This window comes from Durio zibethinus, chromosome 15 (genome assembly GCF_047325235.1).
Source record: "Durio zibethinus cultivar Kanyao isolate XHJ-2024 chromosome 15, ASM4732523v1, whole genome shotgun sequence".
Classification (NCBI taxonomy): Eukaryota; Viridiplantae; Streptophyta; class Magnoliopsida; order Malvales; family Malvaceae; genus Durio; species Durio zibethinus.
The window spans coordinates 24,426,500-24,570,678 of record NC_143176.1 but is presented as its reverse complement, the minus strand read 5'-3'; the positions used below and the strand labels follow the sequence as shown (position 1 = coordinate 24,570,678).

The following is a 144,179-nucleotide window of genomic DNA, read 5'->3' as shown; positions in this document are numbered from 1 at the left end:
TTACTTTATTAGTATTTCAAAAATTGAAAATTTGGAAATTTAAAACATAAATCAATTTATTGAATCAATTCAAATAGTTATGGCCATTTGAACAATTATCTATTTCAAATCATTTTGAACTTTTGTTTTGTCATAAACAATTGTTTTTCATCATACAAGCCTATTTAGAATAAAAAAAAATACTAATTTATTAATATTTCAAAAATTAATAAGTAAGAGATTATTTGTTTACTGAACCAGTTCGAATAATTATGACTATTTGAACAACTATATATTTCAAGTCGTTATAAGCTTTTGTTTTGTCATAAAACAATTTTTTATGTTCATACAAGCTTATTCGAAATAAAATAATATTAATCTAATAATATTATGAAAATTAATAATTATGAGATTTGAAAATAAATTTGTTTGTTGAACCGGTTCAAATAGTTAAAGCTATATGAATAATTATCCATTTCAAATAATTATGTACTTTTGTTTTGTCGTAAAACAAATGTTTTTGTTCATATAAGTTTTTTTAGAATAAAATAATATTAATTTATTAATATTTTAAAAATTAATAAGAGATTTAAAAATAAATTTGTTTGTTCAATTACTTATAACAATTTAAACATTATTTATTTCATATCGTTGTGACCATTTGTTTTGTCATAAAACAATTATTTCTATTGATATAGTCTTATTTGGAATAAAGTAGTGCTAATTTATTAATATTCTAAAAATTAATAAGTAACAGATTTAAATAATGAATCTGTTGGCCTAACCAATGCAAATAGTTATGACTGTTTGAATAATTATCTATTTCAAATCATTATGACCTTTTATTTTGTCACAAAACAATTGTTTCGGTTTATACAAGCTTATTCAGAATAACATAATTCTAATTTATTAATATTCTTAAAATTAATAAATAAGAGATTTAAAAATTGAATTTGTTTATCGAACAAGTTTAAATAGTTATGACTATTTGAACAATTACCTATTTCAAATAGCCATAACCTTTTATTTTATCATAAAATAATTTTTGCTATTCTTATAAGCTTATTTCAATTAAAATAATACAAAGTTATTATCATTTAGACAATTAATAAGCAAAAGATTTGAAAAATAAATCTGTTTACCAAATAAGTTCAAATAGTTATGACTATTTGAATAAATATTTATTTCAAATCATTATGACCTTTTGTTTTGCCATAAAACAATTTTTTTTATTCATACAAGCTTATTTAGATTAAATAATATTAGTTTATTAATATTTTGACAGTTAATAAGTATAAGATTTTAAAAATAAATATGTTTACTGAACAAGTTTAAATAGTTATAATTATTTGAATAATAATCTATTTCAAATTGCTATGACCTTTTGTTTCATCATAAACAATTGTATCATATCATATAGGCTTATTTAAAATAAAATAATACTAATTTATTAATACTCTAAAAATTAATGAGAAAGAGATTTAAAAAATGAATCTATTTACCAAACAAGTTCAAATAGTTATGACTATTTAAAAATTTATCTATTTTAAATCATTATGACCTTTTGTTTTGTCATAAAATAATTGTTTTTGTTCATACAAGCTTATATTGAAAAAAATAATATAAATTTATTAATATTCCAAAAACTAATAAGTAAAAGTTTTAAAAATAAATCTATTTTCTAAACACATTCAAATAGTTATGACTATTTGAACAATTATCTATTTCAAATTGTCATGACCTTTTGTTTTATCATAAACCAATTGTTTTTGTTCATACAAGCATATTTGAAATAAAATAATACTATTTTATTAATATTCCAAAAATTAATAGGTAAAAGATTTAAAAAATAAATCTGTTTACCGCGTAAGTTTAAATAGTTATAACTATTTGAACAATCATTTATTTCAAATAGATATGATCTTTTGTTTTGTCATAAAGCAATTGTTTCTATGCACATAAGTTTATTCAAAATAAAATAATACTAATTTATTAATATTCTAAAAATTAATAGGTAAGAGATTTAAAAAATAAATTTGCTTACCGAACAAGTTCAAATAATCATGTCCATTTGAATAATTATTTGTTTCAAATTGTTATGATCTTTTGTTTTGTCATAAAACAATTGTTTCTGTTCATGCAAAATTATTCAAAATAAAATAATACTAATCTACTAATATTTTGAAAATTAATAAGAGATTTAAAAACTAAATCTATTTACTGAAACAGTTCAAATAGTTATGACTATTTGAATAATTATCTATCTTAAATCCTTACGCTTTTCATTTTGCCATAAAATAATTGTTTCTTTTCATACCAGCTTATTTAGATTAAAATAATACTAATTTAATAATATTTCAAAAATTAATAAGTAAGAGATTTAAAAAATAAATGTGTTTGCCAAACTAGCTCAAATAGTTAAGACTATTTTATCATAAAACACATTCAAATAGTTATTATTAGTTAAACAATTATTTATTTCAAATAGTTATGACCTTTTGTTTTGTCATAAACCAATTATTTCTGTTCAAACATATGTATTCGAAATAAAATAAGGCTAGTTTATTCATATTCCAAAAATTAATAAGTAAAAGGTTTTTAAAAAATAAATCTATTTACTGAGCAAGTTCAAATAGCTATGACTGGATGAACAAGTATTTATTTCAAATAGTTATGATCTTTTGTTTTGTCATAAAACAATTATTTATATTCATACAAGTTTATTTGGAATAAAAGAATACTAATTTATTAATATTCTAAAAATTAATAGGTAAGAGATTTAAAAAATAAATTTGTTTATCAAACAAGTTCAAATAGTCATGTCCATTTGAACAATTATCTATTTCAAGTTGTTATGACCTTTTGTTTTGTTATAAAACAATTGTTTCTATTTATGCAAAATTATTTAGAATAAAATAATATTTATCTATTAATATTTTGAAAATTAATAAGAGATTTAAAACTAAATCTATTTTTTTGAAACAATTCAAATAATTATGATTATTTGAACTATTATCTATGTCAAATTGTTATGATCTTTATTTTTTTATAAAACAATTGTTTCTTTTAATACAACCTTATTCAAATTAAAATAATACTAATTTAATAATATTACAAAAATTAATAAGTAAAAGATTTAAAAAATAAATATGTTTGCTGAACTAATTCAAATAGTTAACACTATTAGAACAATTATCTATTTCAAATTGTTCTGACCTTTTATTTAATCATAAAGTAATTATTTGAATTCATACAAGTTTATTCAGAACAAAATAATACTAATTTATTAACATTCAAAAAATTAATAAGCAAGAGATTTAAAAAGATAAATCTGTTTGTTGAACAAGTTTAAATAGATTGGACTATTTGAACAATCAATCTAACTATTTAAAGTCATTATGACCTTTTCTTCCATTATAAAATAATGTTTTAGCTCATAGAAACTTATCCGAAATAAAATAATACTACTTTACTAATATTTCAAAAATTAATAAGTAAGAGATTTAAAAACTAAAACTATTTTTCGAATCAATTTAAATATTTATAACTATTTAAACAAATATCATTCTCAAATCATTATGATCTTTGTTTTCTCTTAAAATAATTGTTTCTGATCATGGTTATTTGGAAAAAGTAATAATAATTTAATAATATTTTAAAAATTAATAAGAGATTTAAAAAATAAATATGTTTGTCGAACCAGTTCGATAATTAAGACTATTAGAATAATTATCTATTTCAAATCATTTTAATCATTTGTTTAATCATATAATAATTGTTTTAGTTCATACAAACTTATTTGAAATAAAATAATACTAATTTATTAACATTTATTTATTTCAAATTGTTATAACTTTTTGTTCAAATAGTTAAGACTATATGAACAATTATTTATTCAAAGTGTTTTGACTTTTATTTCAGCTAATACAAGCACATTAGGAACATAATAAAACAAATTTATTAATATTTCAAAAATTTATAAGTAAGAGATTTAAAAAATAATTCTATTACCAAACTAGTTCAAATAAGTATAACTATTTGAACAATTATCTATTTCAAATCATTAATACTTTTTTTTGTCATAAAACAATTGTTTTTGTTAATATAAGTTTGTTCAAAATAAAATAATACTAATTTATTAATATTTAGAAAATTAATTAGTAAGAGATTTAAAAAGTGATTCTGTTTACCAAACCATTTCAAATAGTTTTTACTATTTGGATAATTATCTATTTCAAATTGTTATAACCTTTTATTTTGTCATCAAACAATTGGTTATGTTCATACTATTTTATTTGGAATAAAATAATACTAATTTAATAATATTTTAAAACTTAATAACCAAGAAAATTATCAATATCAAATCGTTAAGATCTTTGTTTTGTAATAAAATAATTTATTTTGATCATAGAAGGTTATTCAATTAAATATAATGCTAATTTAATAATATTTCAAAAATTATTAAGTAAGATATTTATAATATAAATGTATTTGCTGAACCAGTTCAAATAGTTAAAGCTATTAGAATAATTATCAATTTCAAATAATTTTTTACCTTTTGTTTAGTCATAAAATATTTGTTTCATATCTTACAAGCTTATTTAGAATAAAATAATCCAAATTTATTAACATTCAAAAAATTAATAAGCTAAAGGTTTGAAAAAATAAATCTATTTACTGAACAAGTTTAAATAGTTATGACTATTTGAAAATTATTTATTTAAAATCATTATGACCTTTTGTTTTAATATAAAACAATTGTTTCAGTTCATAAAAGCTTATCCAAAATAAAATAGTACTAATTTCTTAATATTTCAAAAATTAATAAGAGTTTAAAAAAAGAAATTTTTTTACCAAACAAATTCAAATAGTTATGACTATTTGAACAATTGTCTATTGAAAATTGTTATGACCTTTTGTTTTGTTACAAAATAATTGTTTCAGTTCATAGAAGCTTATTCAAAATAAAATGATACTAATTTATTAATATTCCAAAAATTAATAAGAGATTTAAAAAGTGAATCTGTTTACCGTATCAGTTTAAATAATTATGGCCATTTCAATAATTATGTATTTCGAATCATTATTACCTTTTGTTTGGTTATATAACAATTGTTTTTGATCATACAAATTTATTTGGAATAAAATAATACTAATTTATTAATCTTTCAAAAATTAATAAAAGATGTTACTGAACCAATTTAAATAATTATGACTATTTAAACAATTGTATACTTCAAATCATTATAACCTTTTGTTCTGTCATAAAACAATTATTTTTGTTCATACAAGCTTATTTGAAATAAAATAATACTAATATAATAATATTTTGAAAATTAATAACTAAGACATTTAAAAAATAAATTTGTTTGTTGAACTAGTTCTAATAATTAAGACTATATTAACAATTATCTATTTCAAATTGTTTTTGTTTTGTCATAAAACAATTTTTTCAATTCATACTAGCTTATTCGAAATAAAATAAAATGAATTTATTAATATTTCAAAATTTAATATGTAAGAGATTTAAAAAAAAATTTTGTTTACCCAATTAGTTCAAATAATTATGACTATTTGAACAATTATCTATTTCAAATCATTATGACATTTTATTTTGTCATAAAATAAATATTTTTGTTTATATAAGTTTGTTTAGAATAAAAAAAAATACTAATCTATTAATATTTCAAAAATTAATAAGAGATTTAGAAAATAAATCTATTTACCAAAACAGTTCAAATAGTTATGACTATTTGAGCAATTATTTATTTCAAATTATTATGATTTTTTTTATATTATAAAATAATAGTTTCTATTCATACAAACTTATTTAGATTAAAATAATACTAATTTATTAATATTTCAACAATTAATAAGTAAAAACTTTCAAAAGTAAATATGTTTATTGAACTAGATCAAATAGTCATGACTATTTGAATAAATATCTATTTGAAATTGTTATGACCTTTGGTTTTGTCATAAAAAAATTATTTTTGTTCATATAAGCTTATTCAAAATAAAATAATACTAAGTTAATAATATCTCAAAAATTAATAATTAAGAGATTTAAAAAATGAATATATTTATTGAACAAGTTTAAATAATTGTGACTATTTTAACAATTATCTATTTGAAATTGCTATAACCTTTTGTTTTGTCATAAAATAATTTTTTCTATTCATACAAGCTTTTTTATAATAAAATAATACAAATTTATTAATATTAAGACAATTAATAAGTAAAAGATTTAAAAAATAAATCTGTTCGCTAAACAAGTTCAAATCTTTATAACTATTTGAATAATTATTTATTTCAAATTGTAATGACTTTTTGTTTTGTCATAAAACAATTGTTTCTATTTATACAAGCTTATTTGGATTAAAATAATATTAATTTATTAATATTTCAACAATTAATAAGTAAAAGATTTAAAAAATAAATATGTTTTTTGAATAAATTCAAATAGTCATGACTATTTGAATAATTGTTTATTTTAAATTATTGTGACCTTTTGTTTTGTAGTAAAATGATTGTTTCAACTCATATAAGCTTATCTGAAATAAAATAATACTATTTTATTAGTATTCCAAAATTAATGAGTAAGAGAATTAAAAAATGAATATGTTTATTGAACATTTTTAAATAGTTATGACCACTAGAACAATTATCTATTTCAAAACATTATGGCCTTTTGTTTAGTCATAAAACAATTGGTTCCGTTCATGCAAGCTTATTTCAAATAAAATAATATAAATTTATTAATATTTCAAAAATTAATAAGTAAAAATTTAAAAAATAAGTATGTTTTTTGAACACGTTCAAATAGTTATGACTATTTGAACAATTATCTACTTCAAATTGTTATGTCCTTTTATTTTGTCATAAATCAATTGTTTCTGCTCATAAAAGCTTATTCAGAATAAAATAATACTAATTTCTTAAAAGACAAAAATTAATAAGTAAAAGATTTAAAAAATAAATTTGTTTACCTAAGAGTTCAAATAGTTATGACTATTTGAATAATTATTTATTTCAAATTGTTATGATATTTTGTTTTGTCATAAAAAAGTTGTTTCTAATAATACAAATTTATTTGAAATAAAATAATACTAATTTATTAATATTCTAAAAATTAATAAGTTGGAGATTTAAAAGATAAATTTGTTCACAAAACAACTATTATCTATTTCAAATAGTTATGACACTTTGTTTTATCATCAAACAATTGTTTCTATTCATACAAAACTATTCAGAATAAACTAATACTAATTTATTAATATTTCAAGAATTAATAAGACATGTAAAAAATAAATCTGTTTGCTAAACTAGTTCAAATAGTTATGACTATTTGAACAATTATCTATTTCAAATTGTTATAACTCTTTTTTTCTATTATAAAAATTTGTTTATGTTCATAAAAGCTTATTCAGAATAAAATAATACTAATTTAAGAATATTCTAAAAATTAATAACTAAGATTTAAAAAATGAATATGTTTGTCAAACCAGTTCAAATAGCTAAGACTATATGAACAATTATTTATTTCAAATTGTTATGACCTTTTGCTTTGTCATAAAAAAATCGTTTCAACTCATACAAGCTTGTTTGAAATAGAATAAAATTAATTTATTAATATTTCTAAAATTTATATGAGATTTAGAAAATAATTCTATTTACTAAACTAGTTCAAATAATTATAACTATTTGAACAATTATCTATTTCAAATCATTATTACTTTTTTTGTTTTGTCATAAAACAATTGTTTTTGTTAATATAAATTTGTTTGAAATAAAATTGTACTAATTTATTAATATTTAGAAAATTAATCAATAAAAGATTTAAGTAAATCTGCTTGCCAAACTATTTCAAATAGTTTTGACTATTTGAATAATTATCTATTTCAAATCATTATAACATTTTATTTTGTCAGCAAACAATTGGTTCTATTTATACTATTTTATTCGAAATAAAATAATACTAATTTAATAATATTTCAAAACTTAATAACCAAGAAAATTAAAAAATAAATCTAATTGCCTAACTAGTTCAAATAGTTAAGACTATATGAACGATTATCTATTTCAAATATTATGACCTTTTTCTTTTGTCGTAAAACAATTGTTTTGTTTGTACAAGCTTATTCAAATTAAAATAATACTAATTTAAAAATATTTTAAAAATTATTAAGTACGAGATTTATCGAATTAGTTCAAATGGTTAAGACTATTAAAATAATTATCTATTTCAAATCGTTTTGACTTTTTATTGAGTCAAAACAATTATTTCAGTTCATACAAGCTTATTTAGAATAAATTAATACTAATTTATTAACATTTGGAAAATTAATAAGAAAGTGATTAAAAAAATAAATCTATTTACTGAATAAGTTCAAATAATTATTATTATTTTAAGAATTATCTATTTTAAATCATTATAACCTTTTGATTTGTCATAAAACAATTGTTTCAATTAATACAAGCTTAGATAGAATAAAATAATACTAATTTATTAATATTTCCTAAATTAATAAGCAAGAAATTTATAAAATAAACTGGTTTACTGAATTAGTTAAAATAATTATGGCCATTTGAATGATTATCTATTTCAAATTATTATGACCTTTTGTTTTGTCATAAAACAATTGTTTTTGATCATACACGCTTATTCAAAATGAAATAACACTAATTGATTAATATTTCAAAAATTAATAAGTAACAGATTTAAACAATAAATCTATTTATCGAACCGGTTTAAATAGTTATGACTATTTGAACAATTGTCAATCTCAAATCATTAAAACCTTTATTTTGTCATAAAACAATTGTTTCTAATCATAGAAGCTTATTTGGTTAAAAATAATACTAATTTAATAATATTTCAAAAATTAATAAGTAAGAAATTTAAAAAATAAATGTGTTTGCCAAACCAGTTCAAATAGTTAAAACTATTAGAATAATTATTTATTTCAAATTATTTTGACCTTTTGTTTAGTCATAAAATATTTGTTTTATATCTTACAAGCTTATTTGGAATAAAATAATCTAAATTTATTGACATTCAAAAAATTACTAAGCAAAAGATTTGAAAAAATAAATCTGTTTACTGAAAAAGTTCAAATAGTTATGACTACTTAGACAATTATTTATTTAAAATTGTTATGACCTTTTTGTTTTGGCATAAAACAATTATTCCAGTTCATTAAAGCTTATCCAAATTAAAATAATACTAATTTTTTAATATTTTAAAAATTAATAAGTAAGAGTTTAAAAAAAAATTTGTTTACCAAACAATTTCAAATAGTTATGACTATTTAAACAATCATCTATTTAAAATTGTTATGACCTTTTATTTTGTCATAAAACAATTGTTTTAGTTCATATAAGCTTACTTGAAATAAAGTAATGCTAATTTATTAATATTCAAAAAACTAATAAGTGATTTAAAAAGTGAATCTATTTATAAAATCAGTTTAAATAATTATGGCCATTTCAACAATTATCCATTTCAAATTGTTATTACCTTTTGTTTGGTCGTATAACAATTATTTTTTTATCATACAAGCTTATTCCGAATAAAATAATACTAATTTATTAATTTTTCAAAATTTAATAAGAGATTTAAAAAATAAATATGTTTACCGAACCGATTCAAATAGTTATAATTATTTGAATAATTGTATACCTCAAATCGTTATAATTGTTCTATCACAAAACAATTATTTATATTCATACAAGGTTATACAAAATAAAATAATACTAATCTAATAATATTCCAAAAATTAATAACTTAGAGATTTAAAAAATAAATTGTTTACCGAACCCATTAAATAGTTAAGACTATATGAACAATTATCTATTTCAAATTGTTATGACCTTTTGTCTTGTCATAAAACAATAATTTTCATTTCATACTAGCTTATTAAGAATAAAATAAAATGAATTTATTAATATTTAAAAAATTAATAAGTAAGAGATTAAAAAAATAATTCTATTTACCTAATCAGTTCAAATAATTATGACTATGTAAACAATTATCTATTTTAAATTGTTATAAACTTTTGTTTTGTCATAAAACAAAGGTTTATGTTCAATAAGTTTGTTCAGAATAAAATAATACTAATCTATTAATATGTCAAAAATTAATAAGAGATTTAAAAAATAAATCTATCTATCAAAGTAGTTCAAATAGTTATGACTATCTAAACAATTATTTATTTCAAATCATTATGGATTTTTCTTTTGCTATAAAACAATAGTTTCTATTCTTACAAGCTTATTCAGATTAAAATAATATTAATTTATTAAAATTTTAAAAATTAATAAGTAAAAATATTAAAAAATAAATATGTTTACCGAACTACATCAAATTGTAATGACTATTTGAATAATTATCTATTTTAAATCATTATGACCTTTTGTTTTGTCAAAAAAAAAAATTAAGTTCATATAAACTTACTTGAAATAAAATAATACTATGTTATTAATATTATGAAAATTAATAATTAAGAGATTTAAAAAATGAATCTATTTATCAAACAAGTTTAAATAATTATGACTAATTAAATAATTATGACTATTTAAACAATTATCTGTCTGAAATCGCTATAACTTTTTGTTTTGTTATAAAATGACTTTTTCTGTTCATACAAGCTTATTTTGAATAAAATAATATAAATTTATTAATATTGAAACAATTAATAAGTAAAAGATTTAAAAAATAAATCTATTTACCGAACAAGTTTGAATCGTTATGACTATTTGAACAATTATTTATTTCAAATTGTTGTGATTTTTTTGTTTTGTCATAAAACAATTGTTTTTGTTCATACAAGCTTATTCGGATTAAAATAATATTAATTTATTAATATTTTGACAAATAATAAGTAAAAGATTTAAAAAATAAATATGTTTACCGAAGAAGTTTAAATAATCATGATTATTTGAATAATTATCGATTTCAAATCATTGTGACTTTTTGTTTTGTAATAAAATAATTGTTTCAGTTCATATAAACTTATTTTAAATAAAATAATACTAATTTATTAATATTCCAAAAATCAAAGAGTAAGAGAATTAAAAAAATGAATCTATTTACTAAACAAGTTCAAATACTTATGACTATCTGAACAATTATCTATTTCAAAATATTATGACTTTTTGTATTGTCGTAAAACAATTGGTTTTGTTCATGCAAGCTTATTTCAAATAAAATAATATAAATTTATTAATATTCCAATAATTAATAATTAAAAATTTTAAAAATAAATCAATTTTCTGAACATGTTTAAATAATTATGACTATTTAAACAATTATCTATTTCAAATCATTATGACCATTTGTTTTGTCATAAATGAATTATTTCTTTTCAAACAAGCTCATTTTGAATAAAATAATACTAATTTATTAATATTCCAAAATTAATAAGTAAAACATTTAAAAATAAATTTGTTTACCAAGTGAGTTTAAATTGTTATGACTATTTAAACAATTATTTATTTCAAATCATTATGCTCTTTTGTTTTGTCATAAAACTATTGTTTCTATTCATACAAGTTTATTCAGAATATAATAATACTAATTTATTAATGTTTTAAAAGTTAATAAGTTGAAGATTTAAAAAATTAATCTATTTACTGAACAAGTTCAAAAAGTCATGTCTATTTGAACTATTATCTATTTAAAATTGTTATGATATTTTATTTTATCATAAAACAATTATTTTTATTCATACAAAATAATTTATAAAAAAATAATATTAATTTATTACTATTTCAAAAATTAATAAGAGATTTAAAAACTAAATCTCTTTACCGAATCAGTTCAAATAGTTATAACTATTTGAACAATTATTTATTTGAAATTGGTATGATCATTGTTTTATCCTAAAACATTTATTTCTATTCATAGAAGCTTGATCAAAGTAAAATACTACTAAATTAATAGTATTCTAAAAATTAATAAGGATTTAAAAAATAGATGTGTTTGTCGAACAGTTCAAATAGTTAAGACTATTAGAACAATTATCTATTTCAAATCGTTCTGACCTTTTGTTTAGTCATAAAATAATTATTTCAGTTCATATATGCTTATTCAAAATAAAATAATACTATTTTATTAACATTCAAAAAATTAATAAGCAAGAAATTAAAAAAATAAATCTGTTTATCAAACAAGTTCAAATAGTAATAACTATATGAACAATTATCTATTTAAAACTATTATGACCTTTTATTTTATCATAAAACAATTGTTTTAGCTTATAAAAGCTTATCCAAAATAAAATAATATTACTTTATTAATATTTTAAAAATTGATAAGTTGGAGATTTAAAAAATAAATCAATTTATCAAATCAGTTCAAATAATTATGGCCATTTGAATAATTTTCTATTTTAAATGTTATGAACTTTTGTTTTGTCATAAAACAATTGTTTTTCATCATACAAACCTATTCGAAATAAAATAATAGTAATTTATTAATATTTCAAAAATTAATAAGTAAGAGATTTAAAAATAAATTTGTTTACCAAATTAGTTCAAAAGGGTATGACTATTTGAGCAATTATATATTTCAAATTGTTATAACCTTGTGTTCTGTCATAAAACAATTATTTCTATTCGTACAAGCTTATTCAGAATTTATTATTACTAATGTAATAATATTATGAAAATTAATAACTAAGAGATTCCAATAAATTTATTTGAACCAGTTCAAATAGTTAAGGCCATATGAACAATTCTTTATTTCAAATCGTTATGACCTTTTGTTTTATCGTAAAATAATTTTTTCAGTTCTTAGTAACTTATTCAAAATAAAATAAAAAAAATCTATTAATATTTAAAAAATAATCAGCAAGAGATTTAAGAAATAATTTTGTTTGTCAAACTAGTTCAAAAAATTATGACTATTTAAATAATTATCGATTTCATATTGTTATGACCTTTTGTTTTGTCATAAAACAAATGTTTTTTTTCAAATAAGTTTGTTCAAAATAAAATAATATTAATTTATTAATATTTTGAAAATTAATAAGTAAGAGAGTTAAAAAAATAAATTTATTTATTAAACCAGTTCAATTAGTTTAACTATTTGAACAATTATTTATTTCAAATTATTATGACCATTTGTTTTATCATAAAACAATTGTTTCTAGTCATACAGTCTTATTCAAAATAAAAATAATGTTAATTTATTAATATTCTAAAAATTAATAACTAATGAATTTAAAAAATGAATTTGTTAGCTTGCCTAGTGCAAATATTTATGATTGTTTGAACAATTATCTATTTCAAATTGTTATAATCTTTTGTGTTATCACAAATCAATTATTTCTATTCATACAAGTTTATTTGAAATAACATAATTCTAGCTTATTAATATTCCAAAAATTAATAAGTAAGAGATTTAAAAAATTAATTTATTTGTTGAACAAGTTAAAATAGTTATGACTATTTATCAATTATCTATTTCAAATCGCTATAACCTTTTGTTTTGTCATAAAACAATTTTTTCTATTCATACAATCTTATTTCAAATAAAATAACACAAATTTATTAACATTTAAACAATTAAAAAAAATAAAAGATTTAAAAAATAAATCTGTTTATCGAATAAGTTTAAATAGTTATGACTATTGGAATAATTATTTATTTTAAATCATTAAGACTTTTTTTTTATAAAAAATTGTTTTTGTTAATACAAGCTTATTCAGATTAAAATAATATTAATTTATTAATATTTCCTCAAATAATAAGTAAAAGATTTTAAAAATAAATATGTTTACCCAAAAAGTCCAAATAGCCATAACTATTTGAATAATTATCTATTTCAAATTGTTATGACCTTTTGTTTGATTTTAAAATAATTGTATCAGTTCATATAGGCTTATTTGATATAAAATAATACTAATTTATTAATATTCCTAAAATTAATGAGTAAGAGATTTAAAAAATGAATTAGTTTACCGAACAAGTTTAAATAGTTCTTACTATTTGAATACTTATCTATTTCAAATTATTTTGACCTTTTGTTTTGTCATAAAACAATTGTTTCTGTCCATATACGGTTATTCCAAATAAAATAATATAAATTTTGTTTTGTCATAAAACAATTGTTTCTGTCCATATACGGTTATTCCAAATAAAATAATATAAATTTATTAATATTTCAAAAATTAATAAGTAGAAATTTAAAAAGTAAATCTATTTTCTAAACATGTTCAAATAGTTATGACTATTTGAACAATTATTTATTTCAAATAGTTATGACCTTTTGTTTTGTCATAAACTAATTTTTTCTGTTCATACAAGCTTATTCGAAACAAAATAATACTAATTTATTGGTATTCCAAAAATTAATAAGTAAAAGATTTAAAAAACAAATCTGTTTATTGAGCAAACTCAAATAGTTATGATCGTTTGAATAATTATTTATTTCAAATAGTTATGATATTTTGTTTTGTCATAAAATAATTGTTTCTATTCATACAATTTTATTTGAAATAAAATAATACTAATTTATTAATATTCTAAAAATTAATAGGTTGGAGATTTAAAAAATAAATCTATTTACCAAACAAGTTCAAATAGTTATGTCCCTTTGAATAATTATTTATTTCAAATCATTATGAGATTTTTTTTGTCATAAAACAATTATTTCTCTTCATACAAAATTATTTAGAATAAAATAATACTAATTTATTAATGTTTTAAAAATTAATTAGAGATTTAAAAACAAAATATGTTTACTGAATCAATTCAAATAGTTATGACTACTTGAACAATTATCTATCTCAAATCGTTATGATCTTTATTTTGCCATAAAATAATTGTCTCTTTTCATATAAGCTTATTCTGATTAAGATAATACTAATTTAATAATTAAAAATAAATATGTTTTGCCGATCTAGTTCAAATAGTTAAGACTATTAGAATAATTATCTATTTCAAATCATTCTGACCTTTTGTTTAGTCATAAAACAATTATTTCAATTCATACAAGCTTATTTGAAATAAATTAATACTAATTTATTAATTTTCAAAAAATTAATAAGCAAGAGATTTAAAAAAATTAATATGTTTACCTAACAAGTTCAAATAGATATAACCATTTGAACAATTATCTATTTAAAATCGTTATGACCTTTTGTTTTCTCATAAAACAATTGTTTCAATTCATAAAAATTTATTCGAAATAAAATAATACTACTTCATTAATATTTCAAAAATTATTAAGCAAGACATTTAAAAACTAAAGCTATTTTCCAAACCAGTTCAAATAGTTATGATCATTTGAACAAATATCAATCTCAAATTGTTATGATCTTTGTTTTGTCATAAAAAATTATTTCTTATCATATAAGCTTATTCAGATTAAAATAATACTAATTTAATAATATTTCAAAAATTAATAAGTAAAATATTTAAAAAATAAATGTGTTTGCCGAATCATTTCAAGTGGTTAAGACTATTAGAATAATTATCTATTTGAAATCATTCTAACCTTTTATTTAGTCATAAAATAATTGTTTCAGTTCATACAAGCTTATTTAGATAAAATAATACTAATTTATTAACATTTAAAAAATTAATAAGCAAGAGATTTGAAAAATAAATATGTTTACCAAACAAGCTCAAATAGTTATTATTATTTGAACAATTATCTACTTAAAATTATTACGAACTTTTGTTTTGTTATAAAACAATTGTTTTAGTTCATAAAAGCTTATCCAAAATAAAATAATTCTACTTTATTAATATTTCAAATATTAATAAGTAAGAGGTTTAAAAAATAAATTAGTTTATTGAATCGATTCAAATAAATATGGCCATTTGAACAATTATATGGCCATTTGAACAATTATAAATTTTAAATTGGTATTACCTTTTGTTTTATCATAAAACAATTATTTTTCAACATACAAGCTTATTTGAAATAAAATAATACTAATTTATTAATATTTCAAGAATTAGTAAGAGATCTAAAAATAAATAGTTATGACTATTTGAACAACTATGTATTTCAAATTGTTATAACCATTTGTTTTGTCATAAAACAATTATTTTTATTCATACAAGTTTATTTAGAATAAAATAATACTAATTTAATAATATTCTAAAAATTCATAACTAAGAGATTTAAAAAATAAATCCATTTGTTAAACCAATTCAAACAGTTAAGATTATATAAACAATTATCTATTTCAAATCATTATAACATTTTGTTTTGTCCTAAAACAATTATTTCAGCTCATACAAGTTTATTTAGAATAAAATAAAACTAATTTGTTAATATTTCAAAATTTTATAAGTAAGAAATTTAAAAAATAATACTATTTACCGAATCGGTTAAAATAATTATAAAATAATTATAACTATTTGAACAATTATTTATTTCAAATCATTATTACTATTTGTTTTGTCATAAAATAATTGTTTTTGTTCATATAAGTTTGTTTGAAATAAAATAATACTAATTTATTAATATTTAGAAAATTAATTAGCAAAAGATTTAAAAAATAAATTTGTTTACTAAACTATTTCAAATAGTTTTGACTATATGAATAATTATCTATTTCAAATCATTATAACTTTTTGTTTTGTCATCAAATAATTGGTTCTGTTCATACTATTTTATTTGGAATAAAATAATACTAATTTAATAATATTTTGAAACTTAATAACCAAGAAAATTGAAAGATAAATCTAATTGTCAAACGAGTTCAAATAGTTAAGACGATATGAATGATTATCTATTTCAAATAGTTATGACCATTTGTTTGGTCATAAAACAATTTTTTTGTTCGTACAAGCTTATTTGAATTAAAATAATACAAATTGAATAATATTTCAAAATTAATAAGTAAGAGATCAAAAAAATTGTTTATCGAACCAGTTTATATGATTAATACTATTAGAACAATTATCTATTTTAAATTGTTTTGATCTTTTGTTTTGTCATAAAAGCAATTGTTTCAGTTTATACAAGCGTACTCGAAATAAATTACTACTAATTTATTAACATTCAAAAAATTAAGAAGAAAGAGATTTAAAAAAATAAATATACTTACCGAAAAAGTTCAAAAAGTTTAACTATTTGAACAATTGTCTATTTAAAATTGCTATGACCTTTTGTTTTTTCATAAAATAATTGTTTCAGTTAATACAAGTTTATACAAAATAAAATAATACAAATTTATTAATAAGTAAGAGATTTAAAAAATAAATTTGTTTATCGAATTAGTTAAATAATTATGGCAATTTGAATAATTATCTATTTCAAATTGCTATAACCATTTGTTTTGTTATAAAACAACTATTTTTTTAATCATACAAGCTTATTCAAAATAAAATAATACTAATTTATTAATATTTCAAAAATTAATAAGTAAGAGATTTAAAAAATAAATGTGTTTGTCAAATCAGTTCAAATAGATAAAACTATAAGAATAATTATCTATTTTAAATTGTTCTAGCCTATTTTTAGTCATAAAATATTTGTTTCCTATCATACAAGCTTATTTAGAACAAAACAATCCTAATATATTAACATTTGAAAAATTAATAAGCAAGAGATTTGGAAAAATAAATTTGTTTACCGAATAAGCTCAAGTAGTTATGACTATTTGAAAGATTAATATTTAAAATCATTATTATCTTTTGTTTTAGCATAAAACAATTGCTTCAGTTCATAAAAGGTTATCCAAAATAAAATAATACAAATTTTTAAATATTTCAAAAATTAATAAGTAAGAGATTTAAAAAGATAAATGTGTTTTCTGAATAAATTCAAATAGTTGTGACTATTTGAACAATTGTATATTTAAAATATTATGATGTTTTGTTTTATCATAAAACAATTGTTTCAATTCATTAAAGCTTATTCAAAATAAAACAACAATAATTTATTAATATTTCAAAAATTGATAAGTAAGTGACTTAAAAAGTGAATCTATTTACCAAATCAATTCAAATAATTATGGCTATTTCAACAATTATCGATTTCAAATCATTATGAACATTTTTTGTCATAAAACAATTATTTTTCATCATACAAGCCTATTTGGAATAAAATAATACTAATTTATTAATATTTCAAAAATTAATAAATAAAAGATTTAAAAAATAAATCTATTTATCGAAGCAGTTCTTATTTGAATAATTACCCATTTCAAATCATTACAACGTTTTATTCTATTCTAAATAATTGTTTCAGTTCATACAGGCTTATTTGAAATAAAATAATACTAATTTAACAATATTATGAAAATTAATAACTAAGGGATTTAAAAAATAAAATTTGTTTGTCGAAGTAGTTTAAATAGTTTAAATAATTATCTATTTCAAATCGTTATGAAATTTTGTTTTGTCATAAAACAATTGTTTTAGTTTATACAAGCTTATTTGAAATAAAATAATACAAATTTATTAACATTCCAAAAATTAATAAGTGATTTAAAAAGTGAATCTATTTACTGAATCATTTCAAATAATTATGGCCATTTCAACATTTATCTATTTCAAACCATTATTACCTTTTTTATGGTCATATAACAAGTGTTTTTGATCATTCAAGCTTATTCAGAATACAATAATACTAATTTATTAATCTTTCAAAAATTAAGAAGTAAGCTATTTAAAAAATAAATTTGTTCATCAAACTAGTTCAAATAATTATGACTATTTGAACATTGTATACTTCAAATTGTTATAACATTTTGTTTTGTCACAAAACAATTATTTCTATTCATACAAGCTTATTTGGAATAAAATAATACAAATATAATAATATTCTAAAAATTAATAACTAAGAGAATTAAAAATAAATTTGTTTGACAAACTAGTTCAAATATTTAAGACTATATGAACAATTATCTATTTCAAAATGTTATGACCTTTCACTTTGTCATAAAACAAATTTTCAATTCATACTAGCTGATTTGAAATAAAATAAAATGAATTTATTAATATTGCAAAAATTAATAAGTACGATATTTAAAAAAATATTTCTGTTTACCTAAGCAACTCAAATAATTATGACTATTTGAACAATTATCTATTTCAAATCATTATAACCTTTTGTTTTGTCATAAAACAAATGTTTTTGTTCATATAAGTTTGTTCATAATAAAGTAATACTAATCTATTAATATTTCAAAAATTAATAAGAGATTTAAAAAATAAATCTATTTATCAAACCAGTTCAAATAGTTATGACAATTTGACAAATTATTTATTTCAAATCGTTCTGACTTTTTGTCCTGTTATAAAACATTTGTTTCTGTTCATACATGCTTATTCGATTAAAATAATATTAATTTATTAATATTTCAACAATTAATAAGTAAAAATTTTAAAAAAATAAATATGTTTATCGAAGTAGATCAAATGGTCATGATTATTTGAATAATTATCTATTTCAAATCATTATGACCCTTTCTTTTGTCATAAAAGATTTGTTTCGGTTCATATAAGTTTATTCGAAATAAAATAATACCGGTTTATTAATATTCCAAAAATTAATAATTAAGAGATTTAAAAAAGAATCTGTTTATCAAATAAGTTTAAATGATTATGACTATTTGAACAATTATTTATTTGAAATCGCTATAACATTTTGTTTTGACATAAAATATTTTTTTCTGTTTTTACAAGCTTATTTCGAATAAAATAATACAAAATTATTAATATTAAGACAATTAATAAGTAAAAGATTTAAAAAATAAATATGTTTATCAAACAAGTTCAAATGTTATGACTATTTGAACAATTATTTATTTCAAATTGTTATGACTCTTTGTTTTGTCATAAAACAATTGTTTATGTTCATACAAGGTTATTCAGATTAAAATAATACTAATTATTAATATTTTGACAATTAATAAGTAAAAGATTTAAAAAAATAAATATGTTTACTAAACAAATTGAAATAATCATGATTATTTGAATAATTAATTATTTCCAATCATTATGACCTTTTGTTTTGTAATAAAACAACGGTTTCAATTCAAATAAGCTTATTTAAAATAAAATAATATTAATTTATTAATATTACTTAAATTAATGAGTAAGAGACTTAAAAAATAAATTTGTTTACTGAATAAGCTCACATAGCTATGACTATCTAAATAGTTATCCTTTTTAAAACATTATGAACTTTTGTTTTGTCATAAAACAATTGGTTATGTTCATGAAAACTTATTTCAAATAAAATAATATAAATTCATTAATATTACAAAAATTAATAATTAAAAATTTAAAAAATAAATATGTTTTCTACACACATTCAAATAATTATATCTATTTGAATAATTATCCATGTCAAATTGTTATGATATTTTGTTTTGTCATAAACCAATTGTTTTTGTTCATAAAAGCTTATTTGCTACAAAATAATACTAATTTATTAAAATTTTAAAAACTAATAAGTAAAAGATTTTAAAAAATAAAATATGTTTACTGAGTGGGTTTGAATAGTAATGACATTTGAACAATTATTTATTTCAAATCGTTATGATCTTTTGTCTTCTTATAAAACAATTGTTTCTACTTATATAAATTTATTCGAAATAGAATAATACTAATTTATTAATATTCTAAAAATTAATAAGTTGGAGATTTAAAAAATAAATCTGTTCACTAAACAAGTTCAAATAGTCAAGTCTATTCGAACTATTAGCTATTTCAAATCGTTATTTTATTTTGTTTTGTTGTAAAACAATTGTTTCTATTCATACAAAATTATTCAAAATAAAGTAGTACCAATTTATTAATATTTCAAAAATTAAGAAGAGATTTAAAAAACTAAATCTATTTATCGAACCAGTTCAAATAATTATGACTATTTGAACAATTATATATCTAAAATTGTTATGATCTTTTTTTCTCATAAAGTAATTGTACAAGCTTATTCAAAGTAAAATATTGCTAAATTAATAATACTCTAAAAATTAATAAGTAAGAGATTTAAAAAATATATATGTTAACTGAACCAGTTCAAATAGTTAAGATTATTAGAATAATTAGCTATTTCAAATCATTTTGACCATTTGTTTAGTCATAAAATAATTGTTTCAATTTATACAATTACCTATTTAAAATTGTTATGGCATTTTACTTTAACATAAAATAATTGTTTCAATTCATAAAATCTTATCCAAAATAAAATAATGTTACTTTATTAATATTTCAAAAATTGAGAAGTTGGAGATTTAAAAAAATAAATCAGTTTATTGAATCAGTTATGACTATTTAAACAATTACTTATTCCAAATTGTTATGACTTTTTATTTTGTCATAAAACAATTGATTTTGTTCACACAAGTTTATTTCGATTAAAATAATATTAATTTATTAATATTTTGACAACTGAAAAGTAAAAGGTTTTCAAAATAAATATGTTTACTGAACAAGTTCAAATAGTCATAACTATTTGAATAATTATCTATTTCAAATTGCTATGACCTTTTGTTTCATCATAAAACAACTATATTAGTTCGCATAGGCTTATTCGAAATAAAATAATATTAATTTATTAATGTTCCAAAAATTAATGAGTAAGAGATTTAAAATATGAATGTGTTTACCGGACAAGTTAAAATGGTTATGACTAGTTGAACAATTATCTATTTCAAACGTTATGACCTTTTGTTGTGTCATCAAATAATTGTTTATGTTCATAAAAGCTTATTTCGAATAAAATAATATAAATTTATTAATATTCCAAAAATTAATAAGCAAAAATTTTAAAAATAAATTTATTTTCTAAACATATTCAAATAGTTATGACTATTTGAACAATTATCTATTTCAAATAGTTATAACCTTTTGTTTTGTCATAAACCAATTGTTTCTATTCATACAAGTGTATTTGAAATAAAATAATAATATTTTATTAATATTTCAAAAATTAATAAGTAAAAATTTTAAAAAATAAATCTATTTATCAAGCAAGTTCTTATCATTATGACTATTTGAACAATTACTTATTTCAAATAGTTATGATTTTTTGTTTTGTCATAAAACAATTTTTTCTATTCATACAAGTTTAGTCAGATTAAAATAATACTATTTTATTAATATTTTGAAAATTAATAGGTAGGAGATTTAAAAAAATAAATCTATTTACCAAATAAGTTTAAATAGATTTGACTATTTGAACAATTATCTATTTAAAGTTGTTATGACCTTTTGTTTTGTCACAAAACAATTGTTTCAGTTCATAAAAACTTATTTAAAATAAAATAATAATACTTTTTTAATATTTCAAAAATTAATAAGCAAGAGATTTAAAAGCTAAAGTTGTTTTTCAAACCAGTTCAAATAGTTATGACTATTTGAAGAAATATCAATCTCAAATCATTATGATCTTTGTTTTCTCATAAAACACCTGTTTTTGTTCATATAAGCTTATTCGGATAAAAATAATACTAATTTAATAATATTTCAAAAATTAATGTGTTTACCAAACTAGTTCAAATAGTTAAGACTATTAGAATAATTATCTATTTCAAATTGCTCTGACCTTTTGTTTAGTTATACAATAATTGTTTCAATTCATACAAACTTATTTGGAATAAAATAATATTAATTTATTAACATTCAAAAAATTAATAGACATGAGATTTGAAAATATAAATCTATTTACCAAAGAAGTTCAAATAGTTATGACTATTTAAACAATTATTCATTTAAAATCATTTGACCATTTGTTTTATCATAAAATAGTTGTTTTAGTTCATAAAATCATATCCAAATAAAATAATACTACTTTATTAATATTTCAAAAATTAATAAGTAAAAGATTTAAAAAATAAATTAGTTTACCGAATCAGTTCAAATAATTATGGCCATTTGAATAACTATCTATTTCAAATCATTATTACCTTTTGTTTTGTCATAAAACAATTGTTTTCAACATACAAGTTTATTTAAAATAAAATAATACTAATTCATTAATATTTCAAGAATTAATAAGAGATTTAAAAAATATATCTATTTACAAACCAGTTCAAATAGTTATGACTATATGAATAATTACCTATTTTAAATTGTTATAACCTTTTGTTCTATCATAAAACAATTGTTTCTATCCATACAAGCTTATTCAGAATAAAATAATACTAATTTAGTAATATTCTAAAAATTAATAAGTAAGATATTTAAAAAATAAATTTGTTTGCTGAACTAGTTTAAATAGTTAAGACTATATGAATAATTATTTATTTCAAATTGTTATGACCATTTGTTTTGTCATAAAACAATTATTTTAGCTCATACAAGATTATTCGAAATAGAATAAAACTAATTTTTAATATTTCAAAAATTTATAAGTAAGGGATTTAGAAAATAATTTTGTTTACCAAATTAGTTTGAATAATTATTTATTTCAAATTGTTATTACTTTATGTTTTGTCATAAAATAATTGTTTTTGTTAATATAAGTTTATTCGAAAGAAAATAACACTAATTTATTAATATTTAGAAAATTAATCAGTAAGAGAATTAAAAAGTAAATTTGCTTATCAAACCATTTCAAATAGTTTTGACTATTTGAATAATTATCTATTTCTAATCGTTATAACATTTTAGTTTGTCATCAAACAATTGGTTCTATTCATACTATTTTATTTAGAATAAAATAATATTAATTTAATAATATTTTGAAACTTAATAACCAAGAAAATTAAAAAATAAATCTAATTGTCGAACCAGTTCATATAGTTAAGACTACATGAATGATTATCTATGTCAAATTGTTATAACCTTTTGTTTAGTCATAAAACAATTATTTTATTCGCACAAGCTTATTAGGATTTAAATAATACTAATTCAATAATGTTTTAAAAATTAATAGGACAGATTTAAAAATAAATTTATTTATCGAATAAGTTCAAATGGTTAAGACTATTAGAATAATTATCTATTTCAAATCGTTATGACATTTTGTTTAGTTATAAAACAATTGTTTCAACTCATACAAGCTTATTCAAAATAAATTAATACTAATTTATTAATATTCAAAAAATTAATTACAAAAAGAATTAAAAAAAATAAATATGCTTACCAAACAAGTTCAAATAGTAATTACTATTTAAGTAATTGTCTATTTAAAATCATTATAATCACTTGATTTGTCGTAAAAAAATTGTTTCAGTTAGCATAAATTTAAACAGAATAAAATAATATTAATTTATTAATATTTTTGAAATTAATAAATAAAAAATTTAAAAAATAAATTTATTTACTGAATCAGTAAAAATAATTATGGCTATTTGAAAGATTATCTATTTGAAATCATTATGAGCTATTGTTTTGTCAGAAAACAATTGTTTTTAATCATACAAGCTTATTCGAAATAAAATAACAATAATTTATTAATATTTGAAAAATTAATAAGTAAGAGATTTAAAAAAATAAATCTGTTTTCTAAACCAGTTCAAATAGTTACGACTATTTGAACAATTTTCAATCTCAAATTGTTAAGATCTTTGTTTCATCATTAAACAATTGTTTTTAATCATAAAAGCTTATTCAATTAAAAATAATACTAATTTAATAATATTCCAAAAATTAATAAGAGATTTAAAAATTAAATGTGCTTGCGGCACCAGTTCAAATAATTAAAACCATTAGAATAATTATCTATTACAGATTGTTTTGATATTTTGTTAAGTCAAAAAATATTTATTTCATATCTTACAAGCTTATTCGAAATAACATAATCCAAATTTCTTAACATTTGGAAAATTAAAAAGCAAAAGATTTGAAAAAATAAATCTGTTTACTGAATAAGTTCAAATAGTTATAATTATTTAAACAATTATTTATTTAAAATTGTTATGACCTTTTGTTTTGACATATAACAATTGTTTCAATTCATAAAAGCATATCCAAAATAAAATAATAATAATTTCTTAATATTTTAAAAATTAATAAGTAAGAGTTTAAAAAAATAAATTTGTTTACCAAACAAATTCAAATAGTTATGACTATCTAAACAATTATCTATTTAAAATTGTTATGACCTTTTGTTTTGTCATAAAACAATTGCTTCAGTTCCTATAAGCTTATTCGAAATAAAATAATACTAATTTATTAATATTCCAAAAATTAATAAATGATTTAAAAAGTGAATATGTTTACCAAATTAGTTCAAATAATTATCACCATTTCAATAATTATCTATTTTAAATCATTGTTACCTTTTGTTTGGTCATATAACAATTGTTTTATATCATACAAGTTTATTTAGAATAAAATAATACTAATTTCTTAATCTTTCAAAAATTAATAAGTAAGAGATTTAAAAAAAAATTGTTTACTGAATCAGTTCAAATAGTTATGACTATTTTAAAGAATTCTATACTTCAAATCAACTATTTACCAAATAAACCTTTTGTTCTATTATAAAATAATTATTTATGTTCATACATGCTTATTCAAAATAAAATAATACTAATCTAATAATATTTCAAAAATTAATAACTAAGAGATTTAAAAATTAAATTTGTTAAGACTATATAAACAATTATCTATTTCAAATTGTTATGACTTTTTGTTTTGTTATAAAACAATTTTTTCAATTCATACTAGCTTATTTGAAATAAAATAAAATGAATTTATTAATATTGCAAAAATTAATAAGAGATTTAAAAAATAATTATGTTTTCCTAACTAGTTCTAATAGTTATGACTATTTGAATAATTATCTATTTCAAAATGTTATAACCTTTTGTTTTGTCATAAAATATGTTTTTGTTCATATAAGTTTGTTTAGAATAAAATAATACAAATCTATTAATATTACAAAAATTCATAAGAGATTTTAAAAATAAATCTTTTTATCAAACTAGTTCAAATAGTTATAACTATTTGAGCAATTAATTATTTCAAATCGTTTGGACTTTTTGTTCCAATATAAAACAATAGTTTCTATTCATACAAGCTTATTTAGATTAAAATAATACTAATTTATTATTATTTTGACAATTAATAATTAAAAAATTGAAAACATAAATATGTTTACCAAACTAGATCAAATAGTCATGACTATTTGAATAGTTATCTATTTCAAATTATTATGACTTTTGTTTTGTCATAAGAAAATTATTTCATTTCATATAAGGTTATTCAAAATAAAATAATACTAAGTTGTTAATATTCCAAAAATTAATAATTAAGAGATTTAAAAAATAAAACTATTTACTTAACAAGTTTAAATAATTATGACTATTTAAACAATTATCTATTTGGAATTGCTATAACCTTTTGGTTTGTCATAAAAAGATTTCATCTATTTATACAAGCCTATTTCAGATAAAATAATTCAAATTTATTACTAACAAGATAATTAATAAGTAAAAGATTTAAAAAATAAATCCGTTCACTACAAAAGTTCAAATCGTTATGACTATTTGAACAACAAATTATTATAACTTTTTATTTTGTCATAAAATAATTATTTATGTTCGTACAAGCTTATTCAAATTAAAATAATATTAATTTATTAATATTTTGACAATTAATAAGCAAAAGATTTAAAACATAAATATGTTTACCGAACAATTTCAAATAGTCATGACTATTTGAATAATTATCCATTTCAAATCATTGTGACCTTTTGTTTTGTAATAAAATAATTGTTTCAGTTAACATAAGCTTATTTGAAGTAAAATAATACTAATTTATTAATATTCCAAAAATTAATGAGTAAGAGAACTAGAAAAATGAATCTGTTTATTGAACAAGTTCAAAGAGTTATGACTATCTGAACAATTATCTATTTAAAAATATTATGACCTTTTGTTTTGTCAGAAAACAATTAGTTTTGTTCATCCAAGCTTATTTCAAATAAAATAATATAAATTAATTAATATTCCAAAAGTTAATAAGCAAAAATTTGAAAAATGAATTTTTTTATAGAACACGTTGAAATAGTTATGACTATTTGAACAGTTATTTATTTCAAATCGTTATGACCATTTGTTTTGTCATAAACCAATTGTTTCTATTCATGCAAGCTTATGTGGAATAAAATAATACTAATTTATTAAAATTCTAAAATTAATAAGCAAAAGATTTAAAAAATAAATCTTTTTACCAAATGAGTTCAAATAGTTATGACTATTTGAATAATTATTTATTTCAAATCATTAAGATCTTTTGTTTTATCATAAAACAATTGTTTCTATTCATAAAAGTATATTTGGAATAAAATAATATTAATTTATTAATATTCTAAAAATTAATAAGTTAGAGATTTAAAGAATAAATTTGTTTACCGAACAAGTTCAAATAGTCATGTCTATTTGAACTATCATCTATTTCGAACTGTTATGAAATTTTGTTTTATCATAAAATAATACCAATTATTCAAAATAATTGGTATTCATACAAAATTATTTAGAATAAAATAAAACCAATTTATTACTATTTCAAAAATTAATAAGGATTTAAAAAATAAATGTGTTTACTGAACTAGTTCAAATAATTAAGCCTATGAGAACAATTATCTATTTCAAATCATTTTGACCTTTTGTTTAGTCATAAAATAATGGTTTTAATGTATACATGCTTATTCGAAATAAAATAATACTAATTTATTAACATTTAGAAAATTAATAAGCAAGAAATTAGAAAAATAAATCTGTTTACCAAAAAGTTCAAATAGTTATGACTATTTGAACAATTATCTATTTAAAATTATTATGACCTTTTATTTTTATTGTAAAACAAAATTTTTAGTACATAAAAGCTTATCCAAAACAAAATAATATTACTTATTAATATTTCAAAATTTGATAAGTTAGAGATTTAAAAAATAAATTAGTTTATATAATCAATTTAAATAATTTTGGCCATTTGAATAATTATCTACTTTAAATCATTATGAATTTTTGTTTTATCATAAAATAACTATTTTTCATCATACAAGCCTATTTGGTATAAAATAATACTAATTTACTAATATTTTAAAAATTAATAAGTAGGAGATGTAAAAAATTTATCTATTTACTGAACCAGTTCAAATAGTTATGATTATTTGAACAATTATATATTTCAAATTGTTATAAGCTTTTGTTATATCATAAAATAATTATTTTTGTTCATAAAAGTTTATTCAAAATAAAATAATACTAATGTAATAATATTCTAAAAATTAATAACTAAGAGATTTAAAAAATAAATGTATTTACCAAACTAGTTTAAATAGTTAAGACTATATGAACAATTCTTTATTTTAAATCATTAGGACTTTTTGTTTTATCGTAAAACAATTTTTTCAGTTTTTAGTAACTTATTTAGAGTAAAAAAAAACAAATTTATTAATATTTTGAACATTAGTAAGAGATTTACAAAATAATTATGTTTGTCGAATCAATTCAAATAATTATGACTATTTGAACAATTATCTATTTCAAATCATTATTACCTTTTGTTTTGTCATAAAACAAATGCTTTTGTTCATATAAGTTTATTTGGAATAAAATAATATTAATTTATTAATATTTTGAAAATTAAGAAGTAAGAGATTTAAAAAATAAATTTGTTTACTAAACCAATTCAATTAGTTATAACTATTTGAACCATTATTTACTTTAAATCACGATGACTATTTGTTTTGTCATAAAAAAATTGTTTCTATTCATACAATCTTATTCAGAATAAAGTAATGCTAATTTATTAACATTCTAAAAATTAAAAAGTAACAAATTTAAAAAATGAATTTGTTACCCTGACGAGTGCAAATTGTTATGATCATTTGTTTTATTGCAAAACAATTGTTTCTATTCATAAAAGCTTATCTAAAATAAGATAATTTTAATTTATTAATATTCCAAAAATTAATAAGCAAGGGATTTAAAAAATGAATTTGTTTACTAAACAACTTCAAATAGTTATGATTGTTTGAACAATTATCTATATTAAATTAATATAACTTTTTGTTTTGTTATAAAACAATTTTTTTATTCATACAAGCTTATTTTAAATAAAATAATACAAATTTTTTAATATTCCAAAAATTAATGAGTAAAAATTAAAAAAAAAAGTTTTTTGAACACATTCAAATACTTATGACTATTTGATCAATTATCTATTTCAAATAGTTATGACCTTTTATTTTGTCAGAAACCAATTGTGTTTGTTCATACAAGCCTATTTGAAATAAAATAATACTAGTTTATTAATATTCCAAAAATTGATAAGTAAAAATTTTAAAAATAAATTTGTTTATCGAGCAACTTCAAATAGTTATGATTGTTTGAACAATTGTTTATTTAAAATAGTTAGGATCTTTTGTTTTGTCATAAAACAATTATTTCTATTCATTCAAGTTTATTGGGAATAAAAAAATACTAATTTATAAATATTCTAAAAATTAATAGGTAGGAGATTTAAAAAATAAATCTATTTACTGAACAAATTCAAATAGTTATGTCCATTTAAACAATTATCTATTTAAAATCGTTATGATCTTTTGTTTTGTCATAAAACAATTGTTTCTATTTGTGCAAAATTATTTAGAATAAAATAATACTAATCTATTAATATTTTGAAAATTAATAAGAAATTTAAAAACTAAATATGTTTAAATGGAAACAGTTTAAATAGTTATGATTATTTAAATAATTATTTAGCTTAAATAATTATGATCTTTATTTTGTCATAAAATAGTTTGTTTCTTTTTATACAAGCTTATTTAGATTAAAATAATATTAATTTAATAACATTCCAAAAATTAATAAAAGATTTAAAAAATAAATGTGTTTGTCGAACCAATTTAAATAGTTAAGACTATTAGAGCAATTATTTATTTCAAATTGTTCTGACCTTTTGTTTAGTTATAAAATAATTATTTCAGTTCATACAAGCTTATTCAAAACAAAATAATAGCAATTTATTAACATTTCAAAAATTAATGAGTAAGAGATTAAAAAAAATGTTTATCAAACAAGTTGAAATAGATTTGACTATTTAAACAATTATCTATTTAAAGTCATTACGACCTTTTGTTTTGTCATTTGTTTCAATTCAAAAAAACTTATCCGAAATGAAATAATACTTCTTCACTAATATTTTGAAAATTAGTAAGCAAGAGATTTAAAAACTAAAGCTGTTTTTCACACCAATTCAAATAGTTATGACTATTTGAACAAACCTTAATCTTAAATAGTTATGATCCTTATTTTGTCATAAAACAATTGTTTCTAATCATGCAAGGTTTTTTAGATAAAAATAATATTAATTTAATAATATTCTAAAAATTAATAAGAGATTTTTAAAAAAATATGTTTGTTGAACCAGTTCAAATAGTTAAGACTACTAGAATAATTATCTATTTCAAATCGTTTTGACCTTTGGTTTAGTCATATAATAATTGCTTCAATTTATACAAGCTTAATCGAAATAAAATAATACTAATTTATTAATATTCAAAAAATTAATAAGCAAAAGATTTGAAAAATTAAATCTGTTTACTAAACAAGTTTAAATAGTTATGACTATTTGAACAATTATCTATTTAAAATCGTTATGACCTTTTTATTTTGTCATAAAACCATTGTTTTAGTTCATAAAGCTTATCCAAAATAAAATAACACTATTTTATTAATATTTCAAAAGTTAATAAGAGATTTAAAAAATAAATCAATTTACCAAAATAGTTCAAATAATTATGGCCATTTGAATAGCTACCTATTTCAAATAGTTATTGCTTTTTATTTTATCTTAAAACAATTGTTTTTCAATACACAATCTTATTTGAAATAAAATAAAACTAATTTATTAATATTTTACTAATTAATAAGAGATTTAAAAAATAAATCTATTTACCGAACTAGTTTAAATAGTTATGACTATTTGAACAATTATCTATTTCAAATTATTATAACCTATTGTTTTATCATAAAATAATTATTTATGTTTATACAGACTTATTTAGAATAAAATAATACTAATTTAGTAATTTTCATAAAATTAATAAGTAAGAGATTTAAAAATAAATCTATTTACCCAATTAGTTCAAGCAGTTAAGACTATATAAATAATTATTTATTTTAAATTGTTATGACCTTTTGCTTTATTATAAAATAATTATTTCAGCTCATATAAGCTTATCCCAAAAAAAATAACATTACTTTATTAATATTTCAAAAGTTAATAAGGGATTTAAAAAATAAATCAGTTTACCGTAATAATTCAAATAAGTATGGCCATTTGAACAACTACTTATTTCGAATCATTATTACCTTTTGTTTTATCTTAAAACAATTGTTTTTCAACATTCAAGTTTATTCAAAATAAAATAAAACTAATTTATTAATATTTCAAGAATTAATAAGAGATTTAAAAAGTAAATCTATTTACCAAACAAGTTCAAATAGTTTCGACTATTTGAATAATTATCTATTTCAAATTGTTATAACCTTTTTTTCTATCATAAAATAATTATTTCTGTTCCTACAGGCTTCTTCAAAATAAAATAATACTAATTTAGTAGTATTCTAAAAATTAATAACTAAGAGATTTTAAAAAATAAATATATTTGCCAAACTAGTTCAAACAGTTAAGACTATATGTACAATTGTTTATTTCAAATTGTTATGATCTTTTGTTTTGTCATAAAGCAATTATTTCAGCTTATACAACCTTATTCGAAATAGAATAAAACTAATTTATTAATTGTTCAAAATTTTGTAAGAGATTTAGAAAATAATTTTATTTACTGAACCAGTTCAAATGATTATGACTATTTGAACAATTATCAATTTCAAATCATTATTACTAATTTATTAATATTTAGAAAATTAATCAATAAGAGATTTAAAAAGTAAATATATTTACCAAACCGTTTTAAATAGTTTTAACTATTTGAATAATTATTTATTCCAAATCATTATAACCTTTTATTTTGTCAACAAACAATTGGTTCTGTTGATACTATTTTATTTGAAATAAAATAATAATAATTTAATAATATTTTGAAACTTAATAACCAAGAAAATTAAAAAATAAATCTAATAGCCAAACAAGTTCAAATAGTTAAGACTAAATAAATGATTATTTATTTCAAATCATTATGACCTTTTGGTTTCTCGTAAAATAATTATTTTGTTTGTACAAGCTTATTCGAATTAAAATAATACTAATTTAATAATAGTTCAAAAAAAATAGATTTAAAAAATAAATTTGTTTACCAAATCAGCCCAAATGGTTAAGACTATTAGAATAATTATCTATTTCAAATTGTTTTGACCTTTTGTTTAGTCATAAATCAATTATTACAGTTCATATAAGCTTATTCAGAATAAATTAATACTAATTTATTAACATTCAAAAAATTAATAAGAAAGAGATTTTAAAAAATAAATCTGTTTATCAAACAAGTTCAAATAGTTATTACAATTTGAACAATTGCCTATTTAGAAGCTTTAAAACCTTTTGACTTGCCATAAAACAAATTTTCAGTTAATACAAGCTTATTTCGAATAAAATAATATAAATTTACTAATATTAAGATAATTAATTAGTCAAAGATTTAAAAAATAAATATGTTTACCGAATAAGTTCAAATCGTTATGACTATTTGAGCAATTATTTATTTCAACTTATTATGACTTTTTGTTTTATCATAAAATAATTGTTTCTGTTCATTCAAACTTATTCAGATTAAAATAATTTTAATTTATTAATATTTTGACAACTAATAAGTAAAAGACTTAAAAAATAAATATGTTTATCGAACAAGTTCAAATAGTCATGACTATTTGAATAATTATCTATTTCAAATCATTATGACCTTTTCTTTTGTAATAAAATAACTGTTTTAGTTTATATGAGCTTATTTGAGTAAAATAATACTAATTTATTAATATTTTAAAAATTAATGAGTAAGAAAATTGAAAAAGGAATCTGTTTATCAAATAAGTTCAAATAGTTATGACTATCTAAACAATTACCTATTTCAAAACATTATTGCCTTTTGTTTTATCTTAAAACAATTGGTTATGTTCATGTAAGCTTATTTCGAATAAAATAATATAAATTTATTAATATTTTAGAAATTAATCAGGTAAAATTTAAAAAATAAATCTGTTTTCTTAACTTGTTTAAAAATTTATGACTTTTTGAACAATTATTTATTTCAAATCGTTATGGCCCTTTGTTTTGTCATAAACCAATTGTTTCTATTCATAGAAGCTTATTCATAATAAAATACTATTAATTTATTAAAATTTCAAAAGTTAGTAAGTAAAAAAACTTGAAAATAAATTTGTTTACCAAACAAGTTTAAAAAGTTATAACTATTTGAACAGTTATTTATTTCAAATCATTATAAACTTTTGTTTTTGTCATAAAATAATTGTTTCTATTCATACAAGTTTATTCGAAATAAAATAATACTAATTTATTAATATAATAAAATTAATGAGTTGGAGACTTAAAAAATTAATCTATTTACCGAATAAGTTCAAATAGTCACATCCATTTGAACTATTATCTATTTCAAATCATTATGACACTTTGTTTAGTCGTAAAACAATTGTTTTTATTCATACAATATTATTCAGAATAAAATAATACTAATTTATTATTATTTCAAAAATTAATAAGAGATTTAAAAACTAAATCTGTTAACCAAACTAGTTCAAATTATTATGACTATTTGAACAATTATCTATCTCAAACCATTATGATCTTTGTTTTGTTATAAAACAATTGTTTCTATCCATACAAGCTTATTCGAAGTAAAATATTGCTAAAAAAATAATATTCTAAAATTAATAAGCAATAGATTTAAAAAGTAAATGTGTTTGTCGAACCAGTTCAAATAGTTAAGAATATTAGAACAATTATCTATTTCAAATCGTTCTGACTTTTTGTTTAGTCATAAAATAATTGTTTTAGTTCATACATGCTTATTCGAAATAAAATAATATTATTTTATTAACAATCAAAAAATTAATAAGCAAAAAATTTTAAAAAAATAAATATGTTTACCGAACAAATTCAAATAGTTATGACTATTTGAACAATTATCAATTTAAAATCATTATGACCTTTTGTTTTATAATAAAACATTTGTTTCAATTCATAAAAGCTTATCCAAAATAAAATAATATTACTTTATTAATATTTTAAAAATTGAGAAGTTGGAGATTTAAAAAATAAATCAATTTATCGAATCATTTCAAATAGTTGTGGCCATTTGAACAATTATCTATTTCAAATTGTTATGAACTTTTATTTTGTCATAAAACAATTGTTTTTCATCATATAAGCCTATTCGAAATGAAATAATACTAATTTCTTAATATTTCAAAAATTAATGAGTAGGAGATTTAAAAAATAAATTTGTTAAGCGAACTAGTTCAAATAGTTATAACTATTTGAACAGTTATATATTTCAAATCATTATAACCTTTTCTTTTGTTATATAACAATTATTTATGTTCATACAAGCTTATTCAAAATAAAATAATACTAATCTAATAATATTATGAAAATTAATAACTAAGAGATTTAAAAAAAAATTTGTTTGCCAAACCAGTTTAAATAGTAAAGGCTGTATGAATAATTATCCATTTCGAATCGTTATGACCTTTTGTTTTGTCATAAAACAAATGTTTTTGTTCATATAAGTTTGTTTGGAATAAAATAATATTAATTTATTAATATTTTGAAAATTATTAAGAGATTTAAAATATAAATCTGTTTACCAAACTAGTTCAATTAGTTATAACAATTTGAATAATTATTTATTTTAAATTGTTATGACCATTTGTTTTGTCATAAAACAATTATTTCTACTGATATAATTTTATTTGGAATAAAATAATGCTAATTTATTAACATTCTAAAAATTAATAAGTAATGGATTTAAAAAATGAATCTGTTGGCTTGACCAATGCAAATAGTTATATCTGTTTGAACAATTATCTATTTTAAATTGTTATGACCTTCTATTTTGTCACAAAACAATTGTTTCTCTTCATACAAGCTTATTCGGAATAGCATAATTCTAATTTATTAATATTTCAAAAATTAATAAGTAAAAGATTTAAAAACTAAATCTTTTTATTGAACAAGTTCAAACAATTATGATTATTTGAACAATTACCTATTTCAAATCGCTATAACCTTTTGTTTTGTCATAAAATAATTTTTTCTAATCATACAACCTTATTTCAATTAAAATAATACAAATTTATTAATATTCAGATAATTAATAAATAAAAGATTTAAAAAATAACTATGTTTACCGAATAAATTCAAATAGTTGTGACTATTTGAACAATTATTTATTTTAAATCATTATGACTTTTTTGTTTTGTCATAAAATAATTTTTTTGTTCATACAAGCTTATTCGAATTAAAATAATATTAATTTATTAATATTTTGACAATTAATAAGTAACAGATTTTAAAAATAAATATGTTTATTGAACAAGTTTTGATAGTCATAACTATTTGAATAATTATCTATTTCAAATTGTTATGACCATTTATTTCATCATAAAACAATTATATCAGTTCATATAGGCTAATTCAAAATAAAATAATACTAATTTATTAATATTTCAAAAATTAATGAGTAAGAGATTTAAAAAATAAATTTACTTACCAAACAAGTTCCAATTGTTATGGCTATATAAATAATTTTCTATTTCAAATCATTATGATATTTTGTTCTATCATAAAATAATTATTTCTGTTCATATAAGCTTATTTCAAATAAAATAATATAAATTTATTAATATTCCAAAAATTTATTACTATTTGAATGATTATCTATCTCAAATCATTATGATGTTTATTTTGTCATAAAACAATTGTTTCTTTTCATACAAGCTTATTTAGATTAAAATAATACTAATTTAATAATATTTCAAAAATTAATAAGAGCTTTGAAAAATAAATGTGTTTGTTGAACCAGTTTAAATAGTTAAGACTATTATAGCAATTATCTATTTCAAATCGTTATGAACTTTTGTTTAGTTATAAAACAATTATTTCAGTTCATACAAACTTATTCAGAATAAAATAATTGTTATTTATTAACATTTGAAAAATTAATGAGCAAGAGATTTAAAAAATATAAATTTATTTATCAAACAAGTTCAAATATATTTGACTATTTGAACAATTATCTATTTAAAGTCGTTATGACCTTTTGTTTTGTCATAAAACAATTGTTTCATTTCGTAAAAACTTATTCGAAAGAAAATAATACTATTTATTAATATTTAAAAAATTAATAAACAAAAGATTTAAAACTAAAGTCGTTTTTTTGAACTAGTTTAAATAGTTATGAATATTTGAACAAATATCAATCTCAAATCATTATGATCTTTGTTTTCTCATAAAACAATCTTTTTTGATCATACAAGCTTATATGGACAAAATAAACTAATTTAATAATATTCTAAAAATTAGTGAGAGATTTAAGAAATAAATATATTTGCTGAACCAATTCAAATAGTTAAGACTATTATAATAATTATCTATTTCAAATCATTCTAACCTTTTTATTTAGTCCTATAATAATTGTTTCAGTTTATAAATGCTTATTCGGAATAAAATAATACTAATTTATTAACATTCCAAAAATTAATAAGCAAGAGATTCGAAAAGATAAATGTGTTATCGAATAAGTTCAAAGAGTTATGACTATTTGAATAATTATCAATTTAAAATCATTATGACCTTTTGTTTTGTCATAAACAATTGTTTTAGTTCATAAAAGCTTATCCAAAAGAAAATAATACTACTTTATTATTATTTTGAAAGTTAATAACTAAGAGATTTAAAAAATAAATTAGTTGACTAAATAAGTTCAAATAATTATGGCCATTTAAACAACTATTTATTTCAAATTATTATTACCTTTTATCTATCATAAAACAATTGTTTTTAAAAAATAAATCTTTTTACCAAACCAATTCAAATAGTTATAACTATTTGAACAATTGTCTATTTCATATTGTTATAACATTTTATTCTATAATAAAACAATTGTTTCTATTCATACAAGCTTATTCGAAATAAAATAATACTAATTTAGTAATATTATGAAATAACTAAGAAATTTAAAAAATAAATATGTTTGCTGAACCAATTCAAACAATTAAGACTATATGAACAATTATTTAACTCAAATTGTTATGAATTTTTGTTTTGTCATAAAATAATTATTTTAGCTTGTAGAAATTTATTCGGAATAGAGTAAAACTAATTTATTAATATTTCAAAAATTTATAAGAGATTTAGAAAATAATTATATTTATAGAACCAATTCAAATAATTATAACTATTTAAACAATTATCTATTTCAAATCATTATTACATTTTATTTGTTAATGAAACAATAGTTTTTTTTGTTAATATAAGTTTGTTCAAAATAAAATAATACTAATTTATTAATATTTATCAAACCAGTTCAAATAGTTATGACTATTTGAGCATTTATTTATTTCAAATTGTTATGACTTTTTGTTGTGTTATAAAGCAATAGTTTCTGTTCATACAAGCTTATTTGGATTAAAATAATACCAATTTATTAATATTTCAACAATTAATAACTAAAAAATTTAAAACATAAATATTCTTATCGAACTAGATCAAATAGTTATGACTATTTGAATAATTATCTATTTCAAATCGTTATGACCTTTTGTTTTGTAATAAAAAAAACATTTCGGTTCATATAAGCTTATTCAAAATAAAATAATATTAAGTTATCAATATTTTGAAAATTAAGAATTAAGAGATTTAAAATATGAATTTGTTTAACGAACAAGTTTAAATAATTATGACTGTTTGAACAATTATCTATTTGAAATTGTTATAACCTTTTGTTTTGTTATAAAATGATTTTTTTTCTATTCATACAAGCTTATTTTGAATAAAATAATACAAATTTATTAATATTAAGACAATTAATCAGTAAAAGATCTAATAAATCTACCCGAACAAGTTCAAATCTTTATGACTATTTGAACAATTATTTATTTCAAATTGTTATGATCTTATTTTTTGTCATAAAACAATTATTTATGTTCATACAAGCTTATTTGGATTAAAAAATATTAATTTATTAATATTTTGACAAGTAACAAGTAAAAGATTTAAAAAATCTACCCGAACAAGTTCAAATCTTTATGACTATTTGAACAATTATTTATTTCAAATTGTTATGATCTTTTGTTTTGTCATAAAACAATTATTTATGTTCATACAAGCTTATTTGGATTAAAAAATATTAATTTATTAATATTTTGACAAGTAACAAGTAAAAGATTTAAAAAATAAATATGTTTATCGAACAAGTTCAAATGGTCATGAGTATTTGAATAATTAATTATTTCAAATCATTGTGACCTTTTTTTTGTAATAAAATAATTGTTTCAGTTTATATAAGCTTATTTGAAATAAAATAATACTAATTTATTAATATTCTAAAAATTAATAAGAGAATTAAAAAATTAATCTATTTACCAATCATGTTCAAATAGTTATGACTATCTGAACAATTATCTATTTCAAAACATTATAACCTTTTGTTTTGTCATAAAAAAATTGGTTTGGTTCATGCAAGCTTATTTTGAATAAAATAATATAAATTTATTAATATTCTAAAAATTAATAAGTAAAAATTAAAAAAATAAATATGTTTTCTGAACACGTTCAAATAGTTATGACTATTTGAACAATTATCTATTTCAAATTGTTATGACCTTTAGTTTTGTCATAAGCCAATTGTTTCATTCATAAAAGCTTATTCAAAATAAAATAATACTAATTTATTAAAATTCCAAAAATTAATAAGCAAAAGATTTAAAAAATAAATTTGTTTACTGAGCTAGTTTGAATAGTTATGACCATTCAAATAATTATTTATTTCAAATCATTTTGATCTTTAGTTTTGTCATAAAACAATTGTTTCTATTCATACAATTTTATTTAAAATAAAATAATACTAATTTATTAATATTCTAAAATTAATAAGTTAGAGATTTAAAAAATAAATATGCTTAGTTAACAAGTTCAAATAGTCATGTTTATTTGAATTATTATCTATTTCAAATTTTTATGACATTTTGTTTTGTCATAAAATGATTGTTCTATTCATACAAAATTATTCAAAATAAAATAATATTAGTTTATTAATATTTCAAAAATTAATAAGAAATTTAAGAATTAAATCTGTTTATCGAACCAATTCAAATACTTATGGCTATTTGAACAATTATCTATCTCAAATTATTATGATATTTGTTTTGTAATAAAACAAATGCTTCTGTTCATACAAACTTATTATGAGTAAAATATTGCTAAATTAATAATATTTCAAAAATTAATAAGAGCTTTGAAAAATAAATGTGTTAATTGAACTAATTCAAATAGTTAAGACTATTAGAACAATTATCTATTTCAAATCATTCTTACCCTTTGTTTATTCATAAAACAATTATTTCAGTTCATACAAGCTTATTCAGAATAAAATAATTGTAATTTATTAATATTCAAAAAATTAATGAGCAAGAGATTTAAATAAAATAAATCTATTTATCAAACAAGTTCAAATAAATTTGACTATTTGAACAATTATCTATTTAAAGTTGTTATAACCTTTTGTTTTGTCATAAAAAAATTGTTTCATTTCATAAAAACTTATTCGAAATAAAATAATACTACTTTATTAATATTTCAAACATTAATAAGCAAGAGATTTAAAACTAAAGTTATTTTTTGAACTAGTTCAAATAGTTATGGCTATTTGAACAAATATCATTCTCAAATATTTATGATTTTTGTTTCTCATAAAACAATTGTTTTTTTATCATACAAGCTTATTTGAATAAAAATAATATTAATTTAATAATATTCCAAAACTTAGTGAAAGATTTAAAAAATAAATGTATTTGTCAAACTAGTTCAAATAGTTAAGACCATTAAACTAATTATCTATTTCAAACCATTCTAACCTTTTATTAATATTTAGAAAATTAATCAGTAAGAGATTTAAAAAGTAAAATTGTTTACCAAACCCTTTCAAATAGTTTTGACTATTTGAATAATTATCTATTCCAATTCATTATAACCTTTTATTTTGTCATCAAACAATTGGTTCTATTCATACTATTAGTCAAAATAAAATAATACTAATTTAATAATATTTTGACACTTAATAACCAAGAAAATTAAAAAATAAATCAAATTGCTAAACAATTTCAAATAGTAAGACTATATGAATGATTATCTATTTCAAATCATTATGACCTTTTGTTTTGTCATAAAACAATTTTTTTTTATCATACAAGCTTATTCGAAATAAAATAAAATTAATTTATTAATATTTCAAAAATTAATAAGTAAGAGATTTAAAAAATAAATCTGTTTATTGAATTAGTTCAAATAATTATGACTATTTGAGCAATTATCAATCCAAATCGTTAAGATCTTTTATTTTGTCATAAAACAATTGTTTCTGATCATAAAGCTTATTTAGTTAAAAATAATACTAATTTAATAATATTTCAAAAATTAATAAGTAAGAGATTTAAAAAATAAATGTGTTTGCCGAACCAGTTCAAATAGTTAAAACTATTAGAATAATTATATATTTTAAATCATTCTAACCTTTTGTTTAGTTAGAAAATATTTGTTTCATATCTTACAATCTTATTCGAAATAAAATAATCCAAATTTATTAACATTTGAAAAATTAATAAGGAAAAGTTTGAAAAAATAAATTTGTTTATTGAACAAGTTCAAATAGTGATTACTATTTGAACAATTAATTATTTAAAATCATTATGACCTTTTGTTTTGATATAAAACAATTATTTCAGTATATAAAAGCTTATCCAAAATAAAAGAATACTAATTTCTTAATATTTCAAAAATTAATAAGCAATAGTTTAAAAAAATAAATTAGTTTACTAAACAAATTCAAATAGTTATGCTTATTTGAACAATTGTCTATTTAAAATCATTATGACCTTTTGTTTTATCATAAAACAATTGTTTCAATTCATAAAAGCTTATTCAAAATAAAATAATACTAATTTACTAATATTTCAAAAATTAATAAGTAAGCGATTTCAAAAGTAAATCGGTTTACCAAATTAGTTCAAATAATTGTGGTCATTTCAACAATTATCTATTTTAAATTGTTATAACGTTTTGTTTGGTTATATAACAATTGTTTTTTATTATACAAAGTTTATTCAAAATAAAATAATAGTAATTTATTAATCTCTCAAAATTAATAAGAGATTTAAAAAATAAATTTATTTACCGAACCAGTTTAAATAGTTGACTATTTGAATAAATGTATACTTCAAATAGTTATAACCTATTGTTCTGTCATAAAACAATTATTTCTGTTTTTACAAGCTTATTCAAAATAAAATAATACTAATATAAAAATATTCCAAAAATTAATAACTAAGAGATTTAAAAAATAAATTTGTTTGCTAAACCAGTTCAAATAGTTAAGACTATATTTCAAATCATTTTTGTTTTGTCATAAAATAATTTTTTCAATTCACACTAACTTATTTGGAATAAAATAAAATGAATTTATTCATACTAAAAAATGAATATGCAAGAGATTTAAAAAGTAATTCTATTTACCTAACCAGTTTAAATAATTATGACTATTTGAACAATTATCTTTTTCAAATAGCTATGACCTTTTGTTCTGTCATAAAACAAATGTTTTTGTTCATGTAAGTTCACTCTGAATAAAAGAATACTAATCTATTAATATTTCAAAAATTAATAAGGATTTAAAAAATAAATTTGTTTACCGATCAAGTTCAAATCGTTATGATTATTTGTGCAATTATTTATTTCAAATTGTTATGACCTTTTTTTTTGTTATAAGACAATAGTTTTTGTTCATATAAGCTTATTCGGATGAAAATAATACCAATTTATTAATATTTTAACAATTACTAAATAAAAACTTAAAAAAAAAGTATGCTTACCGAACTAGATCAAATAGTCATGACTATTTGACTAATTATCTATTTCAAATGGTTATGACATTTTCTTTTGTCATAAAAAAATTATTTCAATTCATACAAGCTTATTTGAAATAAAATAATACTAAGTTATTAATATTATGAAAATTAATAATTAAGAGATTAAAAAAATGAATATGTTTGTCGAACAAGTTTAAATAATTTTGACTATTTTAACAATTATCTATTTGAAATCACTATAACCTTTTGTTTTGTCATAAAATGATTTTTTCTATTCATACAAGCTTATTTTGAATAAAATAATACAAATTTATTAATATTAAGCCAATTAATAAGCAAAAGATTTAAAAAATAAATCTATTTATTGAACAATATCAAATCTTTACGACTATTTGAAAAATTATTTATTTCAAATTGGAATGATTTTTTGTTTTATCATAAAATAATTGTTTCTGTCATACATGTTTATTTCTATTAACAAAATATTAATTTATTAATATTTTGACAATTAATAAGTAGAATATTTAAAAATAAATATGTTTTTTGAACAAGTTCAACTAGTCATAATTAGTTGAATAATTATTTATTTCAAATCATTGTGACCTTTTATTTTGTAATAAAACAATTATTTTAGCTCATATAAGCTTATTTGAAATAAAATAATACTAATTTTTTAATATTCCAAAAATTAATGAGAAAGAGAATTAAAAAAGGAATCTTGTTACCTAACATGTTCAAATAGTTATGACTATTTGAATTATTATCTATTTCAAATCATTGTGACCTTTTGTTTTGTAATAAAAAAATTGTTTTAGTTCATATAAGCTTATTTGAAATAAAATAATACTAATTTATTAATATTCTAGAAATTAATGAGAAAGAGAATTAAAAAATAAATCTTGTTACCAAACATGTTCAAATAGTTATGACTATTTGAACAATTATCTATTTTAAAATATTATGACATTTTGTTTTCTCATAAAACATTTGGTTCTATTCATGCAAGCATATTTCGAATAAAATAATAAAAATTTATTAATATTTCAAAAATTAATAAGTAAAAATTTAAAAATAAGATATTTTCTAAACATTTTCAAATAGTTATGACTATTTAAATAGTTATCTATTTAAAATTGTTAGATATTTTGTTTTGTCATAAACCAATTGTTTCTGTTCATAAAAGCTTATTTAAAATATAATACTAACTTATTAAAATTCCAAAAATTAATAAGTAAAAGATTTAAAAAATAAATTTATTTATCGAGCAAGTTCAAATAGTTATGACTATTTGAACAATTATTTATTTCAAATCATTATGATCTTTTGTTTTGTCATAAAACAATTGTTTCTATTCATACAAGTTTATTTGAAATAAAATAATACTAATTTATTAATATTTTAAAAATTAATAAGTTAAAAATTTTAAAAATAAATTTGTTCACCAAACAAGCTTAAATAGTCATGTCCATTTGAACTATTTTCTATATCAAATTGTTATTATATTTTGTTTTGTCATAAAATAATTGTTTCTATTCATACAAAATTATTCAAAATAAAATAATACTAATTTATTAATATTTCAAAAATTAATAAAAGATTTAAAAACTAAATCTTTATATTGAACCAATTCAAATAATTATGATTTTTTGAACAATTATCTATCTCAAATCGTTATGATATTTTTTTGTCATAAGCAATTGTTTTTGTTCATACAAGCTTATTTGGAGTAAAATATTGATAAATTAATAATATTCTAATAAAAGATTTAAAAAATAAATGTGTTTGCCAAACTAATTCAAATAGATAAGAAAATTAGAACAATTATCTATTTCAAATCGTTTTGGCCTTTTGCTTGTCATAATATAGTATTTTTAGTTCATGCATGCTTATTCAAAATAAAATAATACTAATTTATTAGCATTCAAAAAATTAATAAACAACAAATTTTAAAAAAGTAAATTTGTTTATCAAACAAGTTCAAATAGTTATGACTATTTGAACAATTATCTATTTAAAATAAATATGACCTTTTATTTTATCATAAAACAATTTTTTCAATTTATAAAAGCTTATCTGAAATAAAATAATAGTACTTTATAAATACTTCAAAAATTGATATATTAGAGATGTAAAAAATGCATCGAACTAGTTCAAATAATTATGGCTATTTGAACAATTATATATTTCAAATCATTACAAACTTTTGTTTTTTCATAAAATAATTGTTTTTCATCATACAAGCCTATTTGGAATAAAATAGTATTAATTTATTAAAATTTCAAAAATTAATAGGAAGGAGATTTAAAAAATATATCTATTTATTGAATCAGTTCCTATTTAAATAATTATCTATTTTGAATTGTTGTAACCTTTTGTTCTATCGTAAAATAATTGTTTCAATTCATATAAGCTTATTAGGAATAAAATAATACTAATTTAATAATATTCCCAAAATTAATAACTAAGAGATTTAAAAAATAAATATGTTTGCTTAAGTAGCTTAAACAGTTAAGACTATATGAATAATTATCTATTTGAAATCATTATGACCATTTGTTTTATCATAAAACAATTGTTTCAGGTCATAGAAGCTTATTCAAAATAAAATAATACTAATTTATTAATATTTCAAAAATTAATAAGTAAGTTATTTAAAAAGTGAATCTGTTTATCGAATCAATTCAAATAATTATGATCATGTTATCAATTATCTATTTCAAATTATTATTACCTTTTGTTTTGTCATATAACAATTGTATTTGAGCATTCAATTTTATTTGGAATACAATAATACTATTTATTAATCTTTTAAAAATTAATAAGTAAGAGATTTAAAAAATAAATCTATTTACCAAACTAGTTCAAGCAGCAATGACTATTTGAACAATTATAGACTTCAAATTGTTATAACCATTTGTTTTGTCATAAAATAATTATTTTTGTTCATACAAGCTTATTCAAAATAAAATAATACTAATATAATAATATTATGAAAATTAAAAGCTAAGAGAATTAAAAAATAAATTTATTTGCCGAATCAGTTCCAATATTTAAGACTATATGAATAGTTATCTATTTCAAATCGTTATGACCTTTTGTTTTGTTATAAAATAAGGTTTTTTGAATTCATAGTAGCTTACTTGGAATAAAATAAAATGAATTTATTAATATTTCAAAAATAAATAAGAGATTTAAAAAAATAACTCTATTTACCCTATCCAGTTCAAATAATTATGATTATTTGAACAATTATCTATTCCAAATCATTGTGACCCTTTGTTTTGTCATAAAACAAATGCTTTTGTTCATATAAATTTGTTCGAAATAAAATAATACTAATCTATTAATATTTCAAATATTAATAAGAGATTTAAAAAATAAACCTATTTATCAAACTAGTTCAACTAGTTTTGACTATTTAAGCAATTATTTATTTTAAATCTTATGACTTTTTGTTCTGTTATAAAATAATTGTTTCTATTCATACATGCTTATTTGGACTAAAATAATACTAATTTATTAATATTTAGCAATTGATAAGTAAAATTTAAAAAATAAATATGTTTACTGAACTAGATCAAATAATCATGATTTTTTGAATAATTATTTATTTCAAATCGTTATGACCTTTTGTTTTGTCATAAAAGAAATGCTTCAGTCCATATAAGCTTATTCGAAATAAAATAATACTAATTTATTAGTAATTCAAAAATTAATAATAAAGAAATTTAAAAAGATGAATATGTTTATTGAAAAAGTTTAAATAATTATGACTGTTTGAACAATTATTTATTTGAAATTGCTATAACCTTTTGTTTTGTCACAAAAGAATTTTATCTATTCATACAATCTTATTTCAAATAATATAATTCAAATTTATTAATATTAAGACAATTAAAAATGTAAAAGATTTAAAAAATAAATTTGTTTACTGAACAAGTTCAAATCGTTATCACTATTTGTGTAATTATTTATTTCAACTTGTTATGGCTTTTTGTTTTATCATAAAACAATTGTTTATGTTCATACAAGTTTATTTAGATTAAAATAATATTAATTTATTAATATTTTGACAATTTATAAGTAAAAGATTTAAAAAAATAAATATGTTTGCCAAATAAGTTCAAATAGTCATGACTATTAAAATAATTATGACTTTTTCTTTTGTAATAAAACAATTGTTTTAGTTCATATAAGTTTATTTGATGTAAAATAATACTAATTTATTAATATTCCAAAAATTAATGAGTAAGAGAACAGAAAAAAGAATCCATTTACCAAATAAGTTCAAATAGTTATGACTATATGAACAATTATCTATTTTAAAACATTATGACCTTTCATTTTTTCACAAAATAATTGTTTTTTTTCATGCAAGCTTATTTTGAATAAAATAATTTAAATTTATTAATATTCCAAAAATTAAAAAGAAAAAAAATGTTTTCTGAACACATTCAAATAGTTATGACTATTTGAACAATTATCTATTTCAAATCATATGATCTTTTGTTTCATCATAAACTAATTGTTTTTGCTCATAAAAACTTATTCAGAATAGAAATAATACTAATTTATTAAAATTCTAAAAATTAATAAGTAAAAGATTTAAAAAATAAATCTGTTTAACGAGCTAGTTCAAATAGTTATGGCTATTTGAACAATTATTTACTTCAAATCATTATGATATTTTGTTTTGTCATAAAACAATTGTTTCTATTCATACAAGTTGATTCAAAATAAAATAATACTAATTTATTAATATTCTAAAAATTACTAGGTTGGAGATTTAAAAAATAAATATATTTGCAGAACAAATTCAAATAGTCATATTCATTTGAACTATTATCTATTTCAAATCATTATGGCATTTTGTTTTGTTGTAAAACAATTGTTTTATTCATACAAGATTATTCAGAATCAAGTAATACTAATTTATTAATATTTCAAAAATTAATAAGACATTTAAAAGCTAAATCTGTTTACCAAACCAGTTTAAATAGTTATGACTATTTCAACAATTACCTATCTCTAATAGTATGATCTTTGTTTTGTCATAAAACAAATTGTTTCTATTCATGCAAGCTTATTCTGAATAAAATAATGCTAAACTAATAATATTCTAAAAATTAATAAGTAAGAGATTTAAAAAATAAATGTGTTTGGCAAACCAGTTATAATAGTTAAGACTATTAGAATAATTGTCTATTTCAAATCATTTTGAGCTTTTGTTTTGTTAGAAAAATTTGTTTTCAATTCATACAAGCTAATTTGAAATAAAATAATATAATTTTATTAACATTCAGAAAATTAATAAGCAAGAAATTAAAAAAAATAAATCTGTTTACTGAATAAGTTCAAATAGTTATGACTATTTGAACAATTATCTATTTAAAATTGTTATAAACTTTTGTTTTATCATAAAACAATTATTTTAGTTTAATAAAACTTATCCAAAATAAAATAATATTACTTTATTAATATTTCAAAAATTGAGAAGTTGGAGATTTAAAAAATAAATCAGTTTATCGAATTAGTTCAAATAATTATGGCCATTTAAACAATTATCTATTTCAAATCGTTATGAACTTTTTATTTTGTTATAAAACAATTGTTTTTCATCATACAAGTTTATTTGGAATAAAATAATATTAATTTATTAATATTTCAAAAACTAATAAGTAGGAGAATTAAAAAATAAATATACTTACCGGACTAGTTTAAATAGTTATTACTATTTGAATAGTTATATATTTCAAATCATAAAATAATTATTTATGTTCATACAAGCTTATTCGGAATAAAATAATTCTTATCTAATAATATTATGAAAATCAATAACTAAGAGATTTAAAAAATAAATTTGTTTGTCGAACTAATTCAAATAGTTAAGGCTATATGAATAATTATCTATTTCAAATCGTTATAACCTTTTGTTTTGTTGTAAAAAAAGATATTTCTGTTCATATAAGTTTGTTTTGAATCAAATAACATTTATTTCTTAATATTTTGAAAATTAATAAGAGATTTTAAAAAATAAATCTATTTACCAAATCAATTCAAGTAGTTATAACAATTTGAACAATTATTTATTTCAAATCATTATAACCATTTGTTTTGTCATAAAACAATTGTTTCTATTAACATAGTCTTATTCAAAATAAAGTATGCTAATTTATTGATATTCTAAAAATTAATAAATAACGGATTTAAAAAATAAATCTCTAGCCTAACCAGTACAAATAATTAAACAAATTTATTTTTTAAATCTCTTAGTTATTAATTGTCAAAATATTATTAGATTAGTATTATTTTATTCTGAATAAGCTTGTATGAATAGAAATAATTATTTTATGAAAAAACAAAAGGTTATAACAAATTAAAATATATAATTGTTCAAATAGGTATAATTATTTGAAGTGGTTCCTTAAATAACATTATTTTTTAAATCTCTTATAAAATTTTAAAATATTAATAAATTAGTTTTATTTTATTATGAATAAACTTGGATGAGTTGTAATAATTGTTTTATAACAAAACAAAAGGTTATAATGATTTAAAATAATAGATAATTATTCATATAGTTTTAACTATTTGAACTGGTTTGACAAACAAATTTATTTTTTAAATCTCTTAGTTAAGAATTTTTAGAATATTATTAATTTAGTATTATTTTATTCCAAATAAATTTATATGAATAGAAATAATTATTTTATGACAGAACAAAAAGGTTGTAACAATTTGAAATAGATAATTGTTAAAATAGTCATAACTATTTGAACTTATTCAGTAAATAGATTTATTTTTTGAATCTCATACTAATTCTTGAAATATTAATAAATTAGTATTATTTTATTTCAAATAAACTTGTATGTTCAAAATTATTGTTTTATGACAAAACAAAAAGTACTAACAATTTTATTTCAAATAAGCTTGTATATTGAAAAACAATTGTTTTATGACAAAATGAAAGGTAATAACGATTTGAAATAGATAATTATTTAAATATCCATAATTATTTAAATTGATTCAGTAAATTGATTTATTTTTAAAATCTCTTATTAATTTTTAAAATCTTAATAAACTAGTATTATTTTTTTGGATAAATTTTTGTGAACTAAAACAATTGTTTTATAACAAAACAAAAGTTCATATCGATTTTAAATAGATAATTATTTAAATAGTTATAGCTATTTGAACTTGTTCAGTAAACAGATTTATTTTTTCAAATCTCTTGCTTATTAATTTTTGGAAAGTTAATAAATTAGTATTATTTTCTTTCGAATAAGTTTTTTTGAACTAAAAAATTATTTTATGACTAAACAAAAGGTCAAAATGATTTGAAATAGATAATTATTTTAATAATCTTAACTATTTGAATTGATTCAGTAAATATATTTATTTTTTTAATTATTTATTAATTTTGAAAATATTATTAAATTAGTATTATTTTTATCTAAATTAACTTGTATATCAGAAACAATTGTTTTATGCCAAAATAAAGATCATAATGATTTGAGATTGATATTTGTCCAAATAGTCATAACTATGAATTGCTTTAGAAAACAGCTTTAGTTTTTAAATTTCTTGCTTAATAATTTTTAAAATATTAATAAAATAGTATTATTTTATTTTGGATATGTTATTAATTGAAACAATTGTTTTATGACAAGACAAAAAGTTAAAACAATTTTAAATAGATAATTATTCAAATAGTCATATCTAATTAAAATTGTTCAGTAAACAGATTTATTTTTTTAAATCTCTTGCTTATTAATTTTTTGAATGTTAATAATTAGTATTATTTTATTCTGAATAAGTTTGTATGAACTAAAATAATAGTTTTATGACTAAGCAAAAGGTTATAATGATTTGAAATAGATAATTGTTCAAATAGTCTTAACTATTTAAACTTGTTCGACAAACATATTTATTTTTTTTAAATCTCTTACTTATTGATTTTCATAATATTATTAAATTAGTATCATTTTAATCGAATAAGCTTATATGAAAAGAAACAATTGTTGTATGACAAAATAAAGATCATTAAGATTTGAGATAGATAATTGTTCAAATAGTTATAACTATTTGAACTGGTTCAGTAAATAGATTTAGTTTTTAAATCTCTTGTTAATTTTTAAAATATTAATAAATTTGTATTATTTTATTTTGAATAATTCTGTATGAACAGAAACAATTGTTTTACCACAAAACAAAAGGTCATAATAATTTAAAATAGATAATTGTTCAAATGGACATAACTATTTGAACTTGTTCGATAAACATATAGTTTTTTAAATCTCCTAAGTATTAACTTGCAAAATATTAATAAGGTAGTATTATTTTATTCTGAATAAACTTGTATGAATAGAAACAATTGTTTTATGACAAAACAAAAGATCCTAACTATTTGAAATAAAAAATTGCTCAAACAGTCATAATAATTTGAGTTTACTCAATAAACAGATTCATTTTATAAATCTTTTACTTATTAATTTTTGAAATATTAATAAACTAGTATTATTTTATTTCAAATAAGCTTGTATGGATAGAAACAATTTGTTTATCACAAAACAAAAGGTCATAACTATTTGAAATAAATAATAAATATTCAAATGAGAACTTTGAAGGCCGGAGGGGGGAAAGGTTCCATGTGAACAACACTTGAACATGGATTAGTCAATCGTAAGAGATGGGGGGAGTTAGTCCAACAACGCATTGAGTGCGAGCTTTGAAAGGGAATCGGGTTAAAATTCCTAAGCCAGAACACAAAGGCTAATGGCAATGTTAGGGAGTTTGGAGTCATCGGTAGAGGACTCGAAAAGGGTTATCTTTTTTGTTTAACTGCCTACGCACCCTAGAAACGGCTCAGCTGTAGGTAGAGTCCAGTGGTTGAAAGAGCACCACATGTCACGTGGTGTTTGGTGCCACCTTAATAGCCCTTGAAAATCTAAAGGATCATGCTATCTGTGCCCAATTGTACTTATAACCCCATTAGGTTTCCAAGGTGAATAGCCTATGGCCGATGGAACAATGTAGGCAAGGGAAATTGACAAAATGGATCTATAACCTTGAGAAAAGGATTGGCTCTAAGGGCTAGGCACTAGGATCCCAGTGTCGAACCCATCAGCTACCGGCTCTAATGGCAAAAGTAGGTCACTGCATGCGAACCAAGGATGGACTGGGAAAGGCTCCCTCAAGGGCTTTTCTCGGGTGATGAATAGTTGACTTAGAACTGATATAGACAAGGGGAGTCTGATTGTTTAATTAAAACAAAAGCATTCTGATGGTCATTACGAATGTTCACGCAATGTGATTTCTAGCCAGTGCTTTGAGTGTTAATGTGAAAAAATTCAACCAAGCATGGGTAAACAGCGGAAGTAACTATGACTCTCTCTAAGTAGCCAAATGCCTTGTCATTTAATTAGTGATGCACATTAATGGATTAATGAGATTCCCATTGTCCCTATCTACCATCTAGTGAAACCACAGCCAAGGGAACAGGCTTGGTAGAATCAACAGAGAGAGAAGACCTTATTAAGTTGACTTTAGTCTAACTTTGTGAAATGACTTAGAGGTGTAGGATAAGTGGGAGACCTCGAATGAAATTGAAATACCACTACTTTTAACGTTATTTTACTTATTCTGTGAATCAAAAGTAGGGCATGACCCTTTTTTTTGGACCTAAGGTTGGCCTTAGTTAGTCAATCTAGGCAAAAAACATTCTTAGGTAGGGAGTCTGGCTGGGAAGGCAAATTTGTTAAAAGATAATGCAAATGTCCTAAGATGAGCTCAATGAGAACAAAAAACATATGTGGAACAAAAGGGTAAAAGCTCATTTGATTCTAGTTTTCAGTATGAATATGAATTATGAAAGCATGGCCTATCAATCCTTTATACCTTTGGAATTTGAAGCTAGGGGTGTCAGAAAAGTTACCATAGGGATAACTGGCTAGTGGTAGCTAAGCATGCATAGCAACATTGCTTTTTGATCCTTCGATGCCAACTTTTCCTATCATTGTGAAGCTGAATTCACTAAGTGTTGGATTATTCACCCACTAATAGAGAACATGAGCTAGGTTTAGACTATCGTGAGATAGGTTAGTTTTACCTTATTGATGGTAGTGTCACAATAGTAATTCAACCTAGTAAAGAGAAACTATTGATTCACACAATTGGTCATTGTGCTTGGTTAAAAGTCAATGATGCAAAGCTACCATGCGCCAGATTATGACTGAACACCTCTACGTTAGAATTTGGGCTAGAAGTGATGCATGCACTTGTCACCCGATTATCAACCCATAGTAGAAGCCTATGGCCCCCAAAGGTACATGTTGTAAGTGCAACCTTTAAGGTGAACAAATTATGCGGGCCTCTTTAGAGCTTAATTCCCATAAAGCGACAGGTAGAATCCTTTGTAGATGACTTAATTACTTGATGGAGTACTATAAGTGGTAGAGTGACCTTGCTGCCACTCTGCCATGATCCACTAAGATTTAGTCCTTTGTTGCTTCAATTCATCCTTTCCCCTCACACCCATTGAAGTCTATTCACTTTATTCTTTTAAACCATACCTCTTTGGGATAGGGGATGAATGATGTTCTCCATTGCAATTGGTTGGGCTGGTGGATGACATTCCTACCTCAAGCATCGAAGTAAATGACAACCAAATGCCTTTGGTATTTGTTATAGGAATAGGCTCACCCTTGGTGTGGCTGGCCCTTGGATCAGTTATGCTTGCACACCATTGATAGCACTTGGCCCTTAGTTTATGCGGGCAATCACATCCAACACTATTGGCAGATGTTAGCCTATTATTTCCTCGAATACCATCAGTAAATGCTAGCCCCTTAGTTCAGGATGCTACCTCAAACACCATTGCTAGATGCTGGCACTTGTAAAAAATGATCAACCTACGAAACTCAAGTGCTTAGCATAATTCTAGCTTGTCAAAGATTGTGCTATAGTATTAGGCATTCTAGAAGCCCACAAATCTGATCTTCCCAAGACTATGCTTAGGTAATCCTGCACATGGGTTTGATCATGCGCTCGCACCTTAATCATCAGTGCCTGCACCTAGGTTTGACTGTGTGATCGTACATTGCTCACAAGTGCATGTACTCAGACCTAGCTCAATTTTACCAAACCTAAAAACCTTACTTGTGTCTCTGGAGTCTTGATTACTATCCATACCAGTATTTTTGGTAGTTTTGTATGACTTAGGACTCTAGTAAGCCTTATGGCTTGGTTTGCTTGGTAGTTGAACCCTATCATACTAGAATTGAGACTGTTTCTCAACTTAGAGAGATTCCTTGGGCTTGGACCAGCTTGCGGACCATGACACATACACATGCATCAATTTATCTAAGTGCTCACCAGTGCCTACACTTAAGCCTAGCTCAATTCCATAAAACTTAAACACTGTGCCTGAGCCTCTAGAGTCTTGATCATTACCTATACCACTATTCTAGGCTAGTGCCCCTCAACTTGGGCCTCCAGTAGGCCTTAAGGCTTGGTCTCCTTCGCAATCAGACCCTTTCTTATTAGAATTGGAACTACTCCTCGACTCGGAAAGAACATTTAGGCATGGACTAGCATTTAAACCATAACACATACACTTGCCTCGACCGCCATTGAGACATGTTGGCCCTTAGTCTTTGCACATGTTTTAACCTCTATTGGCACATGCTAGCCTTTTGTATAAGTAGTTCCCTTGAACACCATTGGCATATGCTGGGCCACACATCGAATGTGATATCCTAGGCCTAGACCACATACCATGCACACTACTATCGAGCAGTTGGTGGGTTCAGGCACATCTTCACATTTTTGCCTTGTGAATAACATTTTAATGGGTTGTCAATTCATCTAAGCATTCACTAGTGCCTGCACCTAAGGCTGGCTCAATTTTTTGGAACTCGAACACCGTGCTTGAGCCTTTAGAGTTTTGATCACTGCCCCTACCACTATTCTTCGTTAGTGCCTTACAACCTGGGCCTCCAATATGTCTCAAGGCCTAGTCCCCCTAGTAGTCGGACCTTTTTCTGCTAGAATTGGAACTGTTCCTCAACTTAGAGAAAACCTTTGGGCCTGGAGTAGCTTGTAAATCATGACATAGGTACATGCCTTGACCACCATTAAGATATGTTAGCCCTTGGTCTTGGCACATACTTCGACCACCAATAGCACATGCTAGGCCATGCACTACACATGAGTATCCTGGGCCCAAGCCTCGTACAATGCATACCTCGATTGGGCAGTCGGTGGATTCCTACACATCTTCACATTTCTGCCATGCCAATGCCATTTTTATGGCCTATAAACTCATATAAGCACTCATTAGTGCCCACACTTAGGCTTGGCTCAATTTTGCCAAACTTGAACACCGTGCTTAAGTCTTTAGAGTCTTGATCGCTACTCGTACCATTGTTTTGGGCTAGTTCCTTCTGACCTGGGCATCCAGTAGGCTTCAAGGCCTAGTCCTCCTTTTAATCAAACCATTTTTCTTATTAGAACTAGAATTACTCCTTGACTCAAAGAGAACCCTAGGCCTGGATCAACTTATGAATTATGACACATGCATATGCCTTGACCACCATTAAAAGATGCTGGCCCTTGGCCTTCATGCATGCTTCAACCATCATTGGCACATGCTGGCCCTTTGTGCAAGCAGTTCCCTTGAACACCAATGGCACATGCTAGGCCATATGTCACGGGCTTTGACCTTAAACTCAAAATTCGTGTGGCCTTAGGCTTGGAATCACCTCCTTGTAGCCTACGTTAGCCTAAAACACCAGCGTAAGAGCACTAGAACAATGGGAAGGGCTAAATACGCAAGTTTGAGAGAAACAGGAAAACAAGATAGCTTACTAGAATATGCTTTGTATTCACTAAAACAAAAGTGTATGATGGTGTACAAATAAGGGTAGAGCAACCCTTTATTTATAGTTAAGGCTTCAGCTAAACTTAATGGCAATATCCCTAGAATAAAGGCTAAAATCAAGGAATTACAAAGATTACAATAAATCAAGATTCTAACTCCTGAATTTTAGGGTCAACTAAATCTGCCAAGAGGCTTCTGCTAATCCTGAAGGCTTCCAAAAGATTTCTTTGCATATCTCCCACCTTGGGCTTTTCTGGAAGTGGTGCAGGTATCATGCAGGCCAGGCCTTAGCCATACGGGCTGGCCTGTAGGCTGTACGGGCATTCTAGCCTTGTCTCTCATGCCTTGCGTGCAAATACCAGCCAATGTGCTTGGTGTGCAGGCTTCAACCTCTGGCTTGCATGCTTGTGCCCCTGATATGCTTGGCACACCTACCCAAGGTGTGACATTCTCCCCTACCTGATTACGTAATGGCCTCGTTGCATCATTTGCATGGTACTGCCTGATCTGGTCCTCAAACTGCCATAAGTCTTCTATTAGTTCCTAGCTCACCTCGCTATTTGAAAGTCTCTTCTAGTGCACCAAGTACTCTTATCTTGGTTGGTAGTTTTCTCGTCTCACCTTTCGATCAACTATGATACTTTAGACCTCCTTCTCATATGAGGCCCTTACTCCCAATGGCGCACACTTTGACTCTGCTCATCCTGGATCTCCCTCATCCTAATGGAATGGCTTGAGCATGCTTACATGAAACATCGGCTTGGGTGGCATATCCAGCTTATAGGCAACCTTGCCTACCCTCTTGAATACTCAGAAAAGTCCCTTAAACCTCTAGACTAGGCCTTTGTGTAGCCCCCTATGGCACATAATGGGATACGGCTTCACTAACACCAAGTCTCTAACTTGGAATTGTACGTCCTGCCTATTCTGGTCTGCCTACTTTTTTGACCTCTTTGCGGCCTTGTGTAGATAGACTCTGGCCAAGTCAGTTTGTTCCTACCAAGCCTTGGCAAGCATGTATGCTATTGGATTTAGCCCTGTGTAGCCTGCAGCAATTGAACCAGGTGTTAATGGTTGTTAACCTGTCACAACCTCAAATGGGCTCTAGTTTATTGTCTTGCTCCTTTGCAAGTTATAGGAAAACTATGCAACATCTAGTAGCTTTGGCCAGTCCTTTTATGTGGCACTCACATAGTGCCTGAGGTAGATCTTCAATAGTCAATTCACACGTTCAGTCTGCCCATCGGTCTACGAATGCATACTAGTGGAAAAGTTCAAGTCTAAACCCAATAGCTTGAACAACTCAGTGTAGAACCTGCCCGTGAAACGCTTGTCTCAATCACTAACAATGGTCCTCGGTATTCTTCAGTACTTAACCACATTTTTCAGGAATAATCGAGCTGCCTCATTGGCTAGGCACTTTTGGGTTGCTGGAATGAAGATTCCATACTTGGAAAACCTATCCACCACTACCATGATGCTTCCAAACCCCTCTGCCTTGGGTAGACGGACTATAAAGTCTAAAAAAACACTCTCTCATGGTCACTATGGCACTAGCAATGGGTCTAAGAGACTACCTAGTTTCTTGAGCTCTACCTTATGCTGTTGGCACACAAGACAAGTCTTCACATAGGCCTCCACATCATCCCTCATATACAGTCAGTAGTACTGATCCTCTAGTAACACCAAGGTACGACTCACTCCTAGGTCTCCAACCTACCTTAAATCATGGCACTCTTACAAAACTTCCTTATGGAGCTTCCTATGCTGTATCACAAACAGTCAGCTACCTCTAGTGTACAACAAACCATCATGCACCTAAAACCTCTTAGTCTTACCTTGCTGGGCATACTCTATAAGAGCCTTGGCTGTAGGATCATGCGCAAGTCCCTTATTGATGCACGGCATCAGTGACCCCTTTGGTTGGCTAATGGCAGCAAGGTTAGCCTTCTAGCTCAGGGTGTTTGCCACCAAGTTCACTTGCCCTAGCTTATACTCCATCTAGAAATCAAATTCTGTAAAAAAATCTTACCATTTCGCTTGCTTGGGGGATAGCTTCTTTTGTGTCTGAAAGTAGCTGGTTACCACATTGTCCATCCTAACCATGAACCTCGACCCTAACAGGTAATGGCACCAAGTGTACAAGTAGTGTACCAATGCAATTATCTTTTTCTTTTGGACCTTGTACTTACGCTCAGTCTCGTTCAGCTTCTTACTCTCGAACGTGACTAGATGTCCTTCCTGCATCAACACGTCTCTTATGGCAAAGTCTGATGCATTCGTATGCAGCCATATAGCTTGGCATGGTCTGGCATGGCCAATACTGGCTCCTTGGTCACAGTCTGCTTCAACTTATCAAAGGCTTCCTGGCACCCTATGCTCCACTCTTATGCTCTCCCTTTCTTGAGCAAGTCAGTCAATGGCATGGCTATTGCTGAGTGACCATTGATGAAGCACCTGTAGTAGTTAACTAGACCAAGGAATGACCTAAACTCAGTTACCTTGGCTGGCAGTTCCTATTCCAGGATGGTGTACACCTTGCTTCCATCCATGCGTATCCTGCCACCTCCCACTATATGGCCTAGGAATGGGATCTCCTGATGGGCAAACGAGCACTTTTCCCTTTTGACAAATAGCTTGTGCACCCGTAACACCTCGAACACCTGTCTCAAGTGGTCTACATGTTTGGCTATAGATCATAATGTCATCCAAATAAACCATAACAAATCGATCAAGGAACGACTGAAGTACCTTGTTCGTAAAGGTGTAAAATGTTGCTGGGGCATTCGTGAGTCCGAATGATAAAATGAAAACTCATACGAATCATACCAAGTGACACATGCTATCTTGGGCTCATCTCTCTTTGTGATCCTGACTTGGTAGTAGCCTGACCTCAAATCCAGTTTGGTGAACCATTTTGTGCTCCCAAGTTTGTCGAACAAGTCCGCAATGAGTGGCATAGGGTACTTGTTCTTGATGGTTAGCTTGTTCAAAGCTCGGTAGTCTACGCACAGCCACAATGACCTATTATGCTTACGTTGGAATAGAATCGATGCACCATATGATGCCTTCAATGGCTTGATGAACCCAGCATCAACCAACTCTTTGAGCTGCTTCCTTAACTCTTCCAACTCTAGTAGGGACATTTGGTAAGGGGCTCTAGCTGATGGCTTGGCCTCGGACACCAGCTCGATCTTGTGGTCTACCTTCCTCTTAAGTGATAGCTGGCTAGGCAGTTTTACGGGCATCACATCACTAAAGATCTTCAACACCTTTAGCACCTCCAAGGGTGACTCAATCTCTTTCTCCCTTGGCTCTTCAGGCTCCTCATACTTCAGGGCTACCAAGAAGGTGTCTTCTTCTCTGCTTACCATCTTGGCAAATTGGATGGCTAACACCACCTGTGACCCAACTCTAGACCCTCTCTTTAATGGTACTAGGCATTGGCACCGTGCATCCAAGATATAAATACAATTAGCAAAAGGCACAAAGAGGGCGTTAATCTGAACAAAGAAATCCAACCCAATCACAAACTCATAGTCGTCAAGGGGTATTACCTCTATGGTTTCCTTGCCTTTCCAGTCTCCAAGTTGCAACTTTACTCCCCACGCTACTCCAATGGCTGAAACCTCCTTAGAGTTCACCATTTTAATGGTACCAATCCTTTTCTGCACCTTTAGTTCGACCTTCTGGGCTCCATCACCTGAAATAAAAAGATGTGAGGCACCTGTGTCCACTAATGGTTCACTTTCTGACCTGCAACCATCAAAACTGTAAACATCAAGCCCTTTGGCTTGCAGTTCCCCTTATTCTAGACAACATTGAGTACCAATGACCCAAGCTTTGCTCTTCTTGACTTTGGCTCCTTGTCAAACTCTTTGTCTATAGCAGCCAGCTTGCTCTTCTATGGGTAATTATGCACTATGTGGCTTTCTCCACATAGGTAGCATGCTAGTGGCTCTCGGTCCCCCTTTGCTTTCCACTTGCCTGCTAGTGGCTTCCTCTCACCATCATTGGTTGAATGGTATCAGTCCCCATCCTTGGACTTTTGATCACAGTCTTTCCCCTTGGACTGCTTCTTCTGGTCCCTCTCATCTTTACCTTTACCCTTGGGCTTGGAATACTCCAACTTGTTCAGAGGCTTAAACTTTATCAAAGACTCAGCAGTAGTCATGGCTTTAGCCAAGTCATGAACTCACTTCCATTGTAGCTTATGCTTCACCCATGGTTTCAGCCCATCCATGAAAGCAAATAAGGTATCCTTCTCGCCTAGATCCGAGATCTATAGCATTATTTCAGAGAATATCTAGACATACTCCCTTATGTCCCCTTATTGGCTCAGCCTGCGTAACTTTGCCCATGCTTCATCATCGGCATACTTCAGGTAAAATTCCTCCCTGAACTCTTTTTGAAACTCTGCCCAGGTTTTAATCTTGGCATTCCCACACCTAACATCATCACACCTACGCCTCTACCATAATAAGGCTACATCAGTGAGATATATAGCAGCGGTGCTTACCTTTATTACCTCATCCTGTATGCCCATAGCCTAGAAATACTACTCCATACCCCATAGATAGTTGTCTACTTCCTTGGCTACCCTAGTTCCCTTGAACTCTTTAGGCTTGGGGATATCCATCCTGGACTTTGACACTCCAGTAAACATGCCATTCCCAATGGTAGTCTTGCAAGCAATAAGCTCGCTGGTGAGCTCCTCTATCCTCTTGCTTAAGGCCTCTACCATAGCCTTCAAGGTCTCATTCTTTTGGGTGATCACATCTATACCTTTATTGAGAGTAGCTTGCAACTCGCCACTGAGCTCCTCCTTCATGAAGTCTAGCACTTCAACGTGAGTCTCCTCATCCTCAAACTTCTTTTGGCATGTCACCCATACTCACATCCACCCTGGCCAGCCTCCCGTCCATGGTAGACTAGATATCTCTCGAGTTAGCCTTTTTGCCTCTTTCACGCCCCTACTTCTGAGCCTCTGGTTATTGGCTAGCAACGTCACTCTGGGATGCCATCTCCTCAACTATCATCTAACTTGAACAACACAAACACATAGAATCAAACTTGTTTTGATGCCAACTATGATGGGCTCCAACCTTAGACTCAGAATCCATGTGGCCTTAGGCCTGGAATCACTTCTTTGTAGCCTAAGTCAGCCTAAAACACCGGTGTTCAGGTACTACAACAATGGGAAGGGCTAAATGTGCAAGTTTGAGAGTAATAAGAAAATAAGATAGCTTGCTGGAATATGCTTTGTATTCACTGAAACAAAAGTGTATGATGGTGTACAAATGAGGGTGAAGCAGCCTTTTATTTATAGTTGAGGCTCTAGCTACACTTAATGGTAATATCCCTAGAATCAAGGCTAAAATCAAGGAATTACAAAGATTACAATCAATCAAGATTCAAACTCCTGAATTCTAGGGTCAACCAAATCTGCCAGGAGGCTCTTGCTGATCTTGAAGGCTTTCAGAAGATTCCCTTGCATATCTCCCACCTTGGGCCTTTCTAAAAGTTGTACGAGCATCATGCAGGCTAGGCCTTGACCATGCAGGTTGGCCTGCAGGCTGTGTAGGTGTTCTAGCCTTGCCTTCCAAGCCTTGCATGCAAATACTCGCCAGTGCACCTGGTGTGTGGGCCTCAACCTCTGGTTCGCGTGCTTGTGTGGCTAATATGTCTGGCACGCCTGCCCAGGGCATGACACATACACTAAGCACAGGTATCCTAGGCTTAGGTCACATATTATGTGCACCATGATCGAGTAGTAGATGGGTTTAGGCACATCTTTATATTTTTGCCACGCTAATGCCATTTTTATGGCTTGTAAATTCATATAATGCTTACTAGCTCCTGCACTTTGGCTTGGCTCATTTTCACTAAACTTGAACATTGTGCTTGAGCCGTTGGAGTCTTGATCACTACCTTTACCACTATTCTGGGCTACTTCCCTATGACCTAAACTTTTAATAAGCCTTAAGGCCTGGTCTCCCTGGCCATCAGACTTTGTCTCGCTAGAATTGGAATTGTTGCTCGATTAAAAAAGAGCCTCTGGGCTTGGACTAGCTTGCAACCATGGCACATACACATGCCTCGACTACCATCGGGACATGTTGGCCTTTGGTCTTAGCATATATTTCGACCATCATAGGCACATATTGGCCCATTATGCAAGTAGTTCCCTCGAACACCATTGGCACATGCTAGGCTAAGCACCAAATGTAGGTATCCTAGGCCATAATCATGCACCTTGTGCACCACAACAAAATAGTAGGTGGGTTCAAGTGTCATGGTTCATAAGCTAGTATAAGCCAAAGGGTTCTTTCCAAGTTGAGTAGCAATTCAAGTTCTAACAAGATAGAGTTTGACATCCAAGAGGACCAAGCTTTGAGGTTCACTAGATGTCTAGGTCATGGGGAACTAACCCAAAACAATGGGGCAGGTAGTGACAAAGACTCCAGAGGCCTAGGAAAATTGTTTAGGTTGGGTAGGATTAAGCTAGAACTAGGGGTAGGCATTGGTGAGCATTGCACAAGCATCCAATCAAACCCAGGTGAGAGCATTAATGGTTAAGAAATAGGTACATGATCAAGCCCAGGTGTGGGCACACCTGAACACAATCCTAAGAGGATTAGTTTTTGAAGCTTTTAGAAGGCTTGATATCAACATGATTTCAACAAGTCAAAGATTGTGCAGCAACACCAATCCCTTAGAATTAAGAATTGTATCTTATCTCTTAAAATCATAGGATTCAAGCCAGTGTAACCCCTAGAGTTTAAAAATGTATCTTGGCACTAATTATAAGGGGGACTCAGTTATAAATAGAGAGATTCTTATCTATATTGTACACACACTAGAACCATTGAGTAATAACATCCTTACTTTTGCCTTAAACTTTGTTTTATTCTTTTGTTAGCCTTTCTGCAAGCACTTGTTGTGGCCTTTCATTTCATAACTTACTAGGTGGCCAAGCCTTATAGTCTAAAGTGTCTATGCACAGTTTCTTATGTTAGGCTAATTTGGGATGCAAAAAAGTCCATTCTTATATCTTAGAGCTGTGCGAGCCTGAAGCTTGAGTCTCGACCAGTGACATAAGCACATTTTCATATTTTTGCCATGCAAATGCCATTTTTATGGCTTGTAAATTCATAAAATGCTAACTAACAACTGTACCTAGGCTTGGCTTAATTCTATCAAACCTGAACATCGAGCTTGATCCTCTAGAGTCTTGATCACTGCCTGTAAATCATAAAATGCTAACCAACACACACACACACCCCTAGGCCTAGCTTAATTCTGTCAAACCCAAACACCAAGCCTAAGCCTCTAGGGTCTTGATCACTACCTATTCCATTGTTCTAGGCTAGTTCCCCATGACCTAGACCTCTAGTACACCTCAAGGCTTGGTCCCCCTAGCTTTCAGACCTTGTCCTACTAGAACTAGAATTGTTTCTCTACTCGAAAAGAACTCTTGGTTTTGGATCAGCTTGCAGACTGTGACATATGCACATGCCTTAATTGCTATCAAGACATGTTGGCCCTTGGCCTTGGCACGTGCTTTGATTACCATAGACACATGTTGGCTCTTGGGGTAGGTAATTCCCTCAAATATTATTGGCACATGCTGGGCTATGCATCATGCAGACCATGACTGGGCAATAATTGGGTTCAAGCGCATTTTCATATTTTTTCCATTCCAATACCATTTTATAGCTTGTAAATTCATATAACAGTCCCCTATGCTTTCATGTGAAGTTTCATGGCAAGATGACTCATTTTTTATTTTTCATGATTTTTAAAATTTTTCATGGTTTGGGATTTTTTTAAATTCTTTTAAAAGGAGTTTTGGCCCTAAATTTAGTACACGTGATCCTTGTATTTTTGTAGGTATCCATAAAAAAATTTAGCTAAGAACTCGAAGTGTAGAAGATTTTATGGCCATTTGAAAAAAGCATCCCCATTTTAGACACTTGAATGGCTATTGGTTGCAAACTTGTAAAAGCTCTTATGCTTTTTTAAAGGGTTGTGAGTTGTTGAGGTTCTTTGGGGGATAAGGGGCCAATATAAGGGCTAAGGACTAGCACCCATCATACATCATGTGCACACACCCCCTGGCCCCCTTTCTCAATCATTAGAACCCTCAATGCCATTGACTAGGTTCTTCAACAATCTTTCGATGATGGTGCCCTAGGCAAAAAATATGACATCAGTACATGCCTAAGCCTAGCATGTGCATCAGGGCCTAGAATCAAACTTTAGCCAAGGCCTCGACTATTATCAGCATATGCTGGCACATGGTATGGGCACATTGCCTTGACCATCATCAGCATAAACTAGCCTTTGGTAAGGGCACCTACCTCGAACACCAATGGCACTAGCTAGCTTTGGTATGGGCAATTGCCTTGACCACCATTGGTATGTACTGGCCCTTGGTGAAGGCACATACCTTATCAGTATTGGTAGAAAATGGCCTTTGGTATAGGTAGTTACCTCAAACACCATCGACAAATGCTGGCCCTTGCTATGGACACTTGCCTCGAACACCATCAGCACGTGTTGGGCCTTGGTGTGGGTACTTGCCTCAACCACCATCAACACCTACAAACCCTCATGCAAGATATGTCTGTTTGAAAAAAGTTCCCCATTATAGACACTTTAATGTCTACTGCTAACATATACGTAAAATCTATCATGCCTTTTAGGGGTGATTGTCTAGTCCCCTTTTTTCTCCCATGAAGGAGTAGGTGTACATGATAGGCTTGTTGTTACGAACATCCATAGCAATGTCCCTAAAGAAAATTCTAAGCCATGCATGCCTTCTGGTCATGTTATCAAGCAACTAGTTGCTTTGGTGACTTGTAGGAGCTCATGGCCTTAACTGGTTAGTGTGCATATGGAAAAAAGGCTCAATTGTGCTGAGCACAAGCCCATGCCTACGATTGATGCTTCCCTAAACCCCAGACTAAGTCTCTAAATTGAGCAATAGCTCCTTAAAGTGGTGCAAGTAGAAGCTGTAGTCACTGGCTTGGCCTTGCCAAGTGTCTTGAGTATTTGGTAGTCCCGTGGTCCCTTATCATCAACCATAAAAATGCCTTAGCTTGGCCAAGCCTGTGCATGTAGCCCATGCTACCAAAGACCCTACGAACAAATCCCTAAATCAAGTAACATCCCCTTAGGGTGGTAGCTGCAGAGGTTTTGTGTGCTGTCTCGACTAGACCAAGCATTAGTGGTGTCATGTCATTGTTGCTTATTGGATGGCAAAAGCAACCTTATGGCCCTTCTTTGTGTTTTTCCCATGCCAAGCGGTTATGGCATGGCCTCGTACATCATTTATTTCTTTCACTTATTGAGTAGTTGATTAGGTGGGTTATGGACTAGTGTGCATGGATGCTGCCACTTGTATACAATAGGCATATGAGTGACGTTATGATTATGCATGTTGGCAGTTTTTATACTTGATGCATCAAATTGTCAACCATCATCCTGTTTAATTTCCCTCTATGTGGTTATTGTACCTTGAGGGTGCAATCGGGATCCTATGCTACATACTTAAATTGATGGTAACTGGATGTCTTGCAATCCATCATTCTTCTTATATCTTTAAGGGCTATGGGTTGAACCTTAATCATGTGTTGTGTCCTAAGTGTGCCACCCAAACCTCTATAGCCACATTGGTGTACTAGTGTTCGATCGTGCTATTGGATGTGGAATATTTTATGGGTATAGGCTCTCGACCTTTGCACATCTATTGCTATGCATTTTACGAGATTGACACGTATGATGCTTATGCTTTGTGTTGGCTATCTTCGTCACTCAGTCAGTGCATTGAGGCCCATACAGTGCCAACATCCTGAAAGAATGCTATTGATCTTGCTAAGTAGTCATTTGCTTATCTCGAAGATTAAGCTATGCTTATGTAAGTTTGAACTAATTCAGATAGTGAAACTATGAATGGCTTATTAAATCAATTATAGGTTATTTGATGGTATCTACTACTACGATAGCTATAGTAATTCTATAGCTAATATATGCAACAAGCCCTAACTTTTGGAAGGGATGCATTCATTAGATAAAAGGTCTACATAGGCTTTGCCCATTACTCTGATGATTCATGATAACTCGATAGATTACACAGCCTATATGTTGGAGACGCATCATTCAAAATTTTGCCCTATCAACTTTTGATAGTAGGATGATGGCCTACTATGATAGTGATGGGTGATGGAGAATTAGGGTTCGATTCCAAAGAGGGAGCCTAAAAAACGTCTACCACTTCCAAGAAAGGCAGCAGGTGCACAAATTACCTAATCCTAGCATAGGGAGGTAGTGAAAATAAATAACAATACCAAGCTTTATGAGTTTAGTAATTGGAATAAGTATAATCTAAATCCCTTAATGGGGATCTATTGGAAGGTAAGTCTAGTGCTAGCAGCTACGGTAATTCCAGCTCCAATAGCATATATTTAAGTTGTTGCAGTTAAAAACTTATAGTTGAAACTAGGATTAGGTCATCTAGTCTACCTCATAGTGAGCACCAAGCTACTCTTCCCTACTACTGGTGAGGCACTCCTAGCTTTAATTGGCCAAGTCGTTCCTCTAACATTGTTACTTTGAAGAAATTAGAGTGCTCAAAGTGGGCTTGTGCTTGTATACATTAGCATGGGATAACATCATAGGATTTCAGTCTTAATGTGTTAGCCTTCGAGATAGGAGTAATGATTAACAAGGACAATTAGAGGCATTCAAATTTCATAGTTAGAGGTGAAATTTTTGGATTTATGAAAGATGAACAACTATAAAAGAATTTGCCAAGGATGTTGTCATTAATCAATAATGAAAGTTAGGGCTCAAAGATGATCAAATACTATCCTAGTCTCAACCATAAATGATGTCGGCTAGGGATCAATGGATATTACTTTTAGAACTCCACCAGCACCTTATGAGAAATCAAAGTCTTTGGGTTCCGGGGGAGTATGGTCGCAAAGTTGAAACTTAAAGGAATTGACAAAGGGGCATCACCAAGAGTAGAGTGTGTGGCTTAATTTAACTTAAAAAAGGGAAACTTACTAGGTCCAGACATAGTAAAGATTGATAGATTGAGAGCTCTTTTTTTATTCTATGGGTGCTGGTGCATGGTCGTTCTTAGTTGGTGAAGTGATTTGTCTAGTTAACTTCATTAAAGAACAAGACCTTAGCCTGCTAACTAGGTATGCAGAGGTGATCCTTCGTGGCTAGCTTCTTAGAGGGACTATGGCCACTTAGGCCAAGAAAGTTTGAGGCAGTAATAGGTCTATGATGCCCTTAGATGTTTTGGCCACACACTTGCTACATTGATGTATTCAAAGAGTCTATAGCCTTGGCTGATAAACCTAGGTAATCTTTGAAATTTCATCATGATGGGGATAGATCATTATAATTGTTGGTTTTTAATAAGGAATTCCTAGTAAGTGTAAGTCATCAACTCATGTTGAGTACATTCCTACCCTTTGTACAGCACCCATTGCTCCTATCGATTAAATGGTTTGATGAAGTGTTCAAATCACAGTGACATGGACAATTCACTACTTGTGACATCATGAGAAGTCCACTGAACCTTATCATTTAGAGGAAGGAGAAGTCGTAACAAGGTTTCAGTAGGTGAACATACAGAAGGATCATTGTCTAAAGGATCATTGTCAAAACCCACTTAATGAATGACTCATGAACACGTTAACAAAACACCAAAAGGGTGAGGGTGCCTTCATGCCCTAAGCCCCTTTTAGCCTCAGACGGATGTGACACTTCATTCTACCTCTCGGAAGGGTGAAATGATTGGTATTGCTGCCTATGACTGAATAACAAAGCCATAGTGTGAATTGTACCAAAAAACTAGAATGAAAAAGAATGCATCTACCATCATCATCTTGTTTGTGATGTGTGCATAATCGGCATTGTGACTCTTTTTGTCATGAAAAACCAAAAATGACTCTCGACAATGGATATCTCAACTCTTACATTAAAGAAGAATGTAGTGAAATGCAATACTTGGTATGAATTGCAAACTCTCGTGAACCATCAAATCTTTGAATAGAAGTTATGCCCCAAGCCATTAGGCTGAGGGCACGCTTGCCTGGGTGTCATGCACTGTCACCCCCTCAAACCCCTGCCCATCGAGCTCTAGGTGAAGGGGGTGGAAGATGGCCTCTTATGATTTTGTCGATCATGGTTGGCCTAAAAACGAGTCCCTGGCAATGATAGCGCTGTGACCATCAGTGGTAAAGCCCCTAATGTGCCTCATCTTTGATGACATGTACTTGTTGTCCACCCAGACCCTATTAGATCCCTCGTATCACTTGGTTGATGCTCGCATCATGACCTCAGGTTAGGCGAGATTACCCACTAAGTTTAATCATATCAATAAGTGAAGGAAATAAAATTAACCAAGATTCCTCTAGTAGCGGTGAACAAACTAAGAATAGCCCAGCTTGAGAATTGGACACCTTCAGTGTCCAAATTGTAGTATGGAGAAGCTTCCTCAATGGTAGACTAGGCCCAAGTACCCTAAAAAGGGGTGCCAAGAAGGTGAGAGCCCTGTTGTGCCTGGACCTTTCATAGCACTAGTCATTGTTTATGAGTTGGGTTGTTTGGGAATGCAGCCCTAATCAAGGGGTAAATTCTATCCAAAGCTAAATATGGGTGAGAGACTGATAGTAAAGAAGTACCATGAGGGAAAGATGAAAAAAACTTTGAAAAAAGAGTCAAAAAGTGCTTAAAATTATCGAAAGGGAAGCAGATGAGGGTCGACAATACGCATTGATCAGATGTGGAATAGTGAGAACCAATTCCCTGATCAGCTCAAGGCATGGATCGACATGTGTCATGATGGTGGCCCAAGCCTAGGCTTTCGATATGCCTATAAAGATGTTATTACCGTGATCATGGAATGTAGCACACATCATCTCGATATGCCTTGACACCGGCATGCACTAGGCATTAGCCTATGGTCTTACCATCTGACCCATTTTGAAACATAGACCAAGGAGTCTAACATGTGTGCTAATCAATGAGCTAAAAAACCCATAAGGTGCAAGGAAGTTGATGCCGTGATCTCTCACGGGTGCACCACCGACTGACCTTGAACTTTTTTACGAAGGGTTCGGGTGTGATTTACCTATTAGAACCCAAAAGATGGTGAACTATGCCTAAACAGGCAAAGCCAACTGAAACTTTGGTGGAGGCCTGCAGTGATAATGATGTGCAAATCATTTGTATGACTTGGGTATAGGGGTGAAAGACTAATCAAACCATCTATAGCTAGTTCCCTCTAAAGTTTCCTTTAGGATAATTAGAGCCCTTGGCATGTTCTATAGGGTAAAGCCAAAAATTAGAGGCATTGGATAGACAACGCCCTTCATCTATTCTCAAACTTTAAATAGGCAAGATGGCATACGTCACTAGCTAAGCTTTCTCTTAATGAAGCAATAGACCATATGGCATTTAGACGGATGCTTCCCTATAAGTAGCCAAGGATAGTTTGATGTCTAAAAAGGCAACCAACAAGCCACAAATTAATCTCAAGAATATATAACTATATATTAGGCCATATTAGGAGCACACCAAGGCAACCTTCGATGTTCTCATAAGAAAAAAATTGTTTTATTAATATCAAGAAAGTATAACAAGTATAAAAAGAGCATCGAGTCTTCCCACCATCGTCGGGGCCAGAGAGGTAGCCCTAGATAGGCAATCTAACATGTACCTTAGTCAGTGAGGTAGCCCAATAATATGTCGATTGCTTAACCCTTCGAAAGAGATTAAGAGATTTTATACCGATGTTACTAAGAACCATTACAAAGTTTGAAATGGGGACACTTTTTCCAAGCTAATGAGATCTACCCTCCTTTTTGGCACCTTTACTTAGTCATGGCCCTATACATGGGTGGCTCATTATATCCTATGCTCGGTTGTGGCCCAATACAAGGTTGGCTCATGACATCCTCCCCTACCTATTTTATCAATGACCTTAGTGACTTGTTGGCATAGAATTCTTCAATCTTTTGCTTGAATGCTTGGAGGACATGATCTCTCTGCCAACTAGTTTCTTCTAGTCCTAAGCTCTCCCACTCCACTAAATATTCATGAACTATTCTTCGAGATACTCAAGATACCTTGTCAACTAAAATATCTTTAACTCGATGTTCTGATGGTGGCTTCATGGTAATGGCAACTCTAGTTGATTCACCTCAACTTGTATCTATGGAGTTTGCATGATAGGGCTTTAAGTTGTTCACATGGAACACTGGGTCCACCTTCATCCATTTTGGTGGGTTGATTTTATAAAAGGCATTCCCAACTTTGGAAAGGATCTTCATTGGACCCTTATACTTATGCTTCAAGCTATGATCCTGGTTTTTTAGGAACTTGGTTTGTTCGGGCACTAATCTGACAAGAACAAGATCACCAACTTTGAATTGCTGTGCCTTTTAACCCTTATCTGCCCATTTTTTCATGTGGTTCGATGCCTTCTCTAAGTCTACTTGCACAATTTTTATGTTTTGTATTGATTTTTTGCTAAAGTTGAAGGCTCATGGATTCTTGCCTCGATATGGCTCAAGGGATGTATGTAGTGGTCTTCGTAGTTGTTCAGTGACCACTTTAAATGGACTTTTGTTTGTGAAAGAACACTTGTTGGAATTAAAACAAAGTTGAGCTATATCCAACAATAAAGGCTAATTTTTTTTATTAGCTTGAACAAAGTGTCTTAAGTACTCATCCAGTAACCCATTAAATCATTTAGTTTGACCATTAGCTTGCAAGAGATAACTTGAAAAGATGTTGAGCTGAGATACCAAGATCTGGAAAAATTCTCTTGAGAATGACCTAGTGAATCTTGGATCCCTATCACTAACAATGTTTTAAGAAAGGCCTTAATACTTGATTACATGTTTAAATATTATTCAAGCCATATCTTCCATGATGTTATACTTTTGGGTGAGAATCATGTAGCATATTTAGAGAAATGGTCAATCACTACTAGAATAGACACAAGATCACCAACATTAGGAAGGCCCAATATGAAGTCAAGGGAGAAACTTATCTAAGGTCTTGTGGGCATAAGTAATGGTTCAAGTATGCCTATCGATTTCTTTTTTTCAACTTTGTCGTGTTAGCAAATGAGGCAAGTCTTCGTATAGTCTATCACATCTTGCCATATGTAAGGCCAATAATAACTTTGTTTCAGTAACGCCAAAGTACATTGCCAACTAGGGTGACCCGCCCATGGTGTATCATGGCATTCCCTAGCATCTATCTTAGACCTCCTACTTTTGGTACAAACAACCAAGGACCTTTTGTCAATAAGACCCCATTTTCTTGCCAAAAGTACTTGGACTTCCCTTTTTCTACTAACTCTAGGATGTCACTGGCCTGTGGGTCTTTCTTCAGATTATCTTTAATTAGCTTGCGAATATCTGTTGTGACTTTACTAGCTACCATTAGGGCAATTCTCCTAATGGTAGCCAGCTTTGCCTATCTATTCAATGCATCTATCACTTGATTGGTTATTCCAGTTGTGTGCTAAAAAAAAATTCAAATTTGGCTAGAAACTCTACCATCTAGCTTACTTAGCCATGAGCCCCAGTTGGGTGAGAAAATGACTAACCGTTGCATTGTCTATCTTAACTACGAATTGTGAACCTAACAAATAATGCCACCATGGTTTCAAACAATGGATTACCATTAGAAGTTCTTTCTTTTGAGCCATTTATTACATTTTAGCTTCACTTAACTTTTGACTTTCAAATGCTATAGGGTGCCATTCTTGTAAAAGCACTCCCCCAATAGCGAAATTAGATGCATTTGTTTGAACTTCAAAAGGCTTCCTAATGTAAAAGAGAGTTAAGACAAGGTCCTTCATCATTGCTTTCTTAAGGCCCTTAAAAGCCTCTTAACATTCACTTGTCCAACACCATTTATGCTCTTTTTTCAATAGCTCCATGAGAGCCATGATTCTACGAGAGTATCCTTCCACAAATCTTTTATAATAGTTGGCTAACCCCAAAAATGAGTGGAGTTCACCTAACATTCTTTGGTGTTGCCCAATCCTTGATAACCTTAACTTTTTCCATGTCCATTCGAATGTGGCCTTGTTCAACATTATAGCCTAAGAAGTGAATTCATGTTTGAGCAAATGCACTTTTTTATCTTTTAACATACAATTGATGGTCTTGTAGTATTTGAAACATAAGATGTGGGTGCTCTTGGTGCTCTTCCAAGGTAGAACTATAGACCAATATGTCATCTAAATAGATGACCACAAACTTGTCAAGATAGTCGTGGAACACTTGATTCATCAAGGTACAAAATATGGCAAGGGCATTAGTCAATCCAAAAAGCATAACAAGAAATTCAAATGCACCATACTGCGTTACACAAGTGGTTTTTAGCTCATCTCTTTTAGCAATTCCAACTTGATGATAGCCAGATCTCAAGTCCAATTTGGAGAAGCACTTGGCCTAGCTTAGTTGATCAAACAAATCTGCAATAAGAGGAATAAGATATTTGTTTCTCATAGTGACTTTGTCCAATGCCCTATAGTCCATACATAACCACAAACTCTCATTAATCCCATCTCTGTAAATTGGCATAGCCACGTAAGAAGGCTCCATTATCTTTACTCATTTCTTGAATTGTAATGTTGAAATCATTTTCTTCCTACTCTTATGGAGGATTATGGCTGACATAACACAGAAGCTTTCCCCCAAGAACAATAAACAACTAGCAGTAGGGATTGGGATTGCCTGAGCCAACATCATGAAGCCCAATCCTAGACAACATCAAAGTCATCCATGAGGGAAATCATGAAGTCTACATTTTCATCACATGGCCCTAACTTGGTCATCACACTCTTGGAGCTTCCATTGATCACAAAGGCTGATGAGTTAACCACTTTCATTGCCCACGGTGTTTATTAACCTAGAGACCACCCTTTTTGCTTTCTCTGGTGTAATGAATGTATCAATTGCACCTATATCTACCATGGTTTTTATGGTTTTACCATTGAGTACTACGTCCACATACATCGAACCTCTCACAGATTCTTTCTTTATTATGTTTAGTTGGGTACAAAAGGTATTAAGGAACCATATTGAGCCCATCCTTGATGGCTCCTATTTAACTTCTTCAACAGTTTTGACTACTTTGGAGGACTCTTAAAAGGAGGCTCTCAAAGCATTAAAGGCACTTCTATGTGGGCATTTGGCCACCTGATGTGACCCTTTGCATAAGAAACAAGCTAGCAATTGCTTCAGATTGAAATTCGATACATTGTTTACCTTAGGTTGGGTATTGTCTCAACTAGAAGGCATCTTATCTAATCCTTCATTGAAAAGTCTATCTACTTTGACCATTTTTCTACCATTCCCAAAGTTGGAATTATTGCCACCTGATAGAGGGTTCTTTCATTTTAAGGGGTCATTGTTATAGTCATTAAAATGTTTGGTGGCAGCCATGGTCGTGGCCACATCTTGCACCTTTTATCTTTGTAATTCCATCCTAGCCCAAGGTTTGAGGCCCTCAAGGAATTAGAACATCTTGTATTTTTTAGACTTGTCTCTAATGTCCCCCATCAAGGTAGAAAAACCCATTACAAACTCTCACATTATTCTTGTTTAGATTAATTTTGGAAGCATCATTTGGGCCATATACTCTACATTCTCAGGGAAGAACTCATTTTTCAACTCTTGCTTAAGATTTACCCAAGTTTTAATAGGGCATTCATTACTTACAAATTTTGAACACCACTATAGCTTGGCATCCATGGATTATGTGTTAATCTCAAGTTAACCTCAAGAATACACAACAATATATCGACGCATAATGGGAGCACACCAAGGTAACCCCTAGTGTTCTCATAAGAAATTTTTTTTTTTATTAATATCAAGAATAGTATAATAAGTACAAAAAGAGCATTGAGTCTTCCCACCATCATCAAGTTCAAAAGGGTAGCCCTAAAGGGGTGGTCTAGCACATACCTTAGCTAGTGAGATAGCCTAACAATACGTCGACTGCTCACCCCTCTAAAAAGCTAAAGAGATTTTACACCTATGCTACCATGAACCATTACAAAGTTTGAAATAGGGACAATTTTTCCTATCCCATGAGATTTACCCTCCACCTTGAAACCTCTACTCAATCATGGCCTTATACATGGGTGGCTCATGACATCCTATGCCTGGTCATGGCCCTATACAACATTGGCTCATGATAGCGTGGTTGCTTTGTTTAGCCATGCCACAGAATTGAGAGCTCTAAGTAGGCCATTTTTGGTAAGCAGAATTGGTGATATGAGATGAACTGGAAGCCAAGTTATGGTGCCCAATTATGCTTTAACCTAAAACCCATAAAAGGTGTTGGTCGATTAAGACAGTAGGATGGTGGTCATGGAAGTCAAAATCCATTAAGGAATGTGAAACAAGCCACCTACCGAATCAACTAACCCAAAAAATAGATGGCGTTTTAGCACGCGACCTATACCCAACTGTTGGGGTAAGGGCCAAGCCTCGATGAGTAGGAGGACACAGTAATCACCATAAAACCTAAGGTGTGAACCTAGGTGGAGTGACCATCGGTGCAGATCTTGGTGGTAGCAGCCAATATTCAAATGAGAACTTTGAAGGTCGAAGAAGGGAAAGGTACCATATGAATAGTACTTACACATGGGTTAGTCGATCCTAAGAGAAAGGGAAAGCTTGTCTGATAGCATGTCTAGCATGAGTTTCAAAAGGGATTTAGGTTAAAATTCCTTAATCAGGATGCAATAGCTAACGACAACATTAAGGAGTTTAAAGAAGTTGATGAGGGCCTTAAGAATAGTTATCTTTTTTGTTTAATGGCTTGCCTACCCTGGAAATGGCTTAGTTGGAGGTAGGGTCCAACAACCAAAAGAGCACCACACATCTTATGGTGTCAAGTGTGCCCTTGGTGGCCCTTGAACATCTAGAGGACCAAGTGCCATCCATGCCTAGTCGTACTTATAACTACATCAGGTCTCTAAGGTGAATAGCTTCTAGTCAATGGAACAATATAGGCAAGCGAAGTCGCAAAATGGATCCATAACCTTGGGAAAAGGAATGGCTCTAAGGGTTGGGCATGATGGTCCTAATCTCAAACCTGTTAGCTACTGATACATTGCTTAATCTACTCCCATGGTGAGAGTAGGTTACCATGTGCAGGTGAAAGGGACTAAGAATTACTCCCTCGGGGGCCTTCCCTAGGCGAGAGCAATCAAATTAGAATTAGTATAGACAAAAGGAATCCAACTATTTAATTAAAACAAATTAATGCAATGGTTTTTGCATATGCTCACGTAATGTGGTTTCTACCCAGTGTTCTAAATGTCAAAGTGAAGAAATTCAAACAAGCATGGGTAAATGACAAGAGTAACTATAATCCTTTTAATGTAGCCAAATGCCTTATCATCTAATTAGTGTTTCACATGAATGGATTAATGAGATTCCCACTATCCTTGTCTACTATCCATTAAAACCATAGCCAAGGGAATAGGCTTGGAATAAACAGTAGGGAAAGAAAACCTTGTTGAGCTTGACTGTAGTTTGACTTTGGGAAATTACTTAATTGGTGTAGGATAAATGGAAGGCTTCAAGTGAAATTGAAATACCACTACTTTTAATGTTATTTTACTTATTCAATGAATTAGAGGTGAGGCATGACCCATTCTTTTAGACCCAAGGCTGGCCTTGGTTAATCAATCTGGGCATAAGACATTGTCAAGTGGGGATTTTGGCTAGGGTAGCACATCTGTTAAAAGATAACAAAGGTGTCCTAAGATGAGCTCAACAAGAACAAAAATCTCACATGGGACAAAAAGGTAAAGGCTCGTTTGATTTTGATTTCTAGTACAAAAATGAACCATGAAAGTGTGGATTATAGATCCTTTAGACCTTCAGAATTTGAAGCTAGAGGTGTAAAAAAAGTTACCATAGGGACAACTAGCTTGTGGCAGCCAAGCATTTATAGCGATGTTACTTTTTGATCCTTTGATGTCGGCTATTCCTATCATTGTGAAGTAGAATTCACCAAGTGTTGGATTGTTCACCCACCACTAGAGAATGTGAGCTGGGTTCAGACTGTCATGAGGCAAGTTAATTTTACCCTACTAATTGTGCTAGTAATTCAACCTAGCATGGGGGGAACCATTGATTTACACAATTGGTCATTGTGCTTGGTTGAAGAGCTAGTGGCACAAAGCTACCATGCATTGAATTATGACTGAATGACTCTAAGTCAAAATCTAAGCTAGAAGTGACACACGTGCCCATTACTCAATTGTCGACCCATCATAGGGGCACATGCTAGCCCTTTGTGTGAGTAGTTACCTTGAACACCATCAACACATGCTGGGTTGCACACCATGCACCCCATGACCTGGTAGTAGGTGGGTTCAGGCACATCTATTGTGCCAATGCCATTTTTATGACTTCTAAATTCATATAAGCACTCACTAGCACTTGCACCTAGGCCTGGCTTAATTTTGTTAAAACTAAACAATGTGCCTAAGACTTTGGTGTCTTGATCACTATCCGTACCATTGTTTTAGGATAGTTCCCCATGATCTGGGCTTTCAGTAGCCTTAAGGTCTGGTCGCTTTGGTAGTTGGACCCTGTCTTACTAGAATGCTCTCTGACTTAGAGAGAACTCCTAGGCTTGGACCAGCTAGTGGACTGTGACACATGCACATGCCTCGACCACTTTTGGGACATGTTGGCCCTTGGTCTTAGCACATGCTTTGACCAACATCGACACATGCTAGTCCTTTATGTGGGTAGTTCCCTCAAACACTATTGGCATATGTCAAGCCGTACACCACGTATAGGTATCCTAGGCTTAGACGGCTCACCTTGCACACCATGGTTGGAAAGTAGGAGGGTTATGGCACATCTTAATTTTTCTTCCATGCTAATGCCATTTTTATGGCTTGTCAATTCATCTAAGTGCTCACTAGCACCCATACTTGGGCTTAGCTTAATTCCACTAAACTTGAACATTGTGCCTAAGCCTCTAAAGTCTTGATCACTGCCTATACCATTGTTTTAGGCTAGTGCCTTATGACCTGGGCCTCTAATAGGCCTTAAGGCCTAGTCCACCTGGCAATCAAACCCTTTATTGCTAGAATAGGAACTGTTCCTTAACTCAGAGAGAACCAATGGGCTTAGACTAGCTTGCAAATTGTGACACAAGCACATGCCTCAATCACCATCAAGACATGTTAGCCCTTGGTCTCTATACATGCTTCAACCACCATCAGCACATGCTAGCCCTTTATGTGGGTAGTTTCCTCAAACACCATCAACACATGCTAGGCCATGCACCATATACGAGTATCCTGGCCTTGGGCTACGCACAATGCGCACCATGATCAGGCAATAGGTGGGTTTAGCCCTATCTTCATATTTTTGCAATGCGAATGCCATTTTTATGTTCTGTAAATTCACATAAGCGCTCACTAAGGCCTACACCTATGCTTGGCTCAATTTTGCCTAACCTAAACATCATGTTTATGACTCTTAAGTTTTGATCACTGTTTATACCACTATTCTGGGCTAATTCCCTATGGTTTCGGCCTCTAGTAGGCCTCAAGGCCTAGTCCACCTGGCAATCAAACCATTTCTTACTATAACTAATACTACTCATTGACTTAGAGAGGACCCTTAAGCTTAAACTAGCTTACGGGTAACACATGTACATGCCTCAACCACTATTGGGACATGTTGAACCATGGTCTTCACACCTGATTCGATCACCATCAGCACATGCTGGCCCTTTGTGTGGGTAGCTCCTTTGAACACCATTGGCACATGCTAGAATGTGCACCAAGCATAGGCATCCTAGGCTCGAACTGTGCACTATGCGCACCATGATCAGGCAGTAGGTAGGTTCAGGCACATCTTCATATTTCTACTCTGTCAATGCCATTTTTATGGCTTGTAAATTCATATAATGCTCACCAGTGCCCGCACCTAGGTTTGGCTCAATTTCGCCAAACCTAAACATCGTGCCTGAGCCGCTGGAGTCTTGATCATTGCCTATACCATTATTTTAGGCTAGTTCCCCATGACCTAGACTTCTAGTATGCCTCAAGGCATGGTCCCCTAAGCTGTCAAACTGTGTCCCACTTGAACTAGAATAGCTCTTTGACTAAAAAAAAACCTATGGGCTTAGACCAATTTGTCGACCATGGAACATGCATATGCCTCGAATGCCATTGAAACATGTTCGCCCTTGGTCTCAGCACATGTTTAAACCACTATTGGCATATGCTAGGTCATACACCAAGCATGAGTATCTTGGGCTCGGGCCATGTACCGTGCACACCATGACTGGTAATAGGTGGGTTTAGGCATATCTTCATATTTCTATCATGTCAATGCCATTTTTATGGCTTGTAAATTCATATAAGGCCTCACTGGTGCCAGCACCTAGGCCTGGTTCAATTCTGCCAAACCTGAACACCATACCTAAGCCTTTGGAGTCTTGATCACTATTTATACCACTATTTTAAGCTAGTTCCCCATAACTTGGGCCCCAAGTAGGCCTTAAAGCTTGTCCCCTTGCCATTCAAGCCCTATCTTGCTAGAACTAGAACTATTCATTGACTCAGAGAGAACCCCAGGGCTTGGACCAGCTTGCAGACTCTGACATAAGCCTATTCTTGACAACCATCAGGACATGTTGTCTTAGCACATGCTTCAACCACCATCAGCACATGTTTACCCTTTGTGTAGGTAGTTCCATCAATCATCATTGATATATGCTACGCTGCACACCACACGTGAGTATCCTAGGCTTGAGCCGTGCATAATGCACACCACGATTGTATAGTAGGTAGGTTTAAGCACATCATATTTTTGCCATGCCAATGCCATTTTTATAGCCTATAAATTCACATAAATGCTTACTAATGCCCGCACTTGGTCCTAGTCAATTATGCCAAAGCTGAACACCGTGCTTGAGCCTCTGAAGTCTTGATCACTGTTCATACCACGATTTTAGGCTATTTCCCTATGACCTGGGCCTCCATTAGGCCTTAAGGCCTAGTCCCCCTAGCAATCAAACCTTTCCCACTTGACCTAGAACTGTTTCTTGACTCAAAGAGAACCTTTGGGCATGGACTAGTTTATGGACTATGATGCATGCATTAGCCTCGACCACCATCGAGACATGTTGGCCTTGGTCTCCGCATAAGGTTTGACTGCCATTGGCACATGCTAGCCTTTTATGTGGGTAGTTTCCTCAAACACTATCAGCATATGCTGGGCTGTATTCCAAGCATGGGTATCTTGGGCTCGGATTGCGCACCGTGTGCACCTAGACCAGACAATAGGTGGGTTCGACACATCTTTATATTTCTACCATGCCAATACCATTTTTATAGCTTGTAAATTTATATAATGCTCACTAGTACCCGCATCTAGGCTTGGCTTAATTTTGTTGAACTTGAACATTATGCTTGAGCTATTTAAGTCTTGATCACTACCCATACTACTATTTTGGGCTAGTTTCCTATGACCTAGACCTCTAGTATGCCTTAAGTCCTAGTCCCTTTGGCTATCAACTCTATCCTGCTAGAACTAGAACTAATCTTTAACTTAAAAAGACCCTTAGGCCTAGATAGCTTGTTGTCCATGGTACATGGACATACTTCAAATACCATCAGGAGATGTTGGCCCTTAGTCTTGGCATATGCTTTAACCACCATCCACATATGTTGGCCCTTTATGCAGGTAGTTCCATCGAACACCATTAGTACATGCTAGGTTGTGCACCAAACGTAGTTATCCTAGGCCTAAGCCATGCACCATGCGCACCATGACTGGGTAGTAGGTGGGTTCAAGCACATCTTCATATTGCTATCATGCCAATGCCATTTTTATGGCTTGTAAATTCATATAATGCTCACCAACACTCATACCTAGGCTTGGCTCAATTCTATCAAACTTGAACACTGGGCTTGAGCCACTAGAGTCTTGATAATTACCTGTACCACTATTCTAGGCTAGTTACTCGTGACTTGGACCTCTAGTATGCCTTCAGGCCTAGTCTCCCTGGTTGTCAGACCCTGTTCTGCTAGAGCTGGAACTACTCTTTGACTCAAAGAGAACCTCTACGCTTGGACTAGTATATGGACCATGACACATGCAAATGCCTTGACTGTCATTAGGACATGTTGGCCCTTGGTCTCGACACATGCTTCAACCACCATCGACACATGTTTTGAATACCATCGGCACATGCTAGCCCTTGGTATAGATAGTTCCCTCGAGCACTGACTGCACATGTTGAGCTATGCACCATGCATGGGTACCCTAGTCTCGAGCTATGCACCTTGTGCATGACCTAGCAATAGGTGGGTTCATGCGCATCTTTACATTTTTGCCATGCCAATGCCATTTTTATGGCTTGTAAATTCATATAACGGTCCCCTAAGCCTTCTTGTGAAGTTTCATGGCATGATGACTTGCTTTTTATTTTTCATGATTTTTAAAAGTTTTCATAGTCCAAGATTTTTTAAAAATTTTTTTAGAAGAAGTTTTGGATCGATGTGCATGGATGCTACCACTTGTACGTAATGGGCATATGAGTGGTGCTATGGTTGTGCATGTAGGTAGGCTTCATGCTCGATGCATAAAACTGTCGACCTATTATCCTCTTCAATCTCCCCTCATGTGGTCATCATACCTTGGGGACACAATTAGGATCTTATACTACATACCTAAATCAATAGAAACATGATGTCTTTCAATCCTTCATCCATCTTGTGTCCTTAAGGGCTATGGGTCAAACCTTAATTATGCCCCATGTCCTAAGCGTGCCTCCTAAACCTTCGTGGCCACATTAGTGCACTGGTGTTCAATCGTGCTCTTAGATATGGAATGTTTTGTGGGCACAGGCTCTTGGCCCCTATTCATTCGATGCTATGCATTTTACGTGCTTGACATGCATGATGCTTATGCTCTATGTTGGCTCTTTCCACTACAAAATTGGTGTGTTAAGGCCCATGCAGTGCCAATATCTTGAAAGAATGCTACCTAGTTGATTTGGCAAGTAGTAATATGCTTGTCTCAAAGATTAAGCCATGCATGTGAAACTATGAACTAATTCAGATTGTGTAATTGTGAATGGCTCATTAAATCAATTATAGTTTGTTTGATGGTATCTATTACTCGAATAACTATAGTAATTCTATAGCTAATATGTGCAACAAACCTTAACTTTTGAAAAGGATGCATTTATTAGATAAAAGGTCGAAGCAAGCTTTGCCTATTGCTTTGATAATTCATGATAACTTGATAAATCGCATGGCCTTTGTGCCAATGATGCATCATTCAAAATTTTGCCCTATCAACTTTCAATGGTAGGATAGTGGCCTACTATGGTGGTGATAGGTGATAAAGAATCAGGGTTCAATAATAGAGAGAGAGCCTGAGAAATGGCTACCACATCCAAAAAAAGTAGCAGGTGCATAAATTACCTAATCCTAACATGGAAAGGTAGTGATAATAAATAACAATATTAGGATTTATGAGTTTGGTAGCTAGAATGAGTGCAATCTAAATCCCTTAATAATGATCAATTAGAGGGTAAGTCTAGTGCTAGTAGCCACAGTAATTCTATCTCCAATAGCATTTATTTAAGTTGTTGCAATTAAAAAGCTAGTAGTTAAAACTAAGGTTAGGTTATTTGGTCTGCCTCACAGTAAGCATTGATATACTTGTCCCTACTATCGGTGATGCACTCCTAACCTTAATTGGCAAGGTTATTCATCTGGCACTATTACTTTGAAGAAATTAGAGTGCTCAAACTAGGCCTACACTTGTATACATTAGTATGGATAACATCATAGGATTTTGATCCTATTGTGTTGACCTTCGGGATTAAAGTAATGATTAATAAAGACAATCAAGGGCATTCATATTTCATAGTTAGAGGTGAAATTATTGAATTTAAGAAAGATGAACAACTATGAAAGCATTTACCAAGGATGTTTTCATCAATCAAGAATGAAAGTTAGGGGCTCAAAAATGATCAGATACTATCCTAATCTCGACCATAAATGATGTTGACCAGGGATTGGCAGATATTACTTTTAGAACTACGCTAGCACCTTATGAGAATCAAACTCTTTGGGTTTTAGAGAGAGTATGGTTATGAGTTTGAAACTTAAAAGGATTAATGGAAGGACACCACCAAGAGTGGAGCCTACAGTTTAATTTTACTCAACATGAGGAAACTTACTAGGTCTAGACATACTAAGGATTGATAGACCAAGAGCTCTTTCTTGACTCTATTGGTGGTGGTGTATGGCCATTCTTAGTTGGTAGAGCAATTTGTCTAGTTAATTCTATTAACAAATGAGATCACAGCTTGCTAACTAGCTACATAGAGGTGATTCTTCATGGCTAGCTTCTTAGAGGGACTATGGTCACTTAGGCCAAGAAAGTTTGAGGCAATAATAGGTCTACAATGCCCTTAGATGTTCCAAGCCACATGTGTGCTAATTGATGTATTCAACGAGTCCATAGCATTGGCCAACAAGCTAGGTAATCTTTGAAATTTAATTATGATGGGGATAGATCATTCTAAATGTTGGTCTCTAATGACGAATTTCTAGTGAGCATGAGTCATCACCTTACATTGACTATATCCCTACCCTTTATACACATTGCTTGTTGCTTCTACCAATTGAATGTTCTAGTAAAGTGTTTGAAAATAGGAAGGTAGTGACAATAAATAACAATACTAGGCTCTATGAGTTTGGCAATTAGAATGAGTATAATCTAAATCCCTTAGTGAGGATTCATTAGAAGGTAAGTCTAGTGCTAGCAGCTATGGTAATTCTAGCTCCAATAGTGTATATTTAAGTTGCTGTAGTTAAAAAGCTCATAGTTGGAACTAGGGTTGGGTCATCTAACTTGCCTCACGATGAGCAATGATTTACTCATCCCTATTATCAATAATGTGATCTTGGCCTTATTTGACTGGGTCATTCCTTTGGTGCTGTTACTTTGAAAAAATCAAAGTGCTCAAGTAAGCCCACACTTGTATACATTAGCATAGGGTAACATAATAGGATTTCAATCCTATTGTGTTGGCCTTTGAGATCAGAGTAATGATTAATAGGGACAGTCAGGGGCATTCATATTTCATAGTCAGAGATGAAATTTTTGGATTTATGAAAGATGAACAGCTATGAAAGCATTTGCCAATGATGTTTTCATTAATCAAGAATGAAAGTTGAGAGCTTGAAGATGATCGAATACCGTCCCAGTGTCAACCATAAATGATGCTGACTATGGATCGATGGATGTTACTTTTAGGACTCTGCCGACACTTTATGAGAAATCAAAGTCTTTGGGTTTCGAAGGGAGCATGGTCGCAAGGTTGAAACTTAAAGGAAATGATGGAAGGGCACCACCAAGAATGGAGCTTGTAGCTTAATTTGACTTAACACAAGGAAACTTACTAGGTCCATACATAGCAAGGATTGATAGATCGAAAGATCTTTCTTAATTTTATGGGTGGTGTTGCATGGCCATTCTTAGTTGGTAGAGTGATTTGTCTTGTTAATTCCATTAATGAACAAGACCTCAACTTGCTAACTAGCTACACAGAGGTGATCCTTTATGGATAGCTTTTCAGAATGACTATGGCCACTTAGGCCAAGGAAGTTTGAGGCAATAATAGGTTTGTGATGCCCTTAGATGTTCTGGGCTGCATGAACGCTAGACTGATGTATTCAACAAGAGGTAATCTTTAAAATTTCATCATGATGGGGATAGATCATTGTAATTGTTGGTCTTGAACAAGGAATTCCTAGTAAGCGTGAGTCACTAGCTCACGTTGACTATGTCCTTACCCTTTGTACACATCACCCATCACTCTTACTAATTGAATGGTTTCGTGAAGTGTTTGGATCGTGGCAATGTGGATGGTTCATTGCTCATGATGTTATAAGAAGTCTACTGAACCTTATCATTTAGAGGAAGGAGAAGTCATAACAAGGTTTCTTTAGGTGAACCTGTGGAAAGATCATTGTATAAACTTACTCAATGAGCAACCACAAATGCGTTAACAAAACACTAAGGAGGCGAGGATGCCTTTGTGCCTTGAGCCCCTTTTGACCCTGGGCATGCATGACGATTGATTTGTTTAGCCTCCTAGCAGGTGAAATGATCAGTATCATCACTTGTAGCTAAATAACAAACCTCTAGCATGAATCGCACCATGAAATTAAAACAAAAAAAGAGAGCATGTGCCATCAACATCCTATTCATAATATGTGCGCAGGTGACACCGTGACTCCTTTTGTCCTAAAAAACCAAAACGACATCAGCAATGGATATCTAAGTTTTTACATTGATGAAAAATGTAACAAAATGTGATACCTGGTGTTAATTGCAGAATCTTGTAAACCATCAAGTCTTTGAACACAAGTTGCGCCCAAGCCATTAGACTGAGGGCATGTTTACCTGGGTGTCATGCATCGTCTCCCCTTCCAGCCCCTCACCCATCGAGCTTCGGTGATAGGGGTGAAAAATAGCCTTCTTTGATCTCATCGATCATAGTTGGCCCAAAAATAAGTCCCCGACAGCGATAGCACTGTGACCATCGATGGTAATGCTCTTGAAGTGCCTTGTCTCTGGTGACATGTGCTTATTATCCATTTGACCCCATCAGACCCCCTACATCTCTCGATCAATGCTTGTATCATGACCCTAGGTCAAGCAGGATTACACAGTATGTTTAAGCATATCAATAAGTTGAAGAAAAAAAACCTACCAAGATTCTCCTAGAAATGATGAGCAAATCAGGAAGAGACCAGCTTGAGAATTAGGCACTCACGACATCTGAATTATAGTCTAGAAAAGCATCCTCACCAGTGGACTAGGCCCAACTCTCTTGGAAAAAGATGTTAGAGAGGGTGAGAGCCCCGTTGTGCCTAGACCTTATCGCACCACAAGGCACTGTCGATGAGTTGGGTTATTTAGGAATGCAACCCCAACTAGGTAGTAAATTTTATCCAAGGCTAAATATTGGTGAGAGATCGATAGCAAACAAGTACCATTAGGGAAAGATGAAAAGGACTTTGAAAAAAGAGTCAAAGAGTGCTTGAAATTATTAGAAGGGGAATGGATGGAAGCCGATGATACACCCCAATCGGATGTGGAAAGGTAAGAGTTGGTCCACTGATTGGCTCTAGGTGTGGACTAATGCAAGTCACGATGGTGGCCTATGCTCAAAGTTTTGATATGCCCACAATGACATTGTCACTACGATCATGGAATGCAGCATGCACTGTTTTGACATACCTCATCACCTATGTGCTCTTGACATTGGCCTACGAGCTCCTTATCCGGCCCATCTTGAAACACAAGCCAAGGAGTCTGATATGTGTGTGAGTCAATGGGCTTGTAAACCTATAAGGCAAAGCAAGCTAATTGGCAGGATCCCTCTCGGGTGCACTACCAATTGACCTTGATCTTCAGAGAAAGGTTTGAGGGTGAACATGCCTATTAGGACCCAAAATATGGTGAACTATGCTTAAACAGGGCAAAGCCAAAGGAAACTCTAATGGAGGCCTATAGTGATACTAACATGTAAATTGTTCACCTAAATTGAGTATAGGGACAAAAGACTAATAGAACTATCTTGTTGTTGTTTCCCTTCAAAGTTTCCCTCAAGATAGCTAGAGCCCTTGGTGAATTCTATTAGGAAAAGCCAATGATTAGAGGCATCGGGTGCATAATGCCATTGACATATTCTGAAACTTTAAATAGGTAAAATAGCATGGCTGCTTCATTGAGCCATGCCATGAAATCGAGAGCTCAAAGGGAGCCAATTTTGGTAAGCAAAATTGGTGATGCAGGATGAATCAAAAGCCAGGTTATGGTGCCTAATTGCATGCTAACTTAGAACCCACAAAGGGTGTTGGTTGATTAAGACAGTAGAACTATCACAAAACCCAAGGTGTGAGCATAAATGGAGTGGCCATCAGTGCAGATCTTGGTGGTAGTAGTAAATATTCAAATAAGAACTTTGAAGGCTAAAAAAGGGAAGGTTCCAAGTGAACGACACTTGCACATAGGTTAGTCAAACCTAAGAGATGGGGGAAGCCCATTTGATAGTGTGTCCAGCGCGAGCTTCGAAAGGGAATTAGGTTAAAATTCTTGAATTGGGACACAACAGCTTACAACAATGTTAAAAAGTCTAAAGAAGTTGGCAGAGGCCCCAGTAAGAATTATCTATTTTATTTAATGACCTACCCACCCTAAAAATTGCTCAACCAAAGGTAAGGTCTAGTAGCTAGAAAAGCACCGCATATCATACGGTGTCCAGTACACCATTGGTGGCCCATGAAAGTTTGAAGGAGTAAGTACCATTCATGCCCTATCATACTCATAATAGCATCAGATCTCCAAGGTGAACAACCTTTGGTAGTTAGAACAATGTAGGCAAGGGAAGTCAGCAAAATAGATTCATAACCTTGGGAAAAGGATTAGGTTTGAGGGCTAGGCATAGGGGTCCTAGTCCTGAACCAAGTAACTACTGGTGCACTACTTGAGCTGCTCATCGAGTGAAAAACAATTGACTCAGAACTAGTACAGACAAGGGGAATCTAACTATTTAATTAAAATAAAGCATTGTGATGATCCCTGCAGATGGTCACAAAATGTAATTTCTGCCCAATGCTATGAATGTTAAAGCAAAGAAATTCAACCAAACATGGCTAAATGGTGGGAGTAACTGTGACTCTCTTAAGGTAGCCAAATGCCTTGTCATCTAATTAGTGACGTACATGAATGGATTAACAAGATTCCCATTGTCCCTATCTACTATCTAGTGAAACCACAACCTAGGGAATGGGCTTGGCAAAATCTACTAGAAGAAAAGACCATGTTGAGCTTGACTTTAATCTAACTTTCTGAATGACTTAAGAGGTGTAGTATAAGTGGGATCCCTTAGGAAAAATTGAAATGTAATGACTTTTAATGTTATTTTACATATTTCATGAATTGAAGGCTGGGCACAACCTTTTCTTTTGGACCCAAGTTCAGCCTCAATCGATTAATATGGGCAAAAGACATTGTTAGTTGAGGAGTTTGGCTAGGGTGGCACATTTGTTAAAAGATAACGCAAGTGCCCTAAGATGAGCTCAACTAGAATAAAAAGTGTGGTCTTTGCAAATGACTTAAATATGTGATGAGGTGTTGTAAGCAGCCAAGTGGCTTGCAACCACAATCCATTGAGATTCAACCCTTTGTTGCTTTGATTCATTCATTCCCCCATGACACTCACTAAAGTCCTCTCACTTGATTTTTTTACACCATACCCCTCTAAGGTTAGGGATGAATGGTGTTCTCCATTGCAACTGATTTAGTCAGGTGATGACATTCCTCCCTTGAGCATCTAAGTACATGACAACTAAATGCCCTTGGTATTTGTTACAGTGATAGGCTTGCCCTTGGTGTGAGCACTTGCCTTGAACTCCATCGACACCTTGGCCCTTAGTCCAGGTTGTTGCCTTAAACACCATCGACAGCATCTGGCCCTTGGTTGGTACAGGCAATTGTATCCAACACCATTAACAAATGTTGGCCCATTGTTGCCATAAACACCATTAGTAGATGTTGGCCCCTTAGTATGGGATGTTGCCTTAGACACCATCACTAGATGCTAGCACTTACCTTAACCACTATTAGCACAAGTAGGCCCTTGGTACGAATTGTTGCCTCGAACACCTTTTTGGTAGATGCTAGCATTTGGTGCAGCATGTGTACCATGAACCTTCTACCCAAGGCACTTGTCTACCCCTTAATCATAATCAGCACCAAATGATGCTCGGTGCATGTGCCATGGGCTTTGGTCTTAAGTTAAACTTTGTGTGACCTCGGACAGGGAATTGATTTCATCTGCCAAACTCAACCTACAAAACTCAAGTGCTTAGCATAATTCTAGCTTGTGAAAAATTATGCTATAGTACTGGGCCTTCAAGAAGCCCACAACTTTGATCCTCCCAAGACTGTGTTCAGGTGTGCACTCATTTGGGTCTAATTATACACCCATTTAGGTCTAATTATGCACCTGTAACTTAGTCATCAGTGCCTGCATTTAGGTTTGACCATGCACCCACACCTTGATCATTAGTGCCAACACCTGGGTTTGATTGTGTGCCCAAGCATCCCTCACCAGTGCCCATACCTAGTCCTGACTCAATTCTGCCAAGCCTGAACATCATGCCTAAGCCTTTGGAATCTTGATCACTGCCCATACCATTGCTTTGGGCTAGTCCCCTAAGACTTGAGCCTCTAATTAGCCTCAAGGCCTAGTCCTTATAGCTGTCAGACCTTAACCCACTAGAGCTAGAACTACTCTTTGACTTGAAGAAAACCCTAGGGCTTGGACCTGCTTGTAAATTGAGACATATGCACATGCCTCGACCACTATCGGGACATGTTGGCCCTTGGTCTTGGCATATGCTTGGACCACCATCGGCATATATTGAGTCGTGCATCACACACGGATATCCCAGGCTCAAGCAATACACCATGTGCACCAAAACTAGGCAATGGGTGGGTTTAGGCACATCTTCTTATTTTTGTAATGCCAATGCTATTTTTATGGCTTGTAAATTCATATAAGCGGTCACTAGCACCTGCACCTAGGCTTGGCTCAATTATGCCAAACACGAACACTATGCCTAAGCCTCTGGAGTCTTGATCACTACCCATACCACTGTTCTAGGCTAGTTTCCCATGACTTGGGCCTCTACTAGGCCTCAAAGCTTGGTCTTTTTGGTTCTCAAACCTTGTCTTGCTAGAACTGGAACTGCTCTTTAACTTAGAGAAGACCTCAGGGCTTGGACCAACTTATAGATCATGACACATGCACATGCCTTGAGCACCATTGGGACATGTTGGCCTTTGGTCTTGGCACATGTTTCAATGACCATCAGCACATGATAGGTTGTGCACCACCATAGGTATCCTGGGCTCAGGCTGTAGGTGGGTTTAGGTCAAATTTTTGCTGTGCTAATGCCATTTTTATGGTTTGTAAATTCATATAAGCACTCACCAGTGCTTAAACTTGGGCCTGGCTCAATTCTACTAAACATGAACATTATGCTAGAGCCTTTGGAGTTTTGAATGCTACCCATACCACTATTTTGGGCTAGTTCCCCATGACTTGGGCCTCCAGTAGGCCTTAAGGCCTGGTTCATTTAGCTGTTGGACCTTGTCCTGCTAGAACTAGAATGGCTCTTTAACTTGAAGAGAACCTTTAGGCCTAGACCAGTGTGTAGACTATGACACATGCACATGCCTCAACCACCATCGAGACCTGTTGGCCCTTGGTCTCGACACATGCTTTGACCACTATTGGTACATATTGGCACTTTGTATGGGTAGTTCCCTCGAACACCTTCGGCACATGCTGGGCCATGCACCATGAACAAGTATCCTAGCCCTTTGCTGTACACCACAATTGAGCTATAGGTGGGATCAAGAGCATTTTCATATTTTTATGAAGCCAATGCCTTTTTTATGGCTTGTAAATTCATATCAGTGCTCACTAGCGTCTGCACATAGGCCTCGCTCATTTTTGCCAAACTTGAACACTGTTCCTGAGCTTATAGAGTCTTGACCACTGCTCGTATGTCATGAGTCAACCTTATAAAGGGCCATAACCAGGCATAGGATGTCATGAGCCATCCAAATATAGGGCCATGACTAGGCATAAGATGTGCCAAAGAGGATGATAGATCTCACCTGCTAGAAAAAAATGTCCCCATTCCAGACATTGTAATGGTTCTAGGTAGCATAACTATAAAATCTTTTAAGCTCTTTAAAAGGGGTAAGTAGTTGGCAAATTACTGGGCTACATCATTGGCTAGGATATTGAACTATCCTTGGTTAACTTATGTGGAAACATCCATCCAAGTGTCGTATAGTCTATTGATTCATTGAGAGAAAGCTTAGTCCATGACATGTGGTATTAGAGCACTGTTGAAAAGTGCTAGAGATAGCTACAAGTGGTGGATTTAATGACTGACAGAGGATCGAGGTGCTTAAAGCCATAATGGTTGCCCTTAAACCTCATATGGTAACTTATGGTTGACTAAGGTAGATTGGGATATCCTAACAGGAGTTGTTTAATACTCTGCATAGAGTGGGTGAGGAGACCAGAGTTGCCTTGAGTGTCCTTTAGAGAGAATTTGAGAAGCTTAGGGCCCAAGTGAGTGTGTTACAAATGGCTATGGCCAGGTCAAGTTCTAGCTCAATAAAGAAAGGGAAAAAGGCCAAAGTGTTAGAGCCTTGATGTTGCGAGGGGGTAAGAGATGCCAAAGAGCTTGCAAACTTCCTATTTGATATAGAAAAATAATTTTGAGATGTACACATAAAATTTAAAAAGGATAAAGTTGCAATGGCCAATGTACCTTGATAGGGATGCCAAGCTGTGTTGGCATTCAAAATTTGTAAATGATGAATGCCTTAACAAAACTTGGGTGGATCTTAAGCAAGAATTGAAAAACCAATTCTTTCTTGAGAATGTGAAGTATATGGCCCAAAGAAAGCTTTAAGAATTTGTGCAAATGGGAATGGTACAAGAGTTTGTGAGGAGCTTTCCTACCCTAATGTTGGACATTAAAGACATCTATAAAAAAGACAAGATGTTTTATTTCTTTGAGGGCCTAAAACCTTAAGCTAAGATAGAATTACAAACACAAAAGGTGCAAGATGTGGCCATAGTGATGGCTGCCACTAAACATCTTAATGACTGTAACAATGGGCCCTAAAAAGAAAAAACTTCCATCAGGTGGTAGTAACTCTAACTTTGGGAATAGGGGAAAGATGGCCAGAATGGACTGACCCTTCTATAGGGGATCAGATAAGAGGCCTCCTAGTTGAGATAATACCCAACCCAAGGCAAACAATGCATTGAATTTCAAGCTGAAGCAACCGCTAGCTTACTTCCTATGCCAAGGGCCACATTGGGTGGCTAAATGCCCACATAGAGATGCCCTCAATGCTCTAAGATCCTCTCTCAAAAGTCTTTCAAAGTGCCTGAAACTATAAAAAAAGGTTCAGGAGAAGCTTGTAAGGATGGGCTCAATATGGTTTCTTAGTGCTCGTTGCACCCAACTAAACATGATAAAAAAAGAACCTGAGAGAGGTCTGATGTATGTAGACCTATTACTTAATGATAAAACCATAAAGGCCATGATAGATATAGGTGCAACTAATACCTTTATCACACCAGAGAAAGCAAAAAATTATGGTTTTAAGGTTAATAAGGATTGTTGGCAAATGAAAGTGGTTAACTCACCAACCTTTGCAATTAGTCCAGGCTCCAAGAGTGTGATGACCAAGTTGAGGCTATAGGAAGGAAATGTAGACTTCATAGTATCCCCATTGATGACTTTGATGTTGTCCTAGGATTGGACTTCATGATGTTGGCTCAAGCAATCTCAATCCTCACTACTACTTTTTTATTATTCTTTGGGGAGTGCTCTCATATTGTGCTAGCCATAATCCTCCCTAAGAGTGGGAAAAAATGATTTCAGCATACAATTTAAGAAAAAGTTAAAGAGAGAGAAGCCCTTCTAAGTGGCCATGCCAATTTACAATGATGGGATTGAGCTAGAATTGATACCTGATGGGATGTAGAAAGTTTTAGAAGAGTTTGAGAATATGATGCCAAAGTAATTTCCCAAGGTTTTATCTCTTCAAAGATCAATAGACCATGAGATTAAGCTTTTCTCAAGAGTTAAGCTACTAGCTAGAAGCCTATATTGCATGGCTCCACTAGAGTTGGTTGAATTGAGAAAACAATTAGATGACCCCTTACAAGCTGAATTCATTAGGCCATCGAAAGCACTATTTGGGGTACCCATGCTATTTCAGAGAAAGCATGATGGGAGTTTGTGGTTATGTGTGGACTACAGGGCCTTGAACAAAGTCACTGTGAGAAAAAATATCCTATTCTTTTTATTATGAATTTGTTTGATCAACTAAGCCAGGCCAAGTACTTCTTCAAATTGGACTTGAGATCTGGCTATCATCAGGTCTGAATTGTTAAAGGAGATGAGCCAAAAACCACTTGTGTAATGCAGTATAGTGCATTTGAAATTCTTGTATGCCTTTTGGTTTGACTAATGCCCTGCCACATTTTGTACCTTGATGAATCAGGTGGACTATGACTAACTTGACAAGTTTATGGTCATCTATTTAGATGACATAATGTTTTATAGTTCTACCATGGAAGAGCACCAAAAGCACCTGTGTCTTACATTTCAAAGACTACAAAACCATCAATTATATGTTAAAAGGGAGAAATATGCATTTGCTCAAACCAAGATTCACTTTTTAAGCCAAATTTAAATGGAAATGGAAAAAGCTAATGCTATCAAGGAGTGGGCAACACCAAAGAATGTTAGTGAACTCCTATCATTTTTGGGATTGCCCAACAATTATAGGAGATTTATGGATAGGTACTCTCGTACAATCATAACGCTTATGGAGCTATTGAAGAAAAGGTATAAATGGTGTTGGACAAGTGAACGTCAGGAGGCTTTTAAGGGTTTGGAAAAAACCATGATAAAGGACCCTATCATGGCTTTCCATGACATTGGAAACCTTTTTAAAGTTCAAATAGATGCATTTGATTTTGCTTTTAGAGGAGTGCTTTTGCAAGAATAGCACTCGATAGTATTTGAAAGTTGAGCGAAGCTAAAAGGATATATACATTTTAAGAGAAAGAACTCCAAGCAGTAATCCATGGTGACATTATTTGTTGGGTTCACAATTTGTAGTTAAGATAGATAATGCAATGGTTAGTCATTTTCTCACCCAGTCGAAGCTCACAGCTAAGCAAGCTAGATGGTAGGAGTTTCTAGCCAAATTTGAATTTTGTTTTGAACACACAACTAGAAGAACCAATCAAGTGGCAGATGCATTAAGTAGATAGGTAGAGTTGGCTACCCTAAGGAGAATCACCCCCATGATGGCTAGTAAAATCACAATAGATATTTGCAACCTAATTGAAGATAATCTGAATAAAGACCCATAGGTTAGTGCCATCTTGAAGCTAGTAGAAAAAGGGAAGTCCAAGTACTTTTGGCAAGAAAATAGGGTCTTATTGACCAAGGGTGCTCGGTTGTTTATGTCAAGAGTGGGAAGTCTAAGATAGATGGTAATGAGGGAATGCCATGACACACCATGGGTAGGTTACCTTGGTTTGCAACATACTTTGGCTTTACTAAAACAAGGCTATTATAGCCCTTACATGTGATAAGATACGATAGATTATATGAAAACTTACTTCGTTTGCTAGTAGAACAAAGTTGAAAAGAAAAAACTAGTAGGCATGCTTGAACCATTGCCTGTGCCTACAAAACCATAGGAAAATATCTCCATTGACTTACCTTCCTAAGGTTGTTGATCTTGGGTTTATCCTAATGGTGATTGACTGTTTCTCAAAATATGTTATGTTTATTCCCACCTAAAAGTATTACATCACGAAAGATACTGCTCGGCTAATATTTAAACATGTAATCAAGATTTAAGCCCTCCCTTAAACCATTATTAGTGACAAGGATATGACATGCACTAGGTCATTCTAAAAAGAGCTTTTCAAGATCTTGGGATCTTAGCTCAACATCTTTTAAAGTTATCACCCTTAAACTAATGGTCAAATCGAACAATTTAATGGGTTGTCAAAAAAGACTTTAGACACTTTGTTCAAGCTAATAAGAAGAATTAGCATTCATTATTAGATGTAGCCCAGCTTTATTTTAATTCCAATAAGTGTTCTTATACAAACAAGAGTCCATTTAAAGTGGTCACTGGACAACTACTAGGATTACCGTATACATCCCTTGAGCCATATTGAGGGAAAAATCTAGGAGCCTTCAACCTTAACAAAGAATGGAGACAAAACAAAAAAATTGCACAAACATACTTAGAAAAGGCATTGAAGCACATGAAGAAATAGGTAGATAAGGGTCGAAGGGCACAATAATTCAAAGTTGGTGATCTTGCTCTTATCATACTAGTGCTCTAACAAACCAAGTTCCTAAGGAAATAAGATCGTAGGTTGGTGCATAAATATGATGGTCCATTTAAGATTCTTTCCAAAGTGGGGAATGCCTCTAACAAAATCAACCCACCAAAATGGGTGAAGATGTATCCAGTGTTCCATGTGAGCAACTTAAAGCCCTAACATGTAAACCCTATAGATGCAAGTCACAGTGAATCAACCAGGGCTGCCATTACCATGAAGCCACAATCAAAACATTGAGTTGAAGAGATTTTAGCTAACAGGGTATCCTGAGTATCTCAAAGAATAGTTCATAAATATTTAGTGAAGTAGGAGGACTTAGGACCAAAAGAAACTAGTTAGGAGAGATACCATAACCTCTGAGCATTGTCACTGAAGATTGAACAATTTTAGGTGAACAAGTCAATGAAGGCATTGACAGAGTAGGTGGGGGAAGATGTCATGAGCCAACCTTGGATAGAGCCATGATTGGGCTTAAGATGTCATTAGCCACCCATGTATAGGGCCATGATTGAGTAGAGGTGCCAAGGGGGATGATAGATCTCATGTGCTAGGAAAAAGTGTCCCAATTTCAAACGTTGTAATGGCTTTAGGTAGCATAGCTATAAATTCTCTTAAGCCTTTTAGAGGGAGTGAGCAATCGGTGTATTATTAGGCTGTCACACTGGCTAAGATATCAAACTAAGCTAACTTCTATGAAAGTGTCCATCCAAGTGCCACACGGTCTATTGCTTCATTAAGTGAAAGCTTAGCCTGTGACACCATAGCACTGTTTTGGGCTAGTTCTCCATGACCTTGGCCTTTAGTATTCCTTAAGACCTGGTCCCCCTTATTATTAGACCTTGTTTCACTAGACTAGAATTGCTTTTTGACTCAGATAGAACCTTTAGGCTTAGACTAGCTTACAAACCATGACACATGCACATGCCTTGACCACCATCGAGACATTTCAACCCTTGGTCTCAGCACATATGTTGACCACCATCGGTATATGCTAGCCCTTGGGAGGTTGTTGCCTCGGACACCATTGCCAGATGTTGGCACTTGGTGCAGCATGTATACCACGACCTTTGCACCATTTATTTATCCCTTCCAAGCCACTTGTCTACCCCTTAAGTGCCATTGACACCTAATGGCACTTGGTGCATGTGTCACAAGTTCTGACCATAAGCCAAACTTTGTGTGGCCTTAGATAGGGAATTGACTTTCTGTGCCTAAGTAAGCCTACAAAAGTTAAGTGCTCAGCATAATTCTAGCTTGTAAAGATTATGTTGTAGTATTAGGCTTTCTAGAACCCCTTGAATCTGATCTTCCCATGACTATGTTTAGGAGTGCCTACACTTAGGTTTGATTGTGTTCCCACACCTCAATCATTAGTGTCTAAGCTTGGGTCTGATTGTGTGCCCACACATCACTCACTAGCACCTGCACTTAGGCCTAGCTCAATTTTATCAAACTTGAACACTGTGCCTGAGCCTCTAGAGTCTTGATCACTACCCATACCACTGTTTTATGCTATTTTCTTATGACCTAGGCCACCAGTAGGCCTTAAGGCCTGGTCCCCCTAGTTATTAGACCCTATCCCACTAAAACTGAAATTGTTCCTTAACTCAAAGAGAACCTTTGAGCCTAGACTAGCTTATGGACTATGACATATGCAAATGCCTTGACCACTATCGACACTAAATGACCTTTGATGCATGCACCTACCTTAACCAGCATTAGGACTTCTTGGCCCTTTATCTCAGCACATGCTTCAACCACCATTGGCACATGTTAGCTTTTGTGTGGGTAGCTCCTTCGAATACCATTAGTAGATGTTAGGCTATGCATCATGCACACCATGACTAGGCAGTAGGTGGGTTTAGGCACATCTTTATAGTTTTGCCATGCCAATTCCATTTTTGTGGCTTGAAAATTCATATAATGGTCCTTTTGAGCCTTCATGTGAAGTTTGATGGCAAGATGACTCGTTTTCCATTTTTCATAATTTTTAAAATTTTTCATGGTTTAGATTTTTTTGAAAAATTTTTAAGAGTTTTGGCCCCAATTTTGTTATACATGATCCTTGTATTTTTGTTGGTATCCATAAAAAAATTTAGCTAAAAAATAGAAATGTAGAAGATTTTATTGCCATTTGAAAAAAACATCTCCATTTTAAACATTTGAATGGCTACTGGTTGTGAACTTGTAAAAGCTCTTACCCTCTTTAAGGGGGTGTGAGTTGTTAAGATTCCTTAGGAGGTAAGGGGCCAATATAAGGGCTAAAGACTAGCACCCATCACACATCATGTGCGTACACTCTTTGACCCCCTACTCCTAATCATCGGAACCCTCAATTCCACTAACTAAGTTATTAGGTGCTAGTGTTGTAGGCAAAAAACATATGGCACCAGCACATGGCCAAGCCCAGCATGTGCATCATGGCCCAAAATCAAACTTCAACCAAGGCTGTTACCATTAATGACACATGCAAGTGCATGGTGTAAGCACATACCTCAACCATCATTGGCACAAGCTGGCCCTTGGTACGAGCACTTCTCGATGACCATCGACACATGTTGGCCCTTGGCACTGACCCTTGACTAGCCTTTGACTAGCATCAGCATAATCTAGACTTGGTGCAAGCACATCCTTCGATTAGCATTGATAGAAGATGGCCCTTAAGGTGAGTAATTACCTCGACCATCATTAGCACTTATGGACCCTTGGTCTTGGATATGTCTATTTGAAAAAAATGTCCTTACTTTAGACACTTTAATGTCTACTGCTAGCATATCTATCAAATCTCTCATGTTTTTTAGAGGGTGGTTGTTTGGGCCCCCTATCCCCTCATAAAAAGAGTAGGTATGCGTGATGGACCTATCATTGCACACATCAACAACAATGTCTTTGGAGCAAAATCCAAGTCATGCTTGCCTTTTGGCAGTGTTGTCCAGTGACTGGTTACTTCGATGACTCATAGGCTTTTATGGCCTCGATCGATAGGTGTGCATACAAAAAAGGGCTCGGTTGTGCTAAACTTAAGCTTATGCCTATGGTTGATGCTACCCCAGACCCTAAACCAAGTCTCTAAATCTTGTAATAGTTCCCTAGGGTGGGGCAAGCAGAAGCTAAGGCCATAGGCTTAGTCTGGCCAAGTCTCTTAGGTATTTGGCAGTCATGCCATCCTTTCTTATTGACCATAAAAATGCCTTGGCCTGGCCAAGCCCTTGCATGTAGTTGAGGCTACCCAAGACCCCAGGAACAAGTAATTAAATCGAGTAACATCTCTTATGAAGGTGATAGAGGAGTTTGCATGTGCGGTCCTAGCCAGGCCAAGTATTAGTGGTGTCATGCCATTATTGTCTCTTGGATGGCAGGGGCAATCTCATGGCCTTTCCTTGTATTTTCCCATGTCATGTGGTTGCAGCATGGCTTTGTACATCATTTCCTCTACTCTCTCATCGAGTAATTGATTGGGTAGGTTGTGGATCAGTGTGCATGGATATTGCCAATTGTACATAATGGGCATATGAGTGGTGCTATTGTTATGCATGTTAACAGGCTCCATGCTTATTGCATCAAACTATCAACCTGTCATCCTTTTCAATCTCCCCCATATGGTCATCATACCTTGGGGGTGCAATCAAGATCCTATGCTATGTACCTAAATCAATAGAAACCAAATGTCTTGCCATCCCTTATCCATCTTGTGCCCTTAGGGGCTATAAGTCAGACCTTAATCATGCCCTGTGTCCCAAGTATGCCACCCAAACCTCTATGGCCACATTGGTGCATTGGTGTTCAATCATGCTCTCAAATGTAAAATGTTTTATAGGCATGGGCTCTTAACCCTTGTTCATCTAATGCTATACATTTTACGTGCTTGACACACTTGACGTTTATGCCTTATTTTGGCTCTCTTTGCCACTCAGTCAGTGTGTTGAGGCCCATGCGGTGCCAACATCCCAAAGGAATGTGATCCTGCTAGTAGTCATATGCTTGTCTCAAAGATTAAGCCATGCATGTCTAAGTATGAACTAATTTAGGCTGTGTAATTGTGAATGGCTCATTAAATCAATTATAGTTTGTTTGATGGATCTACTACTCGAATAACCATAATAATTCTAGAGCTAATATGTGCAACAAACTCTAACTTCTAGAGGGATGCATTTATTAGATAAAAGGTTGATAAGGACTTTGCCCATTGCTCTGATGATTCATGATAACTCAACAAATCGCATGGCCTTTGTGCAAGCGATGCATCATTCAAATTTTTTCCCTATCAACTTTTGATGGTAGGATAGTGGCCTACTATGGTGGTGATGGGTGATGGAAAATTAGGGTTTGATTCTATATAGGGAGCTTAAAAAATAGTTACCACATCCAAGGAAGGTAGTAGGTGCACAAATTACCTAATCCTAACATGGGGAGGTAGTGACAATAAATAACACTAGGCCTTATGAGTCTAGTAATTGAAATTAGTATAATCTAAATCCTTTAACAAGGATCCATATGATGGCAAGTCTTATGCCAACATCCATAGTAATTCTAGCTCCAATAGCATATATTTTAGTTGTTATAGTAAAAAAGCTCATAGCTAGAACTAAGCTTGGGTCATTGATCCATCTCATGGTGAGCACCAATCTACTTGTCCCTACTACAGATGATGCCCTCATTGTCTTAATTGGCCAGGTCATTCCTCTAGTGTTTTTCCTTTGAAGAAATTAAAGTGCTTAAAGCAAGCCTACACTTGTATACATTAGCATGGGATAACATTATAGCATTTTGATCCTAGTTGGCCTTCAAGATCGGAGTAATGATTAACATGGACAATTAGGGGCATTCATTTTTCATAGTCAGAAGTGGAATTCTTTAATTTATGAAAAATGAACAACTATGAAAGCATTTACCAAGGATGCTTTCATTAATCAAGAATAAATGTTAGGGACTTGAAGATGATCAAATGCCATTCTAGTCTCTACCATAAATGATGCTAACCAAGGATCGGAGGTTGTTATTTTTAGGACTCCGCTAGCACCTTATGAGAAATCAAAGTCTTTGGGTTTCGAGGGGAGTATAGTCCTAAGGTTGAAACTTAAAGGAATTGACTAAAGGGCACCACCAAGAGTGGAGCATGCAGCTTAATTTAACTCAACATGAGGAAACTTACTAGGTCCAGACATAATAAATATTGACTGATTGAAAGCTCTTTCTTGATTCTATGGGTGGTGGTGCATGGCCATTCTTAATTGGTGGAGTGATTTGTCTAGTTAATTCTATTAATGAACAAGACTTCAGCCTGCTAACTAGTTATAAGAAGGTGATCCTTCATGGCTAGCTTCTTAGAGGGACTATAGCCATTTAGGCTAAGGAAGTTTGAGGCAATAAAAATTGTATTTAAAATATTCATTTAAAAAAATTATTTTTTTATTTATCAATTTTTATTTATTTTTTGGCAAAAATTATTTTTTAAAATTATCCCAAAACTTTGGTGAAATTTAAATAATATTTTTGCTTGCAATAAAATTTATTTCCTTCAAGTAGGTATTATTATTAAATTTTTTATTTATATTTTTTTAGTTTTTATTTTATTTCAGTTTCATTTTTTATTCTATTTATTTATTTTTTTAAAAAAATTATTACCAGTATAAAATAACAATAATAATTAAAAAAACATAAAAAATCAAAATCAAAATCAAAATAAAAATCAAAACGAAAAAAAAAAAGAAAAAAAAAGGAAAAACCTGCGAAACGGGTCGGGTTGACTCGCGGATCATGCGTGGGTCGAGTTTGGTCCAGACGTCCAAAACGACATCATTTTGAAGGCCTTTTTTCTGATTTTTTTCTTTATTTTCTCCTTTCCCTTTTCTCTCTACCCAGAGCTCCTTTCTCTAGAAAACCCAGCCCCTATGTCGATCACCATGGAGCCCAATTTCCTATCGGTTGTCGCCATGCACCGATGGTTGAAAACTTCAACGGCACTAGAAAATTAAAAGATCGTCAAATTTCGGTGGCCAAAAAATTTAAACTTTTCTAGATTCTAGTGCCAAAAAATTCAAACCTTTACAGTTTTCGATGACCTAAAAAGTTTTTCAAAAATTCCCCAAATGATCCTTTTTTCCTTCTAAGCACCTTTCCAAGCCCAGATTTTTCAAAAAAAATCTACAACTTATTGGTTCAAGAATTTCATTCTCGAAAAATGTTTTTTTTGTGTGTTTGCTATTTTTTTTATTATATGTGTTCCCTCTTATTGTTCTTTTTTTTTTGTTCGTTCCTTACAGAGATTAGCTCTATTTATAAAGCTTTTAAGATTCATGATCCCATATCTTCTTGGATCCTTTTGTGAAAATTTTGGGTGTCTATCCAATGACTTTTGGTCATCGGATTTCATGCTGCCATGTTAGGCAGTGTCAAGAAGAAATTTGGACCACTCTGGCGGCTTGATTTCGGCTGCCAGAGTTGAAATCAAAGACTTTTTTTTTATTTTTTTCCTTTTGTTTTAAAGATTAATAATAATAATAATAATAATAAAGAATAAAATTATATAATAATAATAAAAAAAGAAGAACAAAATTGGTGCCTATAGCTGCCCTTCTTTGCTTATTTTTTAGAATCAGGAATAAGGCAAAAACAAAAATACACCAATTTTGTTCAGATAAACAATACAAAAAATGAAACATTGAACATAAACTTTTTTTTTTGAAGAAAATTTGAAAGGCTCTTCTAAATAGAGGCTATAAAACTTTAAATTCAAAAAGCTCATTTCACTAGAGGCAACGAACTTGAAATTCAAAAGGCTTCTCTCATCAAAGGCAACAAACTTTAAATTCAAAAGGCTCATTTCACCAGAGGCAACAAATTTTAAATCCAAAAGCTCATTTAACCAAAGGCAACAAAGTTTAAATGTTAAAAGGCTCTTCTCATCAGAGGCAACAAACTTTAAATTCAGAAGCTCTTTTAACCAAAGGCAACAAACTTTAAATTTCAAAGCTCCTTTAACCAAAGGCAACAAACTTTAAATTAAAGATCTGAGAGGCAATGGTATTTCAAAGATTTCTCTAAACAAAGGGTTCACATCTTTCCTACTTTTGACTTTTTCTTTTGTTAGTCTTAGATTGTCCTAGACCCATGCATCTATCATGTCACATGAATGTATGAATGACATTTTCATATTTTTGCAATGCCATGCAATAAATGATGGTCATGATGCAAATGCACTTATTATGCAAATGAAAAGACCATTTTCTTTCTCTTTTTTTTTTCTGTTGTCATTTTCCTTTAATCCTCAAAATTTCTCAAAGTTTATTTCCTTTCTTCTTCTCTTGAATCCTAAGCATTCCAGTAGTTGATTAAGCTCAGATAAAAAAAGATTTCTCTTCATATCCCATATTCCATGTCAACCACTTTATGACCTTTAGGACACTTTTCTCATTAACCTTTGTTCCCTACTATTTTGGTTATCATTTTAAATCTTCTTCAAAATAATGTGTGCATCTTTTATGGTCATTGTTATTCCTTTATCATCTTTTGAATTTCAAACAATTATAACACATTGCACATTTCTCTTTTTAATGAGAGGGACAAAAGGAAAGATAAACAAAGTGGTATTTTATTGTGGTAAAAGGGAGAAGTGTTTCATGCGTTATAAAAAGGGATAAAACAAGGATAACAAGTAATCACATAACAAATATTCAGATCATCATAAATTAATTCATCATGGATTCTTTTCTGAAGACTCTTAATTGGTGCCCTTGACTTTTTGAAAATGTAGCAAACCAAACTAGCCCAAAACCATTGAGATCTTCTGGCACATATTGAGAATTGAGCCATTCCATTCACTATCCCCTTTTATTTTTATCTGAGCTACCCTTTCAGGTTTTCAACTTAGATATCTTTTAAATTCATTTTACTTTTTTTATTTTTTCTAAGCATAATATTTTTTTACTGCATCAGCATTGACTAGATTTGACAGATCATCTCTATCCATTCTTGCCAAGATCAGTGCCCCACCAGAAAAAGCTTTTTTCACCATATATGGGCCTTCCCAATTAGGAGTCCATTTTCCTTGAGGATCCTATTGGTTAGGAAGAATCCTCTTCAATACTAATTTTCCTTCTCAAAATTGTTGTGGGTGAACTTTCTTGTCATGAGCTCGCATCATTCTTCTTTGATACAGTTGGCCATGGCAAAATGCAACTAATCTATTTTCTTCAATGAGATTCAATTGTTCATATCGAGCGTGAACCCACTCAGATTCTTCTAACTCAACCTCCATGAGAAGTCATAAGGAAAGAATTTCAACTTCGATGGGTACCACTGCGTCCATCCCATATACCAATGAAAATGGTGTATCTCCTGTAGATGTGTGTATCAAAGTTTGATAAGCATGTAATGCAAATGGTAGCTTTTCATGCCAATATTTACACACATCATCATCTTTTTAATAATTCTCTTTATGTTTTTATTGGCTGCTTCAACTGCCCTATTCATCTTTGGACAATAAGGTGCTAATTTATGGTGTTTGATTTTAAACTAAGCACAGACCTCAGTCATCATTTTATTATTGAAATTAAGAGCATTATTTGAAATGATCCTTTCTGGAAGGCCATATCGACATATGATCTATTTCTTGATGAACTTGTAAACCACCATTCTTGTCATATTGGCATATGAAGCCGCCTCTACCCACTTTGTGAAGTAATCAATTACCACTAAAATGAATTGATGTCCATTTAAGCCTTTTGGTGTAATGGGCCCTATCACATCCATTCCCCACATAGAGAAAGCTAAGGTGTTGACATAACACGCAAGGACGTTGGAGGAACTTGAATCCTATCTGCATAAATTTGACATTTATGGCATTTTCTAGCATACTTAATGCAATCTTTTTCCATTGTTAACCAATAGTATCCTACTTTTATTATTTGTTTAGTCATCATATGACCATTCCCATGAGTTTCACAAACACCTCCACAAATTTCTTCTAGTAACATTTTGGCTTCAGTAGCATTCACACATCTCAATAGTGTTTGGTCTCAACTTGTCATATATAAAATTTTTCCATCTAGAAAGAAACTCATTGCCAACCTTCTCAACATTTTCTTATCATTCTCTGATATGTGCTCTAGGTACTATTGATATTTAACATATTGTAATATGTCAAAATACCATGGGTTTCCATCAACTCCTTCCTCAACATTTGAACAATGAGCTGGTTTCTCTCGTAAGCTCAATTTGATGGGTTGGATTTCAGCATTCTCATTTAATTTGAACATTGTTGCCAATGTAGCCAATGCATCAACCATATGATTCTCTTCTTGAGGTAAATGATGAAACTAAATAGTTTTAAATTTTTTGATCACTTTTGATATGTACTTTTGGTATAAAATCAATTTTGAGTCTCTGGTTTCCCGTTCTCTTCACAATTGGTATATGACTAAGGTAGAGTCTCCATAAACTTCTAAAGCATGGGCCTTTCTTTCAATAGCAGCTTGAAGACCCTGAACACATGCTTTATATTTTTCCATATTATTGGTGCAATCAAAATTTAGTTTCACGATGATTGGGTAATAATCCATTTCTGAAGATATTAAAACTACTCCAATACCATGCCTCAAAGCATTTGATGCACCATCAAAATACATCTTTCATATATCTTCATTATGCTTTTCTTTTTCTATGTGCAATATAGACATTAAGTCTTCATTTGGAAAATCAAATGTCACAGGCACATAATCTTCATGAGCGTGTTCTACAAGAAATTTAATAATAGCACTTCTTTTGATTGCCTTTTGGGACACATATACAATGTCATATTCAGAAAGTAACACTTGTCATCTTGCTATTCCTCCCAACAATGAAGGTTTTTCAAAGATGTATTTGATTGGGTCTAATATGAGCCTAGTAGTATGATACAACATGTATTGTCTAAGCCAACGAGCTGTCCATGCTAATACACAACACATATTTTCCAATGGTGAATACTTTGACTCGTAATCAGTAAACTTTTTGCTCAGGTAATAAATAGCTTGTTATTTCCTTCCTGTTTCATCATGTTGCCCCAAAACACATCCCATTGATTTTTCATACATCGTTAAATACAGGATAAGAGGTCTTCAAAGACAGGCGGCATTAATACTAGTGGGTTTGATAAATATTCTTTAATTTTTTCAAACGCCATTTGACAATCTTCATCCTATTCTCCTAACCCGTGTTTTAGAAGAATCTCAAATATGGGATCATATTTAGCTGTAAGTTGGGAAATGAAACGAGTAATATAATTCAATCTCCCTAAAAATCCCCTTACTTATTTTACGTACATAGAGGTGGTAGCTCTTGGATGGTACGTATCTTATCTGGATCCACCTCTATTCCTTTTTTACTGATAATAAATCCCAGTAATTTTCTTGAGGTTACACCAAAAGTGCATTTAGCTGGATTGAGCTTGAGCTAAAACCTTCTTAATCTCTTAAATAACTTTTTGAGATTAGTCACATGATTTTCTTCTTCATGGGATTTGGCAATCATGTCATCCATATACACCTCATTTTCTTTGTGCATCATATCATGGAATAGAGGTACGATGGCTCTTTGATGAGTTACCCCAGCATTTTTCAAACCGAAGGGCATGATTTTACAGTAAAATGTTCCCCATACTGTTACAAAAGTAATCTTTTCCTTATCTTCTTATGCCATCTTAATTTGATTATAGCTTGAAAATCCATCCATGAATGAAAATAGAGAATGCCTAGTGGTATTGTCCACTAGAGTGTCAATATGAGGTAATGGAAAATTATCCTTTGGACTTGCTCTATTCAAATTCTGATAATCAACACACGTTCTCGCTTTGCCATCTTTCTTGGGTATTGGGACTATATTTGCCACCCATTCGGGATATTTGGCCACTTCTAAGAATCCTACATCAAATTACTTTTTCACTTCTTCTTTTATTTTCAACAACATTTCAGGTTTCATCCTTCTCAGCTTATGTTTAATTGGTTTGCACTCAGGCTTCAATGGTAGCTTATGCACTACAATTTTAGAATCCAGCCCTAGCATTTCTTGATATGACCAAGCAAATACATCTACATATTCATGTAGTAACTTTATCAACTCTTGCTTTATTGGTGATGACATCGAAGTACCAATCTTAACTTCTTTTTTAGTTTTTTAATCCCTCAAATTAACAACTTCAACGGCTTCTTGATGAGGCATGATTTGCTTTTCTTCTTGTTCCACTAATCTCAATAATTCTAGGGATATTGCATGGTATTCCACATTCTTTTCATCATTGAGTTCACCAATATAAATAGAATTTTCAAAATCAAATCCTGGAATATTGTCATGATGATTTTCATATTCGTTATTCAAATACCTTAAATGTAGAAGGATGTATAGTAATGCAAGGAATTAAAATGAAAAAGGCAAAAGAAATGGACAAATGTGCTACACTTGTCATTTATTCAATTGAAAATGAGGAAATAAACACACATAAGACATTTATTTAGATTTGGTTCAACACATTACTTTGGAAGAAATTTAGAAGCAACAAGTAGCTCCTCAACATGCCAATTTTTCAATTCTGAACCATAAGGAGTAAGATAAACCCATGGACAGCCTGGATCTTCACTTTGCTTTTCTTTACCCACCATTTGTATTGAAAATTCAGTGAAGATATTTTTTTAATGATGGTGTAAACTCTTTCTCTATGTTTCTTACCACATCTGGATAGATATAGCCAGCTGAGATGAAAGTCTCATAAAGGGGAGGAAAAGATAAGCTTTCAGTGTCTACTTCTTACCCTAGAAAGTGAGCTAACCTTTTTTCTCTTTTCTTCTTTATGGATTTCATTCTTCATTTTTGAGTTGGCTTGTACCTCAGCCCAAACTGATTGTCCTTCTTAGGCATTATCCATAGTCATTGTATTCCCTGCAAGTTAGCCCACACTTGTTGTCCTTTCCCTACCACTTTTTTAAGTGCCATTTTGGAAGCTTTGGATAGACATGGAATAGCCATTTTTGATCTTTCGCCCACATAGGTTGCATTAATGAATTTAAAGGATCTGAAAGAAGATTTTAGAGCTTTCTTAGCTGCTTCAATGTATAATGCGGTAAAAGGTTTAGTCACTAATAGGTCTTCTTCACCAGCAACAATAACCACCTTTTCATCAATTATGAATTTTACTTTTTGATGCAGAGTGAAAGGAATAGCTCCTACCATGTGAATCCATGGTCTTCCAAAAAGACAACTACAAGAAGGACCGATATCCATGACTTGAAAGACTATATTAAAAATACATGGTCCATTTTGGATTGGTAGCTCAATATTGCCTATCACTTCACGACGAGTCCTATCAAAAGCCCTCACTATCATATAACTCCTTTTCATGTAAGATGTGTCAACTGGCAATCTAGATAGTGTAGTCATAGGCATCACATTTAAAGAAGATCCATTATAAATGAGCACCTTTACTAGTGTATGATCCTTGTATCTTGTTGAGATATGTAAGGCCTTAGCATCACCTCTACCACCAGGTGGAATTTCATCATCAGTAAATGATATATAATTTTCCACTATGATATTTCCCACTATGCGATCAAGTTTCTCCACAGATATATTATGAGCTACATAAGCCTTATTGAGTACTTTGAGCAAAGCATTTCTATGAGGCTCAGAATTTAACAATAACGACAGCATAGAAATCTAGTTGGTAAGTGATTTAATTGCTCCACCACACTATATTCACTATGCTTAATAAGCTTAAAAAACTCACGAGCCTTTTTTTTTGTAACCAAATTTTTACATTCTCGATCTAAGACTAGGGTTGGGTGAATCTCTTGATTGTTGGGTGATTTATCTTCTTTTTCTAAGCTCATTTCCCTTTCTTTTACTTTTTTTTTTGTGCTCTTTCAAGTGTTTCTAGGGTATATCACCACCCACTTCGAGTTATGCCCCTAATGCCAGTTATATTTGTTGTACTTGCATCACATGAGCCATATTGAAGAGAACCATTATCCAAACCTTGTGATATTATATTACAATCATATTTCCAAGGGACTGTCTTATCTGATTTTTATGGGAATGGGCTAAGGACCTCAATTGTCACCTTTGGCATAGTTGTACAAACTAGTTTGTTAATCTTAGCACTCAATTTTTCATCATAAAAGATCGTGACAGGCTCAAAATTCATATGAACTGGCTTATTAACCTTAACACTTGGTTTCTCTTCATAAAAGATGGTAACAGGCTCAAAATTCATTTGGTAAGGCCTATTTTTGGATGAGTCTTCCATCATAACATTCACTGAACTTTTTTCATGTTCTTCATAAAATTCAACCAAGAAAGAATCCATCATTCTCTGCAACTCTTGTCGAAATGCTTTACAATCTTAAAGTGAATGACCAACCATCCCCATATGGAATTTACAAGTGTGATCTAAATTATATGAAAAATTTCCATCATCTGAGTTTTTAGGTATTGGATGAATCATATTTGCTTTCACAAGGGTAACAAATATTTCATCCATAGGGGTTATTATCTAGCTTACTTCTCTTTTAATATTTTGAGTTGTCTCACTATTTAAAGCATTTATTGATCCTCTACCATGATTAGGTAACGGATTGGCCTTCATACTTGATCCAGCCTTGGTTATGAAATTTAAAATTTTGTTATCAATCAAGCTTTGCACCCTATGTTTAAAGGCCATACAATTTTCTAGGAGTGGCCTTGAATTCCATATTGATAGTCTTAAGAAGCTTCAAGATCATACCACTTCGGATATGGAGGTTTCAAAGGCTCTATGGGCTGTCGAGCCACCAAGTGTTTTTGGAATAACTGAGGGAACAATTTTTTGTATGTCATAGGAATCGGATCAAATCATTGTTGCTCTTGATTATTTTGAGGTTCCTTTTAATTAAAATCTATGGTATTTACCTGCGGGAAAGGTCATGGTAAAGGTGCTCGAGGGTGAACATTGGCTTGGAAAGTAGGTGTTTGGGTTTGCATTAGTTGGTAATGATATGGGTTTTGGGAAATATTATAAATGATTGGGTAAAAAGGTTGGTATATAGGATATGAATGGTATGGGATAAAAGGTCTTGGTTTTGGTTTTTCAATGGTGATAGCTTGCACTTCCATTTTTTTTTTCTTGGATGGTCCTTTTTTTTTTATCCAGAAACATCACCTCCATAAATCTTTTCATTTTTAATGGCATTTTCTATTATCTATCCCATAATCACCATATCAGTAAAGTTTTTGATAGAATGACCAATGAGCCTGTCATAGTATGATGCTCGAAGAGTATTGATGAATAGAATAGTTGTTTCTTTCTCGGTGAGAGGAGGTTGAACCTGAGCAGTAACATTTCACCATCTTTGGGCATATTCTTTAAAATTTTCATTAACATTCTTTTCCATGTTTTGCAAAGACAATCTATCTGGAGCCAAGTCTGTGATATGCTTGTATTAAGTAATAAATTCTTTGGCCAAATCTTTCTATGAATGAATACAACTCCTGTCTAATTGAATATACCATCTGACAACAGATCCAGTAAGACTATCTTGAAAATAATGGATAAACAACTTGTCATTGTTTGTATACCCAATCATTTTTTGACAAAACATAGTGACATGTGCCTAAAGGCATTTGGCTCTATCATATTTTTCAAATTTTTGTACTTTAAACTTTGGTGGGATTACAAATGTGGAACTAAACTGAGTTCACTGGCATCAATTGTACCAAAAATATTTACACTTTCAATAGCTCGTAGCCTTTCTTCCAAGAGATCTAACTTTTGTTGTGCCTTTGTATTCTCAGATTGTTCGGGCATGCCTTTTTTTAGTTTCTCTTATTCTTTTGGGTCATCTAAATCTAAGACCATAATAGGTTCAACATGACTTACCCCAATATTTAAACTAACATGTCCTTGACTACATGGTTGAACCGTGAATGGAGGTAAATTAAACTGAGCATATGGCTGCCTTTTGAGGCTGTGTCACTTGTGGATGCATTTGATGAGAAGTTTTAGCATAGGGTGGAGTAAACCCTGGTGGATATAATGGATCTTCCTTATCACTGGTATTTTTTTAGGCTTGAGGCACTTTCTCATTAGTTACTTCTTCAGCAACCCTTTTTCCTTTGGTCATTTTCCTCATCATGTCCATCATTACAACCATTTCTTTTCGAGTCTCTTCTTAAGTCCTAGTCATTTGTTATATCAATTCTTGTAGAGACCTAATCATTTGCTCCTACATATCAAATTGAGCTTTCTCTATCCTTTCTATTCCAGATGCTTGCTCACTTTCCATGATTCTGACTTGTGAGTGAATGTTGTAACGATGATAAGTGATTTAATCTATGTTTGCTTGATGGCCTAACTATCTTTGCACCTAATTGAGTTAAAGGAAACTCTTTGAGATTTGTTATTTTGAGGTTTCTTTCTTTTAGTCACGATGCATTTTTTTTAAAAAATGAAACACACATATGATGCATGAATACATGAATGCAAAGGATATGGTTATTATATATCCAATATTTGTAAAAGATTTTAAGTATAAACTTGAACCACCATATCATAACTTCACATTATCCTTACTAAATACTTTTTTCATTACAATATTAAAAATTTCAAAAGAAGCACCCTACATGCTTGTACTACTCATAACCAATCTCTAGAAAATTGGTCAAATGTTGGCTATGCTATCCTAGGTAAACCTCTTCTTTCATTTGTTTAGCTTCTTAGGCCATGTCTCTTAATTTGAAGTTGACTTCTCTTATCTATTCTATTAGACTAGTGGCTTAAAATTCTTTCAACTGATATTCTTCCTTCCAATACTGTGCTTTATGTTTAAATTGATCTCATTCCTCTCTCAAAACTTGAATGGCTTTATGTCAATAATGCATTTGCTGTTTCAAGTCATCTACAAGACCTTGTAGTACTTTCTTTTCTTCCATAGATTGACTAAGCTTTCTTCCTTAGATAATAAATTGGACTAAAGCTGTTCTGCATTTTTCCTGAATCTTTCAAGCTTTGTAGTCATTGTGGCGATGGACTTATGCCAACTTTCAGAGATATTTTCTTATTCTCTTTCAAGCCTTCAAAATTTTGCTTCACTCTTATCAGTCTTTTCTTTCCACTTATTAATCTTATACTGAAGCCTCTTCTTTTCACACTCCCATATTTCTTTTTTTTCTTCAAATTTGCACTTCATAATCTTCATATCCTCAGGAATCTTTTCACAATGTGTGTTTTCTTAGTGGCATGGTTTATTTTCTTTAGGACTAACTTTGCTTGTGACTCGTTGACTTCTCCATATCAAATATTCATATATGGCTTTGTCTGTATATCCCCCACAATATACTCTCCGAGTTTGCTTCCACTCTTTGATAATCTCTTTTATCTTTCCCAAAAATCCTGATTCCTTAAAAGAGAATTCCAATTCTCAAAGCCCATGAGTCATTGGGACAAATGGCTCAGACCCTAATTGTCGACGAACTAGTGCTAGAGCATAGCTTATACATCTCCACAGTCCTAAGAGCGGAACCCGTGGCTTGTCACCACACCTATATAACATGGCTTCTCGTGGCATCCATGAAGCTCTCCATATAACTTGAACACTAGTGAGATCTTGCAAAATCAATACCCACTCTTCCTTGGTCTTTGATTCTGGCCACTCAACATTAGAGCATTCTTCAATTGGTCTACTTTTATTACTATAAGTAGAATGAAATTTACCCATAAGATGGTGAAGATGACTTTTTGCCCAAATGTAGACTAACTGTACACACCCTATGAAGCGTCCTCCTCTTCTTCAATAATGATTTAATGATCTAAAGGTTTCTTCCAGTATAAAAGGAACAAGATTGATTTTATTGTCCACCTGCTCAAGAAAGTCAATCACTAATACCTCAATGTGCCCCAGGACCTTTAGAAAAATGATCAAGCCATAAATTGCCAAAGCTATCATTCTCATGCCTCGTTCATCATCTAAGTATTTGATGATGTAATCATGTAAGATTCCCCATGGGATGTAATCACTTTTGCCTTTTGTTTGGATATAGGAGTTCACATTCTGAGTAGAGACCTCCATCATACAGGTGAGTTTCTTTTGAGATCCAAGTTTTTGATCTCGCCAATAGATTTTGTCTGGATTGGGAAGATGCAACCATAACAATGTAGTATACTCTTTGATCGTCAGGGTCATATCTATTTCATTGAATATGAAACATCTGTATGCAAGATCCCAAAACTGAACTAAAGCTCTTATCAATTGATTTTTCATAGGCACCTCAAGCAGTAAAGCAATATGACCATTTTTTTCCTTGAAAGCCATCTTCCTAGAAGTTGTTACACAGCACCAGATCTCGACCAACTCAAAATTGTCATTTTGTTGAAGTCCCAACTTGATTTTTTTAGGAAAAATTTCTTGTTCAGATTCTTTCAAACAATTTCCGATTCTTCTTTGGGCTTCTAATGATAAAGTTATCACCACATTGGTCTCTTCACACATGGTGAGCTTCAAAGTTGAGAACATCATGATGGTGTTTTCGAAGCAAGATTGAAAATCTTTTTACTGATATTGGCATATTGATAAGCACATCCCATATGCAAGTGTTTATGATGATGCATGATCATGAAACAAAAGGAGATCAAAACAAAATAGGGTTAGTAATCACATTAAAATAAATATTCCCTCATGTGTCCTAATTTACGATATAGTTAAAAATGGTATGGCCCTATCAAAGGTTGGTTTCTTAAGGTTCACTATATGCATGGTTTGGTAATTAACATAAGCTAAAAAGGTTCCCAAATTGATCCTCACTGTCATCCACTCTAGACTAGTAAGGCCCCCAATCCTCACCCATAACGAGCTGCTGACGGAAAGGGTTCAACTTGAGTGGAAGTATTTCACTAGCCCAAGCAGAGGCATTATAACCTCATGAAAGCGTAGGTACTCTACTCCCTCCTAAAAGGGGATAGATTTGAGAGCCCAGGTATAGAGCTCATGCATGAATGCAAATGTGCACGTGTGTGAGAGAATGTAACAAATAAAATTAATAATATAATTAGCAATAATATAAAATAATAACATATCAAAACCAAATGAAACAAAATTTTTTTTTAAATTCAGAGATAAGAAATTAAAATTAAATATCAAAAAGACCATAAAATCAAATTTTGGATAACGCATGTTTAATTTTTGGCTTGACTCTCACTTGTCCCTAGTGGAGTCACCAAGCTGTTATAACATTTTTTTGTCCGGGGTGACTCAATCACTAGACTTGGTGAAAATTTTTGAAGCCGCCACAAATCTTTTTATAGGGTGTGATTGGCCACCCAAAATATCATCTTTTAGTAAAAAAATTTTAAAATTAATTAAAACTTACTAAAAGAAATTTAGGTCATGAAATCAAGACTAGGTCCGGGAGTACGGTTATGAGTGAGGAAGGTATTAGCACCCTCACATCGCCCGTTCGAAGAACGGTACCATTTAAACATGCATAATCCTATAATTTTGATAACGGGGTCTTTTTTTATTTAAGTTTAATTTCCTAAAATTTATTTTAAAACATTTTTCTTTGTTTCAAAATTAACATTATTATTATTATTTTGTATTGTATAAATTCTCAAACGCTTTGGTGGAATTTATAGAAAATCACTATTTAGAAAATATTTCGAAAAAATTGACCATTCACAAAATTCTCAAAACTTCGTCATAAGATATTTTAATTATTTATTTAAAAAGGATTTTAAGAACATCCCGACTCTTTAGTGAGTTCCCAAAATTTTGAACAAATTTTAAGATTATCCCGACTCTTCGGTGAAATCTAAATATTGTGGTTATTTTAAAATTTTGTATTACTTATTCTTTAATTATTTTTTATAAGAAGAAATTTAGATTATCTTGACTCATCGGTAAAATTTAAATATTAATCTCTTGTTTGTATTGAAGAAAATCAAACTCTTTCAATTTTTTATATTTTTAAATATACAAAATATCAATTATTATTATTTTCATTTTTTATTATTGTTTTACATTGTTTAAATCAATCTTTGTTTTAGTGAAAATAATTTTGGATTATCCCAACTCTATGATGAAATTTGAAAAATTATTTTTACTTGCAATAATTAAAGAAAACTAAACTCTTTTAGCTTTCTCTAAAAATTACATTTAAAAGATTCATTTAAAGAATTTATTTTCTTATTTATCAATTTTTATTTATTTTTTAGCAAAAATTATTTTTTAAAATTATCCCAACACTTTGGTAAAATTTAAATAATATTTTTGCTTGTAATAAAATTTATTTCCTTTAAGTAGTTATTATTATTAAATTTTTTATTTATATTTTTTTAAGTCTTTATTTTATTTCAGTTTCATTTTTTATTCTATTTATTTATTTATTTTTAAAAACATTATTACCAGTAATAATATAAAATAACAATAATAATAAAAAAACATAAAAATCAACATAAAAATTAAAAATCAAAATCAAAATAGAAAATAAAAAGAAAAAGAAAAAGAAAAGGAAAAACCTATGAAACAGGTCGAGTTGCCGTGTGAATCCTATGTAGGTCGAGTTTGGTCCAGACGTCCAAAACGATGTCGTTTTGAAGGGCCCATAAAAGGCTATTTTTTGTTTTTTTCCTTATTTTCTCCTTTCTCCTTTCTCTCTCTACCCAGAGCTCCTCTCTTTAGAAAACCTAACCCTTATGCCGGCCACCATGGAGCCTAATTTTTGATCGGTTGCCGTCGTGCACCGATGGCCGAAAACTTTAACAGCATCAAAAAATTCAAAGATCCTTAGATTTCATGGCTGAAAAGTTCAATGGTCACCAAAAAATTCAAACTCTTCCAGATTTCGCTACCGAAAAATTCAAACTTTTACAATTTCTGGTGACCCAAAATATTTTTCAAAAATTCCCAAAAATTCCCCCAATGAACCTTTTTGCTTTCTAAACACCTCTCCAAGCCTAGATTTTTCAAAGAAAATCTACAACTTCCTAGATTGAGAATTTCATTCTCCAATTTTTTTTTTGTGTTTATTGTTTTTTTTATTGTTCTTCTTTTTTTTGTCCGTTCCTTACAGAGATTAGATCTATTTATAGAGCTTTTGAGATTCAAGATCTCGATCTTCTAGGATCTTTTTGTGAAAATTTTTATTGTCTATCCGGTGACTTTTGGTCACTGAATTTCATACCGCCAAGTTAGGCAGTGTCAGGAAGAAATTTGGACCACTCTGGCAGCTTGATTTCGACTGCCAGAGTTGAAATGAAAGATTTTTTTTTCCTTTTGTTTTAAAGATTAATAATAATAATAATAATATAATAACAGAATTATATAATAAAAAAAAGAAAATTATATAATAATAATAAAAAAAGAAGAACAAAATTAGTGCCTACAAAGATGATTAGGGGCATTCATATTTCATAGTCAGAGGTGAAATTAATGGATTTATGAAAGATGAACAATTGCAAAAGCATTTTCCAAGGATGTTTTCATTAATCAAGAATGAAAGTTGAGGGCTCAAAGACAATCAGATACCATCCTAATCTCAACCATTAATGATGCCAATCGGGGATCAATGGATGTTACTTTTAGGACTCCGTCAACACCTTATGAGAAATCAAAGTCTTTGGGTTTCGGGTGAGTATGGTCTCAAGGTTGAAACTTAAAGGAATTGATAGAAGGGCACAACCAAGAGTAGAGCTTATGGCTTAATTTGACTTAACACGAGGAAACTTACTAAGTTCAGACATAGTAAGGATTCATAGACTTAAAGCTCATTCTTGATTCTATGGGTGATGGTGCATGGCTAATCTTAGTTGGTGAAGTGATTTGTCTAGTTAATTTCATTAATGAATGAGAGCTCAGCCTACGATGTCACAAGAAGTTCACTAAACCTTATCATTTAGAGGAAGGAGAAGTCATAAAAAGGTTTTCATAGGTAAACCTATGAAAGGATCATTGTTGAAACCCACTTAACAAAAGACTTGTAAATGTTTTAACAAAACACTGAGAGGGTAAGAACTCCTTTGTACCCTATGCCTCATGCCTCTTCTAGCCTTAGACATGCATGACGGTCGTTTTATTCTGGCTCCCGAGCAAGTGAAACGATTGGTATCATCACCCAGGGCTAAATAACAAACCCCCAACATAAATCCCACTAAGAAACCGGAATGAAAAAATGTTTGTGTGCTATCACCATCCCATTTGTAGTGCATGCACGGTTGGCACCATGACTCTTTTTATCATGAAAAACCAAAATGAGTCTTGACAATGGATATCTCATCTCTCACATCGATGAAGAATGCAACGAAATGTGATACTTGGTGTGAATTGCATAATCTTATGAACCATCAATTCTTTGAATGCAAGTTGCACCTTTAGCCATTATGCCAAGGGCATGCCTGCCTAGCTATCATGCATCATCACCCTTTCTAACCTCTAGCCCATTGAGCTCCTGGTAAGAGGGTAAAAGATGGCCTCAAATGATCTCATCTATTATGGTTGGCCCAAAAATAAGTCCCTGACAATCAAAGCCCTGTGACTATCAGTGCTAAAACTCCTAGTGTGAATTATCTTCAATGACATGCACTCCTCTAACTGAACCCATTGGACCCTTTACATCACTCAGTCGATGTTCACATCGTGACCCTAGGTCAAGTAGGATTACCTATTGAGTTTAAGCATATGAATAAGCAAAGGAAAAAAAAACTTACCAAGATTCTCCTAGTAACAATGAGCGAACCAAGAAAAGCCCAGCTTGAGAATTGGGAACCCTTGGAGTCCAAATTGTAGTTTCATGAAACATCCTCAGTGATGGACTAGGCTTAAGTCCCGTAAAAAGGGGTGTTAGAAAAGGTGAGAGTCCTATTGTGCTTGGATCCTATTGCACCATAAGACTCTATCTATGAGTCAGGTTGTTTGGGACTACAGCCCTAATTGGGTGGTAAATTTCATCCAAGGCTGAATATGAGTGAGAGACCAATAGTGAATAAGTACTATGAGGGAAAAATGAAAAAGACTTTAAAAAGAGAGTCAAAGAGTGCTTGAAATTATCAAGAGGAAAATGGATGAGAGACGATGATGCACCCCGGTTAGATGTGGAATGGTGAGAGCCAGTCTATTGATTGGCTTAGGGCATGGACTAACACATGTCGCAGTGGCTGCCCAACCTTGGGCTTTCGATATGCCTATGGAGACATTGTCACTATGATTGTGGAACGTAACACATATCGTATCAACATGCCTCGACACTCGTGTGCTCCTCGCATCAGCCTGCAAGCTCCCTATCTAGCTTGTTTTGAAATGTAGACCAAAGAGTGTGGCATGTGTGTAAGTTAACATGCTAGATAACCTATAAGGTGCAAGAAAGTTGATTGGCGAGATCCCTCACAGGTGCTCCACCGACCAACCTTGATCTTCTGAGAAAGGTTTGAGTGTGAGCTTACCTGTTGAGGCGAACTATACTTGAATGGGGCTAAGCTATGGGAAACTCTAGTGGAAGCCCATAATGTTACTGATGTGTAAATCATTCATCTAACTTAGGTATAGGGGTGAAAGACTAATTGAATCATCTAGTAGCTAGTTCCCTCTAAAGTTTCTTTTAGGATAGATGGAGCCCTTAGCGAGTTCTATTGGGTAAAGCCATGGTTAGAGGCTTTGGGGCACAATGCCTTTAACCTATTCTCAAACTTAAATAAATAGGATGATGCAGCTACTTCATTGAGATGCTCCATGGAATCGAGACCTCCAAGTGGGCCATTTTTGGTAAGTAGACCTGGTGACATAGGATGAACTAAAAGTTAGGTTACAGTGGCTAATTGTGCGCTAACTTAGAACCCTCAAAGGTGTTGGTCGATTAAGACAGTAAGACAATGATCATGGAAGTCAAAATCCTCTAAGGAGTGTGTAACAACCCGCCTGTCAAATCAACTAGCTTTGAAAATAAATGGCGCTTAAGCATGTGACCTATACTAGATCATTGAGGCAAGGGTAAAGCCCTAATGAGTAGAAGGGTATGATGGTTGCTGCAAAACTCAATGCGCAAGCTTGTGCAAAGAGACTATCAGTGTAGATCTTAGTAGTAGTAGCAAATATTCAAATAAGAACTTTAAAGGCCAAAGAAAGGAAAGGTTCCATGTGAACAGCATTTACACATAGGTTAGTCGATCCTTAGAGATGGGCAACATAAGCTTTGAAAGGAAATTAAGTTAAAATTCCTAAACTAGGACACAATGGCTAACAACAACATTAGGGATTCCAAAGACATCGATAGGGGCCTCAGGAAGAGTTATCTTTTCTATTTAATAACCTGTCCACCCTAGAAACAACTCAATTGGAAGTAGGTTCCATTGGCCAAAAGAGTAACACATGTCACATTATGTCCTATTTGCCCTAGCAGTCCTTGAAAATATGGAGGAGTGAGTGCTATTCATGCCTAGTTGTACTCATAATTGCATGGGTTTCCAAATTGAACAAGCTCTAGTAAATGGAACAATGTAGGTAAAGGAAGTCAACAAAATGGATCTCTAACCTTGGGAAAATGATTGGCTCTGAGGGTTGGCCATGGGGTCCTAGTCTTGAACCTTTTGGCTACCAATGCACTACTCGAGCTACCCCTACGGTGAGAGTAATTTGATATGTGTAGGCTAAGGGATGGACTAGGAATGGCTCCTTTGGAGGCCTTCCCCATCTGATGAATAGTCAACTCAAAACTTGTATGGACTAGAGGAATCCAACTATTTAATTAATACAAAGCATTGTGATGATCCCTAGGGATGCTCACTCAATGTGATTTTTTCTCAGTGCTCTAAATGTCAAAATGAAGAATTTCAACCAATCATGAGTAAACGATGGGAGTAATATAACTCTTTTGAGGTAGCCAAATGCCTCTACATCTAATTAGTGACACACATGAGTGGATTAACAAGATTCTCATTGTCCCTATCGACTATCCAACAAAACCACAACCAAGGGAATGGGCTTAGCAAAACCAGCAAGAAAGAAGACCTAATTGAGCTTGACTCTAGTCTAACTTTGTGAAATGACTTGAGAGGTGTAGGATAAATGGGAGCCTTTTGATGAAATTGAAATACTATTTCTATTAATGTTATTTTACTTATTTTATGAATCGAAAATGGGGCACAACCCTTTTTTTGGACATAAAGCCAGCCTCAGTCGGTCAATCTAGGCAAAAGACATTGTCAGGTGGGGAGTTTGCTGGGGCAGCATATTTATTAAAAGATAACACAGGTGTCCTATGATAATCTCAACGAGAATAAGAATCTCATGTGGAACAAAAGGCAAAAGGCTCATTTCATTCTGATTTCCAGCACAAATATGAACCATGAAAGCATGGCCTATAGATCTTTTAGACCTTCAAAATTTGAAGCTAGTGGCATTAGAAAAGTTACCATAGGGATAATTAGCTTGTGGCAACGAAGTATTCATTAGCGACATTACTTTTTGATCTTTCGATGTCAGCTCTTCCCATCATTATGAAGCAGAATTCTTTAAGTGTTGGATTGTTCACCCACCAATATGAAATGTGAGCTAGGTTTAGACCATTGTGAGATATGTTAGTTTTACCCTACTGATAACAATGTTGCAATAGTAATTCAACCTAGAATGAGAAGAACTATTGATTCACACAATTGGTCATCGTGCTTGGTTAAAAAGCTAGGGGTAAGAAGCTATCATACACTGGATTATGATTGAATGCCTCTAAGTCAAAATCTAGGCTAGAAGTGATGCATATGCCCATCATCCAATTGTTGACCTATAGCATGGATGCATGGCCCCCAAGGGCATGTGTCATAGGTGCAGCCCCTGCTGCAGACAAGTTACGCAAGCCTTATTGGAGCTCAATTCCTACTGAGCGACGAGTAGAATCCTTTGCAGATGACTTAAATATGTAATAGGGTATTGTAAGTGGTAGAGTAACCTTGCTGCTATGATCCACTGAGATTCAATCCTTTGTCGCTTCGATTCATCCCTCTCCCCACACATTCACCAAAGTCCTCTCACTTCATTATTTTACACTACATCCTTATAGGGTTGGAGATGAATGATGTTCTCCATTACAACTGATTCAGTCAGGTGATGAAATCCTTCCTTCAAGCTTTCAAGTAAATGAGGACCGAATGCCCTTGGTATTTGTCATAGGGATGGGCTTACCCTTAGTGAGGGCACTTGCCTCAAACTCTATCAGCACACACTGTCCCTTGGTGTAGGTTCTTACCTTGAACACTATCAATAGCATCCAGCCCTTGGTTAGTGTAGGCTATCACATCTAAAACCATCGATAGATGCAAGCCAATTATTACCTCAGGCACCATCAGTAGATGTTGGCCCTTTGGTATGGGATGTTGCCTAGGACACCATTACCAAATGCTAGCACTTGGCACAGGTACTTACCTCTACCACCATCTATGTAAGTGGGCCCTTGGTGTAGGTTGTTACCTTGAACACCATTTTGGTAGATGTTGGCACTTGGTGTGGCATGTGTACCATAACTTTCCTATCCAAGGCACTTGTTTACCTCTCGATCGCTATTGGCACTAAATGATGCTTGATGCATGTGTCATAAGCTCTAGTCTTAAGCCAAACTCTATGCAACCTTGGACAGGGAATTGACTCCATTTGTCTAAGTCAGCGTACAAAATTCAAGCGCTTAGCATAATTCTAGCTCATCAAAGATTGTGTTATAGTATTAGGCCTTCTAGAAGCCTATATATACTACTCTTCCTATGATTGTATTCAGGCATGCTCACACCTAGGTTTGGCCATGTTTTCACACCTCAATCATCAGTGCTTGCACTTGGGTCTGACTGTGTGTTAGTGCATCACTCACCAATGCACGCACCTAGGCCTGGCTCAATCCTACTAAACCTATACACCATGCCTAAGCTTCTAAAGTCTTGATGACTATCTATACCACTAGTCTGGGCTAGTTCCCCATGATCTAGGCCTCTAGTAAGCTTTAAGTCTTGGTCCCCCTAGCTGTTAAACCTTGTCTCACTAGAGCTAGAATTGTTCCTTGACTTAAAAAGAACCCCTAGGCTAGTACCAGCTTATGAACTATGACACATGCATGTGCCTCGACCACCATCAAGACATGTTAGCCTTTGGATTCAACACATGTTGGCCTTTTGTATGGGTAGTTCCCTTAAATACTATTGGCACATGTTGGGTCGTGCATCATGTGTGGGTATCTTAGCATCGAACATGCACCATGCGCACCATGACCAGGTAATAGGTGGGCTCAGGCACATCTTTATATTTTGGCTATGCCAATGCCATTTTAATGGCTTGCAATTTCATATAAGTGCTCACTAGTGCCTGCACGTAGGCCTGGCTCAATTCTGCTGAACATAAACACTGTGCTTAAGCCTCAGAGTTTTGATCACTACCAATACCACTATTCTGGGCTAGTTCCCCATGACCTAGGCCTCCAATAAGTCTCAAGGCTCGGTCGCCCTAGCTGTTAGACCCTATCCTACTAGAACTATAACTGAACCTTGTCTTGAAAAGAACCCCTATGCTTGACTATCTTGTAGACCAGACATATGCACATACCTTGACCCCCATTGGGAAATGTTAGCCCTTGGTCTTAGCACATGATTCAACCACCATCGGCACATGCTAGGCCATGCACCATCTGTACGTATCCTGGGCTTGGGCCATGCACTATGTGCACCACGATTGAGCAGTAGGTGGATTTAGGCACATCTTATTTCTGCAAAGCCAATGTCATTTTTATGGCTCGTAAAATCATATAAGCACTCTCCAATGCCTGTACCTGGGATTGTCTCAATTTTACCAAACATGAACACCATGTCCTAGCCTCTAAAGTCTTGATCATTACCCATACCATTATTCTAGGCTAGTTCCCCATGACCTGGGCCTCTAGTAGGCCTCAAGAACAAGTTCTCATGGCTATTAGACCCTATCTTGCTGAAACTAGAATTGTCTCTCAACTCAAAGAGAACCCCTAGGCTTAGACTAGCTTACAGACCATTACACATGCACATGCCTTGACCACCATCAAGACATGTTGGGCCTTGGTCTTGGCACATGCTTCAACCATCACCAGCACATACTGGCCCTTTGTGTGGGTAGTTCCTTTGAACACCATCAGCACATGTTGGGTCATTCTATCTTGGGCTCGAGCCATGAACCATGGGAACCATAATTGAGCGGTAGGTGGGTTCAAGCAATTTGTACATTTTTGCTAAGCCAATGCCATTTTTATGGCTTCTAAATTCATATAAGTGCTCACCAACACTCGTACTTGGTCCTAGCTCAATTTTGCCAAACTTGAAAACCATGCATAAGCTTTTGGAGTCTTGATCACTACTCACACCACCATTCTAGGCTAGTTTCCCATGACCTAGGCCTCTAGTACACCTCAAGGCTTGGTCCCCTTAGTTGTTAAACCCTATCCCGCTAAAATTGAAATTACTCCTTGACTTAAAAAGAACCCATGGGCTTGGGCCAGCTTGTAGATTATGACACATGTACATGCCTCGACCAACATCATCACCCAATGACCTTTAGTGTATGTGTCATGGTCTATAAGCTGGTCTAAGCCTAAGGGTTTTTTCCAAGTTGAGTAGCAGTACAAGTTCTAATGGGATAGAGTTTGATAGCTTAAGGGACCAGGCCATAAGGTGCGTTAAAGGTTCAAGTCACATGAAACTAGCCTAGAACAATGGGGTGAGTACTAATCGAGACTCTAGAGGCTTAAAAAAGGGGATAAGGTTAGGCAGGATTGAGCCAGGCCCATGGACGAGACTAGTGAACAATAGGTGGGCACCTAGTTAGATCCAAACAGAAGCATTAATGATCGAGGTGTGGGTACATGGTCAAGCCCAAGTCTTGGCATGCATGAACATAGTCCTAGAAGGATTATATTTAGGGGCTTCTAGAAGGCCTAGTGCTTAGCATGATTTTAGCAAGTCAAAGATCGTGCAATAGCACCAAATCCCCTAAAATCAAGGATTGTAATCTCTAAAGTTTAAGAATGTATTTTAGGCTCTGATTATAAGAGGGACTCAGCTATAAAGAGAGAGTCCCCCATCTTCATTACACACACATTAAAACCATTGAGTAATAACATCCTTACTCTTGCCTTAAACTTTTTATTGTTCTTTTAGCCTTTCTTTAAACACTTATTATGCCTTTTTGTTTTGTAATGTACTTGGCAGCCAACCCCACAGTCTAGAGTGATCATGCATTGTTTCTTATGTTAGACTGATCTAGGATGTAGAAGAGTTCATTCCCCTATTATGAAGCTGTACGATCTTGGAGCTTCAGTCTCAGCCTATGACAAGTTGTATCAAAGTCTAGTTTGGGGGAGCTAGGAGTATGTAGCAGAACCAAATACTAGAGGGTATCAAAGCCTGGATCAAACCAAAGGTGGTGACCAGAGCCTTGGTTCAAAATGTGCAATAGATCTCTACTCATGACATGAAGAGCCAGAGTTGTCGTAAGAGCTAAAGTTGGTGTAAAGAGCCAAAGTTGGCATTAGTGCAAGTTAGGGGACTTACATGCAGGCATCCTAGTGTGGTGTGTAAGCACTATGGTAAGTTGTGCAAGCATGTTTTGGGCTATAGCATGTTTAGGGAAAACTAGAAAAAAGGCTAAAGAGAGGTGCTTGAAGAGTGCCTACCTACAAACAAGTGGGGGAAAGTTTTAGAAAGATATGTGCCAACAAGCACTTGATTAGCGAAGTATGGTAGGCTATTTTACAAATAATAGATTGGTTTTATGATGTTGAGGGACCCTTGAATAAGGCACTAAAAAAGTTCATGTAATGTACTAAGGCATTAGAGTCCATGGTGACAACCTTGTGAGAAGAGATAGCTAAGCTCAAGGTTGACCATGCTACATTACGAGATACTATGGTTGCTAATGCAAGCTTATGATCGAGAGTGGAGGTGCCTAACATTTCATTAATAGACTAATGCCATGGGTCAAGGTCAAGTTGCAATGAAAAGGCATTCAAGAGTTGAGTCGGGCTAGAGTTGCTATAGAATCATTAACTCAGGTTAAGTGCTCTAAGTTTCCTAGGCCAAAAGAAAAATGAGAGAGTGGGGGAGACACCGATGGTAATTCCTTAAGAGAGGAAATGGCTATGAGAAAGCCTAGATTTAGCAAGATCAACAAACTATTAGCAAAGGCATGAGGCCTATGAGTTGCTATTTTTATGCTAGTCCATATTGGGTTAGGGAGTGCCTAAAGCTTTCAACCATCAAATGGGAAGAGAGGTTGTCCAAAGGCAAAGTGGCAATGGTAAACAACCCTAGAAGGGGCCCAACGAGGAGTAACCAGGTGCTAGTCTAGACTGCTAAGGGATTGGGACCTTTTAAAAAGATGATAAAGGGAAACCAATGGCAATAGAGTGCCACAATATTAGTTTTATAGTACAACCAAATTCCTTACAAGAGAGGGTGCCATAGATAACTCAAAAAAAGCATCGAAAGTGTCGACAGGATGGTTTAAAGGGACCAGCACCTGCACCTAGGCTTGGCTCAATTTTGCTAGACCTGAACACTATCCTTGAGCCTTTAGAGTCTTGATCGCTACCCATACCACTGTTCTATGCTAGTTCTCCATGACCTGAGCCTCTAGCAGGCCTTAAGGCCTAGTTACTCTAGTTGTTAAACCTAGTACCACTAGAACTGGAACTACTCATTAACTTGAAGAGAACCCTTGGGCCTAGACTAGCTTGTGGATCATGACACATGCACATGCTTCGACCACCATTAACATAAAATAACCCTCAGTGCATACATATGCCTCGACCATTATCGAGACTTATTAACCCTTTGTCTTGGCACATACTTCAATCAGCATTGGCATAAGCTGGCCCTTGTGCAGGTAGTTCCCTCAAACACCATTAGCACATGCTGAGCCATGCACTACATACGAGTATCCTAGGCCTAGGCCACACACCATGCACACCATAATTGAGCAGTAGGTAGGTTCAAGCACATATGCTAATACCATTTTTATGGCTTGTAAATTCATATAATGGTCCCCTAAGCTTTCATGTTAAGTTTCATGGCAAGATGACTTGTTTTCTATTTTTCATGATGCTTAGAATTTTTCAAGGTTTAAGATTTTTTAAATTTTTTTAAGAGTTTTAACCCTAAATTTGGTACATGATGCTTATATTTTTGTTGGTATTCACAAAAAATTTAGCTAAAAAATTGAAATGTAGAAGATTTTGTGGCCATTTGGAAAAAACATCCTTATTTTAGACACTTGAATGGCTACTACCTATGAACTTGTAAAAGCTCTTATGCTATTTAAGGAGGTATGAGTTGTTAAGGTTCCTTGGGGGATAAGGGAGCAATATAAGGGCTAAAGACCAGTATCCATCACACATCATGTGCACACACCCCTGGCCCTCCACCCTCAATCGTCAGAACCCTTAATACCATCGATCAGGTTCTTCGATGATGCTCCAAAGATTGTGCCTTTGGGAAAAACAAATGCTAAAGGCTAGCATGTGTACCGCGGCCTAGAATCAAACTTTAGCCAAGGCCTTGACCATCAACGGCACATATTGGCACATGGTGTGGCCATATACCTTAACTATCATCGGCACAAGCTGGCCTTTAGTATAAGCATTTGCATTAACCACTATCGTCACAAATTGGCCTTCGGTATGGGCACTTGTCTCGACCACCATTGGCACATGCTAGCCCATGGTGTGTGAGCACATGCTAACCCTTAGTGCAAGCATATGCCTCAACTAGCATTGGCATAATCTAGACCTAATGCGCATGCCTTAATTAGCATCGGTAGAAGATGGCCCTTAGTGTAGGTAGTTACCTCAAACACCATCGGTACATGTTGGCCCTCGCTACTGGCACTTGCCTTAAATACCACCAGCACATGCTAGGCCTTGGTGAGGGCACATGCCTTGACCACCATCAACACATATAAACTCTTAGTGTAGGATATGCCTGTTTGAAAAAAGTACCCCTATTTTAGACCCCTTAATGTTTACTACTAGTACATCTATAAAATCTTTCATGCTCTTTAGGTGTTCATGATGGGCCTGTCATTATGTACATTCGTGGTAACATCATTAGAGCAAAATCTAGGCCATGCATGCCTTTTGGCCATGTTGTTTGATGAATGTTTGTTTTGGTGACTCGTAGGCACCCATGGCCTTAATCGATTGGCATGCATACGTAAAAAGGGCTTGGCTATGCCAAGCTCAAGCCCATACCTGCAATTGATGCTACCTCAAACCCCAAACCCCAAACCAAGCCTTGAATCAGGTAATGGCATTTTGGGTTGGTGTAAGCAGAAGCTATGGTTGTAGGCTTAGTCTAGCCTAGTCTATCGGGTATTTGGCAATATCATGGTTTTTTTTCATCGACCACAAAAATGCCTAGGCCTAGTCGAGCCCGTGCATGCAGCTGATGCTGCCCAAGGCCCTAGGAACAAGTTCTTGAATCGACCAATGTCTTCTTTGGATGGTGACAACAGAGTTTGTGTGTATAGTCCTGGCTAGACTAAGCATTGGGGGTGTATGCCATTGTTGCCTATTGGATGGCAGAGGCAGTCTCATGGACATTGCTTGTGTTTCTCCCATACCAAGCAATTGTGGCATGGCCTCGTACATTGTTTCATCTGCTCACTCATCAAATAATTAATTGGGTGGGTTATAGACCAGTATGCATGGATGCTACCACTTGTAGTAATAAGTATAAGAGTGGTGCTATAGTTATGCATGTTGGCAAGCTCTGAGCTTGATGCATCAAACTATTCACCCATCATCCATTTCAATCTACCCCTATGTGGTCATCATACCTTGGGGGTGCAATTAAGATCTTATGCCGCATGCCAAAATCAATGGAAATTGAATGTCTTCCCATCCCTCATCAATCTTATGTCCTTAGGGGCTACGAGTCAAACCTTAATGATGCATCATGACCCAATTATGCCATTGTTACCTATTGGATAGTAGGGACAGTCTCGTGGACATTGCTTGTGTTTTTCCCATGCCAAGCAGTTGTGGCATGGCCTCGTACATTGTCTCATCTACTTGCTCATCGAATAATCGATTGGATGGGTTATAGACCAATGTGTATGGATGCTACCTTGTAGTAATAGGCATAGGAGTGGTGCTATGGTTGTGCATGTTGGTAGGCTTCAAGCTTGATGCATCAAACTATGGACCCATCATCTATTACAATCTACCCCTATGTGGTCATTATACCTTGGGGGTGCAATTAGGATCCTATACCGCATACCGAATCAATGAAAATCGAATGTCTTGCCATCCCTTATCAATCTTATGTCCTTAGAGGCTATGAGTCAAAACTCAATCATGCCTCATGACCTAATTATGCCACCCAAACTGCCATGGCTACATTAGTGCACTGGTGTTCGAGAGTGCTCTTAGATATGGAACATTTTATGGGCATAGGCTTTGGACCTTCCTCATCTAATGTTATGCATTTTATGTGCTTAACATGCAAGACGTTTGTGCTCTATGTTGGCTCTCTTCACTGCTTAGTTGGTGCATTGAGGCCTATGTGGTGTTATAAACTAATTCAGATTGTGAAACTGTGAATGCTTATTAAATTAGTTATAGTTTATTTGATGGTATCTACTACTCGGATAACCATAGTAATGCTAGAGCTAATACATGAAGAAACCCCAACTTCTAAAAGGGATGCATTTATTAGATAAAAGGTCGACGCAAGCTTTGCCTGTTGTTTTGATGATTCGTGATAACTTCATGGATTACATGGCCTTTATGTTGTGCTAGCAACACATCATTCAAAATTTTGCCCTATGAAGTTTTGATGCTAGGATTGTGGTCTATTATGGTGGTGATGGGTGATGGAGAGTTAGGGTTCGATTCTGGATAGGGAGCCTGAGAAATAGCTACCACATCCAAGGAAGCCAGTAAGAGCAGATTTTACCCAATCTTGACATAGGGAGTTAGTGACAATAAATAACAATATTGAGCTTTATACGTCTAGCAATTGTAATGAGTACAATCTAAATCCATTAGCAAGAATCCATTGCAGGGCAAGTCTGGTGCCAGTAGCCATAGTAATTCTAGCTCTAATAGCACAAATTTAAGTTGTTGCAGTTAAAAATCTCATAGTTAGAGCTAGGGTTAAGTCATCTGGTTTACCTCACAATAAGCATCGGTTTACTTGTCCTTACTACTGACGATGTGCCCTTGGCCTTAACTAGCTGGGTCATTCATCCGACACTGCTACTTTGAAAAAATTATAGTGCTTAAAGTAGGCCCTTGCTTGTATGCATTAGCATGGAATAACATCATAGGATTTTAGTCCTATTGCGTTGGCCTTCAAGATTAGAGTAATGATTAACAAAGACAATGAGAGGCATTTGTATTTCATAGTCAAAGGTGAAATTCTTGGATTTATAAGAGATGAACAACTACAAAAGCATTTACCAAGGATATTTTTATTAATCAAGAATAAAAGTTAGAGGCTAAAACATGATCAGATACCATCCTAGTCTCTACCATAAATGATGCCAACTAGGGATCAATGGATGTTACTTTTAGGACTCTGTTGGTACCTTATGAGAAATCAAAATCTTTGGGTTTCAAAGGGAATATGGTCATAAGGCTAAAACTTAAAGGAATTGATAGAAGGGCACCATTAGGAGTGGAACCTATAGCTTAATTTCAGTCAACACAGAGAAACTAACCCGATCTACACATAGTAAGGATTGACAGATTGAAAGCTTTTTATTGATTCTATGGGTGGTGGTGCATGGTCGTTTTTAGTTGGTGGAGTGATTTATCTAGTTAATTTTGTTAATGAACAAGATCTCAACATACTAACTAGCTACGCAGAGGTGATTCTTTGTGGCTAGCTTTTTAGAGGGACTATGGCCATTTAGGCCAAGAAAGTTTGAGGGAATAGCAGGTCTATGACACCCATAGATGTTCTGGGATGCTCATACACTACACTGATGTATTGAACAAGTCTATAGCCTTGGCTGACAGGCTTGGGTAATCTTTGAAATTTCATCATGGTGGGGATATATCATTGCACTTGTTAGTTTTCAACGAGAAATTCCTAGTAAGCATGAGTCTTCAGCTCATGTTGACTATGTTCTTACCTTTGTAGACACCACCTATTGCTCTTACCGATTGAATGGTCTGGTGAAGTGTTTAGATCATGGTAATGTGGATGCTTTGTTGCCAGAGATGTTGTAAGAAGTCCATTGAACCTTATCATTTAGAGGAAGGAGAAGTCGTAACAAGGTTTTCATAGGTGAAACTATAAAAGGATCATTGTCGAAACCTACTTATCGAATGACCTACAAACGCATTAGTGAAACACCAGGGATGAGGGTGCCTTTATGCCCTAAGCCCCTTTTAGCCTTATGCATGTGTAGCGATTGATTCGTTTTACCTTTTAAGTGGGTGACATGAATGGTATCATTGCTTGTGGCTAAATAATGAACCCCTGACATGAATCACACTAAGGAACCTTAATGAAAAAGAGCATGTGTGCCATTGCCATCCCATTTGCAATGTGTATGAGGGTGACACCATGACTCTTTCTATCATGAAAAACCAAAATGACTATTTACAATAGATATCTTGGCTCTCTCATCAATGAAGAATGTAGCAAAATGCGATACTTGGTGTGAATTACAAAATTCCATGAATCATTGAATCTTTGAATGCAAGTTGCTTCCTATTCCATTAGGCCAAGGGCACCGTGCATTATTGCCCTTCCACCCCTTACCCATTGGGCTTTTGGTGAAGGGGTAGAAGACAACCTCCTATGATCTTGTCAATCATGGTTGGCCCAAAAGTGAGTCCTTGGCAATGATAGCACCAACCATTAGTGGTAAAGCTCTCGATGTGCCTCATCTCCTATGACATGCACCATTGTCTATCTAGACCCCATCAAGCCCCTTGCATCACTTGGTCAATGCTTGCATCACCACCTTATGTCAAGCAAGATTACCCATTAAGTTTAAGCATATCAATAAATGGTGGAAAATAAACTTACCAGGATTCCCCTAGTAATGGCAAGCAAACTAGAAAGAGCCTAGCTTAAGAATCGAGCACCCCTAGTATCCGAATTATGGTCTAGAGAAGCATTTTTAGTGGCAGACCAGGCCTATGTCCTTTAGAAAAGGGCACCAAAAAAGGTATAAGCCCTATTGTGCCTAGACCCTATCCCACAATGAGGTGCAATCTGTGAGTCAGGTTGTGTTTGGGAACGCAACCCAAATCGAGCAGTAAATTCTATCCAATGCTAAATACAGGTAGTGACCGATAGCAAAAAAGTACCGTAAAGGAAAGATGAAAAGGTTTTTGAAAAGAGATTAAAATAATGCTTGAAATTGTTATGAGGGAATTAAATAGGGGTTGGCTATGCACTTTGGTCAAACATGGAATGGCTAGAGCTGATCTATAGATCGACTCGAAGCATGGACCAATACGGGTCATGGTGGTGGCCTGAGCCTAGGCTTTTGATATGCCTATAGAGATGTCATTTTTGTAATTATGGAATGCAACACAAGTCATATCAGTGTGCCTTGGCACTCGTATGCTCCTGACATTGGCCTATAGGCTCCCCATCCAGCCTATCTTGAAACATGAACCAAGGAGTTTGACATGTGTGCAAGTCAACAAGCTAGAAAACCCATAAGGTGCAAGAAAGCTAATTGGTGAGATCCTTCATGAGTGCACCACTAATTGACCTTGATCTTTTGAGAAGGGTTCAAGTGTAAGCATGCCTGTTGGGATAGAAAAGATGGTGAACTATGCTCGAGGAGGGTAAAGCTAGAGAAAACTTTGATAGAGGCCTACAGTGATATTAACATGCAAATCATTCATCTGACTTAGGTTTAGGGGTGAAAGACTAATCAAACCATCTAGTAGCTAGTTCCCTCTTAAGTTTGCCTCAAGATAGTAGGAGCCCTTAGCAAGTTCTATCGAGTAAAGCCAATGATTAGAGGCATCGGGGTGTAATGCCTTCAACCTACTCTTAAACTTTAAATAGGTAGGATGGTGCAGCTACTTCATTGAGCCGTGCCACAGAATCGAGAGCTCTAAGTGGGCCATTTTTGGTAAGCAAAACTGGTAATAAGGGATGAACTAGAAGCTGAGATATGGTGCCCAACTGCATGCTAACCTAGAACCCATAAAGGGTGTTGGTCGATTAAGATAGTAAGATGAGGGTCATGAAAGTTGAAATCCATTGAGTGTGTAATGACTTACCCATCGAATCAACTAGCCTAAAAAATGGATGGCATTTAAACGTGTGACCTATACGCAGTTATCAAGGCAAGGGCAAAGGCCAGGTCTCAATGAGTAGAAAGGCATGGTGGTCACAGCAAAGCCTGGGCATGAGCCCCATGGAGCAGCCTTAGTGCAGATCTTGATGGTAGTAGCAAATATTCAAATGAGAACATTAAATGCTAAAAAGGGGAAAGGTTCCATGTGAATTGCACTTGCACATGGGTTAGTCGATCCTAAGAAATGGGGGAAGCCCATCCGATAGTGTGTCCAATGTGAGCTTTAAAAAGGAATTGAGTTAAAATTCTTGAACCAGGATGCATAAGCTGATAGCAATATTAGCTAGTCTAGAGGTGTTGGAGGGGGCCTTGGGAAGAGTTATCTTTTCTATTTATGGCCTGCCCACCCTAAAAATGGCTTAGCCAGAGGTAGGGTCTAGCAATCAAAAAAGTATCACAAGTCACATGGTGTTTGGTGTACCTTCAACAACCCTTGAAAATCTAGAAGATCGAGTACTCTCCATGCCCAATCGTATTCATAATCGCATCACTCTCTAAAGAGAATAGCCTCTAGTCAATGGAACAATGTAGGCAAGGAAAGTTAGTAAAATGGATCCATAACCTCAAGAAATAGATTGGCTTTGAGGGCCAGGCACGGGGTCCTAATCCCAAACTCATTGGCTATCGATGCACTACTTGAGCTACTCTCATGGCAACAGTGGGTCGTTATGTGCTGATCAAGGATGGACTTGGAAAGCTTCCTTGAAGGCTTTCCCTGGCAATGAATAGTCAACTTAGAATTGATATGGATAAGGGGAATCTAACTATTTAATTAAAACAAAGCATTACAATGGTCCTTACGAATACTCATGCAATGTGATTTCTACCCAGTGCTCTGAATGTCAAAGTGAAGAACTCAACCAAGTGAGGGTAAACAACAGGACTAACTATGACTCTCTTATGGTAGCTAAATGCCTCGTCATCTAATTAGTGAGCACATGAATGGATTAACATAATTCCCATTGTCCCTATCTACTATCTAATGAAACCACAATCAAAGGAATGGGCTTGGTAGAATCAGTTGGGAAAGAAGACCCTATTCAGCTTGACTGTAGTCTAACCTTTTAAAATGAATTAAGAGGTGTAGGATAAGTGGGAACCCTAAGTCAAAATTGAAATACCACAACTTTTAACATTATTTTACTTATTCCATGAATCAGAGACAGAGTAGAACCCCTTCTATTTGGCCTAAGGCCAACCTTGATCGATTGATAAGGTAAAAGAGATTGTCAGGTAGAGAGTTTGGTTGGGGTAGCACATCTATTAAAAGATAATACAAGTGTCCTAAGATGAGCTCAACGAGAATAAAAATCTCATATGGAACAAAAGGATAAAAGCTCATTTGATTTTGATTTCCAGTAGGAATAAACCATGAAAGCATGGCTTGTTAATCCTGTAGACCTTCAGAATTTGAAGCTAGAGGTGTCAAAAAAGTTATCAGAAGGATAACTGGCTTATGATAGACAAGTGTTCATAGTGATGTTGCTTTTTGATCCTTTAATGTTGGCTCTTCCTATCATTGTGAAGTAAAATTCACCAAGTGTTGGATGTTCACCCACCAATAAGGAATGTGACCTAGGTTTACACCATCATGAGATTGGTTAATTTTACCATACTAATGGTAGATCACAATAATAATTCAACCTAATACAAGACGAATCATTGATTCATACATCTGGTTATCCTACTTGGTTGAAAAGCTAGTGGCATGAAGCTACCTTGTACTTGATTATGACTAAATGCCTCTACATTAAAATCTAGGTTAAAAGGGACACATGCATCTATCGCCCAACTATTGACCATTAGTAGAGGCCTATGCCTTAAAGGCATATGTCATAGGTGTAGCACCTATAGCAAACAAGCCATACGAGCCTACTTGAAGCTCAATTCCCATCAAATGGTGGGAAAAATCCTTTGTAGATGACTTAAATACACAATAGGGTGTTGTAAGTGGCAGAGTGGCCTTGTTGCCATGATCCACTGAGATTCAACCTTTTTGTTGCTTTGATTCACCCCTTCCCCCACCATAGCCACTGAAGTCCTCTCACTTTATTTTTTTTTTCACCACACCGCACTAGGTTTGGGGATAAATGGTGTTCTCCATTGTAATTGATTTAGTCGGGTGATGATGTCCCTTCCTTAAGCATACAAGTCAACAACAATTGAATGCTCTTGGTATTTGTTACAGTGATGGGCTCACTTTTGGTGCAAGAACTTGCCTCAAACTATATCGGCACATGTTGGCCCCAATGCAGGTGGTTGCCTCAAGCACCATTGACAGCATTTGGCCCTTGGTTGGTGCAGGCAATCGCATCCAACACCATTTGCAGATGCTAGCCCCTTGGTGTGAGATGTTACCTTAGACACTAAAGCTAGATATTGGCACTTGCCTCGACCATCATCGATATAAGTGGGCCCTTGTTGTAGGTTATTGCCTTAAACACCTCTTTGGTAAATGCTGACACTTGGTGCAGCATGTGTACCATGAACCTCCCACCTAAGGCACTTGTCTGACCCTCGATTACCATTGACACTAAATGATGCTTGGTGTATGGGTTATAGGCTCTAATCTCAAGCCAAACTCCATGCAGATTGACCCCATCTACCTAAGTCAGCCTACAAAACTCAAGTACTCAGCATAATTCTAACTTGTCAAAGATTGTGTTACTGTGTTAGGCCTTCTAGAAGCCCTCAAATATGATCCTTCTCAGACTGTGTTCAAGTGGGCCCATACCTAGGTATGACCATGTACCCCCACCTAGGCCTAACCATGCACTCACACCTCAGTCATCAATGCTCGTACCTGGTTCCAACTATGTGCCTACGCATCGCTCATCAATGCTCGCACCTGGGCATGGCTTAATTTTGCCAAATTTGAACACTGTGTATAAGCCTTTAGAGTCTTGATCACTGTTCATACCACTGTTTTATGCTAGTTCCTCATGACCTAGGCCTCCTATAAGCCTTAAGGCTTGGTCCCCCTGATTGTTGTACCTTGTCTCACTAGAACTCGAACTGCACCTTGACTTGGAGAGAAACCTTGGGCTAGGACCAACTTACAGATTGTGACACGTGCATATAACTCAACCACCATTGAGACAAGTTGGCCCTTGGTCTTAGTGCATGCTTCAACCATTAACGGTAAATGTTGCCTTTTTGTGTAGATAGTTCCCTCAAACACCATTGTAACATGCTGGGCTATGCATTATGCAAGGGTATCCTATGCCTGGGCCATGCACCATGTGCACCACTACCGAGCAGTAGGTAAGGTCAAGCACATCTTCGAATTTCTACTATCCTAATGTCATTTTTATGGCTCGTAAATTCATATAAGCACTCACCAATGCCCACACTAAGGCCAAGCTCAATTTTACAGAACATGAACACCATGCCTGAGCCTCCAGAGTCTTGATCACTATCCATACCACTGTTCTAGGTTGGTTCCCTATGACTTGTGCCTTCTATAGGCCTCAAAGCTTGGTCCCCCTAATTGTCGAAACCTATCCCACTAGAACTAAAACTGCTTCATGACTTAGAAAAAATCCCTAGGCCTAGACCAGCTTGTAGATCGTGATACATGCACATGCCTCAACCACCAATGGGACATGTTAGCCATTGGTCTCGGCACATGTTTTGACCACCACTAGCACATGTTGGGTTACGCACCACACGAGAGTATACTGGACCTAAACCATGCATCTTTCGTATCGCGATCAAGCAGTAGGTGGGTTCAAGCACATCTTCATATTTCTACCGTGCCAATACCATTTTTATGGCTTGTAAATTCATATAAGCACTCATTAGCAACCACACTTAGGCTTGGCTCAATTTTGCCAAACATGAACACTATGCCTAAGCCTCTGGAGTCTTGAACACTACCCATACCATTGTTCTACACTAGTTCCTTGTGACTTGGGCCTCATTAAGCCTCAAGGCCTGGTCTCCATGACTATTAGACCCTATCCCATAAGAATAGGGACTACTCCTCTACTCAAAGAGAACCTTTAGACCTAGACTACCTTGCAGACTATGACACATGCACATGCCTCAACCACCATCAACATCAAATGACCCTCGATGCATGTGTCATAGATCATGCAAAAGTTTAAGACTAAGAGGGTTATGTGACGAGACTTGCTTATGATGATATGGGCAATACACTAGGAAGGATTGAAACAAAGGCCGTAAAGGCACTTACTTTACCCAAGTGTGGATCAAGCTAAGGCCAGAGTGTAGAAGTGCACTTAAGGTAAGTTGTACAGTGATAGGGATGAAGGCTACTCATTGGAAGTTTCTAGAAAGCCCTAAGATATGGCACAAGCAGTCTGGCACAAAAAGGCCTAGAACCACCTGGAGATAGGCTAGGCTTACGGGCATGGAAACTTTTAGATCAACCTGGAGATAGGCCAAATGGGTGGGAATGAAAGGGCTAGAGAAGCTTGGAGGCAAGCAAGGTGTGAGGGCATTGAAGATTCCAGAAGGATTAGGCACACGCACAATGATGGGCACTATAGAACCTAGATGAGGAAGCCTCTAAAAAGCTCTAGTTACAAGTAAAGTGGCACCGAATGGAAAAGGCTCTGGAACCAATTAAGCATGAGCACTCAAGGGAAGTGCCTGAACTTTTCCAAACCAAGGGGCTCAACAGGGAAACTAAAACTAGCAGATCTTTAGAAAGGTCTTAGCCAAACTTATTAGAGCCTAGGTGCCCTATAACTATCTAAAAGGCCTTTAATGGACATACACTTAGATTCATTCTAACCATAAATGCCAAGAGGGTTCAAGTATAAATAGGCGAGTCTTCCTCTGATTTGTACATAAGCTATAATCAAGTGACAACGAGAGAAGTATAAAGCATTAGAGACTTAGGCCTTGAAAGCCTTTGTACAGGACACATAAGGACCATGTTCCAAGAGTAAGTGTACATACCCCATCAAGTAAATAAACTATTCTTGCCTTAACCATTTCCTTCCTAGCTTTCTCCTAAACTCCTAGGAGGTTTGTCGAGTTTCAGCATAAGTGCATAGCACAAAGAGTCGATTAAAGGCTAACTTAGGCATACGGATGATAGTTTCCTACCTAAGGCCGCACAGTAGCTAAGCATGTAAATGGTAGTTTCCTGGGCTATGCACCATGCAAACCAAGATCGGATAGTAGGTAGGTTTAGGCACATCTTTCTTTTTCATGCCAATGCCATTTTTATGGCTTGTAAATTCCTCTAATGGTCTCCTAAGCCTTCATGGGAAGTTTCATGGCAAGATGAACCATTTTCTATTTTTCATGATTTTTAAAATTTTTTACGGTTTAGGATTTTTTAAAATTATTTTAAGAGTTTTGGCCCAAAATTTGATATACATGATCTTTGTATTTTTATTGGCATCTACAAAAAAATTCAGTTAAAAAATTAAAAGTATGGAAGATTTTATGGCCATTTGAAAAAAGCATCCCCATTTCAAACATTTGAATTGTTATTAGATATGAACTTGTAAAAGCTCTTATGCTTATAAAAGGGGGAGAGTTGTCAAGGTTTTTTGGGGGATAAAGGGCTAATATAAGGGCTGAGGACAGCACCCATCGCACATCATACACTCACCCTCTAGCCCACCACCCCTAATTATTAGAACCCTCAATGCCACCGATCAGGTTCTCTGATGATGCTTTAGTGATGGTGTTATAGGCAAAAGAATGCAGTACCAACACATGCCTGAGCCCAACATGTGCATTGTGGCCCAAAATCAAACTTTGGCTAGGGCCTCAACCATCAATAGCACATGCTACTACATGGTATGAGCACATGCCTTAACCATCACCAGCACAAGTTGGCCCTTGGTATGGGCACTTGCCTTGATCACTATTAGCATAATTTGAACCTTGGTATGGGCACTTGCCTTGATCACCATTGACACATGCTGGCCCTTGGTGTAGGTATATGCATCGATCTGGCCCTTGGTGTAGGCACATGCCTCGATTAGCATTGGCATAATTTGGACTTGGTACAAACATATACCTCAATTAACATCAACACATGATGGCCCTTGGTGCAAACAGTTACCTTGAACATTATCGGCACATGCTGGGCCTTGGTACGGACACATGCCTCGACCATTATTGGCACCTATGGACACTTAGTGCAGGATATGCCTATTTGAAAAAGTGTCTCCAGTTTAGACACTTTAATGTCTACTATTAAAATATTTGTAAAATCTCTCATGATTTTTAAAGGGAGATTGTTTAGGCCCCTCTCTCATCCCCATAAAGGGAAAAGGTGTGCATGATGAGCTTGTCATTACATACATCCACGACAATATCTTTGGAGCAAAATCCAAGCCATGCATGCCTTCTACCTGTGTTGTTAGGTGACTAGTTGCTCTAGTGACCTGTAACCTTTCATCACCCTAATCAGTTGGCATGCATGAGAAAAAGGCTTAGCTATGCCAAGTTCATACCCATGCCTATAGCTGATCTTGCCTTAGACCCTAGACCAAGCCTTTAAATTGGACAATGGCTCTTTAAGGTGGTGCAAGTAAAAGCGGTGGTCACAAGCTTGGTCTGGCCAAGTCTTTGGGTATCTGGCAACCTCGTGGTCCCTTCTCATCAACCACAAAAATGCCTTGGCCTAGCTAAGCCAATGCATGTTTCATGGGTAGGGGGCTAAAGTTTAGCACTTGTGCAGCCTTAGGTTGGAAACTACTGTCCATCTACCTAAGTTAGCTTTTTTTTCCAAATTTGTGCTGAATGCTTGTGCTATGCACTCCATTGGCTCTCTAGCAGCTTAAGAGAAAGCTAGGAAGGAGAGTTAAAGCAATTGTATTTTTATTTACTTGACATTATGTATAATTACTCATTGTCCTTACAATGACTCCTATGTCCATCCCTAAGTCTCTATGTATGGCTAAGTTTAAGACTTGATTCTTTTAACTTCTCTCTTTTTGTTGCTAACTTCTTACAAATGAAAGGAAAGACCCTTATTTATACTTAAGTCTCCCTAGCACATATGGCCTTTATTGATCCAAGTGTGTGGCCATCATATGCCTTTAGTCCATTGCATAGTCCTTAGACACTTCCTAGGTTGGCTAAGGCCTTTGTAAAATCTAGCTGGTTCTAGACTCCCTATTGAGCCTCATGTTTGGAAGTGTCTGGCATACTAGTTGGGTGCCCATGCCTAGTGGGTTCTAGAACATCCTCATTTAATCACTGTTGTACTCAGAGCTAGGGCCTTCCAAAGCTTTCTCATTTAGGCACTACAGTACCTATTTCTATTCTTAATCATGGCCCTTCTAGAACCTTTAATGGCCATGCACTTGGCCTACCTCTAGGCTTTTCTAGACTCTTCTGCACTTGTGTGCCTAGCCTGTCTCTAGGCTAATCTAGAGCCTTTTGTGCCTACCATCTCATGCCACTCTTTTGGGGTATTCTAGATCTTTCCAATGAGTAGTCCCTATTCTTGGTACTAGGCTGCTCATCTCACCATACTCTTGCACCTTAGCCTAGGCCCTAGCTTGCTCACTAAGCCTAGTATGTGCCCTTAAGACCTTAGTCTCAATCCTTCTAGGTCTTTCACCTACACCAATTGGAAAAAGCTGAGTCTATCAACTAACTTGGCTTAGGACTTTATGCGCAAACCATGACATTTTCTCAAACTTGTCAGATCGATGTCCCACTCTCGTCTTGATGGTCTTTGGCACACAATGGTTCTTAGTACATGATGGTTCTTAGTACAACATCATAGTCATCCCTTGTTCTAGTCATAATCCTAATATGGTTCCTATGAAACTAATGCTTATCAAATTAAGCAGTGCCTTAGTTGGTGATGTGCCATTACCCTTTCTTCGTGCTCAATTGGCCCTTTGGGGAATGCAACACTTGCATCACATAGGCTTCTGTGATCCTAGCTTGTTGAACCATGCAACGCCTCTATGCCTAATGTGTCATTACCCTATACTTTACACCATGGGGTCTTTACCCTCTTCTCGCACTCAATGGGCTTTTTTAGGTGTACAGTACATAAGTGTAGGGTGTCCATGCTTATGTCTAGGCCATTACCCTTTCTTCAACAAACCATTCATCTTTAGGGTCGATGTTACCTATGCCTCCACCTTAATAAGGTAACATCAGTAAATTACATTAAAGTGGTGCTTACCTTAGTAGCATCGTCCTATATGCTCATGGCCTAGAAGTATTACTCCATCCCTCATAGATAATTGTCTACTTTCTTGGCTATCTTAGTCCCCATGAACTCATTGGGCTTGGGAATTTCCACACGGGTCTTAGACACTCCAATTATCATGCCATTCCCAATGGTTGTCTTACAAGCAGCAAACTCCCCCTTAAGCTCCTCCATCTTCTTGTGCATGGTCTCCACCTGGGCCTCCAAGGCTTCATTCCTCTGGGTGATCATGTCAATGACCTCATTCAGAGCCGCTTGTAACTCGTTTTTAAGCTCTTCCTCCTTGGAGTCCAATGCCTTGATGTGAGTCTCAACCTCGTCAAGCTTCTCCTTCACATCGCCCACTGTCACCTCCACCTTAGACAGCCTCCCATCCATGGTAGACTAGATGTCCCTCGAACTAGCTTTCTTCCCCCTTCCATAGCTTTACTCCTAGGCCTCTGGTTGTTGGCTAGCAACATTACTCTGGGATGCCATTTCTATAAATGCCTTGAGTGTGATCTAAACATCACCGAACAAAACCTACTCTGATACCAACTATCATAGGCTCGGACCTTTAAATCGAAATCCATGTAGCCTTAGACTAGGAATGAGCTCCTTATGTCTAAGTCAGCCTATGAACCAAGTGTACGGGCACTAGACCAACTAAAAAGGCAGAATATGCAAGTATGAGAAAATAGGAGAATGTTGGAATATATTGTATATTACTGTAGACAAAATGTGTCTGATGATGTACAACTATGGGTGGGGTGACCCTCTATTTATAGTTGAGGCCCTAGTACTAATTATGGCTGCTTTCTAAAATCAAAAGATTATATGATTCCAAGAATTAAGGGATTTACACATTAATACATAGATTAAACCCTGATTCTAAGGAACCCCTCCTGATTCTTAGGGTTGACCAGATCCTCCCACTGAATGCTGCCAATCCTAGATGCCTCTAGAAAATTTTGGATCTGCCAATCTCCCTTGGGTCCACCTAGGTGCAGTGCGAGCATGTTGCAGGCTTGGTCCTGGCTAGGCGGTCTGGACATTTCTCCCATGCTTATTATGCCAACCCCTACAACTATCCCTAGTGCTTGAGCCTATTAATATTTAAACAATTAATAAGTAAAATATTTAAAAAATAGATCTGTTTTATCGAATAAGTTTAAACAGCTATGATTATTTTAACAATTATTTATTTTAAATCGTTATGACTTTTAGTTTTCTCATATAACAATTGTTTTTGTTCATACAAGCTTATTCAGATTAAAATAATATTAATTTATTAATATTTCGACAATTAATAAGAAAATTTTTTTAAATAAATATGTTTACCAAACAAGTTCAAATAGTCACAACTATTTGAGTAATTATTTATTTCAAATCGTTATGACCTTTTTGTTTTGACATAAAACAATTGTATCAATTCATATAAATTTATTCAAAATAAAAAATACTAATTTATTAATATTCCCAAAATTAATGAGTAAGAGACTTAAAAAATGAATCTATTTACCATACAAGTTCAAATAGTTATAATTAATTGAACAATTATCTATTTCAAATCATTATGACCTTTTGTTTTGTCATAAAACAATTGTTTTTGTTCATTCAAGCTTATTTTAAATAAAATAATATAAATTTATTAATATTTCAAAAATTACTAAGTAGAAATTTAAAAAATAAATCTATTTTCTGAACACATTCAAATAGTTATAACTATTTGAACGATTATATATTTCAAATAGCAATGACTTTTTGCTTTGTCATAAACCAATTGTTTCTGTTCATATAAACTTATTTGAAATAAAATAATACTAATTTACTAATATTATAAAAGATTTAAAAAATAAATTTATTTATCGAGCAAGCTCAAATAGTTATGACTGTTTGCCAAAAAAAAAGTCATAACGATTTGAATTATATAATTGTGCAAATAGTCATGACTATTTAAACTTATTTGGCAAACAAATTCATTTTTTAAATCATTTACTTATTAGTTGTCAAAATATTAATAAATTTGTATTATTTTAATTGAAACAAGCTTTTATGAATACAAAAAAAATATTTTATAACAAAACAAAAGGTTATAGCGATTTGAAATAGGTAACTGTTCAAATAGTCATAACTATTTGAACTTGTTTGATAAACAGATTTAGTTTTTAAATCTCTTACTTATTAATTTTTGAAATATTAATAAATTAAAATTATGTTATTCCTAATCAGTTATATGAATAAAACAATTGTTTTGTGACAAAACAAAATGTTATAATGATTTGAAATAGATAATTGTTCAAACAATTATAACTATTTGTACCGGTCATGCCAATAGATTCATTTTTTAAATCCATTATTTATTAATTTTTAGAACATTAATAAATTAGCATTACTTTATTCCAAATAGGATTATATCAATAGAAAATTTGTTTTATGACAAAACAAATGGTCATAACAATTTGAAATAAATAATTGTTCAAATTGTTATAACTAATTGAACTAGTTTTATACAGATTTTATTTTTTAAATCTCTTATTAATTATCAAAATATTAATAAATTCATATTATTTTATTATACATAAACTTATATGAATAAAAACATTTGTTTTATGACAAAACAAAAGGTCATAACGATTTGAAATAGAGAATTATTCACATAGCCGTTAAATCTCTTAGTTATTAATTTTCATAATATTATTAGATTAGATTACTTTATTTCGAATGAGCTTATATGAACATAAATAATTATTTTATGATGAAACAAAAGATTATAACTATTTCAAATATATAATTGTTTAAATAGTCATAATTATTTGAACTAGTTCAATAAGCATATTTATTTTTTAAATCTCATACATATAAATTTTTGAAATATTAATAAATTAGTATTATTTTATTCTAAATTGGCTTGTATGATGAAGAACAATTGTTTTATGACAAAATAAAAGTTTATAATGGTTTGAAATAGATAATTGTTCAAATGTGTTAGCTTTATAGGTGAGATGATGACCAAGAGGGGGGGCAAATTGGATTTCTCCAAATTCTTCCCAAACAATATTTCAATTTAGTTGAATGAAAATTAAAACAATAAGCACTTTTGATGAAAATATAATGCAAACAACAACAATTAATGAACCTAAAATCAAATATAAGCAACAATAAATTGTAAAGAAATAGGGATAGAAAAATCAAACACAATGATTTATAGAGGTTCGATCCTTCTCCACAAGGCACCTACGTCCTCTCTTCTTGGTTGTCCACACCAAAGCTTCACTCCACTATTCTTGAATTGAAAATACAACCTATCTTTTTCTTTCTAAGGCTTAAGATAGAAACCTCCACCCTTTTTTAGTATTTTACCCAATCTCACTACAAAGCTCTCAAGAGGATACCTCACCTCTTGTTCTCTTCCACCCTTGTATATTAAAGATAATTTTGCAAACAATAGAACAACTTCTCTAAGGCTAAGTGTTTGCTAAGTTTAAGTACAAGAAAATGATGAATGAACAACAAATAAAAATTGGATACAATAAATACAAAGATATGGACTTTAAAGCTCTAAAAACTCTTGATTTTTTTTATAGAATGAAAATATAGCTTGTTGGCTCTTGCTCTCTTGATTTGTCAATCCTCTTGGTGTGTTGGAGTGCCTAATTTATAGAGAAATTGAAGAAGTAGCCATTGAGGAAGCTTGGGAAGTGAAAGTAGCCATTGAATGCATGAAAAACATAGTCGTTGGTGTGATTCTATCCCTTCCTTGAGGGGATTGATTGGTTCAAGTTTTATGCCATTTCATGCTTAAAAAACATGACCCGATCAATCCCTTCCATGAGGGGATCGATCCTATCAATGGCTGGGTGGTTATCTCCAATTTTGCACTCTACTCACTAATTTGATCATATCTTGAGTTATATAAATCCAAACAACAAAAGGTTTGAAGATTTAGAAACTATACTTAAAGGGCTTTCTATCCATATAAAAATTCATCACCTAATTCATTGAATACAAATTATAGTGAATTTTCAAAGTTACCCCTTGTGCAATTTTTCTGACAACTGCAGAGTGTCTAGTAAAAATTCAAAATCTTTTCTTAGAAAATTTGGATTTTTATTTTGTTTAATCCATTAGAAAGTAGACTCAAAGAGCTTTCCAACCATATAAAATTCAAATATTAAAACTTTGTTAATTAATATAGAAAAATAAAATAAATTCAATGTTGGAAAACTTTGTTCTTGTAAAACAGCTTTCTTAAGTTAATCTTTTTCTCAAAAGCAATATTATCAAAATTGTATTAAGTCCAAAATAAATAAATTCACTTTAAAAACAACAATTGGACTTTCATTTAAGCTTAAATAAATAATCTTTAAAGATAGATTTGGTTTAAGAAATATGAAACCAATAAAGGTTTGTTTAAACTTTGAAAATCATATTATTTATTTAGTACCAAATATAAAACTTAATAATATGTACTAAATAAATCTTTTTCAAAATTTTGATCAAGTTTATTTATCTTTAATGTTTTGTCATTTCAAAACAAAGATCAATTCAAGGCTAACAAAATGGCTATAATTATTTAAACGATTTATTTTTTAAATCTCTAACTTTTCAATTTTTGAAATATTAATAAAGTAATACTATTTTATGTTGGATAAGCTATTATGAACTAAAACAATTATTTTCTGATAAAACCAATGTTCAATAAATAGATTTTTTTTTAAATTTCTTGCTTATTAATTTTTTGAATGTTAATAAAATAGTATTATTTTATTTCAAATAAGTATTTATGAACTAAAACAATTATTTTATGACTAAACAAAAGGTCATAACGATTTGAAAAAGAAAATTGTTCAAATAATCTTAACTATTTAAACTAGTTCTGCAAATATATTTATTTTTTAAATCTCTTAGTTATTAATTTTTAAAATATTATTTTAGCAATATTTTACTCCAAATAAGCTTATATAAATAGAAACAATTGTTTTATGACAAAACAAAAATCATAATGATTTGAGATAAATAATTGTTTAAATAGTCATAACTATTTGAATTGGTTAAATAAGCAGATTTAGTTTTTAAATCTCTTATTAATTTTTGAAATATCAATAAATTAGTATTTTGTTTTGAATAATTTTGTATGAATAAAAACAATTTGTAAACAAAATGTCATAACAATTTGAAATAGATAATAGTTCCAATGGACATGATTATTTGAATTTATTTAGTAAATAGATTTATTTTTTAAATTTCCAACTTATTAGTTTTTAGAATATTAATAAATTAGTATTATTTTATTTCAAATAAACTTGTATGAATAGAAACATATGCTTTTATGACAACCAAGAGATCATAATGATTTGAAATAAATAATTGTTTAAATAGTTATAACTATTTTAACTTGCTAGGCAAATAGATTTATTTTTTTAATTTTTTACTTATTAATTTTTGAAAATTTAATAAATTAGCATTATTTTATTTCGAATAAGCTTTTATGAATAGAAACAATTAGTTTATGATAAAACAAAAGGTAATAATGATTTGAAATATATAAAATCATTATAACCTTTTTGTTTTGTCATAAAACAATTATTTATGTTCAAAGAAGCTTATTCAGAATAAAATAATACTAATCTGATAATATTATGAAAATTAATAACTAAGAGATTTAAAAAATAAATTTGTTTGCTGAACCAATTTAAATAATTAAGGCTATATGAATAATTTTTTATTTCAAATCATTATGACTTTTTGTTTTGTCGTAAAACAAATATTAAGTTTGTTCAGAATAAAATAATATTAGTTTATTAATATTTTGAAAATTAATAAGAGATTTAAAAAAAATATGTTTACCAAACTAGTTCAATTTGTTATAACAATTTGAACAATTATTTATCTCAAATCTTTATGACCATTTGTTTTGTCATAAAACAATTGTTTCTATTGATACAGTATTATTCAAAATAAAGCAATGCTAATTTATTAATATTCTAACAATTAATAAGTAACTGATTTAAAAAAATGAATCCATTGGTTTGACCCGTACAAATAGTTATATTAGTTTGAAAAATTATCTATTTCAAGTCGTAATGACCTTTATTTTGTCAGAAAATAATTATTTATGTTCATACAAGCTGAATCTTCAAAATATTAATAGATAAGTATTATTTTATTCAAAATAATTTTGCATGAACAGAAATAATTGTTTTATGACAAAATAGGAGGTCATAATGATTTGAACTAGATAATTGTTCAAATGGACAAGACTATTTGAACTTGTTTGGCAAATATATTAATTTTTAAATATCCTACCTATTAATTTTCAAAATATTTATAAATCAGTATTATTTTATTCTAAATAAACTTATATGAATAGAAACAATTATTTTATAAAAAAACAAAATATAATAACTATTTGAAATAAATAATTGTTCAAACAGTGATAACTATTTGAACTTGCTCAGTAAATAGATTTATTTTTTAAATCTTTTACTTATTTATTTTTTGAATATTAATAAATCAGTATTATTTTATTTCAAATATGCTTGTATGAATAGAAACAATTGGATTATGACAAAACAAAAGGTCATAACTATTTGAAATAGATAATTATTCAAAGTATCATAACTATTTTGAATGTGTTCAAAAAATAGATTTCTTTTTAAAATTTTTACTTATTAATTTCTAGAATATTAATAACTTTATATTATTTTATTCAGACTAAGCTTTTGTGAATAGAA

The 144,179-nt window shown here is 31.6% G+C and overlaps 4 non-coding genes and 11 pseudogenes across 4 annotated transcripts; all 15 read left to right on the top strand.

The window, feature by feature from the left end:
- Nucleotides 1–50,097: 50,097 nt before the first annotated feature.
- LOC149514863 (25S ribosomal RNA) lies at nucleotides 50,098–52,493 on the top strand (annotated as a pseudogene).
- A 12,226-nt stretch (nucleotides 52,494–64,719) lies between these two features.
- Nucleotides 64,720–66,521, top strand: LOC149514862 (18S ribosomal RNA; annotated as a pseudogene).
- Nucleotides 66,522–66,824: 303 nt separating this feature from the next.
- LOC149514861 (5.8S ribosomal RNA) lies at nucleotides 66,825–66,980 on the top strand. Its single transcript, XR_016328418.1, has one exon. It is a non-coding gene; the product is annotated as a 5.8S ribosomal RNA (ribosomal RNA).
- A 255-nt stretch (nucleotides 66,981–67,235) lies between these two features.
- LOC149514860 (25S ribosomal RNA) lies at nucleotides 67,236–73,912 on the top strand (annotated as a pseudogene).
- Nucleotide 73,913: 1 nt separating this feature from the next.
- On the top strand, nucleotides 73,914–75,320 carry LOC149514859 (25S ribosomal RNA; annotated as a pseudogene).
- Nucleotides 75,321–79,946: 4,626 nt separating this feature from the next.
- On the top strand, nucleotides 79,947–81,577 carry LOC149514858 (18S ribosomal RNA; annotated as a pseudogene).
- Nucleotides 81,578–82,280: 703 nt separating this feature from the next.
- Nucleotides 82,281–82,945, top strand: LOC149514857 (18S ribosomal RNA; annotated as a pseudogene; the record flags this gene model as incomplete).
- Nucleotides 82,946–83,243: 298 nt separating this feature from the next.
- LOC149514856 (5.8S ribosomal RNA) lies at nucleotides 83,244–83,397 on the top strand (annotated as a pseudogene).
- A 255-nt stretch (nucleotides 83,398–83,652) lies between these two features.
- On the top strand, nucleotides 83,653–85,355 carry LOC149514855 (25S ribosomal RNA; annotated as a pseudogene).
- An 11,578-nt stretch (nucleotides 85,356–96,933) lies between these two features.
- LOC149514854 (18S ribosomal RNA) lies at nucleotides 96,934–98,026 on the top strand (annotated as a pseudogene).
- Nucleotides 98,027–114,222: 16,196 nt separating this feature from the next.
- Nucleotides 114,223–114,378, top strand: LOC149514853 (5.8S ribosomal RNA). Its single transcript, XR_016328434.1, has one exon. It is a non-coding gene; the product is annotated as a 5.8S ribosomal RNA (ribosomal RNA).
- A 228-nt stretch (nucleotides 114,379–114,606) lies between these two features.
- Nucleotides 114,607–117,952, top strand: LOC149514852 (25S ribosomal RNA). Its single transcript, XR_016328429.1, has one exon. It is a non-coding gene; the product is annotated as a 25S ribosomal RNA (ribosomal RNA).
- A 7,512-nt stretch (nucleotides 117,953–125,464) lies between these two features.
- LOC149514851 (18S ribosomal RNA) lies at nucleotides 125,465–127,275 on the top strand (annotated as a pseudogene).
- Nucleotides 127,276–127,564: 289 nt separating this feature from the next.
- On the top strand, nucleotides 127,565–127,719 carry LOC149514850 (5.8S ribosomal RNA; annotated as a pseudogene).
- Nucleotides 127,720–127,933: 214 nt separating this feature from the next.
- On the top strand, nucleotides 127,934–131,309 carry LOC149514849 (25S ribosomal RNA). The gene has a single exon (XR_016328425.1). It is a non-coding gene; the product is annotated as a 25S ribosomal RNA (ribosomal RNA).
- The last annotated feature ends 12,870 nt before the right edge of the window (nucleotides 131,310–144,179 follow it).